The sequence below is a fragment of the Juglans regia genome, chromosome 3 (genome assembly GCF_001411555.2).
Source record: "Juglans regia cultivar Chandler chromosome 3, Walnut 2.0, whole genome shotgun sequence".
NCBI lineage: Eukaryota > Viridiplantae > Streptophyta > Magnoliopsida > Fagales > Juglandaceae > Juglans > Juglans regia.
In genome coordinates this window covers 24,785,590-24,923,004 of record NC_049903.1, presented here as the reverse complement: position 1 = coordinate 24,923,004, position 137,415 = coordinate 24,785,590, and the positions used below count along the sequence as shown (strand labels likewise).

Here is a 137,415-nt window from a genome sequence, read left to right as displayed (position 1 = left end):
ACTCCACAAAGTCTTAAAATAAGCATCAACGTTTCAAAATACTAAGTCAACAAAACAAAACAAATCTATTGAATAAAACTTTACAATAATCAAAGTACCATCTTGGTACTTAATCCACCATGCTTATATTAATGCTGAGTAAAAATCTAAAAATCTAACTCAGAATCTGATTCCGACAAAAAGGAGTTAGAGTTGGATTTATTTTTAATTTTTCAGTTGGAGTTGGAGTCGGAGGTGTTGCTGGATCGACTCCGACTCCGACTCCAATCTGATCCAACTCCAACTCCGAATTTGCTCGCCGACTCCGACTCTAACTCTGAATCCGACTCCGATATTGTATGTGTTATAAAAATATGTATTCATCTATATATTTATCATATGCACTAGTATAGTTATATAATTATATAACTAGAACTTATATAGTTAAATTCAATAATATACTAGTATGAGCTAATTATTATAAAATAATATACTTATACTAAAATATAAATAGACTAATAATAGTTTAGTATATTTAAACATCATAGTGTTACTACCATATATAATCAAGTATAGAAATAAGTTAGATACTAATATTAAAATAAATATAGTATAATAAGTTAATAACACATATATTAATTTATTAAAGTATAATAACATGTAATTAGACACTATAGTATAAGTCTTGTATATAAATAAATTAGACACTAGTATAGAAATAACAAATAATTCTAGTAAAATAAGTTAATAACACATAATACTAATTTCCTAAAGTATAATGATATGTAATTAGACACTAGAAATAAGTCTAGTGTAGAAATAAGTTATAAATAAGTTAGACATTAGTATAATATAATAACACGTAATAGTATAGTATAATAGCATGTAATTAGAAACTAAAAATAATATATAAGACTATAGTATGATAACATGTAATTAAACCCTATAGTATAAGTCTAGTATAAAAATAAGTTTGATATTAATATAGAAGTAAATTAGCAGTGAATGATTTAGTTTTAATTTTAACTTTTTGTAAAAATTGAAATTTGAAAGCCCATAATTTTTTTTCCTTAAAAAATGGGCTAAATGTGAAGGTAAAAAAAAGCTCAAAGCTAAAAATCCAAATCTGACTCCGCTCCGACAAGTCGAAGTTGGAGTCGAATCAAAGCCTACACAAGTTAGAGTTGGAGTTGGAGTTCAAATTTGAACTCCGACGAAGTCAGAGTCGGAGTCGGATTTAGGAGAATCCAACTTCGACTAAGTCAATGCTCACCCCTAGCTCACATAACCTTGCTCATGCTTCCTATTCTTGCTCCTCAGCTGTAACAACCAAAACATCTGAAAATATTGTGGAGATATGGGGTGAGTTATCAACAACTTAGTAAACATTGAACATATACCAATGTGTAAACATGAGCCAGTAACATAATGCAGAACAAAACATGTTATCAAAAATATTAAAGCGACACTTCAAAAATATACATATTCAAAAGTCTTTTGGCATAGCATAACTAAAATATCATCGTATAATAATGAAATTCCATGTTTAACCCCCACGGTAGAGTTGTGCAAATCCCGATAACCAACCGAGAAGCAGAATGTGAAATCTTTCCCTTATTATTCTCAAAGCTTCAAGTGTGTACATGATTATGCCCAAACTATTACGTAGTAGTATAGTATAGTTCAGGGTGTCAATCCACAAGAAGTCGGAAGAAACACGATAAGATGCAAGATTAAGGAAAATATTAAATGACAGTATGACAATAATATGAAAATTCTACCAAAAGAACGTAATTAAAATGAGATTAAGGCACATATAAAAAAGCAAGTAAAGCTTCAGGCTTCCATCAACTGGATCCAATACTCTAACTTTCTCAATCCAAACTATATACACAATTAAGAATTATAGCACCAAATTCCTAATTGGAAGATATGTCATTATATTTATCTACTTTCTCAAATTTAATTCTCTCCCTTTACAAACCATAGTTTTCATATATAAAAATGAATATCAGATCTAAAGATGATACTATGCAAAAGATCACATCAATGACATGAAAAACAATTGTTTAAGTCACAATCATATATTCATAATCCTATAGCTCAACGAAATTAAACCATAACAAGATTTAATATAATTGTTTCAAATTTATAAAAAAAAATAGAGAATTCAATCTTAGAATCTTAAATAATAAAACTTAATCGATATGCTTCTCTCGGGTATAAAAGAAACTCTAACGTTTTCCTCATTCCCATATAAAAAATCACCTAACTTTTAGGACTCAGATGGTAGCCGCGTATGCGCTTCAAGAGTCAGAATTTAGACATGCTTATCAATACGAATTTGTAGCCTTTTAAAATAGCTTTACAACGTATTAGGAATCACATCAATAGGATGTATGAGTGGAAAGTTATGATCAAAACACTAAGGTATGTCCAAGCTATCTCCTAGCGCGTTTTGGACTTGGACTTCTTGCAGTTTCCTTTTGTGATTTATTTATTTTTTTCTTTATCCGAATTACTCTCAAACCCACCATATTTGAAGTTATCATTTATTTGATATTTTGGAAAGTTATCCCAACATTGAAGTCTTCTCATGTTGAAGCATCCTTGCTTTGTTGAAAGTCCACATGTCTATCCACATTGAATTGAACCCACATTGAAAATGAAAAGTTCTTATTACTTGAAAGTCTTACTCAATTCAAAAGTCATGTTTCGTTGAAAACTTTTGGGAATTATTCCAATTGAAAAATTCCTATGAATTTGACTGGGTTTTAGCACTCTCTTTTATGGATTCTAAAATGAAATATAAAAGTGTGCTTAGGAATATCTAAAAGTAAATAGAAACTGAATTCAAGAATACAAATTAGTTCTTATGATTTCTATTCACATTTTAGCATTCTAGTCCAATAATTAAGTATTTAAAGTGCACTTTTGTGCACTCATCACACCCCCAACTTGCTTATTGCTAGTCCCTAGCAATTTCTATGCAAAAGAGAAGAAAGAGACAAGAAAATCACAAAAATAGGTCATTAATTCACACTTTCCAGACTCACATATCAAAACAATCTAAGGAATCCAATAACCCATCAAGATCAATCCCCCTATAGCAATTCACAGAGTATGTGTATTCTCCAAGTCATAACCATCTTACCACTAACTTTGACACATGCAACATCAAGAGCATCCGAAGCAAAAGATTCAACTCCATAACTCACGGGTATAATAGTGTTTCGTGTAAAGGCTCTCTCTATGGAGTTGACAAGTGGTGTACACATAATCACATAGAGATCTAGGTAATTATAAACAAATAACAAGAAAGTATTGACCTTATGATAGAAATACTAACAAATGAGAATTCAACCATTCTTTCCACAGGCTTACTTGGAATTAGAACGGTTAAAACAAAAAGTTGTAATGTGACTTAGGTTAGGCTATATGAAAAAAAAGGAATAAAAGAAAATAATTTAAAAACTTACAAGTACATACCTAAGGAATCTTATTAAACATCTCAATAAACAACATTTCTCACTTGATGTACTTTTCAGCCTTTCAAATCATAGAATAATGCCTCTTTTTCTTTTTCTTTTTGTTTTCTTTTTATTTTTTTCATTTTTTTTATATAATTTGGAGAACAATTATATATCACCCTAGTATTTTGCTATTTCTACCTAACCTTAGTATTTCTTCTGCCTTTGAAGCTAACTCACTTGAACAACTAGTAACTTGTGTTCTCCCCTTTATTTTTATTATTCACAAAAAAGAATTCCACATCTAATACACACTTGGAAGTATAAAGGATATGATCAGTGTATAGGTTATACTCCAATGTAAAGAGATATGGATAATGTAGGTATATGAAAAAAAAAAATAGTTAAATGTGTTTCTTGGCTTAAAGTTGGCAATAAATGCTCATCTGGAAAATCATCCCTAATTGGCATGTGGTTGGTGGTGTCCTCAAATGTGAGCCTCAAGAGATGGCCGACCATTACATTTTCAACTCATTTCTTATCTTTGATGGTGATGTCGAATTCCTGCAAAATTAAAATCCATCGTATTAATCACTTTAGCATCCTTCTTTGTGAGAAGGTACTTAAGGGCTACATGATCTGTGAAAATTGTAATAGGAGAACCAATCAAGTAAACACAAAACTTATTCAAAGTAAAAACTATAGCTAGCAACCCTTTTTCAGTGGTTGAGTAATTCATTTGAGCATTATTTAGAGTTCTACTAGCATAGTAAATGACATAGGGCTTCCATTTCCTTCGTTGTCTAAGGACAACACCTACAACATAATCACTAGCATCGCACATAATCTCAAAAAGTAAATCCCAATCATGTGGCAGCATTATGGGTGCTGAAATAAGCTTTCCAATCAGTGTTTTAAAGGTCTCTTGACAGGCTTCTGTCCACTCAAATGGGGCATCTTTAGCTAGGAGGTTGTATAGAGGTCTAAATATGGCAAAAAAATTATGTATAAACCTCCTATAAAAATTTGCGTGACCAAAAAATGATCTAACATCCTTTATTGTCCTAGGTGTAAGTAACTTAGAAAGTAATTCAATCTTAGACTGATCAACCTCTATCCCATTGGAAGAAATAATATGCCCTAAGACAATACTTAAAAGTACCATAAAGTGGCATTTTTTCCAATGCAAAACCAGTTCCTTTTCCTCACAACGGGTCAACATTCTCTTTAAATTCAGCAAGCCTGCATCAAAAGAAGTTCCAAGGACAGTTAAGTCATCCATAAAAACTTTCATGCAATTTTCAATCATGTCACTAAAAATGCTCATTATGCAATGTTGAAAAGTAGCAGGGACATTACACAATCTAAATGACATTCTATGAAAAGTATAAGTACTAAAAGGACAGGTGAAAGTGGTTTTATCCTAGTCTTCTAATGTAATTTTAATTTGATAGTAACCAGAATAACTGTCCAAAAAACAATAAAATGGGTGATCAACTACACGTTCAAGGATTTAATCAATAAAAGGGAGACAAAAATGGACTTTTTGGGTGGCAGCATTCAATTTTCTGTAATCAATACACATCCACTAGCTAGGGGTGTACATTTAAGCCGCTTACCCGACCCAACCCGACCCGACAATTTTGAATTACCCGACCGAAACGGAACAGGTGCGGAATGGAAGACTCCCGTTTGAATTTTGAATTAAGTCGGCTAAATCGGTTAATACCAGATAACCGAACGATGCCATTTTTCTTTTATAAAAAACATGTCTTCTTCCAGACGCTAGCCCTCTCGCACTCTGCCCTCTCATAGACTCGCACTCAGCCTCAGCTCGCACTCAGCCTCTTCTCACACTCAACCTCAGCTCGCACTCATCCTCTTCTTGCACTCAACCCTCTTGCAGTCTCAGCCCTCTCAGTTCTCACTCTCGGTGTCTCAATCTCTCTCTCGGATAGAAGGTATGGATTATTTGAACCGTTAGGGTTCTTGAGTTTGGGTTTATCTTGGTTTTTGAACTTTTGGGTATTATGGGTTTCCGATCTATTTTGGTTTTTGGTCTCCTTAGTTTGAAAGTTTTGATTTTAAAATAAAGCAGCCAAACCCCACTCATGGAAGATGTTGGTAGACTTTGACTTGCTTTGGATGTTGTTGAGTTTGTTGGTTGTATACGCACTTTCTTCCATAATAGAATCATGAGCATTTGTTTTTGGGTAAGTAGAAATCATGAAAACCTATGATATACATGACGGGCTCTCAAACTTCAGAGAATAAGGTGTGAGTAGGTAACTGTGTTTATCAAAGACAAAATATACCATAACTATTTTTTTCCTTACAAAAGGCTTAGATGTAATTTAAACTGAAGCACATTATGCCTTTGCTAGCATTGACAAACCTGCCTTCAAGTTCAAGGTACGGTTTGGTGAATAGAGGCCCAAATAAAGAAATCAGGCCAAATGTTTTAGACAACATTTTTTTAGTAGTCTTTGGTGGAGAAGCTTCAAACTATAAAGTTTTGGTATAAGGTATGGTCCAAGACCCATTGACTTGGATATATTGTTCTATGGAAAGTTCAAGGTGCACTATGATATTCTAACTATACCCCATGAAAGAATTTGGGAGAGACCATTTGTAATGGTGGACTTTCTGAGTTATGGGAGAAAATGGGTGGTGAATGACTTATTGGGAAGGAAGGCATGAAAAGGGTTACAACCATTAAAAATGGATTATGGGACTGGTCACTGAGAACCTCTGTCATGGGTATTCTTAATGTGACCCCAGATAGTTTTAGTGATTGTGGAAAGCTTGTCTCTGTGGAGTCTGCCATTTCTCAGGTCCGTTTGATGATTTCTAAAGGGGCTGATATAATTGATATTGGTGCAATTGTGCTCAGTCTACAAGGCCAACGGCCTCTTGGGTTAAAAAACAACAACAACAACAACATCATCATGTTTCTTAATTTCAGTGCAATTATTTCATGATTAATAGTAGTAGTACTACTGCTTGCATTTCTATCTCTTTAAAAAAAAACAAGAAGAATGACGTGTATGCATATGTTTACACTTCAAAACCTGAGTACAGGGCAGTAACACCCATATGCATGCATGCACTTTTAGTTTGTCAATGAACTCGAAGAGAATTATATATGATTGGCCATAATTTTGTCAGCAGGGAGAAAAAAATAAAATAAAAGCAAATATATATATAAGGGTTGGAACTGAAGAAGATCGATCTTAGGTGTAAAGGAATTTGGCTAAGAGAAATATTGAAAATCAAATAATATATGTTTGATGTTTCTATGTTTTTTTAATTGCAAGGCCAAGTACTGTTTTAAACATACGATGATATGATGGTATGATTTTCATTTTCACTCCTTTGTTAGAGTTTGAATTGTGTTGTTCATTATAAACTGTAAAGTCTTGCTTCTTGGGAATCATGATACCTGATCATATATATATATTGACACATGTAATATATATTGATATATATATATTAATGATGTTTTATTTATCTCAAATTGCAGTTATGGAGCATAGTGCTAATGTGCCTTCGTTAGGGTCTGAAGCAAGGGCCTAAAAAGACTTCAATTTTTATGTTTCTGTCACCATCTATACTTTAGCTCCACGAGCCTATTGATGTCTTCAATAATGGCACAACTGTAAGGAATAACGACCACTGTTTTGGTACCATCCAGGCCTTTATAATTGCATTTAGTCCTTACGACTTCTGTTGTTAGTCATTCAATCTTGAATCCTACTAGATTTACTTTTTCTTCTATCTCATCGACAACAAATTATCCTTTTTACATTCTAGTTACTCCTTTAATACAAGAAGACCAATAACCTTTTCCTTTCTTTTTTTTTTTTTTTTGATTGAATTCCACAAATAGTCTTGGTGACAAAAACATCGATTATTATACAAACAAGCAGGGCAAATGGAATATCAAAAAAAAAAAAAAAAAAAAAAGAAGAAGAAGAGGGAAATGGAGGGAAGGGATCCATCTTCCAATATTATGAAAATACACAGTCCAGTACATCTGGGTTTATAAATGCCTTCAACCTGTTATTACTCATGCAATGTATGTTTTCCTGCAGTGTAATAGCTTTTGTGGGTGCTGTGTTTATCTTGTAGTGTGTGATTTGATAGTATTTGCAACATTTTGTGTGTTTATGACCCATTTTTCCTGTTGTTGTGTGGCTGGTGGTACTGCATTGAGTGTGTTAATGAAAAATGAACTTGGTTGGCCTCTTTCTACTTGTTCTGTTGCTTGCCTGTGTATTTATGTGTTGGGTCCTTGTTGCTTTGATTTGTTTTCTATTGCTTTGTTGCTATGTCTCCCTTAGGCAAAAATAGAAATCTGCACTATATGGTTTTTCTACAGTGTGCATTTTCTTTAAAGAAGATATTGTTAGATATAGAGTAAAGAAGATGAAGAGCAATGCATCCCAATGTTACCACCCACTTTTCTGAAACGTTTATATTTTTTTTTGTTTTTCATAGTGTTACTACCTGCGTTCCTCTCGCCTAACTCACACTCGGCAGGTATGGTCCACTGCCTTGTTGTTAATTTTTTTTTTTGGTCATCTTTTCATGTGCATTAATTTATATTACTTGTTGCAATTCTTCACTAGCCTATGTGTCATTTTCATCAAACCTGTAAGTAATGTGCATTTCGTACTTATATTACGCACGGCTGTCTTCTATATATCCTTCATGTGCGTTTATTTATTTCACATGGATGATTTAGAGAATACACACACTGATCGTGAGTTATGGGAGGATGGGATGGAGGATATTTTCATTGAGATGATGTATGGGGATGCCCTTAGTGGTGCCCTACGGGTAGGGAATATCACAAGTAGGGATCACGGTTTGTACGTTCAACGCCTTACTGTTGTGGGTATAAGGGTGTTTGATGCGAACCAAGTGAGGGGCAAAATACAAAGGCTGAAGAAGAGGCAGCGGCAGTTCACCAACCTGATGGGGCAAACTGGTATGGAATGGGACCCTGACACCAAAACAATGATAACCAGTGACGAGCACTGGAAAAATGCCATAAGGGTAAGCTAATTAAACTGACAGAACAAAAGAAATACCCAACTTACTCCATCAATACATGTTTCCTTCTATTTTTATGTCTTCTCATAATCAATATCAAATAAGTTACTTCATATATTTTAACTAGGCGAAATAGGACTAGAAGTGTTTCCGAACCATGGGCTGCCCAAAGTATGCGAAGCTTTGCACGATTTTTGGTGTGTCAGTGTCACAACCCCGCCCCTGGAAGGGCGGGATCGCGACGTACATACATGTCCTTCTCTTTCTTTCATTTCTTTTCTATTTTTTTTCCTAATAACATGCGATCGGCATGAACATGACATGTGTATTCTAATTTTCGATTTAATAAAGGAAACACCTGATAGACATTCTATTCGAACATTCATCCATAAAAGACTCTCAAAGTCCATCATACGTTCATAAAAAAAACATAACAGTTCTAGTTAGGAAGAGACTTCGTCCCAATATAAAAACATCTATACATAAACATAACCTATCATCCATATAAGGTCGAACAGAATGTTCGACCATAAACTTAACCCATCATCCATAAACATAATTGTTCTAGTTAGGGAAGAGACTAAGCGTCTACCTCTCCCTCTACAGTAGTGCCTTGCTCCCTAGCCTTTTCGTCATTACCTACACGTTTAAAACATAAACACAAAGTGAGTCGAATACTCAGTAAGCAGTACACCATGCTATTAACTTATTAATCACATAATCTTTTCTTTTGAAAACATGCATACATAAACATTTGCTAATCTGGACAGTGCTTTCATGCATAAACAGTTTAAGGAATAAGCCATATTTTCATACATAAATATTTAATAAATAAGCAATAACTATGCTTTCATGTATAAACATTTTAAGAAATAACTATACTTTCATGTTTCACTTTCTTTGGCCGGTACACACTATTACGTCTCGTGTGTTGGGATTAACGGTCTTCCTTTGGACCTGGATTCCGCCTATGGCAACAGGTTGGGAATCCCTTTCAGTTAGAGGGCAGGATTAAGTGCATTACCAGTACTACTTACCCAGTATTGCAATCTGCCCATTCCTTTAGTACCCTTTTTTATTCATATGGCCGTTACTTTTTTTCATACATTAAAATATTCATTCATTCAATTATTTCTTTCTTTTATTCATGTCAATCCTTTCAGTCCTTTCTTTTTAGTCCTTTTCATTTAACAGCTCATTCATGGAAGAACATCATTTAAAAGTATGAGCTTAAACATTATCTTTCATGGCATCCATAAAAATTCAGTTCATAGGGACATTTTAACATCACTTCATAGGGACATTTTAAAACACTTATTCACAGTCGTTTAAAACATCAATTTATATAAACATTTTAAAATGTTTCCTTCGTGTCATTTAAAGCATCACTTAAAGCATAAGGCATAAGACATTCATTTCCTTTCCTTTGCAATAAAAATATTTTCATCATCTTTCTTACTTCGATGCACATGCATTTTTAGGAACAAGATACATTTTCATGTTATACTACATATAGGAATAATCAATAAGTTTATTGAGAGAGCATGTATGGAAATCTCATGACTTGGACCTACGTGCATGCATTACCTTATACACATACACACAATTATAATCGATAGGGTAGTTAACAGGGGCTATTAAGAAAGAGCTTGTACATACTATATTCATTTACTCTTTTCAGTAGTAGAATATTTGCAATAAGAGAGGAGCATTCTTTCATAAAGAGAACTTTGTGTAAGACGCATAGTCATAGCTATTTACCTCTATGCTCCTCGATACTTCTAACTTCAATATAGGTCATATTCCAATAAATAGCATAAGCGTGTTAATACTCATACAATATTCTTTAGCCCTCCCTTTAAAAGAGAAAGTCACGATCTTATAATCTAACGTCCTTTCTATGCTTAGCATTAACCCAAATGACTACTCATCACCTTAACTTACAAGAGAAATAATTTAAATATTAAGACATGCTAGCTGTCCATGGAAAGGTTACTTTAAAAGCTTACATGAAAAGTAGTTAAGAAAGTCATAGGCTTCAAGCAAGGTCTCTTTGGTTCAAGCTCACTTTGGGTTATGGACATTAAGAGATTAAATCTGAAAATTCTCAACAATGAGCTTTAAAATATATTTAGGCATCTCATGTAGACTAAACAAGCTTAGGGGGACTTGTAGTCCCTCATTATAAAAAGGTTAGCTTATCAATATTTTGGACTCTTGGGTTAGGTAGAATTTAACCAAACGAGTGACAACATAAATAGATTATTTTTACATCAAGACATGGCATGACATGGGCTTAGGGGGACTTGGACAGCTTTACATATCATAATATACCATGCACAATTAATCTCTTATACCTAAACCAACTATGCTATAATTTAACCACACAAGCAATATTTTAAATAGTTTAGATAACATATCCCATTAAAATTAAAGTAGCGTAAGGTATAACAAAGTTACTCATTAAGCAAAGTTTTAAAGTTTTAAACACTCAAACTTATACTTTACTCACTTAATACCTTTTAAAAGCAAGATATAAAATTACAAAATCCAAGCAAAACCTCTAAACCGAACCTCTAGCATCCTAAAAATAGATTACCAATCAAACCTCAACACAAGGCACATAATACCAACATATATAATTTAAAATCACTTTAATTATCACCTATGATTAAACCAAGTTTAATAATAACATAGTATTTTCGAAATATAGGAAAATATATAGCAAAACAACTATAATACCATTCGGTTTGGGCAAAAAACAGGACAGCCATATTTATTTTCAACATAGGAAATTAAACACATCAAAACACAAGCTAAAACAACTTAGTGAGTTTCCAAAATCACATCAAAACAAATGAGTCAAATTAGAATTTTTACCTTAAGCTCTTATCTCCTTTCAAAACACAAGTGGAAGACCAAATAGTGAAATAGTCATGTGGATGAAGAGCAAAATAATAGCACTGTGTTATCCCTAAAACCAAAACATCAATGAGTAAGGTAAATGATGAAAATCGAAACCCATATGGAAATCATGCTAAGAAGTGAACTAAAAGTTTATTACCTTCAAGATGTCACCCTTTTGAAGATGAAAATAAGCTTTGTGGCAAAACTGAAAATGGGCATGGAGGGAGTGTTCTCGTACGGTTTGAAGAGGATGAGAGAAAAATGTATTTCTTCTTCCCTTGCCATGGAGTCACAAAGCTTGAAGGAGATGAGAGGAACTTGGTTTCTTGAAAATGAAAAGAAAATAGGAAGGAAAGAGATGAGGGTTTGTGTCGGCTATGGCTTTCTTGGAGAGAAAGATGAAGTTTTTCTTCTTCTTCCTTGGGTGTTGACCGACGGGTGTGGGGTAGAATGCCTTAGGATTAGTTTTTATTTTTCTTCTCTCTTTTGTTGTCTTAACCAATGGGTGCAAGGAAAAGGAAAAGAATTTAGTGGCTTGCTTAGGAAGCTTACGGGTTCAAGGGAGAAAAGGATTTTAGTTGCTTTAGTCAAAACTTATCCCATAAGCTAGAGAGATGAATGGTAGAGATTGAATGTGGGAAGATATTTCCCTCACCTACCCATCCTATAGTAGAGAATAATTGGGTCATTTTTTAAATGAATAAAATTAAAGGGCTTAAGGGAAAATATTTCAAAATCTTAAAAATATACCCTTGATTTAAAAAGTGTACTCATCTTAAAATAAAATAATAAAAATAATAAAAATATTTATCTCAAAGTATTTAACTTAAATAATTAATAAAATTTCGTAAAGACCTACGTAGTAGGGCTTGGGTATTACAATCAGTCGGCACTGGTACACTTCACCATGGACAGCGTCAACCCAACCACCCCCAAGTAGTGACGAGAAGCTTCAGCCAGATAAAGAGATGTGACGTTAGGGCCCCGCACTAGGCGCGCAATCAAGAGTGTCCATTGATATTGATGACATAGACGTTTCCATGGACATGAGGACACCTTCTATGAGACCATCGACACACTCGTCATGTTGCCCTAAAAAAAAAAGGGGGCCAAGTAGGTAGATCGATGAGTTATCAAACTTCCTCGATGAGATGAGGAAAACAACAATTGCATGACGAAAGTGCTATGAGGGTAGAACTGTCTTCCACAGCAAAGCATAGCAAGGGATTGAGACTGACATGGACAGCGATGACGGATGGGATCTGTTTGCTCATTGTGTGGGATTGATGTAGGTGCTTCAGCCTCCATCGTCGGAAGATAAATTTTACTATGCATTCAATGCCTTACTTGATCCCATGGTCCAGCGGGGTTTTCTAGCCATGGATGACAAGCATAAGTGATCGTGGGCCATGCGTTGTTGATTTTTATTTTTAATGCTTGATGTCATTTACTATACAACTGTATTAGAGATTATTAATTACTTTAATTGAACATCTTGATGAGATGCCATTATGCTTGTCCTATGTTGGTATTAATGTAATGGTGTGTTTCTTGATATTTTGAGCATATTGAAGATGTTTATTAATTTAATAGTACTGTTTGGAATTGTTGATATGATAATTTAATTATTATATATTATATTTCACATGGGTGTATTCTAACGTAATTTTTTGAACAAATTCATTGAACGTGTTAGAGAATGGATACTGATATTTGGTCACCGAGAAGTCCAACATTAGATGCGAACAAGGGTGGAGAAGATGTAAGTAGCAACCATGAAGGGTGTTCTAGTGGTGATGAGTACAATGCGCATGAAATAATCACCGTTGTTAGGATCATTTCCTATGAACTGGGATGGCATCATCAAATGCCACAACACAACATAGGCATTCAAGGAGATGGGTATATTATCAGGCTTTTGAATGGGCATTCGGATAATTGTGAAGACTAGTTTCGGATGGAGGTATCAACATTTTATGCATTATGCTCTTTGTTTCGTGAAAATCACTTGTTGCATGATTCTAGACGATCAGTGATTGTGGAGGAATTTATAGCCATCTTTTGCTTGCTTATGGGCCACGCACAGGCCCAATGAATTGTCGGTGACCGATTTCAAAATTCAAGCCAAACAATTAATAAAAATGTGAGAAGGGTGATGGAGACATAGTATCCAGGCAAATTTCACAGATGAGGTGCATCCCTATATTGCAAGCAACCACCGAAGTTTTCCTTGGTTTGGGGTAAGGAATTTTCAATTATTTACAACAAATAATTAACTTCAGAATACTGCATTTAAAACCATAATTAAATATATTTAATGTAGATTTTAACACCATATTTTATTTTTGAGTTGACAACAATGCATTTTAGTGAGATGGACAGGCATTATGATAGACGCCGTAGTATCAGCCTCAGTACACGAGGCATTTAGAAACCGGCATGAGCGAGTGTCCCAAAATGTATTGTGTATATGTGACTTCAATATTAAGTTCACATTTGTATACACTGGATGAGAGGGAATAGCGCATGACACTCGTGTCTTTCTCCATGCATTGAGTCAAAGATCCTTCCAATTTCCATGGCCGCTTGAGGGTAACCTTTTTATATTATTTAATGCAAAGATGTTTGCTTTTTTGTGATGTTTTTCTGTTTCAAGTCATCTTACTATGTGTTTTGGAATCTATGTTGATAGGTAAATATTATTTGGTCGATTATGCTTTCCCATACACTACGAGCATTTTGCCCCCTAACCTTAAGAACGGTACCACAGAAGTTGTTACGCCCCTAGCCCCTGCTTGGGATTAGACGGTGACTGAAACGTCAGGACATGTAACTCAAAGCTACATACTCCTCGTAGATGAAAGTTAAGATGCAATGCACCTATAATCTAGCAGTATACAATAATTCACAACAGATAATTCTTTTAACTACATAAGGACGGTGGCAATATAATAATCATGGTATCGAATGCAAAATCCCAAAAGGGGCAGGTTTGGGGCCTTTGATGAGACACAAAATTCTCATATGATCTCATTTCATCTCATCCTATCTTATTCTCAAACATAATTCAAATACAAAATTTTCAAACTAATCATTACAACATTTTCAAACTTTCAAATAAAAAATAAAAAAGAATTCTAAGTTTTTCAAATCTCCAAACAAAAATAATATTATAAAACTATATTATTATAATATTTTAACTTTATAATACTTTTTATTCAACTTTTTCTCTATTCTTTGCCAAAACCCAAAAAATACTCAACTCAAACTATTTTACTACTATTCACAAACTATCTTACTGCTATTCACAAAATTCTCATATCATCTCATTCTCAAACAAACCTTCAAACATTCATAAACATACTCCTAAAATAGATAATTGTTTTAAACAGCTCCCAAAACAAGGGACCATCTAAAATATTGTTTTCATAGAAAGAAACCATAAGTCATTTCCTTTTTCCTCAAAACATCTCGGGTTCATGTTTTCTTCATTACTACAGCTCCATCAGGAGTCAAACACCAAAAGATCCCATGTGACTTCTGAGGCTCGGTCGTCAGAAGTCCTAAGTCCTTTACTTTCTTCTTAGCATCAATCGTAGACTCAGAGGCTTTCTTAAGGAAAGTTGACAACTGATCCATGTTCCACCAAAATTTCATGTTCTTTGATGGGTTGGTAAGCGTAGAATCAATCTCGGTCTCACTAATGCTAACTAGTATTTCCCTGAGAAGTGAAGTCGTGTACTTCAAAACATCTATAGTAAAGTTTTGACAAGCCTCCATGGTATACTCGTCCTCTATCATGGAGCCATCTAAGTTCATGATTCTATGGAGTATAGGGCACCTGTCACAACTTCTATTATTTCGGGTGGGGAATGGTAGTGGAAACTACCACAATGAGATTTCAAGAAATCTCAGCAAGTAAACAATCAACATAGAATAGATATCACAGCATATACAAGTAAATCACAAATAAATGCAAACCATGATAAATACATGGACATGAACTTTGACGTAAAAACTTTGGCATATGCAACATACACTTTTCATAAAAACACATTTTTCATCTTTTAGACTTCTTAACACATGTTCATATCATTTGAGTTCGAGTTCTTGTTCTTGTCATAACGTATCATGCCATACTTTTCTTATCATAACATATCATGCCATTCTTATCATTTCACAAAATTTTCCTATTGTGATCATATTACATTGTAACATATCATGGCATAACATAACATATCATAGCATGACATATCATAACGTATCATGTCATGTCATGTCATGTCGTATCATAACATAAAGCTCAAATGCCTTGTTCATTTCATGATTCATATGAATGGATACTTCACAGCTCCTTTAAGCATCGTGTGTTCCTTGCTAGTTACCGCATCAACCAACAATCCACTTGATCGATATGACTATGTGTGACATAAACATATTCTTTTACGGTAGTTCGCTTACTTCGCCTTCACCGTATGACACCAACTAACTTTAGGTACTACTTTGCTCCGATATAATTTCCATAAGGAACCATGCGAGGCCTGTCGACCCAAGGGTCTCCACTCGACTTTAAACACTCTAGAGTTGACAGAGAGTTCCCCTAGGGCATTTTCCCGTTCTAGCATTTCGGGTCGTGATAAAGCGTACATGGACTCTTTTCTTTTTGAAAACGTAGACTTCCATACATGAGACATGAACACATGATGTTACACTTTATCAAACTCATGCAACATGTACAACCCGAAACATATATGATCCCATTTTCAATGTACATCTCACAGTATGACGTGAAAACATTAGAACATGCAATCATATGATGAATATATGTAAACATAATTGAATCACACTTAACCAAACCCAAAACAGATTCGAATTCCCTTGATATGGCCTTGGTCGAAACTTGCAAGTCCTCCAAACATGGATTCTCATCATCATAACACTTATTCTCATGCTTCTACACGTTCATATATCAAAACAAGCATGCATAACACATCATCATGTCGAAACCGAAACCCTAATCACGGTATATTCAAAATACACTTCAATCAAACCATCATGAAGACATATCATCTCATTCTTTTATCAAACCGATCATATCTATATCAACATAACAAGATTCAAGCAATGATATCCAATCAAGAGTTCACAAAATATATACAAGTGCTATCAAGAGTAAGTTGGAAGTTTACTTACAAAAATTTGAAGTATAAAATAGTAAAAATCTGAAAATTACATTTAAGACATATTAGAAAACAACTAGAGAAACCCTAGTCTTTTCAAAATAAGAGTGGATGCACACTATCTAGGGTTTGTGAAAAATGCTTCCCCACGAAAAACCCTAGAATCCAAAACTCTTGAGGACAAGAAAACCCTAGCCTTTCTTCTAAGTGGTGGTTGTGACCTTCAATCCCTCTACACTTTGTGTAACGCCTGTCCTTGTGGTGGGACTTTTTCCAAAATATTTTTATAAAAAGGACGACGGGAATTACCGTCTTGTTTAAAACTTTTCACTTGCATCCCCAGGGTGCGAGACTCCACGTTTATAAATAAAATGTGCTTTGATAATAAAAGAGGGTTACAGTGGAAAACATAAATCTTATAATAAAAAGACCTCTCGTATGTTTAAAACTCGTGCCTAGACTTCCATGCTCTTCCCCATGGGCCGTGTCCGTCCCGATCGTGCAGTTCCTGTGGGGGAGGGACATGCATAAAAACTAAAATGAGTCGTAAGCATTACTTCATACAATTAAAATATAACAACATAGGTTTTCATTCATGCATTCATCATTCGTACATACTATTACGTGCGTGCCCACGTGTCTTGTGTGCGTTCATTTGAAAATGTCACTGGACGGGGCTTTTCTTTCGAAAGGCTTTCCTTTATTTAAAATGTGTCTCCCGTCAGTGCCTTCATTTCTTCAAGAGCCGCTGTACGGGGTTTTACTTTTAAAAAGGCTTTCTTGTCGTAAAACGTTTCCCCTGTCAGTGCCTTCATTTCTTAAAGAGTCCGTGCTCTCGTGCTCTTGTGCATACATGTGCGTTCGTGCATGCATGCATACATCCATTCTTTCTTATCGCTTTCATAGGCCAGTACACACAATTAGGCTCCGTGTGTTTGGGGTTAGCGGTCTTCCTTTGGACCCGGATTCCGCCCGTGGCCATGGGTTGGGAACCCCTTTTCATAGAGGGCAGTACTGGGTGCACTTCCAAGACTACTTACCCAGCATTGCAATCTGCCCATTCATCAGTACCCTTTTTATTCATGTCATGTGGCCGTTACGTGTCTTCATACATTCATGCTTTCATTTCTTTCTTTCTTGCTTTTCATTCATTCGTTCATGTCAGCTCGAGAGAGCTGAAGCTTTCATTCAGTTCGTTCTTTCATTTAACAGTCCTTTCTTTTTATGAGAAAACATTTCTTTTCGTGAGAAAATATCGTTTGGGGCGTAAGCCCGAAAATGGTCTTTTCGTCTTTCAGTTCATTTCAGCTCTATCCTCTCTTTAACAGTTCATTCGTGGAAAACTTTGTTTAAGAACATACATGGGCTTAAGTGTCAGCTTTCGTGGCATCCCATAAGGGTCACCTTGAACGTCGTCAATCATGGCATCCACGAGCATTATCTCGTGGCGCACATGAGAGCGTCGGTTCGTAGGATTCACAAAAGCATCCGCTCTCATGCCTTTCATGCATCTTCATCAATTTATAGATTTTCTTAGAAAATACATACAATAGATACAACGTATAGTCATCCATTCACATGCGTACAATTAATACTTTGGATGCTTAAAAAGGGGCTGCCAAGGAGGGGCCGTACATACTTATACTTTTGAACATTTACCATTTTCTTTCTTAAAACGTCTTTAGTCTTTTCGTGAGCATCTTAAAGGAAAAGTGTTTCTTGTATCTTTGAGAACCCTAGAAGTGTATGAACGTAATACTTACCTGGACTCCATGCTACTTGCATGTCATTCAGTCCATTCATGTGCTTGTCAGATGGCAACCTACATGCATACACATAACCTTAGCATCATTCTCTATCTAATGCATAAGTAACTTAAACTATAAATAGAACTACGCTATACTTAGAACACTCTCCTTCTAACCCGTGCACTTATGTGCCCTTCACTATGTTAAATCTTTCGGGGACCACTTACGGTCACCACAACTTTCAACTCAAAGTCTTGTCTTGAGTGCTCATCCACTAAAGTGAACCCATTATTCACCTTAGGATTAAGACACTAAGACATTCGTTTCACTCTTCTTACAACCACAATCGACGCATGATTCCGACCGATGGAATCACACATCTCAATCCTAACGATGCATCCATCACTACCTTCATGCATCTTGGCCCATACTAAATCCTCATTCCCATCCATACAAGACACATGGCTCTAAGCCAACTCTGAGGCTTAAGCACCGTGCAACTATGCTCATGACAGATTATCCATTACATATGGTGAATCCGTCCGGCACGTGTCTCTCACCATGTTACACAAGTACCTTACCCCTTTATCACCTAAGATCAACATATATAACACGTTGATCACCTGCTCGTAGGGACAAGGGCCATACTCCGATATCAATCTTCTCTTAACCCGGCTAGCATGACTCTTCACGTTTGACAGTTCATCCCAACACTTAACATGACCAGACTCCATTCATAACTACGTTTTATGTCACGTTATATAGCCCGAGATTGCTCCAAAGCTACACTGTGACCTTGTCGTGTCACCTAACGTTCTACTACATCAACTCCTGACTCATCACGAGTACGGTTCCTCACGTACTCCCGTCACATCGTGACATCGCATCACGTTCCCGTTATGCCATTCCTACACTTTGACACTTCACCCATCATAAGCATGACTTCCAATAACCACGTCACTTCGTGACGTTGCCCAGTCATGCTTCCGCTGCGTACTCTTACACTTATTCCACTACTTCACCCATCACAAGCACGACTGTCAGTAGTCATGTCACTTCGTGAAATTCCCCAGTCATGCTTCCGCTGCGCACTCTTATACTTGTTCTGCTACTTTGCGCATACTCCTGGCTATAATCCATCACAGTGACACCTGTCACCTCAGACTACAGGCTACGCCATAACTACTTCGGGACACTGTTCCACAGTTCTCGACACTATCCATCACGTTCCACTCCCAACAATCACATAACCATCCTTATCTCTACTACACGCCACACGGAGTGTCGCTGTTACATGGAGTACACTCCACGTATACTCCCTTCATACATACCACATCACCACTATGGCATACCTGCCATATGGTACATCACTCCATCACATGGGGTACGTTCCACTCGTACTCCCTTTACATACGCTCCATCACCACTATGACATACACGCCATATGGTGCATCACCCATCATATGGAGTACATTCCACATGTACTCCATCCATACTCACCACATCACCACTATGGCATACCCGCTATATGGTACATCACTGTATCACATGGAGTACACTCCCCGTATACACCCTTCATACACACTACGACACATTACCATTATGGCATCCCTGCTATATGGTGCATCACTCTACCACATGGAGTACATTCCCTGTATACTCCCTTCATACACACTACGACACATCACCATTATGGCATTCTTGCCATATGGTGTATCACTATATCACATGGAGTACACTCCCTGTGTACTCCATCCACATGCATTACGCCACATCACCATTATGGCATATCCGCCATATGGTGCGTCACTCCACCACATAGAGTACATTCTATATGTACTCCTTTTTACACGTACTACGCCACTGAGTACACTCCACTTGTACTCATCCCGTTCCACAATACGCCAGGAGGGTATATTTTACATATACTCTTTTTATCTCACATCACGCCATATATAAAGTACACACAGAGTGTACTATTCTCATTCCACGTGCCACATCACCATTAGGCACATCCGCCACATGGTGCATTACTCCACCACATAGAGTACACTCCACGTGTACTCCTCATATATACTGTACTCCACACAGAGTACACCCATCGTGTACTCCCTTCATACACACCACGGCACATCACCATTATGGCGTACCCGCCATATGGTGCATCTCACCATCACATGGAGTACATTCCATTTGTACTCCCTACATATACAACACGCCACATGCATACAGAGTACCCTCAGTGTGCATTGTATCCATTCCACATACACCATGCCACCATTACAGCACATATTCCCCAATCACACTACACAGCACACTTTCCAATTATGCCCAACACATCACAGCACACTACACGGCACAATGCACCTCCATACAATACAGATAAGCCCAACACTTCACTACACAAAATGCCCAACACTTCATCACACAACACCACATCACGATATCACAACTCTATTAATACTAACAGCACAGTCCGCAACCTAATCAACTAATCAATATCTAACATAATTACGAGAGATAGAGGGTTATACCATCGACGGGATAACCCGTGCGTTGCTCGTTGACCGTCATAGCCGATGATGTCGGAAGAGTCGTACGTGGCGGCTAACTCACGTACGGTGACTGTTTAGGCGTTTGGATTGCTAGGTGTGGTCTTGGAAAGGCTCATGATGGCCTTGTGATGATGGCAAGGGGCATAACATGGCGGATGTAGCCATGTATAGTGGCGGTCAATCACACGCAGTGACTGTCCATCACGTGCAGTGGTTACCCACCACATAAAGTGATGGTTTGGACCTAGGGCTTAGCTAAGGGAGGTGCGGTGAATCTCGTGGTGGCGTCGAGGTGGCGCCACGGTGGCTCACGGTGGCTGATCTAGCCATACCGTGGAGGAGAAGCCGTGGGAGAGTGGGAGAGAGTGTGCTCTCGTGGGTGGCAGATCAGGGCCAAGGGAGGTTGGGTTGGCTTGGTGGCAGCCTGAGGAGGCTGATGGTGGTGGCTACCAGCCGTGGGTGGCTGTGCATGTTGGTGCACGGTGTGCAACCTGTGTGTGAGAGGGAGAGAAGCCGTGAGGTAGAGGAGGGGGTTTCTGGCCATGGGTCACGTGGAGGAGCTCAGGGAGGAGCCATGGTGTTGCTAGGTGGCCGTGGGTGCTGCGCACGGCGGCACTAGGGGCCGCGCACGGTGAAGCCGTGCGTGTGTGTGTGCGACGGAGGGGAGGTGACTGCATAACAGAGGCCAAGCTCACTGGGGAGTGGTGGCCGGTGGTAAAGGAAGCTGCCGATGGAGTGGTGGCATTGGAAGGTGGCGCTACGCGCACTAAGCCCATTCGGGCTGTGCAATTCCGAAATGGAGAAAGGGAGAGCGTGAGAGGGAGAGGTTGGCATGGATGGACTCGCCGGAGGGAGAGCAAGCCATAGGTGCCGGCGGTGAGGAACGGCGACGCACGACGGCGCCGGGCTGAGGCCTTAAGCCGTTTGGCGTGGGTGGATCGTGTACTGCGTACGCCGAAGGAGAGAGGGAGGAGAGAGAGGGTTACAGGGAAAAATGAGAGGCAATAGAGGGGGTCTGGGTATTTAACCCAGTCCTTTCATCTAGGGATCTACACAACGATCTAACAACGAGGAATTAAAATACTGGTTTGAAGATGCGTAAAACATTAACTTAATTAAAAGTACTTAGAGGAATTAAGGTAAATATTATTTTAAACTAACTTTAGTTTATAAAATAATATTCTTCATCATTAATAAAATGATGAAGTCTCACTTAACATATTTAAAAGGGTTAAACCATTTAATTAATAAAAGTTCTCAACATAATTTAAATCTCATAATATCTTAAATAATTGAAATCATTTTAATAATAATATTAAAATGATTTCCGATAATTATAATATTTTTGGAGCTCTTCAAGAATATTATGATTGTCGTTTTTAAGATCAAATCTTAATTCAATAATGATGAAAATACTCCTTATAAATATTTTTAGCATATTTAAAACACTGGGCGTGCCCTAGAAGTCACATGATATCTTTCGAGACATGCCATCATGGTTCGGCACGCATAACGTGGCTCACAGTCGCTAGTGAGAAAGGCAGATGATCACATAATTTCTGCCCTTGGGATTTGCTTACGTCATCAAGACGAAACATACGTCAGAAAGAGAGAAGCGTACGTAAGAAGAAGGAGCTGGGTACTACACTTTGTATTTAAGAACTTGAAACAAAAGAATATTTTTGGATTCTTCATTTTCTTGAAGAAAAATACTAGTTTCTAAAGTGAAAGTGTGTGTGCACATGGAAAAACCCTAAAACCGACACTTGATAGTGTTGTTTTCCCTCTTGGCCGTGAGTGTGTGTGCAAGAAATGGTGGAATGGTTCTTACCTCCTTGTGTCCTTCCTCTAGTCGAAAGATTGAAGAAGTGTTCTTGGTGGTTTTCGAAATGGTGAAGAGGATGGTGGTGTTTGGTTGGTGAGAAAGTGTGAGAAAATGTAGAGAAAATAGTGGTTGCCGAAATCCCTTAGAAACAAGGTTGAAAATTTGAGCAAAAGACCTCCTCACTTTTCAACAATGCCCTTTTATAGAGCCTTCATCCCTTCTTGAAATGTCAAAGGCTCATGCATGGATGCCACTTGGTATTTTAGACAAAGGGGTCTCTTCCTCTTCCCTAGGATGACCTTGGATAATCAAAGCCCTCCTTCACATGTGGCGTGTGGCCTCCACCAACCGAAACCCTCTATTGCTTCATTTTCCCATTATGCCCTTCCTTTCATGTCTAGGTTCAATGTACTTAGTGGCAAAAGGGTCAAACAACTTTAACTAAATCTTTCTTGGAACTCCACCTCATGTGCCTGGTTGCCATGTGGCAAGTGAGTGTGTGTGTTCCTTGTGTTGGCTGAAACCCTAGCTTTGCCCAAGGTGATCCTTGGCCTTCCTTATGCATTGAGCCGTCACTCCCGCTCTCTTCTCTTGCTCTTCCAACATTCTTCTAGAACATGTCCTTTCCTCTTCCCAAGTAAGATCTTCCTCTTCCCAAGTAAGATCTTCTTGGAACTCCAAAAGTCTCTTTCTCCATGCTTGACAAGTGTCAATATCAGAAAAGGGATCCTTGCTTGTGGCGTGTAAGCCCTAATCCTGATGACATCATCTTCCACTCACACCTTCTAGAACATCATGCATGCTAGACAAGTGTCACACTTGCCATTTCCCTAGGTTCCTTTCTAGAAAAGATGAAATTGCTCTTATTGTGCCATGTGGCGCCTGCACCTATCTTTAGAAAACACTTTGGGATTCCAAACCCTAATGCTAACCTTGTTGGCCGAAATCCGCATGGGCGTTGTTGGGCTTTTTCTTCTCCTTTCTCTCATGGGCTTTCTAAATTTTGATCTCTTAGGGTCTTAAAAAAAAAAATACAGTATACCTTAAGGCTCTCCTCTAACACTTAACATCATCCAGTAACTAAAATAAATCTTTGAATAAAATATGGGAATAGAGACTTGGCAAAGTTCGGGTTCTCACAAAAGTGAGTGTCAATCTCGAGGGTACAAAGACTATTTTAATTACCATAATTTCTCGTTTCGTAATATCATAGAAGGCACTTTTGGAGTACTTAAAGAACAGTTTAAAATTCTAAGCTTAAAGTATGCGTATTCCGCTGGGAGGCAAAGACTCATCATGATAACATGTTGTGTGCTGCCTAATTTCATTAGAACGACGACTCTCAACGACTGGTTATTTCGGTATTGGAGTAGAAGGTAGCTCCATGTTATTGAGGAGCAGGTTCGTGACAGGGCAAGGCCATCTCATAGTTTGGACATGACAACTGAAGCATCCCAAGCTATGACTGCAATAAGAAATGGGATTGTCATACCGATGTATGAAAAGAGGTGTGGCCATTGAACATTTAATTAAAAGTAGTAGTGTATGTATCATTTTTTTTTATTATTATAGTGGTGTGCTTGTTAAGCAGAATAGTTGTATATGTTTTACAGTATTTAATATTGGTACTATTTAATCTTCATTGAATATAATTATTTGATGACATGTGTTGATTTAGAAATGAGATCATCTTACACACGTATTGCAGTTTATAACGTTAATAATATTCTTAATTCAAATTTAATAAAAGCAATATATAAGTGTTTGTTGCTTTGGATTCTTGAATTTAGAAATTCAGGGATTTATCTAAAGTCGATTTCTCATTTAACGTGTGTTATTATATACTGAATTAGTAACATGAAAAAGTAGAATTTTTTAGGGTTGTAAGTAATTCGGTCTGGATTGGAAAAATCGACCAGACACAACCATCCCAACACTTTATAAAGCACAACCACCTCACAAACCACATCACAGCTTCGCATTTAATCCCAACACTTCATAACATGCTGCCATCTCACCAACTACATCACAACTACACAATAAAGCCAATCACTTCAATTAAACAGCCACCTCACAAACTACTTCAACCACAATCCACAGTTCACAAATCACAAATGCCAACAACAATGCACCATTCACAAAACAACATATTCACAACACCATTTCAATTTTAGCCTCACAACATAATAAATCATAGGGGAAAGTGATAGAAATTATACCATAATTCAGGGGCTGAAGTTGTTTTGTCGCTTGCTGTCTGGCAAGGTCTCACTGTGGTGGCTACAGATGTGCAAGGAAGGGCTAGGTGGTGGCCTAGTGGTCACTACCATGACCTTAAAACATGGGTTGTTTGGTGGCCACCACCCACAACAACACCACTGCCAGACACAATAGGGGATGGTGTTGCTGTGAGGAGGGGCTAGGTTACAACAGGGGATCTCGGTTTCAGTGGTTGGCCGTGGAGCCTAGGTGGTGCAGTCGTGGCTAAGGAGATCAGTAAGGGAGATGGAGAGGGGTGGTTGTGGTGGTGCTGGGAAGTCACAGCCGCCCCGGGACTCGTGAACAAAGGGGGATGAGAGAAAGGGATCTTATGACCAACTGCTTGTTTTTCTCTAAATTGGTCACGAGTCTCGCCTTTGCGTTTTAAATCCTGAAGTTGTGCTTTAAATATTGTAGATAATTTTTAAATTGGTTGGCCGTGGAGCCTAGGTGGTGCGGCCGTGGCTGAGGAGATTGGGAAGGGAGATGGAGAGGGGTGGTCGTGGTGGCAATGGGAAGTCACAGCGCGTCGGGACTTGCAAACAAAGGGGAATGAGAGAAAGGGATCTTGTGACCAACTGCTTGTTTTTGTCTCGATTGGTCAAGGTCACGAGTCTCACTTTTGCGTTTTAAATCTTGAAGTTGTGTTTTAAATATTGCAGATGATTTTTAAATGGAGCCCAGTGTTTTAAAGTTTTCGATATTTTAAACGTCCAAATTTATATTAAATGGGGTATTTTTAGTATTATTGAACCAAGCCCATATTTCAAGTAAGCCTCTTCATATTTTTGGAGTTCCAAAAATAATATAGTTTTAGTAAATGATTTTAGTTCTTTAAGAGTATTATTGAATATTTATTATTTCATTTTATGTTAAAACTTTATTATCTAGATGGATTTATTTCTCTTAGAAATATTTATAAAACTCATCATTTTATTTTATGATGAAGATTATTAATTTTAATAAAACGAAGTTTGAGTTTTATTTATCCCCATCGTATTTCTATTTCATTTCCTATTACTTAATAGTTTATTTCTCTATGTTAAATCTCCACCGTTGGATTTGATTTACGGACCCCTAGATGAAGGGCTTAAATTAAAACCCTAGCTTTTTCCCTCTTTCCTGTCTCTCCTCCCCCTCCCAGCTGTAGCCTCTCTCTCCCTGATCCCTCTTCACCCAACTTCTCCCTGCATCGAGCCACCACCAAGCCCAGCCGCTGGCCACCCTTTCCTCCTCCTCAGACCACCCCATGTCGATCTCTCTCTCTCTCTCTTCCTCCCCAAATCTGGTCCTCCTCTCTCTCGAATTCCTTACCAACGTAGCCTGCAGCTGCCACCACCACCACCACCATGCCTAGCCGAGGTTGCAAGCCCTCCACCGGAGCCTCCCATGCTCGTCCATGCCCAGCCCAAAGCCTCTCTCTCTCTCTCTCTCTCTCTCTCCCCCCTATCTGCTTCTCTTCCCCAGCACCGTCGTGCCTCTCCTGGGCTGTGCTAGCACCACCACGAGCCCGCCACCAAGGTCACCTCACCCATCACCGCAACCCAGCCCCTTCCCCTCCACAGATCCATGCCTCACCCCCTCTCCTCTATTTCTCTCCACCATGGCCTCAACCGTGCCATCCTTGAGCCGCCTTGCACCACCTCTAGTTGCGGCCATAGCCACCACACCATACCACAACCACCCTTCTCCATCTCCTTTCCAAAGCTCCTAAGCCACCAGGGACCACCATGGTCCATTGCTCCTCAACCCAACACCACTGTCCATGGCCAGTCAGCACCCCATCACTACCCCTTTCACTACCTTGGACAGCCACAGTAACCCACCCATAGCCCTCCAAATCAGCCCCTGTTTTAGGTCATGGTAGTGACCACCAAGGGGCAGTCACCGCCCAAACAAGTGGCTTTTGACACCATAGGACCTTGCCGGACTAAAAGCGATGCAAGGAGTTAGCCTTGACGCATGGTGTAATTCCTATTCATTTCCCTTGATAGTTATTTTATTATGAAGCTTGATTGGCGTTATGGATTGTGTTGTTGTTGTGAAGTGTGTGTTACTGTGAATTGTAAACTATATGATGTTGTTGTGATGTGCTGTGTGACGTGTTATGAAGTGTGGGATGGTGATGTGAAGTGTTGGGAACTTTGAATGGTGCTATGTGGAGTAGTTTGTATCGTGGTTGTGCATAGTGTGAAGTGACAAGTGTTATTCTATAATCGTCTTGTGGCTATAAGTAGTGTGAAGTGATGGAGTTGTGCAGTTGTGATGTAATGGTGGTATGGCTTGATGTTGCGAAGTGTTAGGATTAAATGTAGAGTTCTACTATGAGAAGAATGGGGTGATTGAGTAGTTGTACAGTGACCGGATGCCATGTGAAGTGATGGGATCACGGTACAATTTGGAAGTGGTTGAGAATTGTGCAAAGTGTTGGGATAGTTGTGTAGTATGTGAAGTGGCATGATGTCAAGTGAAGTGTTGGGATTATGAAGGTTGGGGAAGACTGTGAAGCGTGATGATTGTATGTGTTTGAGTTGGACGTTAGTGTCGGGTGTATGAAGCTTATTTACACAAGCGGACATTTAGTGGATTATATGTTGATCTTAGATGATAAAATGGGTAGGGTACATGTGTAAATTAGTTGGATGCCGGACAAATTTATCATATGTAATGGATAATATGTCTTAAGTATGAATACATGATGTTCAAGTCTCAGAATTGGCTTAAAGTTGTGTATTGTGCTTGGGTTAGATTATGATAAAGTGTTGGTTAGATTATGCATGAATGGAGGAAGAGATGTATGTATTGGCTAAGGTCGTGGTCTATAACTTGGTTGGTTCAAATTATGCATCGGGATTGATGGTTTGATAAGAAGAGTATGATGAAGGTGATAGTGTGTCTTAACTTTAAAGTGGATCATGGAGGTTCACTTTAAAGGATGAGCGCTTGTAGTAGAATGTTGTGTTTGAAAGGTGAACTTAAGTGGGTCCCAAGCTATGGGTTCGGGAATTTAGAGAAATATGATAAAGGAAAGCATAGAGGATGGAATTGGAGAGTAGAGTGTGTCTAAGTGAAGGAAGTCCTAGTGAAGAGAAGTTTATTTATTTTCAAAGTTTAGTTACTTGTGCACTTGAAAAGGGAATGAAGAAGGTTATGTATGCATGTAGGTTGCCATCTAACACACACATGAATGGACTGAATGAAATGAAAATAGCATGGAGTCTAGGTAAGTATTATGTTCATACTCTTTAGAGTTTTCTAAATGATATGAAATGAAAGGATGTTTATGAAAGTGTACTAAGTATAAGTGTTTAAAGGCACATGTAAGTAAAGACCTTCCTTGGCAGCCCCTATTTATGCACCCCAAGTAATAGTTGTATGCATCTGAATGGATGTTATACGTAGTAGCTATTGTCTTTAGTTTCCATGAAATGAGTTGTGAGGTTTATGCTTGATGCTTTGAACTAGGGGTGTACAGGAACATAGTAAACCGGCCGGAAACTGATCAGACCGGCCGTCGGAGCAAGGAACTAGCAGGGAACCGATAGGCCAGTGGTGGAAAATAAGCAGAACCGATGCCGGCTGGTTCGGTCACGATTCGACCCAGTGAAAATTCACTGAACCAGTCAAGCAATTCGACCATTTTTTTTTCATTCTATACCTATATAAAAATGACATCGTTTCACTTAAATGAGTAAAGCAGCGTCGTTTTGGGCCCCCTCAATTGAGAAAAAAAATAAAACAAGCAGCGCTATTTGGTCTCACCCAAACGGTGTCGTTTTTGGATTAGGTTAAGATCGAATCCTCCCCCCCCTTTCTCTCTCATTCTCTACCCCGCTCTGTCTCTGTCTGTCTCTGTCTCTGACTCTGTCTCTCTATCTCTCTCTCTCGGATTCTCTCATCTCCCTGTCAGCTCTCTCTCTCTCTCTGATGCCATCTATCCATTGCCGATTTCATTAGGTTCTTCTTTCATTGTCATCCCTCTCTCCCTCCATCCATTTGCATCATTTCATCCATTTGTGCCATTTCAAGCTCTCATCTCCAATTCATTTGAGGTTTGTTGATGGGGACCGAGGTTCTTTTAATTCTTTTAGAGAGGGTACCATCCACTTTGTTGATTTTTTTGTGAATCAATCTTGTGATATTTTTTGTAAGATTTCTAGAGAAGGAACCGATCCATTTTCTAGTTTTTGGTTATGGCTTAGTTCAGCGATAGTGTTATATTTGTTGTGAATCTTGTAACTTTGTGAATCTGTGATGATGGCGTTCGAGTGTTTGTAACTTTGTTTGCATTCAAGTGTTTGTGTGATGATTGCGATCAAGACTCGAGTGAATTTGTGAAATATGAATCTTGGTTTCAGTGTTTCTCATTCCTCTCTCTCTCATCGTGCCATCGACGACGCCGGCAAACCGATCGGAAGAAAACTAAGACCAACGTCGACAGTTTTCTTCCCCTTCACCGGCTAGTTTCGATCGAGATAAACATATTTTCAGCTTGTCGGTGCGGTTTCGGTTTTGGATCAAAACCGCACCAAGACCTTCGGTTTTCACCCCTACTTTAAACTAATGTTTAAATGATGCAATGAAAGTGTTTTTAAATGATGCTATGAACTGATATTTAAATGAGGCTATGAAATGAGTTTTAAATGATGCTATGAAATTATGTTTATGATGATGTTTAAGTTTATGCTTTTAAATTATGTTTATGAAATGAAATGGACTGATAAAAGGGACGAATGAAATGGAAAGAACTGAATGAATGAAAGGAAATGAAATGAATGAATGTTTTAATGTACGAAAATACATAATAGTCACGACTAAATTTATGAATGATGGTATGAACTGACTAGGCAGATTGCAATGTCGGGTAAGTAGTACTGGTAGTACACACGGTGCCACCCCCTGACTGAAAGGGATTCCCAACCTGAGTCCAAAATATCACTAATCCAAACACATGGGGCGTAACAGTGTGTACAAGCCAGAGGAAAAGTGAAAAGAGTAAATGAATGTATGAATGGTTTTTAGTTTCCTTATGAATGAATGTACAAGGTGTCGAAACATTTTATGAAATAAAAAACCCTTTTAAAGAAAAACCTCACGTTGTAATGTTTTCCAATGAAACGAATGCTTTATGTAGAGTATGTAAATGAATGATGAATACATGAATGAAAACCTATGTTTGTATATTTTTACAGTATGTACTAATACTTACTGAGTATTCGACTCACTTTAGTTTTTATGTATGTCACTCTCACTCTCAAGGACAAAATGAGGAAAAAGTGTCATGACAGATATAGCCCAAGGGAAGTGTGACAAAAGTCTAGGCAAGTTTAATTGAATGAATGAAAGACAATTTCTGTAAAAAGACTTTTAAAATTTAATTTAACGATTTTCACTGTAAAACCCTCTCTTAGATTTATAGAGTATGTTTTAATTTAAAATATAGAATCTTTTATATCCTAGGAAGAAAATGAAAAAGTTTAAAGGGTTAATAATTCCCTTCTTATTTTCTAAAATTATTTTCTAAAGTCTCATAACAAGGACGGGCGTTACAGGGTGGTATTAGAGCAAAATCCAGGTTTACCAAGGTTTTCCCTTGACCGTCTTGGGCATGTGAGTGTGTGCATGGCATAGGCGTGATGTGCATGTTGTGCATCATGGTCGAGCTCCCTTAGAAACGAGATGAATATTACCACTTCTAGTTTCGGCCTCCCCCTTGGGAAAACCCTAGTTTTATCTCAAGAAACTTCTTATGAGTGAAAGATCAAACATTGGTGCGTGGTGGCAGTGGGTTACCTTGAAATCGAACTCTAGTGACCCCATCACCCCTTGTGTTTGTGCGTGTGTGCATGTGTAGTGGGAGTTAGAGTGGTAGCATGCGGTGTCTCCCTTGAAAACAAGGCTTCAAGCTCCTTTCCTTTCTTGTGGTTGGAGAGGTAAGAGAAAAGAGAAAGATGGGAATAGCGATCGTTTGAAGAGAAGGTGTGGGAAAGTATGTGAGAAAGTGAAAAGGCAAAGCTTTCATTGGTTGGTCGTGTAAGAGAGAGAGAGAGAGGAGAGAATGTAAGTGTAGAGAAAACGAAAATGGCATCCAAAGGAAAAGACCCCTGGACGTTGGCCTCTTCCCTTTTTATAGCTCTCCAAGTCCCATCTCCCTATGTCATAGAGAAGCTCAAAGGATGTTTTGTGCGGTTGCCAAGTTTCACCCCTTCTTCCCTTGGCTGAAATGTCTCTCCTTCTTCCCCATCATTTCCTACACATTGGGAACCTCAAAAGTTTGTTTGAAAATATGATAAGTGTCATGGCTCCCACTACAATTCCCTCAAAGCCCTTCAGACGTGACTCTTTTCCATATGGGCTAGGTTCAATGAACCTCTTGGGCGTATATGTCCTTTCCTCAACCCTAAATCTTCCTTGGACAGTGGGAGTGTGCATGCTCGCCAAGTGGCATGTGGGTGGTTCTAGCCCTAGTCCTCCACTCTTTTTTCTTCTTACCACAAAGATCCTTCTAGAGCCTTAGTGATTGTGTGCGTACATTTTCCCTAGGCGTCCCTTCCTCTTTCCCAATGTGTGTCTCCTTGAAACCCTAAATGTGTGATAAGTGTGTGTGTGTGTGTGTGTAGTGGCCGAGACTCCTAGGAACTAGGGTTTGCTTAATCCTAGGGGCCCTTTCCAATATCCAATCATTGCTTCCTTCTAGAAAAACCCCATCCCAAATGCATGCATGACACTCGGGAAAAGCTTGGTTGATCTTTCTTAGATAGGCGTGAAACACCCCTTGGCAGAACCCTAGGAGCTTCTCGAAAATGTGTGCCTTAGCCCTTTGGTATCCCCCATGCACCACTTCCCTATGCCATCTTGTAGAAACCCTCAAAATTTGACAAGTGGCGTGAAATCTAGGTGGTGGTTGGGTTGTTCATTGGCCGAGATTCTAGGAAATTGGTCTTTGTCTTGTCCTAGGCGCCTCTTCCCATTCTCATGATTAGGTTCTTCTAGAAATCTTCCTACCCTTCTACATGTGTGACAAGTGTCAAATGGTAGGTGAGCTTGTCATGGTTGGTGTGTAACCCTCATGGCCGAAACCCTAAGGTCTTCTTGGGGTTTTGTGCCTCTACTTTGTAATGGCTCTAAGTGTCTCTTCCTTTTCCTAATCATTGCTCAAAGTTTTGGAAATTGACGAAATCCTGTGGGACGCGTGTGGGGCTTTTGGGTTATTGAAACCCTAAAGCCTCTCACCCCTTTCACCCACTATCAAGTCTAGATTCGTTGTGTCTAGCGTGTGACATGTGGCAACTCTTTGGTGAGGAGGGCGTGTGCCACATGCTAAACTAGGTTTCAAACCCTAATCTAGTGTGGTGGCCGAATTCATGGGCCTTTTTGGGCCTCCTTGTGGGCTTGGACGCCCAAAGCACCAAAACAAAATAATCAAATGGTTGAAACCCAATGTTTCCAAGTATATTCTACTATTCTTGCTTGACCCAAAGATTAAACATAACATGGTGACAAAAGATAGGCAAGGACTTGGCTAAGTTCGGGTTGTCACACATTGCTCTTCAATCTTCCAACTTCTGAGATGCACGTGTATCAGATCTAGCCTCTGCTTCAAGATTCAAGCCTATCCAAACTAAATATTTATGCCTACATTCTAGCAAAACATTCATAAGGACATGTGGGTTTACCCAGAGACGTCATTGCTTTGATACCACCCTGTTGACTCTCCAGGTCACTGCTTGGGATGTAACAGAGACTTGGAGTTTTGGGACATGCAGCACAAGGTTATGTACCCTCGTTCCTGATAGTTAATGTGCAATGCATCCTAGTATGTAAGACGTAGTATGTAATAATCGCAGCGACAAATAGGGTGACTTATCAAAATTTTTGCTAGAATGAACTAAATATCCCAAATATATTAATAACCATAAATATATTGCCTCACATAATAAGGCATAGGTTCAAACATAAGGATAGAATTTCCTTAATACAAAATACTGAATCCAAGCTCCATAGTTAGATCAACTCTCTCATACGCTCTATCGTATGTTAAGTCAGTGCTATAAACATTAAGATTAAATCTAGCCTTCGCTCAAGATCCAACTCCTCTTCAACCATCTGTATCCAACAATCCATCTTGTTCGTCCTTTTAGGTCCTAACACAGCTTCTACCATTCTAGGGGGACTGATAGTGGGACTACTACATTGAGATTCCTTGAAATCTCAATAAGTTAAACAACCACTTGCATAGAAATAAGTTAAGCATGATAAATGATAAACATGAGATGCATGTTATGCAGAAAATCAGTATTTGTCTCTCATCCAGATCTCGCAACATTTTCATAAAAACTTTTATGCTCATTTTCTTACAAAGAGCATTTTTCCAATTCATCTTTTCAAAAACATAACTTTTGATCATTATTAAAGCCATCAATATCATTAACAATAACATAATGTATGGTATCATCACAGCTCTCCATTATACACTGAGTACCTGTTGGTTACCGTAGTACAACTTATGTTGAAACTATGTTGTCTACAGACTCGTTCTCAATACATTCGTAACATAACATAACATTTCATCATAACATTCTTAATAACGTATGCACCACTAGCGTTAAGGGCCATAAATGACTATGGGCAGAAGAGTTCCACTAGGATAATTCTCTATCCTAGCCTTTGGGGTCATGATAAAATTTCTTCATGCAATGCTTGAAAATATTTTTCATGACATGTGCTTCGAAATAAAATGACAATTTCATATAATATCCTAAAATGGTGAAAATTACAAGTCATGTAAGCAAGTAAATTAATACTCAATGTATCATATAACATGTGTTTCATGCTCAAAATGACATTTATATCACGAATGTGGCATTTATACATAAATGATAAAATAATTTATCTAAGAGTAAGTTAGAAACTAACTTATAGACTTTCCAGAAGTTAGGAATTTGGTGTTGCTATAAATAGAGGCAGTCTAAGTTCGGAATTGCATAACTAGGAAGATGTTTATAATCAAAGGGTTCAAAAATTCAAAATTGCACCTATACATTGCCGAAATTGCCACTTAGACCCTAAATTTTCAGTATTTCCAACTAGGTCCCAAAATTCACCAAATTTCACAAACCTCAAATTTGCTATGTTTTAAATTCATATATGACCTTAGAATTGAACGAATTAAACCATGACTATGGACTTAGGGACATGATTCAATGTGGGTTTATTTGTGATTTCAAGTCTATAACCTCTATGGATGCAAGTGTTCTCAAATTCCTCCTAGCGGCAACCATGACTATGGACTTAGGGACATGATTCAGACTTAGATGTCTTCACAAATAAATCCCAAAACTTATGCATGGATTAAAACCAAATTATCACAAAACCATCAAACTGAGCTTATGCATGGTGTTTCTATATTTTCCTTGTCAAATAGAGGTTTAAAACCTAAACAAATCATGCATTTTTATACTTATCCCAATCACAAGGCTTTTCAAAATGCTCCTTACTCAAGTTTAGGAAAATTTAACCAAGACTTCAAAAATAAACTTTAATCAAGTGGAATCAAAACATTCTTGATGATCAACACAAGATATGGATTTATAAACCTATCATCGCATGATTTTTACCTCAAATTTAATCCTTCAAAAATTCTTTCAAGACGTCAATAAATCATTCAAAATCATATCAAAACATATCATGGCTAAAATTTCATCCCAAAACAAAATATGCAATCAATATTCAAATCTGTCCTGGTTTGACAATTCAAGTTAAACCTCATCTAAACTCAATTAAATTCCCATTCTCATGCCATAACTCAAAGCCTAATATGCAAACCAAACACCCAACAAGAGGTGAGGCAAGAACACTTACAAAAATTCATGGTCCTTGAGCTCCAAGAACAACTCACTTCAAGATCATTCTCACAACCTACTCGGCTTCAACTCTTTTCTCACACAAGAAGCTTTTCTCTCAAGAATTCTAGAGGAAGATGCTATGAGGAGTGGTGTGAAGAAGTGAGGGGTGAATGGGATATTTATAGGGTTCAATGGGAGTGAGAGGCAAGGGGGTATTTATAGGGTTCAATAGTGCCTTATGTCACTTGACCACCTTATTGACAAAGGCTAGAAGTGTGTCATAGGTGCAGGTCTGGATATTTTCAGAAGTGTTTGACAAGAAATCTCAAGAGATCATCTCCACTGCAGATGGGTTTGGTTCTTTCAAGCTGTCCATATTTGCTCATCCATTTGTCTCATTTTGTGGTCTATTTTGCAACTATGATGACCTCCATTCGAAGTCTTTTTCAGGTGAGAAAGAGAAGAGAGATTGGCTACCATGTGATCATGCATGAGCTAAAAATAGAAGAGGGGTGGTTCAACATAGTGGTTCATGTTAGTGCCCTCTTTGAGTCAATCGGTTGGATTGCCTTGGGGAGGTAATTGGGTAAGCTTTCAATTTAGTGCTTTGAAGCACTTCCAAGAGGCAAAGTGACGTGGCTTGGTTCCAATTGACACTCGTTGGGTTAAGCCTAATCTTCTAGAGTTGTCTAAGAATGATGCAAAACAATTATAAAATCCAAAAAGTTTAGATCATACATTTGGAGAAAATAATTTAAAGAAAACTATGCAAAAGTCATGATGCTCTTAGGTTACTATTCATGTGTGAGATTAATAGTATTTCTTAACTCAAGTTAGAAGCTTAACCATGGTTGGGAAGGAACCCTAGGGGCGTGTTGTTTAGCTTGGGTTTAAGGGAAACCAATGGTATGGTGTATGTGGGTCCCATTTTGATGAATGAAATAAAATACAAGGCTTTGGGCTTCATGGATTAGGCTTTTATTGGGCCATATGAGTGCCTTGGTTGTGGGCTTAGGAGTGGGCCATTTTATGGGTCTTATTTCCAGGTTTATTGGGCCTATCTATGGCCTCAAAGGCCCACTAGGTTGGATCCTTATCAAGTGTGGCAACCCCAGCCTCCTGCTTGGGATTGAATGGTGACTGAAACGCCAGGACATGCAATACAAGGCTACATATTCCTCATACATGATAAATAAGATGCAATGCACCTATGTATACTAGTAGAATGCAATAAATATCGAAGCAGAAAATATAAAGTTCGTGTAAAACTAAGCAACACCTAAAGTAGTTACATTAGCACATGGTGCCGTAACACTAAACATAATCCAAACATTGTCTTAACATAACATGCTTTTCAAAAAGTACTAGATAATATTTTCATTGTCTCCGAAAATATAAGAACTAATTCCCAAAACAAGGGATCATTTCCAATAATAAGTTTCTAAACCTCCATTTATAACCATCGCACTAGATTTATGCCCCCTTCTTTGATGAGGGTAAAAAATAATCCATTGGTCCGTATGGGCTCGCATTTCAAAAGTTTGAAACTCGTGGCAACTCCATTAGCCTCCACCGAGGAATCTCTCACTTGACTTAAATATCCGGTTATAAAGTCCAAATGGTCCTTGATCGTAGAGGCTCTTTCGGTCTCGGTTTCATCTTCGTCCTTATTGAGTGCTTCTAAAAGGTCCTTAAGGCGTTGGACCCTGACTTTCAAAAGAGCAGTCGTAATGTTATAGCGGGCCTCGATGGTGAATTTGTCTTTTACTAGCTCATTTATCATGTCCATGATCTTGGGTACCTGTCACTGCTTCTACCATTCTGGGTGGAGAATAGTAGTATGAACTACCACAATGAGATTTCGAGAAATCTCAGCAAGTAAACATACAACATACAACAGTTAACATAAGCATACAATGGTAAATCATGAAATGCATGCATGGACATTTACTTACATAAGACTTGACTTATGCAACTTGAGTACATGTGTGTTCTAGGTGATCATCTCATTCTAGATTTTAATCTTCATGGTCTAGGCGTGTATGTGTTTGTGAGAAAGATGGTGAAAACGTGAATCTGGGGTTACTTGTTTGCTTGGAGTCGTGGCCCTTCTTGCGTGTGGAGAGTATTTGGTTGTCGTTTGGTTGGGAGGAAAGTGTGAGAAAGTGAGAATATCACTAAATGTTCGTGCAGAGAGGTAGATTGTAGGGAGAAATGGTTGAAATCTAAAAATGGCAAGAGAGGAAAGGCATGGGCATGTGGCACATGGCCTTTTTATAGCCTTTTCCTCATGAATCCAATTGGTGGATCAACGGACAATGCATGTTGGCCAAGTGGCATTGCCCTCTTCCCTTTGGCCGAAACCCTCCATCATTGGGTGGCTTTGGGAAGTGCAAAGGCCCCCTTGCAAATTGGTGTGTGCCTTCCACTAGTTCAACCCCAAAAATTCTTTATTGCCTTTCTCTAAACCGTCCAAGTTCAATGTACCTCAAGTTCATAAATGTAAAAAGATACAAAGCCCATTCATCTTCCCAAGGAGTGTGTGCATACATGAAAAGTGGCATTGGTGTGTGGAGGGTGTGTGTGTGATGCCCCCTTTCTCTTTTCCCCATGAGGATCCTTCCTTTTCCTCACGCATGTCTCTTCCTTCTCCCCATGTGTGTCTCTTCCTCATCCCCATGTGCATTCCCTAGGTGACTTCTCCCAATCCCCGAAGTCTTCTAGAATCCCTAAACATGACATGTGGCAAGTGAGAGATGGTTGGGTGGGTGACAAATGGCATAATGATCTGGAAATGCCCTTGGGTGGGAGTGTGGCCTAAGAATCTGAAATGCCCCTTTATGTTTCGTGGGGCCCTCAGCCCCCTCTTGGGATTGGATAGTGACTGAAGTGTTAGAACATGTAATACAAGGCTACATACCCCTCATACATGACAGATAAGATGCAATGCACCTATGTATACTAGTAATATGCAATATATTTAGCAACGGAAAATTTAAAGTTCATGTAAAACTAAGCAATGCCTAAAGCAGTTGCATTAGCACATGGTACCATAAGATTAAACATAACCCAAACATTGTCTTAACATAACATGCTTTTCAAAAGTACTAGATAATATATTCATTGTCTCCCAAAATATGCGTACCAAAACTTTCTCCCAAAACAAAAGGGACCAGCAAAACGTCAAGTCTTAAAAATTCAAAACATGTTTCTTGCATAGGAAAAGTGGTCCCTCTTTTTTGTTTCCTTCAAACTAGCCAACCTTCTTCCTCTTCTCCAAAAATTGGTCCTTGTCCCGATTCATTAACCTCTTCAGCTCATCAATGAGCTGCAATGCCTCGTAAATGAGCTAGTTGACGTTCTCTATCCTATCCAACAAAGAGGGCTCCGTTGAACTCTTATTACTCTTCGGTACCTCCTTGATGGTTGGAGGTACTGTCCTCTTGCGTTTCACCATGGGGTGATCTTCTATACATGCCATAACTTCTACTATTGCATGTAGGGAATGGTAGTAGAAACTACCACAATGAGATTTCGAGAAATCTCAGCAAGTAAACATACAACATACACTAGTTAACAGAAGCATACAAATGGCAAATCATGGAATGCGTGCATGGACATGTACTTGACATATGACTTGACCAAAAACTTGACTTATGCACTTAACCTTTTTCAAAAGACATGTAACAGATATCCTTAGAATTTTCAAAAAAACATCTTTGACATCATTTTCATGTTCATCTTTACACATTCATATCATATCATTTCATGTGAGCTCATGGCCTTGTTCATTTCATATAACATATGGTATACACATCATGGCTCCCCAATACACCGCGTGTTCCTGCTAGTTACCACATCACCAACAGTCCTTACACCATGGTGAATACGTCTTATTCATATACATTATAACATGATAGTACTTCGTCGAGTTATTTGCCTTAGTCGTGGCACCCACTAGCGTTAGGTGTCACCTCGCTCCGGCATCCTTTTCAAAAAGATCAATTCAAGGTATGCCGACTATTATTTGTCGATCCAAGGGTTAGCACTCTATTCTTAAACACTCCAGAGTTGATAGACGAGTTCCACTAGGACATTCTCCTATCCTAGCATTTGGAGTCGTGATAAAATATGTACTTGACTTGCGAAACGACTATCATGCACCCAAATGCATGTGACATGAGACTTAAGTCGTACTTTTCCTTGCACATGACATGTAACATATGAAATGTCGTGTATGCAAGAACAAGCATAACACAATTGGATCATGGCATGGTAACATATGAGCATGGCATGATACATGAACAAAATTTGAAGCATACACATGGAACATCAAAACACTTAATCTAGACATACACAAACATGCTTGGCCAAAACTTATAGGGTTTATTAGCATGTGAAATTTATTTTAATCATGGACCAAATCTGAACTACAATAGACTATAGATCATGAAAAAGATAATCACATAATATGAAACATGAAAACATGGCAAATCATCACACAAGCCGAAACCCTAATCTCTAGCCGAAACCCTAAATCACTTCAAATCATGGCATATCATCATGCAAACCAAAACATATAATCATGGCATTTCCTTATACATATCACAACAATATATTTGTTCACAAAATTACGAAATAACAAACATACACAATACCAAACAAGGTGAAAGATTCATACAAGTATATACATACGTTAACCGAAAATAGGTTGAGGGTTTACTTACAAAATCCTTCGAATATTCACTAGTAAGTTGTAAGAGATTGATACAACTTGTTAGAACAAGGGTCTATCCCTAATCCGTGTGTGTGCATGTTATGGAATTGCTAGGGTTGGTTGTTTGCTCGAAGTGAAGCTTCAAGCATTCGGTTCAATAGCTTAGAACACATGGATGAACATGTGAGTAGTGTCATGGTGAATGGTTTGAGGATGTGAGTCCTCAATCATTTCGGTCTCCCCCTTGGAAAACCCTAGGTTATTTCAAGGAAGAAATAACCCTTCGTGTGAGTGCGTGTGTGTTCTAGATGATCATCTCACTCGATATTTTCATCTCATGGTATAGGCATGTGTGTGAGAAAGAATGATAGAAATATGAGTCTCACTGTGAGGTTCCTTTCTTAGCTTAGAGCCATGCCATGGCCTTCCTTGTGAGTGGAGAGTGTATGGTTATCATTTAGTAGGAAGGAAAGTGTTAGAAAATCCACTATGTGTTGTGTAGAGGAGTAGAGTGTAGAGAAAAAAATGGCAAGAAGGAAAAGGCATGGGCATGTAGCTTATGGCCTTTTTATAACCTTCTCCTCATGAATCCAATTGGTTGATCAAGGGCCATTTCATGTTGGCCAAGTGGCATGGCCTTCTTCCTCTTTGGCCGAAATCCACATTATTGGGTGGCTTTGGAAAGTGCAAAAGTCACCTTTGAAAGTGGTGTGTGTCTTGCGCTAGGTTAGCTCAAAAGTCTCTCTTGCCCCTCTCCAAAACATCCAGGTTCAAAGAACCTCCTGTGCAAAAAAGTAAAACGACTCGGAGCCCCTTCTTCTTCCCAAGAAGGAGTGTGTGCATGCATGCCAAATGGCATTGGTGTGTGGAGCTTCTCCTAAGTTCCGCCCCCTTCTCTCCTTTCCCCATGTAAGATCTTTTCCTCTCCCTTTTTACGTGTTCCCTAGGTGTCTCTTCCTTATGTCAAGCCTTCTAGAATGTCCAAAGGATGACAAATGGCAAGTGAGGGTAGTGGTTGGGTGCAAGTAGCCAAAAAGCTAGGGTTAGAAGTGTAATTTCGTGTGATGCCTTTTCCATTTCCCTAAGGCAAATCTTCTAGAACCTTTCTTTCACTAACAAGTGAGTGACAAATGGCATAGTGGGCTAAAAATGCCCTTGGATGGGCGTGTGGCTTAGAAATCCAAATGTCTCTTGGTGTTCCTCATGTAATCCTTAGGAAACATCAACCATTTAGTCTTCCCATGCATCACTTCCCTATGTGGATCTCTTGGGATTCTTCAAAATGACAAGTGGCTTGAGGTGGGTTCCTTGGTGAGTGTGGGGCGTGTAACGCATGGCTACATATCCCCCCTCGTACATAACAGATAATATGCAATGCACCTAAGTACACTAGCAATATGCAATAAAATCGCAATGGAATAAAAGAAGTCAAATAATTTAAGCAATGCAATAAACAATTGCAAAGCACATGGTACCGTTACTAAACAAAATACCCAACATTGTTTTTCCCAAAAATACATCATTATATATAGTTTCCAAAAAGCATAGAGTATTCTTAATCTCTCAAAACATGGGACCTTCTCAAAAGAAATGAGGCCACAAAAACTTTCCTAAATTCTCACTTTTTAACCTTTCCAATACTAGGGATCCATTTGGGGTCAAAACCAAAAAGACTCCATGCAACTTCCGGAGCTTTGGTGCCAAAAGCCCCGTATCCCTTGCTAACTCTTTCCCCTCGACAAAGGCCTTGCTAGCCTCCTTGAGTAAACTGGTCACTAGATCCAAATTCCTAGAAAAGTTCAACTTCCTTATTAGGTTGGTGAGCAAAGTGTCGAATTCAGAGACGGTAAGACTACCTAGTATTTCTTAAAGAAGTGGAATCGCATAACCTAAAGCGGCTGCAGTGAAGTCATGACAAGCTCTTATGGTGAACTGATCCTCTATCCTTAAACCATCCAAATTCATGATTTTGTTGTACTAGGGGTACCTGTATCAACTTCTACCATTTCGGTTGGGGAATGGTACTGGAAACTAGCACTGTGAGATTTTGAGAAATCCCAGCAAGTAAACATGCAACATACAATAGTTAACGCAAGCATACAAGAGGTATATCATGAAATGCATGCATAGACATGTACTTGACATATGACTTGACCAAAACTTTACTTATGCGCTTAACCATTTTCAAAGACTTGTAATAGAGACATTGACATTTTTCAAAAAACATCTTTGACTTTCTTTTTCACATTGATCTTAATCAAAACTTGTCTTATTAGAACATATCACAAGATTTACAACAAGTGATCCTTATCATATCACGAGACTTTTATCAAGTGATCCATAACAGATGAGCTCTTGTTCTTGTTCAGAGGGTGGACTAAACACGGTTCCCTTTTGCACCGCGTGTTCCTACTAGTTACCGCATCATCAACGGTCTGTGCACCTGATGAATACGTCATAAACAGAGTCATTTCATATTAACTCGATAGTATTTCGTTGGGTTACATGCCTTATTTACCCAATAGCCTTAGGCACTTTCTCGCTTTGAAATTCTTTAAAAAAAAGTCCATTCAAGACTCATCAACGGTTCTTTGTCAACCCAAGGGTTATCACTCCATTCTTAAGCACTCCAAAGTGGACATAGGAGTTCCACTAGGACATTCTCCCACCCTAGCACTTGGGGTCATGATAAAACATTTAGACTCTTTCCGTTGAAAACACTTTTCTTTGAAACCATGTCTCCCAAATGCATGTGACATGAGACTTAAGACTTATACATTCTTGTATTTGACATATGACACATGAGATGTGGTGCATAAAATAATCAAACGTAATATGTTCAAAACATGCCACAATAACATAGAATACATGAGACAACAAAACACATACATGAAATCATGACAACTTGCTTAGGCCGAAACACATAGGCACAAAAACATGAAGAATCATCACTTAAACATATACCAAACTTCAAGCACATAATATACTAGGTGACTCATCACTTACCATTGGTCCCTTTTGTAGCCTAAAGTGACAAGTGGCATGTGTGTGTGTGTGCTTGTGAGTGTAGTGGCCGAAATAGTGGGGGTAGGTTAGTCTTTTTGTGCAAAAGTCTCTTCCCCTTTCTTTTAGAAGCTCTTTGCATGGACAAGTGGCAATTTCTGAAGAAAATAATAGAGTGTGCGTGTGGCCTTGGAAAAAAAAAAAACCGAAATCCCTTCTTGTCCCTTTGGTTTCCTTATGCAAAATATTATTTTTGTCTTCCCTAGGCGCCACTACCCATAGATATCAATCTTGGAACTCAAACATGTGCCAAATGGCATGGTGTAGGAGTGCAAGTCATCCCTTGGCTTCCCAACATTTCTCTCTCTCCCTCCTTTAGCCCACTATCAGGACTAGATACCTAGTGCTTCACATGTTTGACATATGGCACTAGTGACAAGGTTTTGGGTCATGGGCTTAGGTTTCCTCCCCTCCTTAGAAAAAGATTTTGTCTTCGAAATCGACACTGTAACCATCAACCAAAACATTCGTAGTAAGAAATATTGGGGTTACTACCTCTTCTAATTGTAGTCATAGACTTTAACAATGAGGATGAGGATGGCGATACCTCATCTGCCTCTTCTGTTATTGAATCTTGCGAAAAGTACATTATAGCATCCAGATCATAGTCGAAATACATGTTCACCAGCATCTCATTCAATTTATGCTCTATCTCGAGCTCTGTATCCTCGATAGGATGGCCTTCCTCGTAAAAAGGAATATGATCTGTAGACGTATCCAAGGTCTCACAAGGCATAAACTTATTCACGCATTATTTCGCTACGCGACTCGATTATGCTTCTGGATTAAAACTGCATAGATATGCTCTTTCCATTTCCTTCTAGCTGCACCAAGGTTGCCATTCTTCATGTGGTAATGCTTGTTGAAGATAAATATTTCCTTGATGATGATTAAACTTTTCCATCTGTCTTAATTGAGCTGCCATCATCTACTGCCTTCTCCTGAGGTGATTTATGTGACGGTGTTCTCAACGTTCTCTCAATTGTGCCACTGAAGACATAGACATACGTAGGGTCTTCCAAGATCGTGCCATTCTCTGTTTCAAGGGTATGGTAGGTGCACACAGGGATACCATGCTTAGACTAACAATCAACGAACAAATAAGATTTCACACCAACATAAACAGTCATATATTTCAAACAAATTCATGCATACATCAAAAGTTTTCGGATTCTAAGATATAAATAAATGAGGGTATTTATTCGTCAGTGAATCCTCCCGTTCCCAGGTTGCTTCTTGAAAATCTGGGTTATTCTAGAGCACTTTCACTTAAGGTATCTTCTGGTTCCTTAACTCTTGTTCCTTGTAATCTATAATTTGGACTGACCATTTTTCGTATGACAAATTTGGTTGAAGCCGAATATTGTCAGGCTCCATTACCATTGGTCGTCTTTCTCCGAAACTCTTCTTTAAGGTTGAAACGTGAAATACATTATATATTCCCTGCATCTCCGCTGGCAAATCTAATCTGTAGGCTACTGGACCAACTCTTTCCTTTATTTCATAGGGTCTTACGTATCAGGGATTCAACTTTCCCTTTCTACCAAATTGTATGACTCCTTTCATGGATGATACCTTGATGTATACCCAATCTCCTACTGCATATTCCAGATTCCTTCGTCGATTGTTGACATAGCTCTTATGCCGATTCTGAGCTACCTTCATTCTTCTTGGATCATGGTTACTTGCTTCCGGACTTCTTATAAATATTTCGGTCCTAATATCTTTTTTTCTCTGACTTTGTCCCAATACAGCCGGGATCTACACTTCCTTCCATATAATCCCTCGTAGGGTGACATCTGTATGGTGGCCTGAAAACTATTGCTGTTGGCAAACTCCACTAGCAGTAGGTGACTTTCCCAATCACTACTTAGTTCCAATATGCATGCTCGCAGCGTGTCTTTCAAAGTTTGGATCATACGCTCAGTTTGTCCATCAGTCTGTGGATGATATGCACTGTTAAATCTCAAACGAGTGCCCAACATCTTTTGTAAACTTTGCCAAAAGCGTGAAGTAAAATGGGTGTCTCAGTCCAACACTATGGTCTTAGGTACTCCATGGAATCGGAAAATTTCCTTAACATAAATTCAAGAGAGCTTGTCCATAGAATCTATATTCGCTATGGGCAAAAAATGCGCACTCTTTGTCAATCTATCGACTATGATCCATATAAAATTCTTACCTGACGACCCTATTACGAAGTCCATTGACACGTCTTCTCATTTCCACTCAGGGATAGCCAGTGGTTGTAATTCGCCTGCCAGTCTTCGATGTTCAACTTTCACTAATTGGCAGACAGAGCATTTTGCCACTAATTCAGCTACTTGTTTCTTAATTTCATCCCACCAAAACTTACCTTTCAAATCCTTATACATTTTTGTACTATCGGGATGTGCTGTGTAAAGGGTGCAATGTGCTTCCCCTAGGATCTTCTCCTTCAGATCATCGATGTTAGGAATCACTTTCCTCTCCTTATAATACATCATCTCATTCTTCCCAATGGTGAAATGTTGCGGTCCTTCGAATTTCAAAATCCTCTGTCGGAGCTTTTCTAATTTGTCGTCCTTACATTGACCTTCCAAAATTTCTTCTTCAGTCACGGGTATAATCTCTTGCACTACTTCTAGTGGATCTTGAATGAACAAACTCCTCAACTTAGCTAATGTGGATGGCAAGTTGGTCTGATCCTTACGGCTAAGAGCGTTAGCCACAATATTGGCCTTGCCAGGATGATACTTAATCTCACACTAGTAATCACTAATGGTTTCAGCCCATCTTTGCTGCCTCATATTTAGATTTTTCTAACTAAACAAGTATTTGAGGCTTTTGTGGTCCGTATATACTTCACATTTCTCTCCGTACAGATAATGTCTCCAAATCTTTAGTATGAGAACTACGGTAGCTAACTCCAAATCATGGGTAGGGCAATTCTGTTCCTGGTCCTTGAGTTGTCACAAGACATAAGCGACGACTCTTGCTTCTTGCATTAGTACACACCCTAATCTCATCTTAGAGGTGTCATTGTAGACTACATAAGGCTTGTGGAGTTCAGGTAAAGCCAACATAGGTGTTGAGGTTAGTCTCTTCTTCAGCTCTTGAAAACTCTTCTCACATTCTTCCTTGTAAGCATCGTCAAAGGGTTAGAAAGTTTAGAAAACCCTTCCACAAACCTTCAGTAGTATCCTGCTAGTACAATGAAACTACGTACATCATAGGCACTAGTTGGCCTTTGTCACTAAGTTACAATGTCAATCTTAGCGGGGTCTACTGCCACTCCTTTATTGAAAATGACGTGTCCTAAAAATTTCACTTCTCGGAGCCAGAACTCACACTTGCTAAGTTTGGCATATTGTTGATGCTCTTGCAATGTCTCCAACACAATCCTTAGGTGCTTCTTATGTTTCTCATCATTATGGGAATAGATCAGTATGTTATCTATAAACACCACTACGAAACTGTCTAAGTATTACCTAAAAATCCGATTCATCAGTTCCATAAACACTGCCGAGGCATTTGTTAATCAAAAAGGCATAACTAAGTGATAAGTGTGATTTTTATGTAATTTTTATTACTCTTTTATTTATGAAAAGTATCAATTTTCCTTCAGTACTATTGATTTTATTTTATTTCTACATATTTTTCTTTATTTTCGAGGATTTGAAAGAATGGAAAGATTTAGTGCAAAATGAGGGCATTTTAGTACAAAAGACAAGACTACGGATCCAAACTGACGAGAGGCAATGAGATCCGAATAGAGCCGAGAAGATTTAGGCGTGGAGACTCAATGGCAAGCATAATTGGCGACAAGAGTTAGGCGATAAGCAAGATATTTTACCTCCTGGACGAGAAGACTTGGCAACAAGGCTCTCGGGGGTTAGATTGGGCGACCAGTCTAATCGACCAACTTAAAAAACCAACTTAAACGATGTCTAGGAAAACAATTAGCAAAGGGTTTGAAAGTAGTTTTGATCAAGAAAAAGATAAAGAAATCACATAAGGAATCCACAAGAAGTCCAACTTTGGAATATACTAGGAGACTACCTGGACATGCTTGAGTGTTTCGATCATAACTTTCTACTCACATATCCGATGGATGCGATCCTGGATGGATTTTAAAGGGCTACAACTTTGAGTTGTGATTAAAACTCTAGGATTAAGCACCATTAATTGAGCGAAAGTAGAGATACTTTATAGCAATTAATGTGATTTTCAAGAAAAATCCAAAGAACTCAATGAGTCTCCAATTAGTTAAATTCACATAGAAATATGGAGTTATTAGTTAGAGATATTTTTAGTATTGTTCGAGAGAGAATATTTAATAATTAAGGGATTTTTATCATCAATTTGAGATAATTAGAATCCTATAACAAGGAATAATAAATTGTGTGGGATTTGCTAGGTGAAATTAAACGCTCTAGATCTATTCTTATTATCTTTAAAATCTTATTTTTACTACTCTTTTCTTCAGTTTAATTTAGATAATCTATTCTTAAAATTTTGGTTTTCTAAATAGTAATTAATTTAGTAAATTTCAATACTCAATAGTATAATTAATCTTTGTGGGTTTGACATCTATTTTCTTTAAAACACTTTACTACTTGTTACGATTCTGTGCACTTACAGATATTTTTATGTGATCAAGTTTTTGGCGTCGTTGCCAGATTAGCTATTTGTTATTAATATTGATACTAGTTAGATTTTTACTATTTTAGATTTTATTCTTAAAAAAATTGGTTTAAATTAGATCTCAATTTGGTTTTTCTTTTCAAGAATCAGAAGTGCATGCTCCAATCTAAATCATTAAAGTATACACTTTTCGATCCCAAGATTGAAAGAACCTTACGTCGGATTAATAAAGAGGATAAGAAAGAGGTCACCGCACAAGGCATTAAGAGACTATGCTATGCCCTCTGTCAATGGGGTGACATCTAGTATAAGGCGGCCAGCTATACAAGCCAATAACTTCGAGATCAAGCCAACCATCATTTAAATGATTCAACAAACCGTCTAGTTTGGGGGGCTGTCACAAAAGGATCCTAATGTCCATATTGCAAATTTCCTAGAAATTTGTAATACTTTTAAACATAACGGAGTGACAGATGATGCAATTCAATTGAGATTTTTTTCCTTTCTCACTTAGAGCATTCTCATTGGATTGTCCAAAATTGAAGAATGTCTAAAATTTAAATAACTTGTGTCAAAAAGACCCCACATTGGATTGAGCATCTCCAAAATAATTTAGATTTCTGCTACAGTGATTGGCCAAATATGAAAAATCAAAATTGATTCACCAAACATTAAAATACTAATTTCTCACTCGAAGCAAACAAATTAAATTAATTAGAATATAATTAACATTTAACGTTTAGAATATAATTATTATTAACATTTAATAAGAATTTTTTAATATTAATTTAATTAGAATATAATTATTATTAATATTTAATAAAACTTTTTTGATATTAATTTAATTAAAATATAATTATTATTAACATTTAATAAAACTTTTTTTAATAATAATTTAATTAGAATATAATTATTATTAACATTTAATAATACTTTTTTAATATTAATTTAACTAGAATATAATTATTATTAACATTTAATAAAACTTTTTTTAATATTAATTTAACTAGAATATAATTATTATTAACAGTTAATAATAATTTTTTTTAATATTAATTTAACTAGAATATAATTATTATTAACATTTAATAATAATTTTTTCAATATTAATTTAACTAGAATATAATTATTATTAACATTTAATTGGTAGAACTATAAAATGTGATAAAAATAAATTTAATTAATTAATTATTAAAATAATAATATTTTAGTATTATATAGAATGTGAATGGCTAATCCAATATGGAGATTGAATTTAAATGGAATAGGCAAATGTAAAAAAGTGTGATATTGGCTAAATTTTAAAGATACATTTGCCCAAACCAAAGAGAATGCTCTTAGAGAAAAAGCAAAAACTTGGTTGAACTCTTTGCCACCCTGCATCATCACCACCTGGGAGGAGTTAGCACAAAAATTCTTAGCAAAATATTTCCCTCCGACTAATACAGCGAAGTTAAGGAATGATATTACTACCTTCACCCAAATTGAGGGTGAATCATTATATGAGGCATGGGAGAGATACAAGTGTCCACATCACGACCTCCCAGCCTGGCTTCAAGTACAAACATTTTACAATGGTTTGGGATCCACAAAACAATCTATGGTTGATGATGCCATGGGAGGAGCATTAATGAGTAAAACCCATGAAGTCGCATATGAACTTCTGGAAGAATTGACATCCAACAACTATCAATGGCCTTTGGAGCAAGTAATGCCAAGAAAGACAGATAGAGTTTTTGAACTTGATTCTATTACCACATTGGTGGCGCAGATGGCAAATCTATCACAATAATTAGGTAAGATGAACGTTAATGCTATTCAAACTAATGTTGTTTGTGATCATTGTGCAGGAAATCATACAGTGTAGATTGCCAAGTGGGGAATCTTTTGCCCGACCAAGTTATGAACAAGCCCATTACGTGTCGAATTTCCAACGTCAAAACAATCCTTATTCAAACACATTCAATCCCGGATGAAGAAATCACCCTAACTTTTCATGAAGCAATAATCAAGCGCTGGCTAGATCACCCCAACAGTTTCCACAGTAAGAGAAGAAACCAACACTTGCAGATATGTTTATGCAGCACATGCAAAAGACTCATATGGTGATCCAAAACGACTTGGCTTCAATCCACAATCTTGATGCTCAAGTCGGTCAGCTCTTAAACATGCTTACCCAGAGGACATTAGGGACTTTGCTAAGCAACACTGTGACCAATATGAAAGAACATATCAAAGCTATAACATTGAGAAGTGGTCAGACATATGACCAGCCACAAATAGTAAATACTGAACGAGATGCAGAAGCTGCAGAAAATGTGGAGTCTAAGATTAAGGAAGCCGAGTCTGAGGTGAAAGAAGAAGAGCATGATATGGCCAATCAGCAAGCTGAGAAGACTAAGAAGAATAAAGGGGCTGCAAAACCAAAGAAATCTAGGGAGTTTATATCTAGAACTTATTCTCCTTCAATTTATGATCCACTAATTCATTTTTCGCAAAGATTAAAAAAAATAAGATTGATAATCAATTCTCTAAAATTTTTGAGTATATTTAAGCAACTGCATATCAGTATTCCTCTCATTGAAGCTTTAGAGCAAATGCCTATATATGCAAGATTTTTTAAAGATATATTATCAAACAAGCGAAAGTTGGAAGTGCATGAGACTGTAATGCTGACCGAGGAGAGTAATGTAATTTTACATAATAAGTTGTTGCCTAAGTTGAAAGATTCGAGGAGTTTCACCATCCCTTGCACTATAAGAAATTCACATTTTGATAAAGTTTTATGCGACTTAGGGGCAAGTATTATGGTACGTTTGGGTGTTGAAAAGTGTTGAGAAGTGTTGAGAATGTTTGTGAATAGTTATGAGTAGAGATTGGAGTGAGTTTGTGTGTCCCATTGAGAGTATTTTGAGTTGTTTGGATGTGTGAAGTATGTTGAGTTGTTGACTTTTAAGTAGGTAGTTGAAAAATGTGTGGATCCCATAAATATTATAATGATTTTATTTTTTATTTATATATTATAGCGATTTTATTTTTTATTTATATATAATAGTGATAAATATTTTTTATTTATATATTATAGTGATTTTTATTTGTTTAAATATTATAACGATTTTTTTTTATATTTAATAGTGATAAATATTATAGTGATTTTATTTTTTATTTATATATTATAGTGATTTTATTTTTTATTTCTATATTATAGTGATTTTATTTTTTATTTATATATTATAGCGATTTTATTTTTTATTTATATATAATAGTTATAAATAATTTTTATTTATATATTATAGTGATTTTATTTTTTATTTATATATTATAGTGATTTTATTTTTTATTTATATATAATAGTGATAAATATTTTTTATTTATATATTATAGTGATTTTATTTTTTATTTATATATTATAGTGATTTTATTTTTAATTTATATATTATAGTGATTTTATTTTTTATTTATATATTATAGTAATTTTATTTTTTATTTATATATTATAGTGATTTTATTTTTTATTTATATATTATAGTGATTTTTTATTATTTATATATTATAATGATTTTTTATTTATATTTAATAGTGATAAATATTATAGTGATTTTATTTTTTACTTATATATTATAGTGATTTTATTTTTTTTTTATATATTATAGTGATTTTATTTTTTATTTATATATTATAGTGATTTTTTTTATTTATATATTATAACGATTTTTTTTTTATATTTAATAGTGATAAGTATTATAGTGATTTTATTTATATATAATAGTGATAAGTATTATAGAATGTTTATGAATAGTTATGAGTAGAGATTGAAGTGAGTTTGTGGGCCCCATTGAGAGTATTTTAAGTTGTTTGGTATGTGAAGTATTTTCAAAAGTACGAAAATATTTGGAAAGTGTTGAGGATACTTGGTCATCCAAACACAGTCTTAATCTAATATCTCTATCTGTTTTAAGGAAACTAGGTCTTGGAGAAGTAAAGCCGACCACTATATCTCTATAGTTGGCAGACAGATTTATTAAATACTCGAGATGACTCATTGAGGTCGTACTGGTGAAAGTTGGTAAGTTCATCTTCCCGGCCTACTTCATTGTGCTTGATATGGAGGAGGACAAAGAGATCCCTTTGATATTGGGCCGACCTTTGATATGGAGGAGGACGAGGAGGTCCCTTTGATATGGAGGAAAAAGCCTTAATTGATGTCCAGCAAGAGAAACTCATTCTGAGGGTTGGCGAGGAGCAGGTTACTTTTGACGTATTTAAATCTATGGAATTCTCTTTCGAGGTATATTCTTGTTTTCAAATAAGCGACCCAGACGTGGTCATGGCCGACGAGACTTATGGAGCTGAATTTCCAAAGCTACCACTTGAGGTATGTCTTACTTACTCTACATCTATTGAATCCGAAGATGAAGAGATTAGGGACTGTGAAAGATATTTGGAAACTACACCATCCTTTCCTCCTTCAATAAAACTAAAAGTGGAAGAGCTAAATTATCTCGGCCGACATCTCCAAGTAAGGAACCACTCAAGCTTGAACTTAAACCGCTTCCATCAAATTTAAGGTGCATTTTCTTATGCCGAGACTCTACTTTTCCAGTTATTATTAACAGTTCCTTGAGTGATGTAGAGGAAGAGAAATTGCTGAGAGTCTTGCGGGAACACAAGATGGCCTTGGGTTGGACCATCTCGAACATTAAAGGAATTAGTCCTTCAATTTGCATGCACAAGATTTTAATGGAAGATAATTTTAAACTGATCATCCAATCCCAGAGGAGATTGAATCCATCGATGCAAGAAGTGGTACATAAAAAGGTATTGAAACTTTTAGATGTCGGGATCATTTATCCAATCTCAGATAGTGCATGCGTAAGTCCAGTGCAAGTCATCCCAAAGAAAGAAGGGATCACCGTGATCAAGAATGACAATAATAAACTTATACCGACAAGGACAGTCACGGGATGGCGAGTATGCATAGACAATCGAAGACTGAATGATGCAATGCGAAAAGACCATTTTCCCTTATTGCTCAAATGCTAGAAAGACTTGTCGGCTACGCTTGCTATTGTTTTCTAGATGGATATTTCGGTTACAATCAAATAGATATTGTGCCTAAGGATCAAGAGAAGACCACTTTCACCTGTCCTTATGGCATTTTTGCATATAGGTGCATACCTTTTGGTCTTTGCAATGCGCCAGCCACTTTCCACTATGCATGATGTCCATATTCTCGGACATGGTAGAAAAATTTTTAGAAGTCTTCATGGATAACTTCTCGATTTTTGGTCACTCGTTTGATAATTGTTTATCCAATTTATCCTTGGTTTTGCAGAGATGCAAGGAGACAAATCTTGTTTTAAATTGGGCAAAACAACACTTCATGGTTGATGAGGGAATAGTGCTCGGCCACCTCATTTCCTTCAAGGGAATTGAGGTCGACAGAGCAAAGATAGAAGTTATTAACAAACTCCCACCACTGACCAATGTGAAGGGCGTGAGAAGTTTCTTGGGTCACGCCAAGTTCTATTGTCAATTTATCAAGGATTTTTCCCAAATTACTAAATCTCTTTGCAATCTGTTAATAAAAGATACTCGGTTTGAGTTTTCTGATGAATGCTTGCATGCTTTTGAAACATTGAAAAATAAATTAATTTCAGCACCTATCATTGTATCACCTGATTGGAATTTACCTTTTGAATTAATGTGTGATGCTAGCGTTTATACTATAGAGGTTGTTTTGGGGCAGAGAAAAGATAAAATTTTTCATATTATTTGTTATGCAAGTCGGACATTAACAGAATTTCAACTTAATTATGCTACCACTGAAAAAGAATTATTAGCGGTTATGTTTTCGTTCTTATTTGATAGGTTCAAAGGTGGTCGTCTATACCGATCACTTAGTTCTTAAATATTTGTTTTCGAATAGGGATGCCAAACCAAGATTATTAATATGGATTTTGCTATTACAAGAATTGGATTTGGAAATAAAAGATAAAAAAGGTACCGAGAATGTAGTGGCCAACCACTTATCTCATGTTGAGCTTTAAGAGGCAATTGGCAAGGAGAAATTCCCTATTAATGAGACCTTCCCAGACGAGCAATTAATGGCTATACAAATCATTTCATGGTAGGCTGACATGGTAAATTATTTGGTGTCCAAAATTATACTGGCCGAGATGACATATCAACAAAAGAATAAGTTCTTCTCCAACTTGAAATATTATTTTTGGGAGAAATATTTTCTATATCAGCATTGCACGAACCAGATAATCCGGAGATTTGTGCCCGATGAGGAGATGGAGAGCATACTCAAACACTGCCACTCATTGGAAGCGAGTGGAGTAAAAACGACAGCAAAAATTTTACAATGCGACTTTTATTAGCCGACTATTTTTCAAGACAATTTTCATTTTGTTAATTTATGCAATCATTGTCAAAGGGTTGGCAACATTTCTAGGAAATGTGAGATACATTTAAACAATATTTTAGTAATTGAATTATTTGATGTTTGGGGTATAGATTTCATGGGTCTTTTTCCATCCTCATATTCTAATAAATTTATTTTGGTGGCTGTAGATTATGTCTCCAAATCGGTGGAAGCGATCGCCTTGCCGACCAATGATGCGAGGGTCGTAGTAAATTTTCTGCGAAAGAACATATTTTCCCGATTTGGACTCCGAGGGCCATAATCAGTGATGGTGGGAAGCATTGTTGCAATCACCAATTTGAAGCACTATTGACTAAGTATGGAGTTACCCATCACGTGGCGACATCATACTATCCTCAAACAAGCGGCCAGGTCAAGGTGTCTAGTCAAGATCTAAAGCGCCTATTGGAGAAGATCGTGAGTATCTCTCGGGCAGACTGGGCGAGAAGGTTAGATGACGCGCTATAGGCCTATTGGACAACATTCAAAACACCGATCGAGATGTCGCCTTATCGGCTCATTTATGGAAAAGTCTGTCATCTACCCGTGGAGCTAAAACACAGAGCCTATTGGGTTATGAGGATACTAAACTTTGATTTACAAGCGGCTGGCGAGAAGAAAATATTGCAAATCAACGAGATGGATGAGTTCCGCAATGATGCTTATGAGAATGCTTAGATCAACAAAGATAAAACTAAAATAGATTATAAGCATATTCTGATAAGGGAATTCGAAGTCAGACAGAAAGTTTTATTATTTAACTTAAGACTTCGACTCTTCCTGGAAAAGTTGTGCTCTCGATGGTCGGGACAGTTTGTAGTGACCTGTGTCTTTTCCTATGGGGCGGTTGAAGTCCATCACGAGACAAAAGGGACATTTAAAGTAAATGGACAGAGATTAAAACCCTACGTGGATTGAGACTTTAACTCGAAAAAGTGTTTCGTCGATCTTGCCAGTGATAAGTGATGAGAGGATAATGTCTAGCTATAGATTTTGAATAAAGCGCTTTTGGGAGGCAACCTAAGTTTTTTTTTTTTTTTTTTTTAAGTTTTATTTTTGCTTAATATTATTCTTTTGCTTTTATCTTGCACGACTGAATAGGCGAGGAAATCTCCAAGAAGTACATGACTGCACCTTCAAGGAAAATATTCAATTGGCAGAATAGGAAAAAAAATCAAGGGAGCATCTCTTACCTTCTCTCATTCTCTTCTTTAGTTTTTCTTCCTCTTTCTCATTGAGGTCAATGTGATATTTAAGTTTGGGAGAAAAGAAATTATTTTATATATTTCAATAATAATAATAATAATAAAACCAGTATAGTTTGATGAATAAAAAACCGATGATACGAATATGATTGAAATTGATTATAATTTTTAGGAAAAATTCTCATTGCTTAAGTCTAGTTGTTAATTATTTACTTCATCTTGCTTAATTTGATTTTCTCTATGTTCAATGAATGCTTATAATGATCATTAATCGTTTACATACCTAGAGAAATTTTATGTGAATTTGTATGGTCTCAACTTACTCTAGAACTTATTTGCTTACACTCGAGGCGAAATCCTAGACAAAATATTACTGGAGAAATGATTAAGGCATTCTTTGGACCGATTTAGCCTTTCAAACTTACCGGTTTATTATCGTTATCTCTAACCACCCCTTTGAGCTTTATTGAATTATATTTTGGCATTATACTTTTTTTTTCTTATAAACTTCATATTTCCTGCCCTATTTGAGTTTAAACATTGATTTCCTTACCTTTCAAGAGAACTAAGTTTACACAGAGTCACATGAGCATAAAAGACAAGAGAGGTAGAAGGTCTACAAGTAAAGTTAATTATAGTTATATTATCAAAATCATAAGTTTTTGAGTGTGAAAAGTCAATTTGTCTACTATGTGACTGACAAAAAAAGGCCGACAAGAGTCATTCACAAAGGCAGTCGAAAATGTATGATTTATTTTCAATATTTCCAAAAAAAAAAAAGAAAAGAAAGAGAAGTCTGACCTGCCGAATAGAGGGATAAAGAGATAGATATTTGAAAGTACAATAAAAATATCTATGTTGAGAGATTCACAATGATTGAGAAAAGATTTTTATATTAGAAGTGAGAATGCTTTATTTGTTCTGTTGGAGTTAAAACTTAAGTTCTTTTTTTTTTTTTAAATCCTACATTTTCTTTGTAACCCTCACCCTAACCTTACAATACAAGTTTAATAAATACGTATTGATCCCTGTGATCGTTTCTGTTATACATTAGTGGAGAGTGATTTGAAAAATAAGCCTATGAAATTTTTAGAGATCCATTATTTATTTACTTGTTTGCATTAAACTATCCGGAGAGCTAATGATGAAGCGAGAATGATAGGTATGCATGGATGTGAGGATGGATAATGCGATGAAATTGAGTTTTGAATTAACTTTTGGCCTTGATTGATCTTGAATGAGTCATTTGAATTATAGACTCAAGGCAATTTTGAGGTAATAAATTTTATGAATCAAACCAATGCTTGTTTTAATTGTTTTATCTTTCTCTTTGCTCGAAGGCGAGCAAAACTTAAGTTTGAGGGTATTTGATAAGTGTGAATTTTATGTAATTTTTATTACTCTATTATTGATGAAAAGTGTCAGTTTTCGTTCAATAGTATTGATTTTATTTTATTTCTACATTTTTTTCTTTATTTTCTCGGATTTGAATGAATGAGAAGATTTAGTACGAAATGAGGGCATTTTGGTACAAAAAAAGAGACTACGGATGCAAACTGATGAGACATAATGAGATCTGTAGAGAGGCGAGGAGACTCAACGGTGACTAGAATTGGCGACAAGAGTTAGGCGATAAGCGAAATATTTTACCTCCTAGGAGAGAAGACTTGTAGATTGGGTGACTCGTCTAACTAATCAACTTAAAAGACCAACTTAAACGACATCATGGGAAACGATTAGCAAACGGTTTGAAAGTAATTTTGACCAAGAAAAAGACAAAGAAATCACAGAAGGAATCCACAAGAAGTCCAAGTTCGGAATACACTAGGAGACAACATGGACATGCCTGAGTGTTTTGATCATAACTTTCTACTCACATATCCAATAGATGCGATTCTGAATGGGTTGGAAATATATCTTAAAGGGATACACCTTTGTCTCTCATAAGAATTTCTAAATTCTGACTTGTGGAGCACGTAAGAGGCCATCAATAAAAGTACTAAAAGTTAGGTGAGTTTTTTAGGCGGGGATCATGGAAATGATTATGATTTCTTTTCTACCATATATAAGCATATCATTAACAAGGAATTAAGGAGGAGAGTCTGAGTTTTAAAGTAAAATATTCCAGAGTTTATTATTTAAGTTTCTTTTAAGGAGGCGGATCTGGGGAGCAGAGGTAAGAACCGCATGCTTCATCAACCAACTCTAACAAAGAATAGTAGTTTTATTTTTATTTATTTTTTCATATTATGAGCTAATTTTATTTTCTAGAGCTTTGATGTAGTCTATTATTGAACACACAATTTATATTCTAAGTTATTTTATATTCAATATTTCCATCATTAAGTGTTTATTTCTCGTTCTTAATGCTTGCAATTTTCTAACTAATTATTGTTCGATCTATTGAATCGCAATAAGAGCGAGAGGTGGTTTGTGATTAGATCTCTAGGATTAAGTACCATTAGTTGAGCGAAAGTAGAGATATTTTACTGCAATTAGTGTGATTTTTAAGAAAAATCCAAAGAACTCAATGAGTCTCCAATTAGTTAAATTCACATAGAGATATAGAGTTATTAAATAGAGATATTTTTAGCATTGTTTGAGAGAAAATATTGAATAGTTAAGGGATTTTATCATCAACTTGGGATAATTGGAATCCTATAACAAGGAATAATAAATTGTGTGATTTGCTAGGTGAAATCAAACGCTCTAGATCTATTCTTATTATCTTTAAAATCTTAATTTTAATGCTCTTTTCTTCAGTTTAATTTAGATAATCTATTCTTAAAATTTCAGTTTTCCAAATAGTAATTAATTTAGTAAATTTCAGTACTCAATAACATAAAAAATCTCTGTGAGTTCGACATCTGTTTTCTTTAGAACACTTTACTACTTGTTATGATTCTGTGCACTTGCAGATATTTTTATGCAAACACTAAGAACTCAAAATGTCCATAACGAGTTTGAAAAGCAGTATTAGATATGTCCTAATCCCTGATCCTGAGTTGGTGATATCCGATCATAGATCAATCTTTGAGAAAACCGTAGCTCCTTGCAATTGATCTAACAGATCGTCTATCCTTGGTAAGGGGTATTTGTTCTTGACAGTCACCTTGTTCAAATCTCTATAATCGACACACATCCTCAGAGTCCCATCCTTCTTCTTGACAAATAAGACCAGTGCTCCCCATGACGATGAGCTGGGTCGGATAAAACCCTTTGCTAGAAGTTTTTCGATTTGAACCTTAAACTCCTTTAATTCTGCTGGGGCCATATGGTAAGGTTCCTTATGCACTAAGGCTGTGGCCGGTTTAAACTCAATTACAAATTCTATTTCTCGATTCTGGGGTAATCTAGGCATATCAACGGCAAAAACCCTAGGAAAATTCTCAATCATAGGGATTCCTTGGATTCTCATAGGTTCCTCTATTACGTTCGTCATCATCACTAGAAAAGTGACATCCCCACTCATTAAACCCTTATTGACTTGTCTAGCCGTTACCAGTGATGGATCCAGCCGAATTGTGATATTCCATATCATTTGTAAAGGCCCAATGGAAGGCCCAAACCACATGACCTATACTCCAAAAGGACTAGTCAATGATACAATTGAAGCCCCATTAGAACCTTATAAAGAGCAAGAACTTCTCCTTCCCAAGCAATGTGGGATCCCATACACCACCTACCCTTATCCATATCATATGGGATATCACACGAATAGTCTCACCCATATAACAAATTCTTTCTTTAGTGGGTAGACCAAATATTACTTCCCACCTTTGACAGTTTATCTTGGCATAATGTCTTGACAACCATTCCATTCCTAAGATTAGATCGAATTCCATTAAATGAAAGACAATCAGATCCGCGGTCAAAACCAAGTTTGCGATCTCCAACGGGCAATTCTTAACTGCACTCGTGCATCTGATTACCTTCCTGTCTGGAATAGCTACTAGTACTTTTCGAGACATTGGCTCTACCTCAAGTTCACATCGTTGCGCACAACTACTAGAGATAAAGGATCTTGATGCTCCGGAATCAAACAGAGCACATACCATGTACTGCTTCAGTTTAACCTTATATAATAGGGTAACTATAATTACTCAAGGACTCTCAAACACAAGCTATCTACAAGCTGAGGCAAAGTTGGAAAGGTTACCAGTAATTACTCTCGCGTCTGCCGTCTCATCAGCTTCCAGGTTGATATGAACTCGAGGGAATGGAATCCCTTGAAATCACAATCAATATGAAAACACTCTAAGAAAGTCAAAATCAAGTCAATGGATGGAGAACTTAGACCCAATGAGAACTCGTTTCAAGAACCTAGATTATATTAAAATCTAGACCTGTTGAAGAACCCGTCTCAAGAACCCAGATTACAAAGGAGGAACGCCACAAAAGTTGTGATTTACCTTTGATAAGTTTAAAAGTTCTGTCATACCCTGCTCCTTCTTTCTTACGTATGCTTCTTCTTTCTGACGTATGTTCCGTCTTTATGACGTAAGCAAATCCCGAGGGCAGAGATTTTGTAAATTGTCTGCCCTTCTATCTAGCGACTGCGAGACTCGTCATGCATGCCGAACCATGATGGCGTGTTTTGAAAGATATCGTGTGATTTCTAGGGCACGCCTAGTATTTTAAATATGCTGAAAATATTTATAAGGAGTATTTCCAGTATTATTGAATTAATATTGATCTTAAATACGACAAGCATAATATTATTGAAGAGCTCCAAAAATATTATAATTGTCGGAAATCATTTTAATATTATTAAAATGATTTCAATTATTTAAGATATTATGAGATTTAAATTATGTTGAAGGCTTTTATTAATTAAATGGTTTTATTCCCTTTAATATGTTAAGTGAGACTTCATCATTTTATTAATGATGAAGAATATTATTTTAAACTAAGAGTACGCAGCGGAAGCATGACTGGACAACGTCACGAAGTAACGTGGTTATGGGTAGTCAGGCTTGTGATAGGTGAAGTGTTAGAGTGTAGGAATGGCATAATGGGAACGTGACGAGATGTCAGGATGTGACGGGACTACGTGAGCAACCGTACTCGTGATGAGTCAGGAGTTGATGTAGCAGAATGTTGGGTAACGCGATAAGGTTACAGTGTAGCTTGTGTGTTGTCTCGAGCTATATGACGTGACATAAGGCGTAGTTGTGAATGGAGTCCTGTCATGTCAAGTGTTGGGATGAACTGTCAAAAGGGACGGGTAGCATGAAGAGTCATAGCCGGGTTAAGAGAAGGTTGGTATTGGAGTATGACTCTTATCCCTATGAGTAGGTGATCAACATGTTATATGTTGATCTTAACTGATAAAGGGATAAGGTACATGTGTAACATGATGAGACACATGTGTCGGACCGATTCAACATATGTAATGGGTAATCTGTCGTTAGTACAGTTATACGGTGCTTAAGCCTCAGAGTTGGCTTAGAGCCGTGTGGCTTGTATGGATGGGAATGAGGATTTAGTGTGGGCTAAGATACATGAAGGTAGTGACGGGCGTATTGTTAGGATTGGGATGCGTGATTCTATCGGTTAGAATCATGCGTCGGAATGTGGTTGAAAGAAGAGTAAGACGAATGTCTTAGGGCAGGTTTGGGGGGTGAGATGAGACACAAAATTCTCATCTCATCTCATCTCATCATTACACATTTTTTAAATCCTCATACAAAATATAATAAACAATTCAATTTTTTCAAATTTCAATTCAATTTTTTCAAATTCCAACACAATAATAATATTAAAATATAATATTTTAAACACTAAAACAAAACACAAAATTCTCATCTCATTCCCCAATCCTACCCTTAGTGTCTTAATCCTAAGGTGAATCATGAGTTCACTTTAGTGGATGAACACTCGAGGCAAGACTTTGAGTTGGAAGATGTGGTGACTGTAAGTGGTCCCCGAAGGGTTTAGCATAGTAAAGGGCACGTAAGTGCACATGATAGAAGGAGAGTGTTCCAAGTATAGCGTAGTTCTATTTATAGTTCAAGTTGTTTATGCATTAGATAGAAAATGACATTAAGGTATGTGTATGCATGTAGGTTGCCATCTGACAAGCACATGAATGGACTGCATGACATGCAAATAGCATGGAGTCTAGGTAAGTGTTACGTTCATACTCTTCTAGAGTTTTCCAAGATACAAAAAACGTTTTTCCTTTAAGATGCTCACGAAAAGAAATGAAAGATGCTTTATGAAAGAAAATGCTAAGTGTTCAAATGTATAAGTATGTACGGCCCCTCCTTGGCAACCCCTGTTTACGCAACCAAAGTATTAATTGTATGCATGTGAATGGATAACTATACGTTGTATCTATTATATGTATTTTTTGAGAAAATCCACAAACTAATAAAAATGCATGAAAGGCATGAAAACGGATACTTTTAAGGATCTTACGAACCGACGCTTTCATGTGCTTCACGAGGTGATGCTTGTGGATGCCATGATTGACGACGTTCAAGGTGACGCTTATGGATGCCATGAAAGCTGACGTTTAAGCCCATGTATGTTCTTAAATGACATTTTTCATGAACGAACTGTTAAAGAAAGGATATGACTGAAATGAACTGAAAAAAAAAAAAAAAAAATACCATTTTCGCTTACGCCCCAAACTATGTTAATCCATGAAAAGAAATATTTTCTCATGAAAATGAATGTTAAATGAAAGAATGAATTGAATGAAAACTCTAGCTCTTTCAAGCTGACATAAACGAATGAATGAATGAATGAAAAGCAAGAAAGAAAGAAATGAAAGCATGAAATGTATGAAGATACATAACGGCCACATGAATGAATGAAAAAGGGTACCAATGAATGGGCAGATTGTAATGACGGGTAAGTAGTACTAGAAGTGCATCCAGTGCTGCCCCCTATGAAAGGGATTCTCAACCCGTGGCCACGGGAGGAATCCGGGTCCAAAAGAAGACCGCTAACCCCAACACACGGGGTGTAACAGTGTGTACTGGCCTATGAAAGTGATAAGAATGAATGGATGTATGCATGCATGTATGAACTCACGAATGCAAGAACCTTTAAGAAATGAAGGCACTGACGGGGGACACATTTTAAAGAAATGAAAGCCTTTTGAAAAGAAAAGCCTCGTCCAGTGAAGTTTTCAAAAGAACGCACGTAAGCACGTAAACATGCACGAACTCTTGAAGAAATGAAGACATTGACGGGAGAAACGTTTTACGAAAATGATGCCCATGTTTTAAAGAGAAAAATCTCGTCCAGTGACGTTTTCAAATGAACACACGTATGACACGTATGCATGCACGTAATAGTATGTACGAGTGATGAATGCATGAATGAAAACCTATATTGTTATATATTAACTGTATGAAGTAATGTTTACAAGTTTTCGACTCATTTTAGTTTTTATGCATGTCCTTTCCCCCACAGGAACTGCATGATCAAGATGGACACGGCCCATGGAAAAGAGCACGGAAATCTAGGCACGAGTTTTAAACGCACGAGAGGCATTTTTATTTCAAGATTTATGTTTTTCGCTGTAAACCTCTTTTATTGTCAAAGCACATTATATTTATAAACGTGGAGTCTCGCATCCTGGATATGCAAGTGAAAAGTTTTAAATAAGACGGCAATTCCCGTTGTCCTTTATAAAAATATTTTGTAAAAAATCCCACCACAAGGACGGGCGTTACATAGTTGGTATCAGAGCCAAGCCCAGGTTATGCTAGACTCTATAGTGTTCTTTTCAAAATAAAAGTGAGAAAATCCTTTTTCTGAAGAGAGAAAATCCTCTTCCAATGAAAGAAAACTTTTTCAAGGAAAGAACACTTTTGAAAAGAGAGAATTGCACGTGAAAGAAAAACCTAGACTGACGTCTTCCCAAGGCATGTCTGGTCCTACAATAAGTACAAGAAAGTATTTTTATTCTTATGCTATGATATTTTCAAAGTATGACCTAATGAACGCATGCATGTCAGATTGGCAACTAGAAAGAGGTAGTCATGCTAAGTGTATAGAATGTTAAAGGTATCAGAGATTGAGCATAGTTAGAAGATAAGGAATGAATGATGGAACGTTAGGACATACAGCAATAGCTGCATGCTAATTAAGGAATGAACTAGAAATGTTAGGAAGACTGTAATGGTTAAGAAACTTATGAACGACCATGAACTAAGCTAGGACCGAACGTAAAACGAGATGGCGACTTCAAGCCTCGCTGCTAAGAATGTCAGAATGGAAGGTACGAGCGCTACATGATGGATGGACTCAAGTACATCAGACAGACTTTAAGCATGTCGATGTAGGAACGACAAGACGTGACTGAGATGCTGAATGTGCGCGGAGACGCGTGAAGACAACGCGAGGACATGTATGAACAAGTCCCTAATAAAGATGAACAAACCCTTAAAATACTGCGCGAACTCTTAGAACACTTAGCAAATTCCTAGAGTACTAAGCAAATCCCTAGAACCTTAAGCAAATTTCGAAAACGAAATTTATTTAAGGTGGGAAGATTGTCATACTCTGCTCCTTCTTTCTTACGTACGCTTCTTATTTCTGACGTATGTTCCGTCTTTATGACGTAAGCAAATCCCGAGGGTAGAGATTTTGTAAATTGTCTGTCCTTCTATCTAGCGACTGCGAGACTCGTCATGCATGCTGAACCATGATGGCGTGTTTTGAAAGATATCGTGTGACTTCTAGGGCATGCCCAATATTTTAAATATACTGAAAATATTTATAAGGAGTATTTCCAGTGTTATTGAATTAAGATTGATCTTAAATACGACAAGCATAATATTATTGAAGAGCTCCAAAAATATTATAATTGTTGGAAATCATTTTAATAATACAAAATCTCTGCCCTTGGGATTTGCTTACGTCATAAAGACGGAACATACAAGCATACGTAAGAAGGAAGGAGCAGGGTATGACAAGTTCAATTATAAACAAGAGGAGTAAAACTCAACTCACAATGAATAAATTCATCAAATTTCATAAACTTCTTAAAATGAGACTACAAAGAGTATTTAAACCAAAACCTAATTAAAACCCTAACTGAAATAAAGTTCCTTTTACCCAAAATGCCCCTGGATGAATAGTGCTGCGGCTATAGTGTCGCGTCTACAGTAACATATTGAAACCCTAGTTCCTAAAAAGTAACTTTCTAAATAAACCCTTGGCCAAAATACAAGGTCTTCCCAAAAATCCTAGTTCATAAGAAATAATAAATTTATCAATTTGCCCTTAAATAGGTGCCCCCTTAAGTCCTTCTCATAATAAATCTTATTATTCTAAACTAATAAAATAAGTCTTTTAGATGAATTAAACAAGTTGGGCTCTTGCTAGACTCATCCCAAATGGATTGTATTGTCTCATTGATCTTCTTGGCTCTTAATCTTGTAATTGACCCATCTGGAACTTGGAAAAGATCTTTAAGACTAGGTCCACTTTGGTTCCCATCATTTCCCCTATCCTCAAAAGGATTCGACATTGAATCTCCATCTAGATTAAAGGGAAAAATATTCGTAATAAATAGCAGAAATATGATACATACCTGGAAGATCCATTTCATATGTATTATCATTAATTTGTTCAGGAATTTGAAAAAATAAATCTAAACTACTCCTGTCGTCAAGAGGTAAAGGCATTAAATCTAAATGAGTAAATGGATTAAGTCTATAAATAATTTTTAATGGTAAAAATATAGTTGTAGCATGAACACTTCACTTGTATGTAAACTCAATGAAAGACAAGTAATACTTCTACAAATGTTCATGCAACATGTTTATGAATGATAAATGATATTTTCACAAACGTTTATGCAATACGTCAATGAATGGCAAATGATACTCCCACAAACGTTCATGTATCACATCTAAAATCTTCTTTACACCAAAATGATTCATCAAACTAAATCCATGCACAAGCAATTCACGCATAAGACTAGTAGGCTCACAAAGTTTATTATCTTTAAGCAAATAACAATTTAGTCTATAGAACTGACCAAATGATGCATTCTCACGTACTCCATACAAACTAGTCAAGCCATCATCATTAACATATAATTTCTTATCATATTCAAGTCTCAATAACTTTGCATCTAAAATAATAACAAGGACATACCTTCTTGCTAAAGTATCAATCACAAAACTTTCTTTACCTTGTATGTATTTAATTACATGAGGAAAAGTCTCAATACAGTCCTCCCACTTAGCAGGCATTCTAGTCAACAACTTACATTGTCATTTCAAGTGTGTTAATAATTCATATTCTTCAAAGAAAGGTCGGATAGGAATTGAAGCACCTGACACAAAATCAATGTAGTACTTTATCTCCCTAATTTGTGGCAATTCACTAAACACACCCCTAGGAAACACGACCTCATATCCCTACAACAAAGAGACAACAGTACTGAGCAAACATACGTCAAGTTCGTTAGTATTAAAACTCACCTTAGCATAAAAACTCAATTTTCTCTTTGTTTTTCTCCCATTTTCTTCACTCTCTCATTTCTTTTCACTCTCTTTTTCTTTTTCCGTCTCTTTTTTCCTTTCACTCTCTTTTTTATTTTTACTCTCTATTTTTCTGTCACTATTTTTTTCTTCATATTTTTTTGAACTCTCGACCTCACAATTGTTTTCCAACCCATTCTCTCTTTTTCTTGAGGTCTCAGTTTCACCCTTTTCTTTTTTCTCTATTTCTCCATTTCGGCCTCACTATTTCTTTTTCTCTCATTCTCATCCTCACTTTTCTGTTTCAGTTGGTCTCCATGGACCTGTGTTGGAGTTAAAGGAGCAAGTTTGATTGTTTTTCCATCCTTTTCAAAACTATACATATTCTTTAACTTATCATGGATCACCTTCCTATTAAACTGTCACGGCTTCCCCAACAAAATATGGCTAGCACACATAGGCACTACATCACAAAGCACCATATCCAGGTATTTCCCAATTGAAAAGGTAACTAGCACTTGCTTATTTACCCTAACCTCCCCACAATCATTCAACCACTGCAACTTGTATGGTCTAATGTGTTTCAAGGTAGGTAAATTCAATTTTTCAACTAAAGTAGTACTAGCCAAATTAATACAACTCTTCAAATCAATAATCATACTAAATACCTTGTTGTTGATGTGTCATCTAGTATGAAAATTATTCTTATCCTGCTGCTCTATATCATCTATCTTAATTTGTGTATTGAGTGCATGCCTGGTAACAAGATACTCACCAGACTTTTCATTTTTACACTTATGTTCAATACAAGGCTCACTCCTCCTTCTATCTCTCCTGCCATGTAGATGTCTAATTACTGCTTATTGATGATCCATCCTATCCCTCATTTCACCCAACATCAAGTTCAAACGCTCAAATTGTTGTTGCATGGCTTGCAACACAAATGATGAGTTATTTGTCATCCCCTTTGGTGATGAGCTACTCTGGTGAGATATTATAATGTGCTGCACAAAAGAATGTTAGTGGTAAAAAAGAAAACCTCACACACTCCCTTATGTGTTTACACTCAAATAATGACACTCCACTCGTGTTTCACTCTTAATGGCTTTTTCCCGATAATAGTCTCACACTCTCTTACCTTTTACCTCAATAGTTTTTCCACTTAAGTTCTTTAAGAACTAGTTGAACTAAATCAAGACAATACAACATTGTATTATTTCAACCAGTAATATAGATCCAAGAAACAAGGAATGAATAAAATGACAAGAGACTCAAGGAATTTATACGAGGGAAAGAGTAATTATAAAACAAGATACCAACTAGAAAGATATATTCAGCTCCTATGATGATAAAAACTCAATCAACAAATACTTTCTTTCTCTTTGTTGTAACTATGTAGCAACATTTGAATATGCTACATTTTTTTTTTCTTCTTCTTCTCTCTTTCTTTTTTTTTTAAAATTTTTTTTTTCTCTTCTTTTCTCTAATTCAATCACAAATAGCAATATACAATTGTGAAAATCAAGCAATTGAATTTAAGCACACAAGAATTGGCAATGAAGTAGAAGAGAATCAATGGAACGGCACTCCAAGCAATGAATAAACTTAGAGATGCAAGAAACCCTATAATTTTAAAACCATTGGTGATGCAAATTTCAGCCAAACCCAAAACCCTAAGAATTTTGACAGCCTACTTTTTGTTTTTATTTTTTATTTTTTTTGCAACCCTAGAGCAATGAAACCCTATAATTAAATTAAAAAAATGCAAGAAATTAAAAGATAGAATTAGACCTGATTGGAAACCTTGCTCTGAATACCAAATGATATGAACCCGCGGGAATGAAATCCCTTGAACCCACAATCAATATGAAAACACCCCAAGAAAGCCAAAATCAAGTCAATGGATGGAGAACTTAGACCCAATGAGAACTCGTTTCAAGAACCTAGATTATATTAAAATCTAGACCCGTTGAAAAACCCATTTCAAGAACCTAGATTAAAAAGAAGGAACGCCACAAAAGTTGTGATTTACCTTTGATAAGTTTAAAAGTTCAATTATGAACAAGAAGAGTAAAACTCAACTCATAATGAATAAATTCATCAAATTTCATAAACTTCTTAAAATGAGGTTACAAAGAGTATTTAAACCAAAACCTAAATAAAACCCTAGCTAAAATAAAGCCATTTTTACCCAAAATGCCCCTGGATGAACAGTGCCGCGGCTATAGTGTCGCAGCTACAGTAACGTTACAGTAACATATTGAAACCCTAGTTCTTAAAAAGTAACTTTCCAAATAAGCCATTGGCCAAAATACAAGGCCTTCCCAAAAACCCTATTTTATAAGAAATAATAACTTTCCCAGGTCTTTGGTCTACCACTTGGCGTTGATGCTCCTCCAAGCGTATTTTGCGGACAATCCCCTTTTTTTAGCATAAAGCAATGCTCTCCCAAGAGCAATAGAACTGTGCCAAGACTTTGGTTTCACTCTTGTGGAATTTGAAGGTGATGCAAGACTGATGTTGTTAAGTCAAATGTAGATGATAATTTATGGTTGGGGCAAGTAACAGAGGACATTAAATAGATGATGAACAGATTCTCTTCGTGGCAGCTTTCTTTTGCTCATAGAACTAGCAATAAGGCTGTGCTCATATGGCTGTTAAGCTGGCTCTAGGGTCAGTTAGTGAAAGGGTGTGGTTAGAGAAGGGGCTTCCTGAGTGCTTGTTTGTTGTTTTGGAAGAAAAATAGCGTATTGACTAATGTTTATGAAATGAAAGTTTCTTTTCAAAAATAAAAAATAAAAATAACTCTTTACCATTGAATGGCTGCTTCTTTTCATCCTTTATTTTACAAGATCTTCTATTATTCTTTTCAGGAGCCTATAACTCGAGCAATGCATGAACTGTTATTTATATTGGATTTTATAGACCTATATTTAGACATGCACTATACATAATAATTATTACAACTATTCAATTATATGTCTATATATAGTAATTGGTTAATATATGGAGCCTTGCATTCTATTGTTTGGCCATAAGCAAACGCAGTGCCTACAACAAAGCAAGAGAGAACAGCAAAATCAAAATGCATATAATCGTTCAGAAAATTTTACAGCCAAGTGACCATTGAAGCCACAAACTGCTGCAACGACTATTTCTTTAGTGTGAGCATGATAAACTTCGATAGTCTTGCAATCTTCGCCGAAAATGTGAGAAACTTGAAATTTCAAAAAGAAAAAAAAAGTGAAATAGTTTATGAGTAGTATTAAATACAGTTATGGAGTACGCAAATTTTTTTTTTTTAAAATAAAAGTAAATACAAGACTCGCATAAAAAAATTAATTATTAATGATAGACGCAATTCTTTTTTAAAATGAGCGCGTGATACTGTTTGTGCATTACATAACTGTACTTAACATTACTCATAGTTTCATAATCTAAACGATGCTTTCAATTTATCTATCATCTACTCATGACATGAATCATTCAATTGTATTTTTATACAGACTTTTACCCAATTATATATAACATCTCAAATGGAACTTCAATTAATAATGACTCAAGTAAATAGGTTATTTATAAATCCAATATCACAAATACTTATTTCGGGACTTTTTTTTTGAATGAAAATAATACATCATTCAAACAAAACAAAATAAAACTAAATACCACACTATATAAAATTGGTGATTACTATTTTTTGCCAGCTCACTATTAATATTGCATTATTATTACTATTATTATGAAGATTAACAAAGTGACGTTTTGGATACTTTGGGACTACATTATTCAAGATCAAGATAATCGAAAAAATAATGATTTAAAAAAGAAAACCAATCTCATAAAATTTATAAACAATGCTAGTATTCATTAAAAAAATAAAGATAGTTTGAAACTTTCATAACATATTTATATTATCATTTGGTAAAAAGTTGTCTATTTGTTATTAAGAAATGAGTTTTTCTACTCATCATCCCATACACCACACACCATACTTATTTTAAATTTTTTATTCTTCCTAAATTAATTGATTTTTTTTACTTATCATCTATATACCGCACATTTGTTAAAATAAAAAAAATAAAAATCTTCTGTGTAGTGTGTGATGTGAGAATGATGAGTAGAATTTTTCTTATAAAAGTTAATATTCTACAGCATACCAAGACAATGCATATGTTGGCTAGTATCGGATATTAAGACCTTATTTGGATGTTGAGATGAAAAATTTGTAAATAGTAATAAAATAATATATAAATAGTATTTAAATACTTTGAGTTGAGATATTTTATGAGATTTTGAAAAATGAGAAAAAAAATTGAATAAAAAAATTATAAAGTTAAAATATTGTTAAAATATATTTTTTTAAATTTAAAAAAATTGAATTATTTTTCATGTTTTATTTGATAGTTTAGAAAAATTATAATGATTATGTAAGAAAGTTAAAAAGTTAAAAATTTAAAATTTAAAAGTATTTATTCTGAAATGGTGTTTGGATGTTGATGTAAGATGAGTTGAGAGTATTTTAACAAGAAAAATTCTATTCATTATTTCACACTACACATCACATATAATTTATTTATTTATTTTTTATAAAATATGTGACATATGGATGGTGAGTAGAATAACTTAATTAATTAAATATAAAAAAAAAAAGTGTGTAATGTATAAAATGATGACCAAAGTTGGAAATCTCTATTCGTAGGCCTTGGTTTTTAACACACCGGCAGTACCTGAAATGACCAAAAGGCCATAAATTGTTATGTTGCATCTTCTCTTCCCCGTGAGTCGTGACCCAGCCTTCCTCGACAAACTTCTTCATTTCTCAAGACAGAACTCTGCTCCTCACCCTCCGTTCGACAAGCTCTGCTCTCAGCCTCCGTTCGACGGCGAGGTTTGGAAGACGGCGAATCCTTCAGCTTGCCGCAACCCATCACTCGACGGAGACTTCCTCACTCGACGGCTTTCGTTCTTCAAACCAAAAAAACCCATCACTCCAAGGCTAGGTCACTAGACGGCGATTTCCTCAAACCGCACCAACCCATCACTCGACGGCGACTTCTCCAGTCTGGAGTAATCTGGGTACAACGCTCCCTTTTGAATTTTATTTTCATACTTGTTGAGTAGTATTTGAGCCACTTGATTTCCATAGATCTTGATTTGTGAGGGAATTTATTTGCCCATTCGTGAACTCTTGTATTTAGATTGAACTGAGATCATTTTATGTGAAATCGATTTTTGGGCACACGAAATGCACAGCTTTTCCACAATCAATGGGGCACGAAATGCACAGCTTTGCTTCACGTCGGTGGGAACGAAATGCACAGCTTCGTTTTACAGTTTTGTTGGCTGCTCTTAGGGCTTTTTCATTCTTCTGAAACAGAAGGAAGGAAAAATCTCGTGCGTTTTTGGCTCCCTGGTTTGGATATTTTTTTTATTTCACCAAAGACATGTCAATGTACACGCTGGTCAGTGTCTTAAAACTCGGTGTGCTCGGTAGCAGAACTTTTTATTTCTCTTTTTTTTTTTTTCCCAACTTTCTTCACAAATTCTAAATTGTAACACTAGAATATTGAAATTTTGTAAGCATTCCCAGAAAGGAGCAAAATCATTTTGTAAAATGGATTAATGAGATTCATAGTGAATTGATGGCTCTAATATTTAAAGTCGCTCGAGTTAAAAATGATGGATTTTGGTTCAATAAGAATTTTGTAAGGAGTTTTAAAATTGTTTGCTTAAAGTGGGACATTCCCATTACGATTGGGTGTCATAGTTGTTCCTGGAAGAAAAGTAGAAATGCTAACAAATTGTGTTTGTCTACCTAATGAAGAAAGCATGAATGAAAAAAGAAACTGCTTATATGCTTTAGCAAAAAAGTAACTTGAGTTGAAGGCGGAGTTTATATCATAAAAAGCTCAATGAAGCACTTTTGATCTTACCTCCAATGATGTTCTAGAGCTACATGTACATATAATTTTCTGGCTTCGAAATACCATCAAAATAAAAGGATTATTTTCCAGAATAAAAAATATTGAATCAGGCAGTGCCTTAAATTTTTTTTTTCCAGTTTCCAAAATACAGGAAACCTGAAATACAAAAAATAAGAAGAAAATCTTATTTTACTGTTTGATTAGATGTGAGAGTTTCTAATAAAGGATGGGAATTTTAATTACTTGTTTTATTAGATGCATATATACACATTCACTTGTATAAGTGTGTAATGTTTTTACTGTTATGTTATTCTGATGGCTTGTAGGGATTGAAAAGGATCATTAGCCTCTGTACAAACAACTAGTACTACTAAAGGGACGGTACTTCTAATGGTTGTGCTATATATATTTAGATTCCAGAGGCTAAGTTGAGCAGCAAACTACTGGAATGATTTAAAATGGCCCAGCAGTCATCTCGTCTTCAACGTCTGCTCACTCTTTTGGATGGTATCCTCCTTTACGTATTCATCTCAGTTTAATGATTAATGGCTCTTATCTTACACGCTTTTTCCTCATTATGTGATGTAAATACTTGTGTTTTGGGTCAAAATCTTACAATGGTTGATGAAATGGATTTTTCTTTGATGAAAACCTAAAAGCTGGTTCCACACAAGCAACAAGATTTACAGCTGCTCGTCAGATAGGGGATATTGCCAAATCACATCCTCAAGACTTGACCTCTCTTCTAAAAAAGGTAGGTAGTATTGCTCTGGTTTGTATGTTTTTTGTTGAAATGTTAATAATTATTTTCTTGTCTTAGTATTATAAGTAGTGTGTGCTGTATGTGTTCCTGGACACCTGGTGCCAATAAAAAAAAAGTAGTGTGTTTTTTTTTTTTTTTTTTATAAGTAATACTATTAAAAGAATAGTAGTAACTGTTCCCCACCATAGAGTGAGACACTGAAAACATACCAATGGAGCTGAAATCTTCCAATTAATCTCCAAAGAAAATTAAGGAAATGACAGATCCAATGGCAAAGGGAAATGCCTTACGGATAATACGGCTCAAGTGGGAAAAGTGGACTCAAAAAGAAAGCCCTAGAGAGAATTGTATGTGATGATTTCGCGCGGCTATGACTACTGTATGTGTTTATTCCTGTGTACTTGGGTTGTGCCCTTCTTCACCTTCAATAAAATTTGCATTCTTATCAAAGAGTTTTGTATGTTTTTATGTGTACGGATGGTTGGCTATGAATTCAATTAGGCTTCTTTTGGATTGTCAGATGGGATGAGATGAGAAATCTATGAATGGTATTGAGATGATTTGTGAATAGTAGTGAAATAGTTTGAATTAAGATTTTTATTAGGTTTTGGGAAATGAGAGAGAAATTATAGTAGAGAAATTTTTATTGGCTTTTGGGAAAGGAGAGAGAATAAAACAATTTAACTCTTTCAAATCCCAAAACAAAAATAATCTTAAAAAATTATATTCTAATAATATTTTAACTTTATAATATTTTGATTTTAACTTTTTCTCTTTCATTTCCCAAAACTCCATAAAACATCATAACTCAAACCATTTCACTATTATTCACAAACTATTTCATTACTATTCACAGATTTTTCATCTCATCTCATTCCCCAATCATCCCTTAAGTTTAACCTGCATCTTCATCCCTAATATAATCTGGGAAATTTTAAACGAAAATTCAAATTGACTTGAATAAGTTGTAAGTAAATACATCTCACAGTGAACAAGGTAACAAACGATTTTTTGATTTTAAATAACATTTGTACACTTGAAAAACATTTAAACATGACAAATGGTTTTCCTTCAATCTTTGAGGGGCCAACTCACGTTTACTCGCTGTGCGTAAGGGTTGGCAATCTCAAGGATCCCGGTTGCACGTCCATGGCCACAGGTTGAACTGTGTCAAGGATATGGATATCACTCGTTAAACTAGATGCACCAGGGGGAGTCATTCCTGGTGGATGGTACAAAACGACTTGCAATCTGCCCCTCATGCTCTTTTAGCATTGCTTCTCATTAGTCATAAGGCTAGGAAATATTTATAATTTATTTATAGTCATTCGTACAGTCATATCAATTTCCTTTCCATTCTTTACTTTTTCTTCTTTTCTCTTCCTTGCCTTTATTTCTTTCCTTCATCATCAAGCATTTACAATATAGCATATTGACGCCAAAAGTATAGTGGAAGGATGCACATGTTTGCATTTACCCTCTATTTCATAGAATAAAAGGTGCAGAAAAAGGGCTACCAAGGAAGGTTACATAACATTTTAATAAATGAAAGAATTTTGACAAACGTTTAATTGAATATTTAAGAAATAAAGCTATGATCATATCTACTTACCTTAATCTCTAGCATCCTCAACCTCGACACTTCCTTTAGACCGAGTAAAAAGATTCACATCTATTACCATCAAACCTTTTTACTTAAAGTAAACTTAAAATCCCTTTTATACATATTTTTGCACGCTTTGACCCTTTTGATTTCCTTGGCTTGTACTTGTGTTTTCAATGAACAAATGCTTTTATTCATGAAAAGTCACATCATTCACTCATGTTTAGCATGACATTCATGTACTAAATGCAATGGAACCTTTTTGGTGGATTATGCTTACCATCATCTTGACTTAAGTTCTATGGTTGTTAAGGCCCTTAAGGGCTCGTTTGGACAGTGAGATGAGATGAGATGAGATGATTTTAGATGAGTTAAATAAAATATTGTTAGAATATTATTTTTTAATATTATTATTGTTTTGGTATTTGAAAAAGTTAAATTATTTTTTATATTTTGTGTGGAAATTTGAAAAAGTTGTATTGATTAGATGAGATGAGTTGGGGGGACTTTTGTATCCAAACCGGGCCTCAAGTCTCCTTAAGCTACTCTTGACTTGCAGACTCATGATCATATACTTTTTCAAGTGGACATTTGACATGTAAAAACAAATAGTGAGTCGAATACTCAATACATTCACGTAACTACCTTTAGCCATCATGCGTAACATAAACATCTTTGATACATCACATTACATACAACAATTAACATTCATAGAATTACCCCTGTGCACATGGGTTGGTGATCATGATTCCACCGATGAGTGCAGGTTGGAATTCCCTAAAAAAGGAGATTGAAATCGTTAGGCACAAATCTTGTGAGCCATTCTGGCATTGCCATTCGTCCCATCATCCATCATTCATCATCCTCATTTGTCATAACACATCTTGTGAGCATTTTTGTTTACATAAATGGAAAGAAGAGTATGATCATGGTTATTTACCCCTAGTCTTATGCAAACAATGACAATCACCTACATATACATCATTATGTCAATTTCAGTCTAACTTTCATCTTTTCAAACTAAGAAATACATGCTGGTCTGAGTTTCCTAAGGTGACATCTTTGTCGTAAATTGGTCCCTGAGGACATTTTCCTTTTGAGGATTACAAATTCTTCGAAGGAATCAAAGGTTGAAGAGGAAGGGGTGGCAGGCAGTAATTGATAGTTAAAACTCTGGTCTTGCTTTAATTTATGGCTGGGGCAGACTGAGGTATGCTGGGGCTGAAATCTGAAATTATGCTTAGGGTTCGATGATGTGGAATTAGGAGTCAATAGTGTTGCTGGAAGTGGTGACAAAGCTGGCTAGGCTATGTTTAGTCTCCTGTATTTTGTAATTTAAGGGTTACTAGGATTTGGAGTCGTAAAGGTGCCGAGTGTCCTAGCTGGTTTGGAATTCTTGGAGCAATTGAAATTAGGGGTGTTTGGGGAGGTGTTCTAAGTTGCTGGAATTTTGTTTTCTTGTAGGACTAGGACTCCTAGAGGTGGTGGGGAACCCTGGCAGCAGCTGAATTAGTCTCTATGTTTTCTATGATTTGGTTCCTTGTAGAGTTGGGATTCCCAGTGTTTAGAAGTCTCAGCTGTGTAATTGAATCCTTATGGATTGGGCTTCATTTCCTAGTTGGATTAGGCCTCCGAGAGGTTGTGGTGGCAGCAGTTAAGTATATCTATCTATGTTCCCTTAGAGCAGTAGGATTCCTAGTTGTGCTATGATTCCTAGTAGGATGGGGAGTCTTGGCCTGGTTAGTATTCTAGGATTTCTTGGCTTTTCCTAGTGAATTTGGGTTCCTAGTGGATTGGATGGTTCTGCTCAGTGGAACGTTCAATTACTTAGGGAGACCATGAGGGTCCTTACTGATTTCTTCAGCTTATTGTATCCTACTGAATAAGGAATCAAGAAATAGATAAGATGTCATGGAGTCCCTAAGAGAGGGAGATTCATTCTATAGGGTCATCACTAATTAAGAGAATTTCATAGGAGGAACTTTTGGAAGAGCAAGGCGCAAGGCTTCTTGCACTAAAAATAAGGGTTTGCAAGGATCTCTATTTAATCCCTATCTTGGCAGTCCACATTCAAGAATGGGCCAAGAATTAGCCCCCCAAATCACTTGGGCTAGAATTGTAGACCCATGGGCTTAAATTTCCTATATCCTATCCTAACCCTAAGATTTAGGGCGTGGGTGTGACAGCCGTTTTTAAAGTTTTATAGCAGATTAAGGCTATAAATCAAATTGGTGAGCATTGAATACTGGTTTTAAGTTTTATTTTTTTATCCACTTTTTATTTTCAATTAAAGCTTTATCTTTCAATTGAAGCTTTGATTCTATTTTGCGGCAGTTGGCCTATTATGTCTTCTGTTCTTATAAGATTTTTCTAATAGATTATTTTGTGGTGTTTTAGGGGCTGTTTGGATTCAGAAACCATCTCATCATTACAACTTTCCCAAATTTTCATACAAAATATAATAAATAATTCAATTTTTTCAAATCCCAATTCAACTTTTTCAAATCCAAAACAATAATAATATTAAAAAATATTGTAACAATATTTTATTCAACCTTAAACTTTTATCTAAAACAATTTCAACTCATCTCACTATCTAAACTATACATTAATGTATCATTTATAATAACCCTAGTGACCTGTTACTGCAGGTTTTTCAATATCTTCATAGCAAGAATTGGGATACAAGGGTCGCTGCTGCTCATGCCATTGGGGCTATTTCTCTGAGTGTTAAGCATACTTCCTTGACTGAACTTTTTGCTTGGGTTGAGAAAAAGATGTCTGAGGCTGGGATCTCTGCTGTTGGTGAAGATTTGCTGACATTGTCTTATTTTCATTCTAAACATGCAATCTCTTCGTTAAAAAGGTGCTTTTGTATTTTCCATTTCTCCTTACGACTTCATGGATTGTATTTTTGATATCTCTATACAATTATATAAGTCTATTTGGCTGCATTACTGGACCATAAATATTACTGCTTGTTTGCTTATTTGTTCATTTTTTTTTTAACTACAACAGCTTTGATATCAACAAGGTGCTTGAGTTTGGTGCTTTATTGGCATCTGGGGGACAGGTATATATGTTTTATATTTTGATAAGTAATATTATTTCCAGGAGATTTGTTTTTGTATCACCCTTTTATATTTCCATCAAGTATCATGAGTAGGCATTAATAGTTCTTTATCATGGATCTTATGATCGTGCAATTTCTACTTAGAAACAACAGTATCATGTCAAATAATGAGTTTTTTATTTAAATTTGTTTTGTTTAATTTTTAATATACATCTTCATATTGGGGATGTCAATAGTAAAGAAGACTGGAACATGAATAGGTGTGCTTCCCTATGAATAGTATGGTGTGCAGACCATTATTTAGAAATTGCAACATAGACCCTTTAAAATTTCCAGAGCCTTATGGCACGAGCTTTTCTCTGCTTAAGTCGAAGTCTCTTTTTTCCTGAATTGCGTTAGGAGTGGAAGGAGATTTCTAGTTACTCTCTTTTGATTCCTTGTTGGATACTCCAAATGATTGTTATCATAGGTCGTGATGTTTGTGCATTTTATTCTATGCAATCAATGAAGTGGACAATCATCTTTCACATCCTGGGAGGATTGGACGAAATGATAAAGCTTTTGGCCGTGTCGAAATTAGGACTTGTCTGGTTTGTTGCCTTCATCAGGCGTTTTCTTCATTCTAAAATATGTTCTTTTATGTACATCATAGATATTTCAGTGTTAAGAACTGCCATGTTCTTTTTTAAAAACTCACGAGGCTTGAGACAAGGTTACCCTTTATCTCCGTTACTCTTTGTTTTTGTAATGGAAGCTCTCAGTAGGATGATGTCAGGTGTCGTGGAGGGCGGATTCTTATTTGGATTCTTAGTGGGGAGGCCAATTATGGATCGCTTCACATATCTTATCTTTTATTTCCTGATGATACCCTAATATTTTATGGGGACAACCATGATCAAATTTGAGGTTTGAGAGCACTCCTTTTATGCTTTGAAGTTGCTTTGGGGTTGCAGGTAAACTTGGCTAAATCAGAAGTAGTCTTAGTGGGGGATGTTCCGAATGTAGAGAACATGGCTTACATTCCTTGATTGTAAGATATCTCAGCTGCCGATGAAATACTTGGGCCTTCCTTTGGGTGCCTCGCTCAAATCGGAACCTATTTGGGATGATGTATGAAACAATGGAGAGGAAATTAGCTAGTTGGAAGATGATGTGTCTATCTAGAGGTGGTAGGGTCACTTTAATCAAAAGTACCATTTCCAACTTGCCAACCTACTTGGTGAAGCTTTAGTGCGCCGGGGGGGGGGGGGATGAATGATAAGTTTAAATTCCACTTGGTAAAATGGGCCATGCTATGCTCCCCTAGGCTTTAGCATTCATCAAGTCGGAGTCAGATTGCCCTACCTCCGACACTGACTCTGACTTTGTCGGATGTCAAATCCGACCTCCGACTCCTACTCTGCCTTGTGTATCCTCCGATCCGACTCCGGCTTGTCGAAGCGGAGTTGGAACTGATTCTGATTTTGGGTTTTTTTAGCTTCATATTTAGCCCATTTTTTAAAACAGAATTTTTTGTGGGTTCTCAAATCTCCATTTTAAAAAAAATTAAAAACGAACTAAATCATTCACTAGTTAAGTTTACTAAAAACATAACCAAAACTGCAAAACTAAATCATTTCACTACAAGTTAAAAAAACATAACCAAAACTACAACTTATCAATGCTGATTTACTACGACTTACAAGCCAAAACTAAAATAAAAAAAAAATTAAGACCCTGTTTGGATACAATAAGTGTTTCATCTCATCTCATCACTAAAACTTTTTCAATTTTTCACAAAATATAATAAACAATTCAATTTTTTCAAATCTCAAAACAATAATAATATTAAAAAATAATATTCTAACAAACTCCAAGGGGTTAGCCCAAGAGGTGAAGGCCTTAGTCTTGGGATATCACTCCCTTCAAGGTCCAAGATTCAATATCTCATGGGTGTAAACAATTATTTGAGGCCACACCCTCTAGTGAAAAGCCGGCGATTTAACCAGTTCCGTGTAAGGAAACTTCCGAGGGTGAGGTGCACAGGACCGGGGTTTACTCTGCAGGGGTGGGTCCGAAGGGTCCTGCCTTGGATATGTTCCCCGACATAAAAAAAAAAAATATTCTAATTATATTTTATTCAACGTTCATCTCAAATCATCTCATTTCAACTCACTATTCAAACGACACTTAAATCATTCACTGCTGATTTAATACAAGCCAAAACTAAAACTTAAGTTACATAACCGAAGGTCCAAAACTGCTGAAACACAGCCCGTCACCAAAAATTGTTACTTGTTCCCAACTAAACAACCAACAACACAAATTAAAATCAATTACATGTTCTCATTCCAACAACAAACAAAACAAAATATTGGGGGCTTCTTCCCATTCCAAGTTGTGCTGAAACACAACCAGCCCTACAAATTATCCAAACCGTCATCCATCATCCAATTACCAACCAACAACAAAACCAGAGCAATAACTCAGTTTTTTCTTCCCAACTACAACAACAAACCAACATTTTCTAAGATCAATCAATTACGAACCCAACTACACACTGCTGAAACACAACCAGCAGCAATAATTCAGTTTTTTCTTCCCAACTACAACAACAAACCAACATTTTCTAAGTTCCCAATGGGCCATTCCAACAATGAAAGAAAACCAACAACAAAAGAAATAAGTACCCATTCCAAATTTTCAAAAAAAGAAAGCCAAACTCCGAGTGCCATTCCAAGTCGGGCCTGAAGAAAAAGAGAGATTAGTAAGAAAATAAGATAGGTCCACATAAATTTATAAAAATAATGAAACAAAATTGAAGAAACAATAGTTACACAATTACACAAATGCACCTCAAACCTCAATCATTTTCATTAGTATACTCGCCATACTGATGGTTAATTCTACATTAAGATGTTAAAATATAAGAAATTAGTATCACAAAATGACAAAATCAAGATATAACAAAAACTAAAAAAGGTCTCTAAATATATTACTTGAGTCAAACTTATAGCTGTCCGCATCATCAATTGTATCCGAAGGAGTGGACTTCAATCAGTTTTGCGCACACACAAGAGCCTCTACAGTTCTAGGAGCCAAAGAACTCCGAAATGGAGCTAGGACACGGCCTTCTGTGCCAAATGTTGACTCAAATGCTACACCGGTGATAAGAATGACCAAGATATCTCTTGCTATTAGAGCAAGAACCGAATAGTTGGTGGAGTTGACCCTCCACCAAATTAAAATGTTGAAACTCTCCTTAGGAACCTCAACATCCTCCAACAAATAATGTTCTAGCTCCGACTTACATTCTATCAATGTTGCTAATTTTTGCTCTTTATGGAAGTTTCTCAAAAAGGCCAAGGGATCAATTGTACAACTACTCCTTATTGTTGTATTACCCTCATTACAAGTATGAGACCTAGTTTGGGCTTGGTTTGTTTTCACAAACCATCTTATCTCTTCTCATTTAATAATTATAATTTTTCCAAAATCCCAAGTAAAATACAAAAAATAATTCAACTTTTTCAAATCATAAAATAAAAATAATATTAAAAAATTATATTCTAACAATATTTTATTCAACTTTCAACTTTCATCTCATCTGGATAACCAAATGAGGCCTTAGACCCACTTGCGCACCCACCACTAAACATAACATACTATTCATACAAGAGCTTCATATCCCTCTTAAGGAGTTCAACTAGTTCCTCACCCCTCATTGCCTAATGTGTGATTGAACTAATATGCTTGAGTAACTAATTTGTACCGTGGATCAATAATGGTAACAATAAACAACCTATTTATCCTTTGAAGATCCTCCTATATTTATCATACTTTTCTTTCTTTCTAAAGGCCATTGAACTCAAGCATCAATTACTATTGTCAGAAAAACTATTCAAGCATGAATATCAATAAAGTTAGCCGTGACACACATAATTAAAGTTTTGGACAGAAGTCTAAGTGTCGGTGGTCAAACACAATCTTTGTTTGGTTATCAAAAATATTTTTTTCAATGTATCATTCTCTCTCAAGAATAGCCTCATACAATCCCTCATTACTGTAAAATGAGAAGGAATAAGAAATCTAGAATCAAGGGATTTTGTGTAGTCCCGAAACCCTTGGCCCTCAACAACCCTAAAAGATGAGTCATCCACTGTCACCATCCTAGCAAGGGAAGCCCTAATTTTTTTTTTCTCATTATACTTGGTCATCCCTAGATTTTTCTCTCATTCCCCTCCTTCCACTCTTGCCTCCAAGACCAAGAATTGTTGTCCCTTGTCTAATCTACTCTTATGGTTTTTAGGGCAAAGGTGGATGTGTGCTCTCATAGCTGAAGTGCCCTACTTTTTGGGATGACATTTCCACAACCTCCCACAATGGTTACAAGCTGTTGTAGATTCTTCGGGATCACAATCAAACACTCTTGTGAAGTGATCCCATATCTCAGACCTATTCTTGTGGTTTCTACCAGTCGGTAGAGAGCGGGGGGTAGAATGAAAGGTAGAAGGAGTGCCTATTGAAGAGTCTAATGATTCACTAGACTCTTCGATTATAGGAGCCTCAATAGGCTGTTGTAGTTCTTTTGGACAAGATGTAGAGGTGGACGTAGGAGTGCTTGTGCCTTCAACATTCATGATTTAAAAACTAAAACACAACACACAAACAAAGGAGCATAGTTAATCATACAAAAACAGCCCCAACTATGCAAATTCACATTCAAAAACAGCCCCAAGTTCCCAACATTCAATATTCAACAGCAACATTTCCAAACCAAAATATTGAGCAGAAAAAAAATTCTCTATTCATACATAATCAAAATATTTCCAAACCAAAATATTCAACAGCACCATTTCCAAACCAAAATATTCAACAACAACATTTCCAAACCAAAATATTCAAAAGCAAAAAAAATCTCTGTTCATACATAATCAAAATATTTCCAAATCAAAATATTCAACAACAAAAAATTCTCTATTCATACATAATCAAAATATTTCCAAACCAAAATATTCAACAGCACAAATCAACCATTTCAATCACAAACAGCAGTGGAGGGACTTACTATGGTTAATCAACAATTTGGAAGCAAATTTGGGCATGCAAGCAAACCCCAAATCTGGAATCAAGATCAACCAAAAATCAACCATACATGAAAAATCAACCATACACGGAAGAGGCACTTACATCAGTGGTGAACGGCGTGGAGGGACGACCACACGACTGGAGAAGAGAGAGCGAGGCGACAGGCTAGGTGAAGGCGGCTCAAGCAAATCTGGAAGCAAGATCAAGAGGCACTTACGACGGTGGTGAACGGTTAGGAGTAGTGGAGGAACGACCACACGGTGGTGAGAGAGAGAGAGAGAGAGAGAGAGAGAGGCTAGGGTTTTCGGTTTACTTTCTTATTTAGGGATTAGCTTTAGGGATTAAAAAAGGGGGGGGGGGGGGGGGGGGGGGGTTATTGATGCCTGGGGATGATGAGGAAGAGGGGGTGGTGTTCTGGCGCGGGAAAAAGGGAAGGGAAAATTTGATGAGAGAGAAGAGAGAATGAATGATGAGAAGATTGGGGGGGGTGTGGTAAAACCTTAACATGTAAAAAGACGCCGTTTTACTTAAATTTTGGCTGTGTTGGGAGGGTTTTGATAAAACAATGCCGTTTTGACCTTGTTTTGGCCCTTTTGGGCTGGACTGCCAGGGTTTTGGGCTTTTAAACCCTTTTTTTTCCCCTAAACTATGTTTTGGTTTTTTCTTTTCCTAATCCCTAAACCAAACCCTAAATTAATTTTAATCTTAGTTTTAGGCATGTCTTTTTAATTGTTATTAACAAATTTAATTGTTATAATTGGTTATTAACAATTACTATTTAACTAGTGTTTAATTGTAAAAGAAGATGTGATGCGAGTTTTCCAAGAATTTTATGCTTTTCAAAAGTTTGAGAAGTCGTTGAATGTTACTTTTATTGGCCTCATACCTAAGATAGCCGGTGCTTCTGAATTGATGGATTTTTGTCCTATCAGTTTGGTTAGTGGGATTTACAAGATAATTTCTAAGGTGTTAGCTAATCGAATGAGTAAGGTGATGGATAAGATTATTTATAGATAGTCAGATGCGGGAATGTGTTCTAGGAGTTCTTTGCTCAGAAGATCGTGTGAATTGGGATTTTCTTTTCTACATGCTCAGAAGATGTGGTTTTGGGGATAAGTGGTGTTGTTGGATTAGACAACATCTCAATTGCTCGGTTTTCGGTGTTAGTTAATGGGCAGTCTTGTGGTTTCTTTCAGAGTTCAAGAGGCTTGAGATAGGGGGATCTGTTATCTCCTTTTTTATTTGTAATCTTTATGGAGGCTTTGAGCCATATGGTGGAGGCTGCGGTAGAAGGGTGTTTTCTTTCCCCTTTTTTGGTGGGAAATGCAAATAATGGTTTCATTTCAATTTCCCATTTACTCTTTTCTGATGATACTTTTATCTTTTGTGATGCTGATGGTGATCAGATTTAAGCATTGAGGGCTGTATTTTTATGTTTTGAAGCTGTCTCGGGGCCTTAAGGTGAATTTGGGTAAGTCGGAGATGGTTCTGGTGGGGGATGGTTTTCAACTATTTTACTTAATGGAGGGACTATTCATGAGTTTTTGTTTTCATTTCCTAATCTTAGAATGTAATTAGGTGTCTTTTGTATACTTCCTGTGTACATGGGCTTCGCCTATTGCATTCGATGAATAAAATTTTATTACTTAGAAAAAAAAACTAGTGTTTAATTACATGTTATTAACTCGTTATACTATTCTATACTAGTATCTAACTTGTTCATATTATAGACTTTTAAGACTTGTACAATAGTATTTAATTACATGTTATTATACTAGTTTCTAACTTATTTCTTACTTAATCATATACCAGACTTAGTATTACATGTCATTATATATTAGTATTACATGTTATTATCCTAGTGTTATTAAAGTCTAGTATTACATGCTATTATATAAATGTTATTATAAATTAATGTTACATGGTAGTAAATTAGTAATACTACGAGTCTATGATATTTACATATACGAAACTATTATTAGTCAATTTAGTCTATTTAATACTTATATTATAGTATAAGTATATTATTTTATATTACACTTGGACTTCTTATATTATTTTATATATAAGTTCTAGTCATATAACTATATAACTCTACTAGTATATATAATCAATATATAGATAAATACAAATTTTTATAACATATGTACAATATCGGAGTTCAAAGGAAAAACTAGAGTCAGAGTCGGTTGAAAGACACCTCCGACTTCGAGACTTTGACTCCGTTTTGTAAGAGTTGGAGCGGAGTCGGATTTTTGCTCAGCCCTATGCTTCCCTATCTCGTAAGGAGGATTGGGTATTTGGAACTTGCAATCTTTCAACAAAGCTTTGGTTTGCAAATGGCTATGGAGATACCACAATGAACGGGGGAGCATTATGGAGAGCCGGTCATAGAATCGACGTATGGTGAACTATAGGGAGGATGGTGTTCGAATGAGGTAAGTGAGCCATATGGGGTGAGATTATGCAAACATATAAGAAGAGGATGAGACATACTCAAGAAGTATTCGTTTTGAGGTGGGCAATGGATCCAAAATCAAATTTTGGCACGTGTATGATGTGAAACAGGGCACTCAAGGAAGGTTATCCAGAATTCTATGGCATAGCAAGAATGAAAGAAGCCTCAATTGCGGACCTCTTCATCCTATCTAATGGCACAAGATTGGGAAGTTGCCGCTTTTTCGGAGTTCTATAGTATACTCTACCCGTATTTTTTTTTTTTTTGGGGGGGGAGGAAGACATGATCTTTTGGCACCCTTCTAAAAAGGGGAAGTTTACAGTCTGCTCCTACTATCAAGCCATGACCACGCATAACACAATGGAGAGTCCGTAGATCAGTTTTTATGGACAGTTTCCTTAGGGAAGATCCTCACAATAGGCAACCTACGGAAACGCCACATCAGTCATAGATTGGTGTTGTATGTGCAAAAAGAATCGATAGTTTGTAGATCATCTATTACGTCTGGGCTTAGCTTGGGTGATGCCGAAAAGGATAATCGGCCTCCTAGCTTCTTGGCGAGTCATCCGAGGGAACTCTCAGATTGCAACAGTGTAGAAGATGGTCCCAATTTGTCTATGGTGGTGTGTTTGGAGGGAGAGGAATGCAAGAAGTCTTGACAATTGAGAGCGGTCAATGGATGAGATTAGAAGTTTATTTTTCAGTACTTTCAACTATAATTGGTTTTAATGGCATCTCTTTTCATGACTTCCTTGTATCGTTAAACTCACATGCATAGGCTACACTCTTGTCTGTTTTATGTTTACCGATAAAAAAAAGGGAGGTTGCTTCTTTCTAACTTGTTCTCTTCTCTTCTCTTCTCTTCTTTGTGAATTTTGGTGATCCTATGACTTCTTTTAATCTTTTAGCCCATTGGACTTACCCAAAAGAGGGAAAACAAAAGACGAAAAATCCCTTTTTATTTAACATTGAAATTCTCGTTACTTTACGAATTATTTCATGCTACCTGGTGGCATCAACATTATTTTAATCTTTATTTTTTGGGTTGCATTGCTATGGATCCATAATAGTCTTTCTGACATCATTTTATATTCAGGAATATGATATTGCAGGTGATAGTATGAAGAGCCCAATAGAGCGCTTGGCTCGCCAGAAACAAAATCTTCGTCGCCGTTTGGGTAAGTGCTTATATACTTATCTTTATTTTGTTGTAGCATTTCATACACATGCATTTGGCTTTATTTCTCATTGATGTTTGCTGTCGGGATCCCGCTTTGGATTTTACTAATTATATATATATATATATATAATTGGTTATACCACACCTTGAGGAGAAAACTATTCTTCAAAGAAGGCCATAGGCTTTGAACTTCTATTTCTCAAACTTGAATTTAAAGGACATAGAACATGCTTTTATATTGGCTAATTTTGAAGAGGTCTCCAAGTAAAAATAGAATTACAAGGCTATCCTTAGGTTTAGAAAGAAAGAGAAGGATTGAAATGCCTAAAATAACCTTGAAACTTGATAACAAAGCAAAAACGTTGTTCCTAGCCATTCTTTGCACCTGAGTAATGCAAAATAAACTTCTTGCAAGATTTTCCCGATTTTTTTGCATAAGGAAGATGTCATAACGATTGAGTTTTTCTCATAAACAAGTGGCAAATCTGTCTATTTTAGTTTCTTTTATCACAATTGTTTCCTTGCACTTTCTAGGCTTAGGGTTTTGTTCATTGACATATAGAAAAACAATGATAAACATGTTAGATTCACAACAAATAGGAAATTTGGAAAATTGGGAACGAATCATTGAAACTTACTTTTTTTAATAAATAATAACCATTTCATTCTTGTCGGGGTAAGAAATTTTCTGCACCCTTCTTGCAAATAGTTCTCTCTCCTATATCTTTGTGATGGGCTTTTTGAGTAGGTTTTTCATCGATTCGAAGATGTTTTATTCCAAAAAAACATGGGGCTGTCGATATCAAGGATTTCAGATGGGTAGTGTCTACAAGATTATGGCTAAAGTTTGGGCAAACAGATTGAAATCAAAGTTATCAAAGATTATATCCAATTCCCAAAATGCCTTTATCAATGGAAGACAAAGTCTTGACTTGGTTGTTATTGCCAATTTGTGTCTTGCCATCTGGCTAAGATTGGGACCCCGTAGAGTGCTTTGTAAATTTGACTTTAAGAAGGCCTGTGTTGAGGATTCTTGATCTATTTGTTGAGAAGATGGGGATTTGGAGTGAAATTGTGTGCTTGGATCGCACAATGCATATCTACCATTCATTTTTCAGTATTTGTAAACAGTACCCCCATGGGCATTTTCAGTAGCACTTGAGGTTTATGCCAAGACCCATCATCCCCTATACTCATTACTATTGTTATGGAGGCTCTGAGTAAGATGATTTCTACTATGCTGCACAGGGGTCTCCTCTCGGGCTTTATTGAGGGAACTAGGAATGGGGGCCAATATCTCTCATTTGTTGTTTGTAGATGACACGTTAGTATTCTATGAGGCTAGACATGACCACCTTCGCCACTTGCGTCTATTCCTCTGTTTTGAACTGTTATCTGAGTTAAAGGTGAACCTAGCCAAATCGAAATTACTTCCGGTTGGTGGAGTTGAGAATGTAAGTAACATGGCAGAGATCTTTTGAGATCTCTACCTTACCCATGATGTTTCTTGGACATCATTTGGGAGCTAACTTCAAAGCCAAAGCCATTTAGGATGGCATTATTGAGAAGCTGGAATGTCGTTTGGCTGGCTGGAAATAGTTTAAACTGTCGAAGGGTTTGAAGTACCTTGATCAAAAGCACACTCTTAGATTTACCTCCCTACTATACATTTGTAACAACCCGTTCCCCAATAAAGTCATTTTTAGAGTTCCCGTGAAACCGGTGTGCTAATAAACTTTGACTTAAAAACTTTTCTTGTTAACGAAGCGCCAGATACAAAAAATTCTATAAATAAACAAAGTCAATCTTTATTAAATACTTAAAATCCAAAAGAGAGTTTGCGGAAACAGTTATTTAAAATCAATAAAATCTCACGTGCTTATCAAAATAACTTATTAAGCTGGAAATCAAAAGCTAGCATAACATAAACTATTTAGGCCTCAAGTCTTGTCTTGCAGCTCCATCCTCATAAAAATTCTCACATGGGGAGGTTAAAATATAAAATATATAAAATTGAGTCGAATACTTAGTAAACAACACATCATACAGTAAACAAAATAAAAATAATGTTTCTTGAAAAATATGCATACTTATAAATACATACGTAAATAGTAAATATCATGAACATGAACTTGTCTTTCACTTGTCATAGGTCGACACCCATTGTTGACCCCTATGAGTTAGGGTTGACGAATCTAAGTAGATTCTGATTCCATCATTCATACTTCATCATAATCATACTTTCATACTTGTCATATCATAGATTTCAAATGAAATCACATTCTTTCATAAAATGTCGTGATATGTGTTTTCTCACATAAAATCATGATTTTTCATAAATATTTTAATGCCTAAATCTTCACATAAAATCATACATGGTTTTTCATAAAATATCTTGGTGCAATTATTATGCAACTAACGTGAAACTTATGCATAAACCATGGCATTTATAAATTAATCATGACTTGGGTACATAAAAAGGGGCTTCTAATATAGGGCGTACATGCATAATACATACCTTTATAAAAAAACATGTCGTTTACCATACATACGTGTAAATGTATGATCATGTTACTTACTTCGTAGTGCCAATCCAATATTTCTGTGGTGTGATTGATTACCTATAAAATACAGGTAACTTACGTAAATTTCTAATTTAACACGTACTTCGTAATCAAAACTCAAATTAGCAGAGTATTTTGTATTTCTCTAATACCTAAAATCCTCAAAAACCCTAAAATATTGTCAATCCCCAATTTCATGTAATTTCTCCAAATAATCATTTGATTAACCTCCAAAATATTATCACGCTTAAACATCTAATTTCTCTCGATTTTCATCACCATGTCACTATAAAAGTGCTAAAATGGTTTCTCCACATACGTAATTTGACTAGAGTCTCAAGGTTTACATGTGCGTGTCTAGAGCTTCCTGATTTCGAATTAGAAGATGGGTATTTTTTTATAATCACTTGAAGAATAGATGGCTTACACTGAGAGGCTATAGAGGCAGAGAATAATGTGTGCGCTGTGGTCCGTGGTATAATAACTGAGAGGTAGAGAGAGAGAGAGAGAGAGAGAGAGAGAGAGAGAGCTGGCGTGAGGGAGAGAGAGAGAGAGATTACTGAGAGAGTTGAAGGCTACGCACGAGGGTGCTTGGGCGATGGAGACTCACTATGCAGCAACGACCAAACGGTGGTAGCTTTTGCGTTGGCTTAGATGTGGAGGATTGCAATTTTTGTTGGTCACAGTGGGGGAGCCGGTGCTCTGTTTCGCTCCTGAAAACAGAGCTTGCCATGTGGTTGGATGCGTGGAGGTTGTTGGCGTGGAGGAAGAGGATGTGCGACGGTGGTTGGCTTGGCTTTGGGGTGCAGTGTGAAACGGGGCTGTTCGTGCAGTGGTTTCACGGTGGCTGAGCAGAGGAGTGTTATGGTGGTGGTGGGCTTACAGTTTGAGTGCTGGTGGTGGATGAGCATACAATGACTGAGTGGAGGCTGTAAGGGTGTTGGGCTTGTTTTTAGACGTTTGTTGCGAGTGACTTGGCCATGGGCTGTGAGGAAGGAATGGATGGGGGTGGTTTCCGGTGTGCTTGGTGTTCTGGCCGTGGCTGTAACGTGAGGAATGTGAGGTGTGGCTGCTTTAGGTTTCATAGGTGATTTTCACGAATAAAAGAGGGACTTTATATTGTTAGGTTTAAGACTTTTAACCTGAAGATGACTGTGGAATTGTAACCCTATTGAGAGAGCTTTATTCAATGAATTCTAGTGGAAGTTTAAGACGTGCATGTCTTAACCATATTAAAGGCAGTCGGTTAAAGAGTTTTAACGTGAAGATGACTTGTAGAGTTGTATCCCTGTTGGAAGAGAATTCCATTGGGCCCAACAGGTTTGGATTCATATCATGGGCTAAAAATTCAGTAATTTTAATTGGGTTTCTAAATTATTGGCCCATTAATTTTTTCTAAAATTTTCAACTAATCTTAATGACTTTAAAATAAAATTTTGGGCCTAACTAAATCCCAAGAATTAATAACTTGCAGCTTATCTAATATGGCTCATAAAAATCCAATAACTTCAAAAATCTTAATAGCCCGTAGGCTATTTCAATACGGACCATTAAACTTATTTTAGGCCCTTTAGATTTTTTATTTTTTTTTTATTTTTTTATTTCATTCCTAGTAATATTGGGTTAGGTCATTACAATGTCCTTGTTCCCAATTCCTATGAGAATTGATAATAGGCTTGAGAAACTAAAAGAAGATTTTTATGGGCATGTATGAGGGAGGGTCATACGGTCCATCTTGTGAAGTGGTCAATGGTGTGTTCACTGGTTGCTAATGGAGGGATAGGCATGAGAAACTTAGGGGTTGTTTGGGAATATGTTTCATCTCATCCTATCTAATCTCATCTTATTTACTTCCCAAACATCACTCAAATATAAATATTTTTCTATTTCAAATTTTCATCTAATCATTATAATTTTGCCAAACTTCCAAAAAAAAAAAAAAAAAAAATCAACTTTTTCAAATCTCAAAACAGAAATTATATAAAAAGATTATATCATAACAATATTTTAACTTTATAATATTTTTATTCAACATTTTTCTCTCTATTTTTCCAAAACTCAATAAAGCCTCTTAACTCAAATCATTTTATTGCTGTTCACAAACTATTTCAGTACTATTTACAGATTTTTCATCTCATCTCATTCCCCAAGCATCCTCTAAGAGTTTGTGTAAGAGTTCAGCTTTTAACTCTAGTTTATGCATTGGCCTCCTAATTAAAGTTACACTTCTGGTGTCTACTATTATTTTCATATTAATAAAATGTATTTTCACGAGCTTGCGTAAATGTCCTATTCTATTCAACACAATGCTACTTTTTTTTTGTACATGTACATGACAATCTTTATCATAAATTTAGTATTTTTTTATCCACGAAATACATGGTCAAGATATACAGCTCTAACATAATAGGTTTTTTTTTTTATTACAATAATACTGACAAGGAAACGTATATGCGAATTATATATTGGCTGTTGGATCTTATGCGGACATAATAAATTAAATAGAGAGAGAAAAATAAAGAATTGACAGGGATTTAATGTTTTTGGAAAATGAATTATATATATGGACTCACAAAAGTCTATTCATTCTACTCATCAAATTACCCAAATCCTAAATATAATTATTAGACAAAAACTCCAAATCTTAAACTAAACAAGCTCCACATGATGACAAAAGACAATTATTGGAGATAATCCCTCTCATACTATATAGGCACGAATTTGCAATCATCCTTAAAATTTAGACCAACCAAAAAATAAACCACCCTGCATGCTACCGTCTTTTGACTCCAATTTGCATGAATGAACTATAGTTAGAGGTTGTTTAGAAATAATTTTCATCTCATCTCATTTCATTCTCAAATATCACTCAAATACAAATATTTTTAAACTAATCATTACAATTTTCTCAGACTTCCAAGCAAAACAAAAAAAATAATTTAATATTTTAAAATTTCATAACAAAAACAATATTAAAAAATAATATTCTAACAATATTTTAATTTTATAATATTTTTTATTCAATTTTTTCTCTCTCATTTCCCAAAACCCAATAAATACTTAACTCAAATTATTTCATTACTATTCACAAACTATCGTATTACTATTCAGAAAATTCTCACTTCATCTTATTCTCCGAGCATCCCCTAATCCTTTTTAATTGAGCTCTTTGGGGAAAATAGCTATGATGCTATGTAGCAAGGAGATGGCCTCTAGCAAGTGTTGATATGTACCACTCCCTCCTTTACAAGGTTGGGAATGCTACTGACTTTTAAAAAGCTGCTAATGAGCCAAGTTTAAAAGATTCTAAATTTTTTTCATTTCTAGCCTCTGCCTCCGCCACTTTTTCTTGAACCGAGTCCTATCGTGCAGTTTCATCCTCACATTGATCATCATATGGGAAGATTAGCATATTGCAAATAAGGCCCAGTTTGGATACACAAAACCATCTCATCTCATCTCATTATTACAACTTTCCTAAACTCCACACAAAATATAATAAACAATTTAACTTTTTTAAATTTCAAAACAAAAATAATATTCTAATGGTATTTTATTCAACTTTCAACAAAACATCTCATCTCATCTCATTTGAACTACGTAACCAAACGAGTCCAAAAAGAAAGTGAGTCGAATACTCAGTAACAATATCATGTAGTAAACATATTATAACTTAATTAGGCTTTTCCTTTTATATCATCATACACAAACGATCTTTCAATCCAACTGCCCATATTCATCATAACCGTCATAACACAATTATGCCTCATGTGGAAGGGTTGGCAACCTCGATGGTCATGATTCCACTTGTATGCCTCGAGTGAGATCTTGTTACCCGTTAAAAGAGATGGTTATCATTAGGTGCTCTGCTAATGAGCCACTAATGGCGTTGCGCCCTATCACATATGCTACTGTAATCCGTGATTCGTTATCAATCATCAGTAATCTGTTATCAATCATCAGTCATTCATTCAATCACTTTCCTTTTCGTTTCTTTTCCAATTCTAGCCCTAACAAGATTGGGCTCGGGTTTGTCCAATAAAATCAACTGGGCTTGCTTACAATTTATGGGCCAAATCTAAAATTCCCATTCATCCCTAAAAAGTTAGGTCCTAGGTGTTACATGATACATATGAAGTATAGAATTTGGGAGTTGGATGGCGCTCAAATGAGGTAAATGGGTCATTTGGGCTTGGTCTCTAGAAGAATATTAGAAGGGGTTGGGGCTTTTTTTTCTCTCTTCGCTAGATTTGTGACGAGCAACAGATCTAGGGTTTGCTTTTGGCATGATGTGGTAGAGATCGATCCTTGAGTTATACCTTCCTCATTCTATTCAGAATTGCTCAATAGACATGTGGCAAATCATTGTCATATTGTGAACGGCCCTATTCAATGGAGTAACTCTTTTGTAAGGGAGGCTGATGATCGGGAGATGGACCTCTTTATATCATTGTGTGATCAGTCATATTCATGTAGAGTTGGACTTCATGGCGAAGATAAACTGGTTTGGGTCCTATCTAATAAAGAATTGTTTGATGTAAAGTCAGTCTACAATGTGTTGTGCGAACAATAAGGGGCCCCTTTACCGTGGGAGCTCATTTGGAGAATTAAGACACCACCTAGAATTGTTTCTTCTCATGGACACCAGCCTTGGGGAAAATTGGCACATTGGACAATTTGAGGAAGCGGGGAATAGTCGTTAATTGGTTGCTAGCCTTATGTGGAACATAGTTTTTGGCCTCTTTGGAATACATTGGGTTATGAGCAAGGATTGTAGTTTCAAGGATTGTGAGAGATCGGTGCAAGCTCAAGTCCTTTCTTAATGACCTCTTTTATTGGGTTGTAGTCCAGAATTTTGTATCATAGTTCTAGGTTTAATGAGTTTTTAGCATTTGTATAAAAAAAAGTAGTAATAATTTGATTAAAAATTCTAAATCGGCGCTCTAACTACAATGAGGTGTGTAGAATAAAGTCCTGTAAATTGGCGTTCTAACCACATTCATCATCACTAACCTTGGCCCACAAAAAGTCCATTTGAAGTTTCTCAGGCCGGTAGGCTATCCCATCTAGGATGTGGAATAGCAACAAAGAGTAGGTTGGCTGTTGGATAGAGTGCTCTTTATCAAAGTGTCCTGCCCGCCCTCGGACAAATAGTGTCTCTTCCAACCAGCCAACTGACTTTCTGTTTTCTTAATAATGTTGTCCCATATTGATTTTGCTTTAGATGTTAGCTCCAATGGTAGGCCCAAGTACTACATTTGATGAGATGGCATCTTACATCCTAGGATATGAGCCAATCCTCTAGTATTATCCATCACTACAATGGAGACTAGTTTTGGGTTGACCACATTACTTTTTAGCCTTGACACAACTTCAAAGCATATGAATAGACATCTTAGGTGGCAGCTATGATCTGGAATAGCCTCCCTCTACGGAGTCTTCTGATTGGGTTTTTTAGAAAATTTGGGGGTTCCATCGAAAGACCTTAGTGGATTTTTTTTTTCTTTTTTTTTTTTATAAGTAAGATCTTAGTGGAATCTTCCGGTTCTTCTTCTTTTTTCTAGAGCAGAGGGAACCACGGATTAGAGATTAATTGGTTCTATCAATTGTGATGATAAGCGAGGACAAACTAGTAGAAGTAGAGGTAAGAGAATGGGTAAAAGTTTTTCCTCATGAAGCACAAGACTGGATGGTTGGATGGATGCCCACAACAGCTCTTGGTTTGCTAGTTTTCTAGGTCGATGAACTCTTGCTTTTTTTCCTCTGTCGGATTATTGGATTATAGGGGCGTTCTTTTGTATGCTTCTTGTGTACATGGGATGCACTCCTATTCATTATTAATAAGATCGAGTTTAATTTATTTCATCTTTCTTTTGGTTGTTTAGCCTGTATATTTCATTAGATGCATTGGTAACTATTGTATATGAAGTTGGAGTTTTATGTGCCTTTATGCTATATGTCATCATTCTTTTATGCAGGTTTGGATGTCTGTGAGCAGTTCATGGATGTTAGTGATATGATAAGAGATGAGGACCTTATTGTGCACAAAGTTAACTTCCTTGGCAATGGGATAGACCAAAGAGTTTACGCGTCGCGATCTGTACATAATATCCAACAGCTAGTGGCAAATATGGTTCCTAGTGTCATATCTAAGAGGCCAAGTGCAAGGGAAATGAATCTGCTTAAAAGAAAAGCAAAAATAAGTTCAAAAGACCAAACAAAGTGTTGGTCTGAGGATGGAGACACGGAGATTTCATATGCTCAAAACCTGACGACACTAAAGGGTCAATGTCCTGATTCTGTAAATTGTGACAAGGTATTAGACAGTACTACATCTTATCAAAATTATGTTGGATACATTTTGGTTTGTATTTGTTTCATTGCTTCCTATCAACAAGCTGAAAAATTCATGTTTTATCTTATTAGTTTTATCCATGGGATTTGTGGTACTACTATTATCATTTTCAACAATATACTTTTCACAAAGTAATCATTTTCAACAATATAGAACACTAAAATTTGCCATGATATTCACAATTTTATCCTTCTAATTTTTGTCTTGATGAATCCTAGTTACATATGTATTTCTTGATGATTTTCCTCGAGAATATCAGTTATGATGATCTTTTTATAGATCAAATTCATGTATACAACATAAAAGGTGTAAAATGTATTGGGGGAATAAAAGGTAGTGTAGACATCGATGGGTTGACCTTATGATTGGGACTACTTGTGGAGTGCTCTGTGGGAGGAGTTTTGATTGAAGATGTAGGAGTGGTCTAAGGTGCTCTCTAGTTTCTGAGGGAGGATTTGGGTCTAAAGTTTAAAGTTTAATGTGGTTCAACAAAACTCTCCTGTGGAAAGTGAGAGAGTATTTGGTGAATGGCCATGGATACAAAATATGACAATGACAACTAGTGGGGTGGGTGGTGTTCTAATGAGGTTAATCGGTCTTGTGGGATAGATCTTCAGTAAATGTACTAGAAAAGACGAGCAAACCTTCCCAGAAAAAAAGACCATGTCTCATACATGAATTCACTGTCGATATATTGATGGTTGGTTGATTCTTCTTGTGCCTTTGAATTAATAATTGATTTGTTGTACCATGCAAAGGATCTTCAATCAACACGAATTTGACATCAAAGGATATTATCTTGAAAAACATGCTGGAAAAGTGACTCCATCAAAGCCATCTAAAAATGACATATGTTCTATTTGTATGAAGAGGGCTTCCATATGACCCCATGCAATTAAGGGCTTGTTTGGGAGATGAGATGAAACCATCTCATCTCATTTTCTTCCCGAACACCATTCAGACACAAATACTTTTCAATTTCAAATATTTAACTTTTTCTTCTAATCATTACAACTTTTCCAAACTTTCAAACAAAACACAAAAAACAATTCAACTTTTTGAAATTCTAAAATAAAAATTATATTCTAACAATATTTCAACTTTATAATATTTTTATTCAATTTTTTTTCTCCTTTCCCAAAACCCCATAAAACATCATAACCCAAACCATTTCACTACTATTCACAAACCATTTCACTCTTATTCACAGTTATCTCATCTCATCTCATTTCCCAAGCTTCCCCTAAATTTCCTTAGCATCATGTTATGATAGCACCCAAAGCCACCCAATAAAGTTTTCTCTTTCTTCCTATCCACACAAATCATTTCTGACAGTTGATATGAATGATTGCCCTCCTTGAAGCTATATGAAAAGACTTGAAATATATCTCCGAGTACAATATGGACGAAGAGTTTACGCACAGAAAGATCTTCATGAAGTTATTTATATAGAGGCGAGGTTGTGGTTTTCAAACATGGTGAATGATCCAGATTAACATTTGCAGTAATGATTAGGAATATATATCCCCTCTACCCTTGCATGAGACCTGGATGAGTATGCTTTATAAGCAAATATTGATACCATATCGGCAGTGAAAGATAAAGCAACAGAACTTGTTCGATGGTGAGAGACGAGGAAATATAAAACAAAAATATTTGCAACCCCACCTTCACCATTTCTGATACTTATCAAAAAAAAAAAAATATTTGCAACCTGGAAATGTTGTCCTGCTAATGTGATACTTGATCCAGACTCTTCTGTGCTTTATGAACTAGATGCTTTACCTCCTTCAAGTTCTAAACTTAGTTTTCTCTAAGGTTTCACGGATCTTAAGGAAACGTTACTGTTCTTCTATCTTATACAGTTTTGGGCTTCCATGCATTGTGGACTACTTCGGCTGCATGTTTTCTTGTTTAGTGCTTTAACATCTAATGAGTGCTACTTGTAAGATGAAATTCACTTTCTGTTTTTGGTGGTCATAGCATTGTTTGTTGATTACCTTCCCTATTTTGATTTCTGCATATTTAGGCATCAAATGCAACTGTTTGGCTTTTGCTTGTAATGCAGGCATTTTTGGATGTTAATCATGGTGATGATAGCTTTGAACAAGATGTTGAAGGGCGGTGGCCTTTCCACAGCTTTTTTGAGCAGCTCATCCTTGAAATGTTTGATCCAGGTGAGTCATCTTATCTTAAGTCATTTAATTTTCCTTTTTTCTAGTGGTGGGTTTGGGGGACAGAGGCCTTTCATCAGGATCTTTATTATTATTTGTAGTTCTTTTTACTGTCAAGTGTTCCCAACTGTATATTGATTACCTGTAAAAAAATTGTCTGACTGTATATGTTGTCAGCTTGGGAGGTTCGCCATGGTAGTGTCATGGCTTTGAGGGAAATTTTAACCCATCAAGGTGCTTCTGCTGGTGTGATTTTGCCTTACTCGAGCTTTGACGGTGGATTGTTTGAACTAGAAGATGACAGTAGATCAAACATGATGAAGAGGGAGAGAGAGATTGATTTGAATATGCAAGTCTCTTCAGATGGGCCTGAGCCCAATCTGAAGAGGCCCAAGTTGCAAGTTTCATCAGATGGGCCTGAACCAAATCTGATGTCATCCAAGTTTGAAGATGCGTCATCCCAACCGATAGCTACAATGGTCTCTTCCAGCGAGGTTGGTAATTTTGATTCCAGCTTGAAGGTTGATCATGGGTGGAATTTTCCTTCTGGACAAGTTAATGGTCAACTGAATGTTACTTCTATTAAGGTAGAGCCTGAATCTCTCCTTACTGAGGTATCTTATTCACGTAAAGAAGCTGCTGACACAGCAGAAACCGAAGGATTCTCTGAGGATAAGGTTTCCACTGGAAAAGCAGAGATGCTGAAAAATACTCCTGAAAATTATGAGCTGATTAACTTGGTTAAAGTAGCTAGGCATTCTTGGCTAAAAAATTCTGGATTTCTTCAAGAATGTGCGATTCGTCTCTTGTGTGTGTTGTCTTTAGACCGGTATGGCTTCATATACCGATTCTTTTAATATTCTTGAGCTCAGTTATTGATTTTCTTTTTACATTTATTATTAAAAGAGAAATTCTGTTCATCATATTTTTCACCATTGTCCTCATTAAAATATTGGTAGGTATGTATTACTTTTCACTTAATTGCCAGTCATTTTATGGCACATCCTTGATGATGAGAGGATGATGGTTAAAAGAATGAAAGTATTTTTCTTATAAAACTAGAATTTATCATTTACAATGTGCTTCCTGTTATTTATATTCTTCATCCAATATTTTTTGTTACTATGATGTCATAGATCTCTATACTGCCCGGGTCTCAGTAATTTCAATTATTTTATTTTTATTTCTTTCAGATTTGGTGATTATGTATCCGATCAGGTTGTTGCCCCTGTACGGGAAACTTGTGCACAGGCGTTAGGTGCTGCTTTTAAATACATGCACCCCACATTAATTTTTGAAACATTGAACGTATTGCTGAAAATGCAGGTAAATGTGATCTAAGGGCATGTCTTCAGTCGTACGGATATTGTTTTGTGTATGTTGAATTTCTTATCATTCACATTTCTTTTGATTGGCAATGTTTATGCTTCGATGATTCTTCCTTGTTCAGTGTAGACCAGAATGGGAAATTCGTCATGGGAGCCTTTTGGGTATCAAGTATTTGGTTGCTGTGCGGCAGGTAAATCTTTGTTTTAGCGCTATCTATGTGTTATGGTTTTTGTGGGTAACAATGAACCTTTCTTAAATTTAACTATCGAACATTTCTTACGTTTGTAGTTGCATGTTGTAGTCTTTGAAATGCGAATATTAATTTGAGTTTTTATTACCAATGATAGTGGTATAAAGTGATAAGCTTATTCTTTGTAGCCATCTCTCATAATGTCTTGCTGCAATTTAAAGTTGAAGAGTGCTGGGCTCTGCATGTTTGGAGTAGATTGCCTAAAATAGTGGCACAAATGTTGGCATGTTGGGCTAGACAATTTAGAAGACAGTGGTGGTCATAGTTGGAAGGCATAGATGTCTCCCACTTTCCATTATCTATTTTCAAAGCATAATACTTTTTTCAATAAGCGTTGTTGGGGGGTATGGGAGACTTGGGGGATTTTTCAATATAAGATTTTCGTGAAAATGAACACTTTTTTACTTGTAAAAGAAAATAAGAAAACTTTTAAAGAAATAGTCAATCGTACAATTGAAGCCTCATTGAAATCATTATAAAGAGAGAGAACTCCCTCCCAGGCAATGTCGTTTCCCAAACACCACCTACACTTATAAGACAGTGTGGGGTATCACAATCTCCCTCCATAATTTCCCGACGTTCTTGTCGAGCCATGCTATCATATAGGTGGCATTTCTCAAGTTCCACACTTCTGGTTTGAGTAGGCACTGATACCATTTGTAACACTTCGATGAGATCTAAGCCACATCTAGGCAGTACTCCAAAAGGACTAATCGATGGTACAATTGGAGCGCCATTGAAATTAGTATAGAGAGCAAAAAGATCTCCCTCCACTGCACTGTGGGATCTAATACACGATCCCCCCTGGCGCTCATAAATTTTAGACGTTCTTGTTGGACCATTCCATTGTTGGTCGCATGGCTCAAATCTCACATTTCTGGTTGAGATAGACTACGATACTATTTGTTACGCCTTTAGGGAAGCCCAAGCGACATCTAGACCCTACTCTAAAAGGATTAATCAATGGTACAATTGGAGCCCCTCTGGAATCATTATAAAGAGAAAAAATTTCTCTCTCTCTCTCTCTCTCTCTCTCTCTTAGTGTGGGATTTCATACATCACCAACACTCATCATTGGTAAGGTATCACAATTCCCCCTGAAATTTCTGACGTCTTCGTCGGGTCATTCCATTGTAGTTGGCATAGCTTAAGTCCCGCACTTCTGGTTGGATAGACTATGATATTGTTTGTAATGTTGCAAAGGAGGCCCAAGCCACATATGAGCTCTTCTCCAAAAGAACAAGTTAGTGGTATAGTTGAAGCTCCATTAGAATCATCATGAAGAGCAAGAACTTCTTCCTCATGTTTCAAAAGAATTAGTCAATGATACAATTGGAGCACATTGAAATCAACATAAAGAGTAAGAACTTCTCCCTCCTCCCTCCCGAGCAATGTGAGATCTCATTCGCTACCTATACTCAATATGCAATATGGGATCCCATTCACCACTCATACTCACTCAATATAGGGTATCACACTCTCCTACCCTTCAATTCTTGACGTTCTTGTCTGGCCATTCAATAATAGGTGGCACGACTCAAGTCCCACATAATTGCTATTGGCTCTAATACTGTTTGGAACGCCTAAAGGAATGCTCAAGCCACATTTGAGCTCATACTCTAAAAAGACTAGTGAATTGTACAATTCGAGATCTTATATTATTTTCCATGTCCATTTTAGCTCATATTCTTATTTTCCACGTCCATTTGGGAACATTTTTTTTATATGAGTAAATGTGATGTTATTGGATCTCAATAGATGCCCCTAAACATTAGAAGAAAAAAGAAGCAGAAAATCCCAATTTTACACAATATGAGTGACCACCCAAATAAATAGGTTTCTAATGAAAAAAAAAAAAAACTAAAAATATTTAAGCTTGGCCACTTATTTCTCACAGTCCTCATAGCAAAGATCATTTCACTCTCTCCATATACACCATATTAGCAAGAAGGAATTGATTTCCGTAGAACCTCACAATGTTGGTGACCAAACTGTCCTTTCCAACTTGCAAGTGCCAACTTTTTCTTTTTTTAATGGCCATGTGATCTCCAATGTCTTGTTGAGTAGCCTTGTTTATTTACAACCCTAGTCATTCCCTTGGTAATTAATGCCGTTGTGCATTGGAAGCATTTTGGGTGATTGTTTGGCAGACATCCTTATTGATTAATCAAAACCCTATGGACCTAGTTTTTTTCACAAAGTTGGAAGTAGGAACTCCTCCTTGGTGTGCATAAAAGATAGGAGAAAATTACACTACTTTGAATAGCACATAGGCAACAAGTACGATAATTAATGGCTTAAATAGGTAAATGCATCATTGAGGATTGTATAACTTTAGTTTGGTTGGTTATTAACGAGTTCTCAGTTTGTATTTTCAGTTGTAACCATGCGTTCAGTTAATGCAACTCATACTCTTTTTCTTTTCATTTTCATTTACATTGTGATCAATTACTTTAATTGTATCTCATGGTTCTTTTTGTTAAATTAGGAGATGCTTCATAACTTGCTTGGCAGCATTCTCCCTGCATGTAAAACTGGGTTGGAGGACCCTGACGATGATGTTCGAGCAGTTGCTGCAGATGCTTTAATACCCACTGCAGCTGCCATTGTCGCTCTTGAGGATCATGTTTTGCATCCTATTGTGATGCTACTTTGGGATATATTACTTGATTTGGATGATTTAAGTCCATCCACTAGCAGGTATTTTACTGATTAAGTTTTCTCCGGGTTGCTTGGGTTTAATGATTAAGTTTTCTCTGGGTTACTTGGGTTTAACTAATTGCATCTGTAGCATGCATCCCTCCCCACTCCCCCATTCTACCCTAAATTCCAAAAATCTGCTATTGTTCCACTTTTTTGGGCATTGTATGTAATGATCAGGACTAGTAAGAAATTACCAATCGACTGTTTCAGTTCAGGTAGATGCTTTTCCCCTCCTTTAGTGTCAGCTGTGTGTATGCGCTCTTGATGGGTTTTCTTAGTTGCGTCTGTGGGATTTAAGCATTAGTTATAGTAATTTTTTAATAAGGGGGTGGGGGGGTTTAACTTTAATGATTGTTAGTTTCTCTCAATTTTTTCTCTCTATACACTTGAGAAAAACAATGTGTTGTCTACGTTGATGTTGGAATCTTGTTAATGGTATATGAGTTATGTGGTGTATTGTTCTGCGTTTAGTCCTGTGTTTAGTTGGAGGGTAGAGATGGGCTTGTGTAGGAAGGTTATTATTGATTACAAGTCTTTTGAGTTTAAGAGGGAAAATGAAAGGTGGTGGAGGATCACGGAGAGTAGTCGACGGGTTGTGAAGTTCATTTCCATTAACCAAGAAGCTTTGGTGTGGTTGGCTGCCACGGTGAAGGAATGTGTAGCCTCTAGGGGTTCCTCTGAATTCCTTAGATCGCGTAGAAGAGGGATCATGTACTTGTGGTGCAGAGGCAGCACAACTACCACGGTAGGTTCTTCCCCTCAGGTGAGTTCGGCCAAGAGAAGCGGCGTGGTTTGATAGTGGTACCAGAAGGGGGAAGGTTGGAGGAGCTTTGGAGAAACTCTGGAGGAGCTGTCCTCTGTATCGGGGGTGAAAAACAAAGACAATGGTCCATGGCTGCTTCCTCCTTCATCATCGGGGCATAGATCTTGGTCGTATAGAGAGGCTCTTGATGCCTCGAGCGTCGAAACAGGCAGAGAGGGTAGGTCTGCCTTGGACAGGCAGCTCTTCCACTTTGGTGAATGTCCAGAGCTGTGAGGAGGGTGGCAGGAGTTCGTCGGGGCTGAATGAGGAAAGCCTTCTGCACGCCTTGGTTGAAATGGAGAGGCAAGTGGGTCAGTTGGCTGATAATATCAGCTGGATGAAACGGTGCGTCAAGGGGAAGGCTGAAGTGGGCTTGGGCCTGGGCTTGAAGTTCTCAAGGCCTCCTGTGGCTGGGCCGTCATCTGGTGGACAGGCTGAGCCGAGCCAAGTATCTGGCCCGAAAAATATTTGGAGGGAGAAGCTCGTGCCCGATATATCGGGTCAGGGTTTCCGTCACTCCTTAATGCCGCCAATACGTGACATGTCGGTCTTGGTCCCAGCGCTAAAAGTGTCACCAGTCGCCGTCGACCACTCTGGTGGGCCAGTAGAGCCACATCGCCGGGAGGAAGCTGAGGAAGTTACGGAAGGGGTGCCATTAGCATCTATTGAGGAAGAGAAGTCTTCTGATGGGGAGTTTTGTGGGCAGGGAGTACAGTCCATTGCTTCAGGGGTAGATATACTTTCGTCTGGTGGTTACGAGGTGGTAGATGGTGTCTGTGAGGTGGAGTTGGGTGAGCAACAACTGGCTTGTTTAGCTGGGTTTGAGGTGTTAGTGGGCTCACAGGGGGAAGTTGTGGAGGAAGCATGGTCTGTTGGCCATACAGGGGTTTAGAAATGGTGGTTTGTGAGGAAGGGGGTGTTTTGAACGAGATGGGCAGTCCCACTCCGCTATATGTCTTTCCCTCCAACCCAGCTCCCAACTCTACGGATTGGGTGCTGAAAGAGGTGGCAGAGCTTCAGGAGTGTGTGGGGATTTCTTGTGTAGGCTTCGAAGAGCAATTCAATGCTCTTTTAGTAGCAATCAAAGCTGGTCGTTCAACGGCCACAAAGTCAGTGGTCAAAAAAGATAAGAGAGCTGAAACGGTTGCAGTGTTCCATTAATTATGATAGTAAGGAAGGCAGTGTGAGGAGGGAAAGATTGAAGGGGCGGGGGATCAGTTTATTTTATGAAGCCTAAAATCTTATCGTGGAATGTTAGGGGGCTTAACGATGTGAATAAGCGTCTTCGCATTCGGTCCCTTCTTCGTAGTTGGAAAGTTGATATTGTTTGCCTTAAAGACTAAGTTGAGGCAAGTTGATAGAAATGTTATCCAGAGTTTATGGGGATGCTCTTTTGTGGGATGGAGTTTCTTAGCCTCTTTGGGTGCTTCCAGTGGGGTGTTGTTGATGTGGGACACGAGAGTGGTGGAGTTAGTAGAGGATAGTATTGGGTTTTTTTCATTGGTTGCCTCCTTCAAGAATGTTGGGGATGAGTGGAGGTGGGCTCTTGCAGGAGTGTATGGGCCTAATGTGGATAGTGAAAGACGATCGTTGTGGGAGGAGCTGGCTGGACTTGTATTATATTTGGGAACTTGGTGGTGTGTGGGGATTTTAATGTGTTACGCTTTCCTTGCGAGAGGGCGGGGTCTACTTCCTTGTCACGGGCTATGGAAGACTTCTCGGAATTGATTTTTGATCTTAACTTGATTGATTGTCCTCTGGTTGGGGGGTCTTACACTTGGTCTAACAGTAGAGGGGGGTTAAGGTTGGACAAATTTCTAGTCTCTTCTTCTTGGGAAACTCATTATCCGGCCCTATACCAGAAGCGATTGCCATGGGTATGCTCTTATCATTTTTCCCATTTTGTTAGATGGGGGTGGCATTCATGGGGGAAGGCATTATTTCAAATTTGAGAATATGTGGCTCCGAACGGTTGGCTTTGAGGAGAAGGTGAGGAATTGGTGGGTCTCCTACTCCTTTCATAGCACCCCTAGTTTTATTGTGGCTGGTAAACTTAAAGCTCTGAAGCTGGATTTAAAGAAGTGGAATATCGAGACTTTTAGGCATACTGATGAGTAAAAGTGTCTTGTGGAATGAGTTGCAATCGCTAGAAGCCGGGGAAATGAATGAGGAGTCTTTGTTGAGAAAGATTGGGGTGGTGTCTGAAATAGAAAGAGTTTTGTTGAAGGAAGAAATTTCTTGGCGCCAGAAATCCAGGATGACGTGGTTGAATGAGGGCGACAAATGTACAAAAAATTTTCATAGAATGGCGAACTCACATTTGGGAGGGTGTTATTGAGAAGGTAGAAAAAAGATTAGCGGGTTGGAAGCAGCTCTACTTATCAAAAGGGGGGAGACTTACTTTCATCAAAAGCACTCTCTCTAATCTTCCTACATACTTTCTCTCCCTATTCCCTTTACCAGTGGGAGTGGCCAATCGGTGGGAAAAACTGTTTAGGGCCTTCTTGTGGGGTGGCATGGGAGAGGAACATAAATTCCATTTAGTGAGTTGGCAAAAAGTGTGCTGTCCGAAGGAGGTGGGTGGCTTCGGGGTGCATAATTTGATCATTTCAACAAAGCTCTACTAGGAAAGTGGTTGTGGAGATTCCAATTGGAAGGGGACTCGTTGTGGAGAATGGTTGTTGATAGGAAGTATGGGAGTGATTGGGGGGGTTGGTGTGAGCCTTTGGAGATTTATTAGAAAGGGGTGGAAGGTTTTTGCAAAACACATTAATTTCGAGGTGGGAGAGGGCACACGAATCAGCTTTTGGTTTGATGTATGGTGTGGTGAGAGAGCACTGTTTTCTGTTTTCCCAGGTGTTTTCAGATTGGCTGAAAATAAGCAGGTTGCTGTTTCAGATGTGATGTGTCGAGCCAATGGTAATGTGCATTGGAATATGATCTTTTCCAGAAATGTACAGGACTGGGAAGTTGAGGAAATAGCAGATTTTTACAGCTTGCTTTATTCTAAGAATATAGGTGGAAATGGGAGAGATAGAATGAAGTGGAAACATTCGAGGAGCAATAATGTTTCTGTCAAATCTTTCTACAAAGTGCTGGCAGCACACCAGCCCACTTTGTTTCCATGGAAGGGTATTTGGAGAGCTCCCGTGCCCTCCAAAGTCGCATTTTTTACATGGACTGCTGCCTTAGGAAAGACTTTGACGGCTGATAATTTAAGGAAACGCGGGATGATTGTGACGGAGTGGTGTTACATGTGTAAAAACAACAGTGAATCGATTGAGCATCTTTTCTTGCATTGTGGAGTGGCAAGGGAGTTATGGATGGGTATCTTTTGTTGAGCTGGTTTGTCTTGGGTCATGCCTAAGAGTGTGGGGGATCTTTTAGCATGCTGGGATAGACAACATCACAGCCCCCAATTGGTTGTGACGTGGAGAATGGTTCCTTTGTGTTTATTGTGGTGTATATGGATGGAACGCAATGAGAGGTGTTTCAACAACACGGAGAGAACTGTGGGGGAATTATGGAACTTTTTTGTATTTTCTTTAGTTCAATGGTTTGCTGCTATTATATTAAAGGGAGGGAATGTTCATGAGTTCTTGCTCTCTTTTCAGTTTTCTAGAATGTAATTAGGTGTCTCTTTTGTATACTTCCTGTGTGCATGTTTCATTCGATCAATAAAATTTCTTACTTATAAAAAAAAAAAATAATAATACATAAATCCAAGCTCCCCAATGCACACATGTGGCGATGTACAACCCTCTACTCAACACACACAGACACGCTCCCCAACTTTTGTGAATATCTTCACATATGTCTGAAATCGGAGGTCCTTTTTGATAAAAAGGCAAGGTTATTTTCCTCTTTTATGTGTTAGCCCATCTGTCACTCTCCTAGAATCTGTCTGCCCATCTATCTCGTTGGCGAAGAGAGAGCAAGACATAGAAGATCTTTTTGTCTTGTTATATTTGTCAAGTGCTTTCCCTCCTTTTGCCCCCTTTTTTTTCGGAAGAGGCGATTCTTGGACATTGGCAGAAGATATTCGTCAAGTTCACACACATATTGTTTTGGCAAGTTACACAAACACCAATGGACGTTGAATCTAGGAACTTACGATCCATCCCACTCTTATAGGGGCAGAAGATAAGAGATTTTGTTATCTTGTTAAAATTCTTATATTTATCCCACCTGTTTGTTGACTAGATTACAAACATAGATATTATAATTTATGCATACAAATCTAAACTCCTTCCTACAAACACTTATTGCATTTGGGCTAGTAAATTATGGTTATTAGGGTTGTTGATGGTTGGAGAATATGGAGCTTTGAAAGCAAGAAGTTGAAGATATGTGTAAAGCGTTAGTGAACTCTTTTATAAATTTCCTCAAAGAGTATCATTCTTGAGGTGCTGCTCTTGGTACATATAAGAATTGTAGTGGACCGCAATAATTGTAAGCGGTGTCATGGTGCCCACAGGCAAGGTTAAGGGGTTAGACTTGGTGGATTACTTGGTTGTATGTGGTATCTATCATTGCAGATGTATTTCTTGGGATGCTTCTGGATTTTATCAATTGAATTCGGTTTTTATTTACCAATAAATGTATTTTTTAAAGTGGTTTCTCTGGCTCATTCTTTTCTCTCCTCTTTTGTTTTAATAAAAATGGTGTAAATGATATCAATTATTCGCTACATTGTTTGTGTCAATCTATGAATTTAGCACAAATCTAGTTGTCACCTTACACTCAAAGTAGGTTCATTCGTAAGCAATTTTGTATTAAAAGTTAAATCGTGGATCGGTCCTTGAGTGGGGTGCTTTCTGATATCTATTTTTAAGACATGACATTGAATAAACTATATGTTGAGAATCATTTTTGCAAGCTTGTTTGCAGTGTAATGAATCTTTTGGCGGAAATCTATTCCCAGGAAGAGCTTATTCCTAAGATGTTTGGAGCTTTGACATTGAGAGAGACCCAGGAATTTGATCTAAATGAAGCAGACCGTGGTGATGAGGCTAGAGTAGAAATTTCACGGGAAAATCCTTATATGTTATCCACTCTTGCCCCTCGGTTATGGCCATTTATGAGGCACAGTATTACATCAGTTCGTTATTCAGCTATTCGGACTCTGGTAAACTTTTTATGCTTTTCTATCCTTGTTATTTTCTGTCCTTGTTATTCAAATCCTTTTGGGTGCAAACAATCTCTAAGGGCTACACCTCCTGGTGAAAAGTCAGCGATTTAACCAGTTCCGTGTAGGGAAACTTCCGAAGGTGCAGTGCACAAGACCGAGATTTACTCTGCAGGGGTGGGTCCGAAGGGCCCTGCCTTGGAGAGGTTCCCCGACATCAAAAAATATATATATATGTATTAATTATAAATTAAACCTACATTCCTATCTTTTTAACTTCTCACTACCTCGTGTGCAACATTTAACCTCCATGGTCACAAGCAAGATTTTGCTTCAGACATTATGGTTCTTTGTAATTTTGGTTTTGTTTCACATAAAATATCAACTTGCAGGAGCGGTTGCTTGAAGCAGGTACAAAAAGGAATGTTCCTGAGCAGACCAAGACTTCATTTTGGCCTTCTTTTATTTTGGGTGATACCCTTAGGATTGTTTATCAGAATTTGCTGCTTGAATCAAATGATGAAATCTTGCAATGCTCGGAGAGGGTTTGGAGGCTCCTTATTCAGGTTCTTTTATTTATGAGATTAGATGACTTTCATAAGCTGCATGTCTCCTTTCATTCCAATTTGCGGATATGGAATCCTTCGTTTTGGAAATAAAGGATCTAGATTGGAAAAATTTTCAGTATAAGTTCCGTCAAAAAAACACATTTGTTAATTATGTTTCAGTTATGGCAGAATTTGTTGATTTATTCTTTACTTTTGAGTTGGTTTGTTCTTTACTTTCATGATGCATGGTTGAGTGATACCATTTCTTCTTTTGTTTGATTAATTGTGAAGTGTTGATAAACTTGAGATATTTTATTTGTTGTCATGATTAGTTGCTGATTAAAATTTGTATAGAACTTCTAGACGCACCGCTGACATCAATAGTAAAGGAACGGGCCAAATGCCATAGACTAGCATCAGCAAGAACCTTGTTGAAATATTGCTAAGAGAAGGTTTTGTTGAAAACATGAGGAAACATAAAGTGAGCAACAAATATGCTTTTGGTTTCAGCCCGACCTATAAGGAACAGGAAAGCGCCAATTAAAATTGTTTTAAATTTAAATAGGATTAATCAACCTTGTCTACAAATCTATTCGAATTGTCAACAGATTCCTATAGAGTTTGATTGCATGTTTTTTTTTTCCTTTTTACTTCTCTGGAAATAATAACGGACTGAGGTGCATTTGGAGGAACTGGTCATGTATAAATATGGTTTTTTTTTTTGTTAACTTTAATCTCTTTAGAAGCTATAAAACTTAATCCATTTTAAAGTGAAATTAGTATTATGACCTTTTTTTTACCGCCTCTCAAGGTAAGGGCCTCCAAATACAACCCTAGAACCCCAAATACAACCCACCCTTTAGAATGGTGTATCCAGTAACCTGAGGGATTTTCTAATAAGGAATCGAATTCAGGATGTTTGATTTTGAGTTCATCCCAACCCCGTCCTTTGACCATTAGCATGCGCATGGTTTGCAACCTACTTAAAAGCCTATGCGAACTTAATAACCAGATAATGTGTAATAGGCGGATGAAACTCATAGAAGATCATTAAGTATACCATTATTTCATACCTAGGGTTTCAGAGAGAACATGCATTCTTTCAAGTTGTATGTACATAATTTCTCAAATGGATAAATATTGAACTTCAGCTTCATCAGCTGCATCTTATATTATATTTTGAAATCTGTTCCCTCCACTGTTTCTCTAAATGTAACTGATAGAAAGATTTCCAGGTGGACTTATTAGAGACAGAACTCTCTTTAACAGTAATAAGGATGAATCTAATTTCTTACTGCACAATTGCCAGTTCCAAGTAGAAACTATTATATTATATTTCTTCAGAATTGTTTTAATGTAAACTGTTAATTTGCTTAGAAAACGTTTTCTAATGTCAGGGACTAATTTATCTATTTTGCTATTATTTCTTTGCGATGCTTGTGGAGCGAATTAGTTACCTCTTTCTGATGTTTATTTCTTAACTTTTTGCATTTTCTTTCTTAATATTTTTCTCTTTTTTATTAATGCCAGTGCCCAGTGGGGGACTTGGAAACTGCTGCAAGATCATATATGTCTTCTTGGATAGAACTTGCAACAACTCCATATGGTTCAGCATTAGATTCTTCAAAAATGTTTTGGCCCATTGCCCTTCCTCGAAAGAGTCATTTTAGAGCGGCAGCCAAAATGAGAGCTGTGAAACTTGAAAATGAGTCCTCTAGAAACATCAGCTTGGAATCTGGATGTGGAACTATTCCACAAGAAAGAATTGGGGAGACTCCTACCGATTCTGTTAAGATAATTGTTGGTGCTGATGTGGAAATGTCAGTAACTCATACCCGAGTGGTTACAGCGACAGCATTGGGAACTTTCGCTTCTAAGTTGCAGCAGGGGTCTGTTCAATATGTGATTGATCCACTGTGGAATGCTCTTACCTCTTCTTCTGGGGTCCAGCGACAGGTACTAGTTGTACTTTTTGGGTCTGAACTGAGATTCAAGTTTGCCCCTTTCCCTCTACTCTCCTGTTCATATTTTAACTCTTTCTATAATCCATCAGGTAGCTTCTATTGTTCTTATTTCCTGGTTTAAAGAAATAAAAAACAGGGGTGTCTCTGGAATCCCAGAAATCTCACCTAATTTTCCCAGTCATCTCAAAGAAAGGTTGTTGGATTTGTTGGCATGCTCTAATCCTGCATTCCCTACAAAAGATTCACTTCTTCCTTATGCTGAGCTTTCAAGAACATATTCTAAGATGCGTGGTGAGGCTACCCAACTGTTACGTGCTATTGAATCATCTGATATTTTTAAAGATTTGTTGACTACTATTAAAGTTGATTTGGAAATCTTGAGTGCTGATGATGCAATCAATTTTGCATCAAAAGTTCCAACCATACATAATGAGAATGTTGGGAATGAATATCTGGGAGGGAACATTGTTGACGATGTGGAGTCGTCAAAACAACGACTTATGACAACGTCAGGATATTTGAAATGTGTTCAGGTATGCATTTCTTTCTGCTGTAACTTTGGAACTGTCAAATTCCCAATCTAAACTACAAGGTGTATCTCTTGTGATCACTCATTTCGCATGTATTTTGATTAACATGTAACCCTGTTAGATTTATAAGTCAGTTTTAAAGTTTGATTTCTCAGAAGAACCAATATTTTTCTCCTTTTATTATATGACATGCTCAATTCTTACATTTTTTGGAATAATCGGCAGAGTAATCTGCATGTTACTGTCTCTGCCTTAGTTGCTGCTTCAGTTGTCTGGATGTCAGAGCTCCCTGCACGACTTAATCCTATTATTTTGCCTTTGATGGCTTCAATAAAAAGAGAGCAGGTAGTATGTTGGTTGTGCAGGCTATTTTGATGGTGCACCGGCATCTTTTGGTTGCTTCTAATCTGTCTTGTGTGCTTTCTGAAGGAGGAACTACTGCAGCAGAAGGCTGCTGAGGCACTAGCGGAGCTTATTTGTCATTGTGTTGCACGTAGACCCAGCCCAAACGATAAGTTAATCAAGAATATTTGTAGTTTAACCTGCATGGATCCTGGTGAGACTCCTCAAGCAGGAGACATCAGTTCCATAGAGTACATCAATGATCAAGGTCTCTTATATTTCGGAACTAGTATAGCCAAACAGAAGTCAAAAGTTCAAATGCTGGCTGGTAGTGAAGATCGGTCAAGGGTTGAGGGCTTTATCAGCAGACGTGGGTCTGAAGCTGCATTAAGGCATCTCTGTGAGAAGTTCGGTGCTTCATTATTTGATAAGCTTCCCAAACTGTGGGACTGCCTTACTGAAGTTCTTAAGCCTCACAGTAATGAGGATGAAAAGCAAGTTATGCTAGCTATTGAATCCATCAAAGATCCTCAGATCTTGATAAATAATATCCAGGTTATTATTATCGTTGTATTTTTCTTCTGTCATTGCTTAAAGTTTTTTAGTATTATGGTATCTGAGCATGTAGAGAGAACGATTTTATTGTTGCCAGGGTAGTTTTGTATCTAAAAATCTTTCATCTGCGTAAGTATCTAGCTATTAGCATTTATGCACTGGATATTACGAGTCGCCAGTGTAGTCTGTTGTCCCTGTGTATGATACTAAGTATGCTTATGAAACTCGGTTCTAAATAAGCACACGAGTCACTATCTATTAGTGTCCACTATGAATCTTTCTTTATGTGCCACTACCACAGGTGGGATTACCAATTAATTCAGGTAAATATAATGCACATGTTTAATGGGAAATCATTATTTGTTTTACTTAGCTTGCAACATCTCTTAGAGGCTCTCTCTCTCTCTCTCTCATGACTTTTCATATTCCCATTCCCGGCGCTTCTCGCCAGGAATAATCCATTGATCTTCTTCTAAATTGTTGTTTCTTTTTTTTTTCAATATTCAGTTATTCTTTTCTTTCTTTTTGTTTTTTCGTTGTTTTCTGGGCTGTTCTTGGTACAATTTTGTGTGATGGATATGTGTTGGAAGCTTCGTATTGATCAAACCTCTTTGAGCTTAAAAAAGAAAATGCGCAGTGGTGGAGGATCACTAAGAGCAGTCGTAGGTTTACTTAGTTCATTTACATTGATATTGCTGCTATGGAATGGTTGGCATCTGCAGTGGGAGCTTGTGGAGAGTCCGTTGGCTCTTCGGAGTTTTATAAAACTCGAAGGAAGGGGAATCAAGTGTTGGTGGTTTAAAGATGTCACAATAGTTATGGCAAGTTTCTGTCTTTGTCGAAGTATGGACAAGAAAGAAGGCGTGGCTTCACCGCTGTTCTAGAAGGGCCAAAGGGCGAGGGTGGAGGAGGTTTGAAGAATCGTTGAGAGTGGTTGTTTCTTCTTTCTTTGTTTCAGGTGTTAAACACAGAGTACTTGAGAAGGTTGCATCACAGTCTTATGTTGAAGAGGGGCGGAAGGGTACCTTTGTAGAGGTTTTGAAGATGCCGCAGCCGTGTATGGAGGAAAGTAGGGAGGTTCGGGGGAAGTCTGGTGGGAAGATCTTGCATTCGGGAGGGCAGTCGTTGCAAGAGTGTTCAAATTCTCAAGGGTGTTATGAAGGGTGGACAGGCTTTGGGTTTGGGCCATAAGTGGGATGATAGTTTAAGGGTAAAAATATATTGAATGGGCTGGGCTTGGTTAAAAGCCCGAAACGGGGGTGGAAGGCTAAGACTCGATCTGATGGTAGTAGGTGTATCGGCGTATTGGGAGTCCCGGGTAAGTCTAGCGCGACAGCGCCGCTACTTGATCCGATGGTCTTGAAGGTTGCACAAACTATTTCACCCATCACCGGTGACTCCTTTGGTTGTGTCGGAAACGTTGCTGTCACCGGAGGCGAAAAAGGGTGAAATAGTGGTACGGGACGCCATAAAGGATGTGGTGAGTGAAGAAGTTTTTAATCTGTTCATGTCTTTGGCTCCTCTGGTTAATGGAATGCATTTGTTGGACTCAGTTCTTTTGTTATTCATCCAGTTGAAAATCTACATCTTGAGATGAACAATAGCTCGGTTTTGGTTTTTTCTGGATATTTACAGCAAGAGTATTCTCCTGGAGGGGTGTGGTTGAGCCCGATTTACAGTTGGAATTATATGAGGGGGAAAGCTTTGATGAGGATCTAGGTAGCCCGACTCCTATACGTACCCTCCCGCCTCATGCTTCAACCAGAAATGCCTCGGATTGGGTTTTAAAAAAGGTTGAAGATTTACAGGCATGTGTGGGGATATCTTGTGAAGGGTTTGAAGAGCAGTTTAAGGCTCTTCTTGTTGCTATTGAAGCAGGAAGATCTAAGGCTTTGAAGTCTGCAATAAAAAAGGATAGGGAGTTGGAACGATTAAAATGCTCCATTCATTATGATAACAAGGAGGGAAGTGTGGGGAGGGACAGGTTGAAAGGGGAAATCCTCTCTTGGAATGTAAGGGGGATTATTGATGTCAACAAACATCTCCGTATTAGATCCCTCATTTGAAGCTGGAAAATTGATATTGTTTGTCTTCAAGAAACTAAGTTGAGTTTTTGTATGCTCCTATGTACACGGGCTCTGCTTATTTCATTCGTATCAATAAATTTACTCTTACTTATAAAAAAAACACAAAAAACTAAGTTAGAGTTTTATTGATAGAAACATCATTCATAGTTTGCGGGGATGTTCTTTTGTGGGTTGGAGTTCTCTTGCTTCGTTGGGTGCTTCAGGATGTGTTGTTGATGTGGGATAAGAGAGTCGTAGAGTTAGTAGAGGAATGTATTGGGAATATTATTCTATGGTTGGTTCTTTTAAAAATATTGAGGATGGGTAGAGGTGGACTTTTGCATGTGTATGGGCCTAATGTGGATAGGGATAGAAATTATTTGTGGGAGGAGCTGGTGGGTCTGTATTACTTGTGGGATTTGCCTTGATGCTTGTGTGGAGATTTTAATATTGGTCGGTTTCCTAGTGAGAGGGTGGGTGCATCTACTTTGTCTGTGGCTCTGGAAGAGTTTTTAGAGCTGATTTTTTATTTGAATCTTGTGGATCTTCCATTGGTAGGGGGAGTATATACATGGTCTGACAGTAGAGGGTGGTCAAGGTTGGATAGATTTCTAGTCTCTCCTTCTTGGGAGACTCATTATTTGGATTTATGTCAGAAGAGGTTGCCACGTGTTTGTTCTAATCATTTTCCCATTTTGCTTGACTGTGGTGGCTTACATGGAGGTATGCGTTATTTCAAATTTGAAAATATGTGGCTTGCAACTAGAGGATTTGTGGAGAAGGTAAGGAATTGTTGACCCTCTTATTTAGGGGTGATTAACGGTCCGGTCGGACCGACCGTTTCGGTCCGGACCGGACCGGACCGAGACTTAGACCGGTCCGGTCCTGTCCATATTTTAGAGGACCGAAATCATTCGGTCCGGTCCACGGTCCACGGTTTTTTCGGACCGGACCGGACCGGACCGAATGAAAAATTAAAAAAAAAAAAAATTTATATATATTTTATATATAATAATTGTACAATTAACAATATAAAATTTTAAATATAATATTAACACTTGTTAATATTCTATGAATTAATAAATATATAATATCAATTAGATAATTATATAGTAATTATATAAATTAATAATATAATTTTCATCTAATTTATTATCATTGACCATATAAAATATTTTTTTATTAAGTTTGTTACATAATCCACATTAATAAGTCATTTAATTTAATTTAGTATTTTAAATAAATTTTTTTATTAATTATTTAAAAAAAAAAAAAAAAGAGGGCAGACCGGACTGGACCGATAGCTATCGGTCCGGTCCAGTCCGGTCCGGAAAAATAATGGACTGAAAATTTTCTGTCCATCGCCGGACCGGACCGGACCATTTGCAGCCCTACTCTTATTCCATTTCTAGAACTCCTAGTTTTATATTGGCAGGTAAACTCAAAAATCAAAAGTTTGATTTAAAGAAGTGGAATAATGAAGTCTTAGGCATACTGAAGTGCAGAAAAATCTGCTTTGGGATGAGTTGCACACTTTGGAGGATGGGTAGGAAAACGAGGAGTCCTTGTTAAGGAAGAATGAGGTGGTAACCGAAATTGAGAAGGTTTTGTTGATGGAAGAAATTTCTTGGATGCAAAAATCAAGGGTGCTTTGATTGAAAAAGGGGGATAAATACACTAAATTTTTTCACAAGATGGCTAATTCACATAGGCGCAATAACGTCATTGAGGTACTTCATTCCGATACCAATGTGCTTCATTCCTTGATGAGATTCAAGATCACATTGTACAGTACTATGAAGATCTTCTAACCAAGACAGAGGAGTGGTGTCCTAAGCTGCATTTTTGTGTAGCAAGTTGGTTAGAGAAGCCATTTGAAGAAAATGAGGTGTATCAGGTGGTGAGTGGAATGTGTAAAGATAAAGCTCTGGGTTCGGATGGTTTCTCTGTGGATTTTTTTCAAGAGTGTTGGGATATAGTGAAAGAAGCGCCGGATGGTTTCTCTGTGGTTTCTCTGGATCCGGTGGTTTCTTTGTGGTTTCCAAGAATTTTATTCTTGCCATAAGTTTGAGTAGTCCCTAAATGCTACATTTATTGCAATGATCCTAAGATAGTTGGTGCCTATGAGTTGAAGGATTTACATCCTATTAGTTTGAGGGGCGGGATTTATAAAACTATTTCGAAGGTGTTAGCTAATCACATGAGTATGATGATGGATAAAATCATTTCTAAACCTCAAAATGCTTTTATTAGGGGACATCAAATATTGGACTAGGTTCTGATTGCAAATGAGTGTTTGGACAGCTGGATGAGGATAGGTATTCTGGGGGTTCTTTGCAAGCTCGAGAAAAGGCATATGATCACATGTGCTGGGATTGTCTTTTATATATACTAAGAAGATGTGGCTTTGGGGATAGGTGGTGTGGATGGGTTAGACATTGTGTTCCCACTGCTCGGTTTTCTATATTAGTAAATGGCAACTTTTGTGGTTTTTTTAAGAGTTCGAGGGGCTTGAGACAAGGGGATCTAGTATCCCCTTTCCTTTTTGTTTTAGTGGAGGCGATGAGTCGTATGGTAGAGGCTATTGGGGATAATAATGGTGCTATTTCAATTTCTCACTTATTATTTGCAGATGACACTCATTTTTTGTGATGCTGACAGTGGACATATTCAAGCTTTAAGGGCTATATTATTGTGCTTTGGAGCTGTCTTGGGCCTCAAGGTGAACTTGGGCAAGTCATAATTGGTACAGATGGGAAATGTGAGGAATATTAACCATTTAGCAGATTTGTTGTGCTGCAAAGTTGCTTCTCTTCCAATGAAATATCTTGGGCTTCCGTTGGGGGCGTCGTTCAAAGTGAAAAAATATATGGGAGTTGTTGAAAAGGTTGAGAAAAGATTGTCGGGTTGGAAGCGGCTATACCTATCAAAAGGGGGAAGGTTAACCCTTATTAAAAGCACCCTTTCCAATCTTCCCACTTATCATCTTTCTTTATTCTCATTACTGATTGGTGTGGCAAACCGGATTGAGAAGTTCTTTAGAGCATTTTTGTGGGGTGGCATGGGAGAAGAGAATAAATTTCATCTCGTGAGTTGGCATAGGGTGTGATGTCCGATTGTGAATGGAGGATTGGGGGTGCGAAATTTGAGTAATTTTAACAAGGCACTGATAGGGAAGTGGTTGAGGAGGTATCAAATGGAAGGAGATTTGTTGTGGAGAGAGGTTATTGATCGAAAGTATGGATGTGATTGGGGGGGATGGTGCTCTAAGGAGGGTAGGGGGTCTTATGGTGTGTGCTTATGGAAATATATTAGATAGGGGTGGGACAGTTTTGTAAAACATATTAAGTTCGAGGTTGGAGAGGGAGCAAGAATTCGTTTTTGGTTCGATGAATGGTGTGGTGAGAGAGCTCTTCATTCTGTTTTCCCGGATGTTTTCAGCTTGGTTGGAAATCAGCAGGCTGCTGTTTCAGAGGTGTTGAGTCGTGCTAATGGGACTGTGCATTGGAATGTTATTTTCACTAGAAATGTATAAAGTTTTCAGTTAAATCTTATTATAAGGTGTTTTCTGTTAAGCAGCAATTCTCTTTTCCGTGGAAGATTATTTGGAGGGCTTTTTTGCCATCTAAAGTTGCCTTTTTTACTTGGATAGTTGCACTCGGGAAGATTTTAACGGTTGACAATTTGAGGAAACATGGCATGATTGTTATGGAGTGGTGCTTTATGTGCAAAAAAAATGGCGAATCGATTGATCATTTACTCTTACATTGTGAGGTGGCTAGGGAGTTATGGGTTGGTGTTCTTAGTAGAGCTGGGTTGAGTTGTGTTATGCCAATGAGAGTGGCGGATCTACTAGCATGTTGGAATAGACAGCATGGTAGCTCTCAGTTGGCAGCGGCGTGGAGGATGATTCCTTTGCGCATAATGTGGTGTTTATGGATGGAAAGGAATGAGAGGTGCTTCAACCACAAGGAGCAAACTGTTGAGGATATCTGGAAATTGTTTGTCTTCTTTGTTGCAGTGGTTTTCAGCTATTGTTCTTAAGGGAGGGAATGCTCATGAGTTTTTGTTTTCTTTTCAGGTTTCTAGAATGTAATTAGGTGCTTCTTTTATATACTTCTTGTGTACATGGGTTTCGTCTAGTTTCATTCAATAAAGTTTCTTACTTGTCAAAAAAAAAAAGAAAAAATCTCTTTGAGAATCTGTGAAAGGTTCATTTGTCTTCAATATCTTTCAGCTTTTTTATTGTTTTTAAATTTCCATACCTCAAGTGCTTGTTTCTTTTAGCATATTGAAGATTTGCACGCACATGATTTGGGATTCCAAAAGTGGTTTTTGATGCCTTGCTGACATATGACTACTGTAATCTTCTGTTGTGCTTAGAAAACTTTCACGGCTGTGCGGGACGCACCATAATGCACAAGTTGAACTTGGAGCCTTGATTTTTTATTTGCTCAACTAAACTAAACCTCAATCATAAGGGGTTCAGTTCCTTGAATCCTTCTTCAACTATTTGAATTTTGATGTCAAAGTGGGAAAACAAATCCTAAAATGTAACAAATTAATACATTGTAAAACTTACAAAAAAAAAAATAGTTATGGAGGTACCACTTGGAGGACTTTCAATAAAGCTCTGTTGGGGAAATGGTTATGGAGGGGGAGTCATCGTTGAAGTTATTGACTTTAGACACGGAAGTGCTTGGGGGGCTGGTGATCCAATGAATTTAGGGAGAGAGAGAGAGAGAGGGGGGGGGGGGGGGGTTATGGCGTGGGCTTGTGCCAATTTATTAGGAGGGGTTGGTAGTGTTTTGAAAACCATATCCGTTTTGTGGTTGGAGAGAGTACCAGAATCAGGTTTTGGCATCATGTTTGGTGTGGAGATCACGCTCTTGATAGGGCTTTCCCAGCTCTCTATAGTATTGCAGTTAATGGGGATGCTTCTGTGGCGGATCTGCTTGCATCTTCTCATTTTTCTCACCAGTGGAATGTCCTATTTAATAGGAATATTCATGATTGGAAATTGCATACCATTTCAGAATTTTTCAGATTGATATACTCCACAGGAAGTATAATGGTATAAAGGGATAGGATACAGTGGAGGTCCAATGGCAGCAAGAAGTTTTACAGTCAAGGCGTATTAAAAAATATTGGCATCACAAGGTAATGTACCCTTCCTGTGGAAAAGTATTTGGAGGTCTCGCGTGCCTTCCAAAGTAGTTTTTTTCATATGGACTGCTGCTCTTGAGAATATTTTGACCACAGAAAACTTAAGGAAGAGGGGGCTCATTGTGATGGATTGGTGCTATTTGTGCAAAAAACATGGAGAATCAGTGGATCACTTATTATTGCATTATGAGGTGACAAGAGTGCTGTGGGATGAGATCTTTAGAAGAGTTGATGTTGCTTGGGTAATGCCATTGAGGGTGGTTGATTTATTTGCTTGTTGGAAGGAGATTCAAGGCCATCCCCAAGTGGCGGCAGTATGGAAAATGATTCCGTTGTGCATTATGCGGTGTACTTGGTCGGAAAAGAATGTGCGGTGCTTTGAAGATAGGGAGCTTACAATGACGGAGCTTCAGAACTTTTTTGTACACACGTTATTGCTTTGGTTTTCATCCATCGTGCTTAATGAAAACAATGTTCATGACTTCTTATCCTTAATTTAGCGATTCTAGAATCTATTTAGGCATCCTTTTGTATACCTCTTGTGTACATGGGCTATGCCTATTTCATTCATATCAAAAAAATTTACCTCTTATAAAAAAAAAATTAGTTATAATGTATAACCTCACCTCAACTAGCTTGCATATATTTCCCTTTCAGCTTCTTCAGTGGGCCCTTAATTTTTCTTCAAATGTATGGTCCTCTCTTAAGGATCGGGGTCCCCTGCCATTGCTTTGGGCAACGGGATGGTGACATTGAGGAGAGAGAGAGAGAGGTGTGGCCTAGTCGGGCCTTGCTCTGCTAGGTTGGGTTCCTTTGCAAGTTGCTCAGACTAGGCTTCACATTTATCCTGGCAGCCATTAGCAGGGAACCCTAATCCATCTCTCTAATCCTTGAGATGATTAGTCTGTTTTATCTAATTATGTATTTACCAAGCTATTATATACCACTATTACTTTAGGGCTGGTTTGGTTATACAAAACCAAACTATCTCATCTCATATAATCATTACAACTTTTTCAAATTTCAAAACAAAAATAATATTATAACAATATTTTATTCAACTTTTAACAAAACATATCATCTCATCTGAACTATGTAACCAAACGAGGCCTTAGACTTCCATCATGAACAGTGTCATGTGCAAGCCTGTGGCTTTTTTTCTTTTCCGTTCAACATTAGCTGTTTATGTTATCTATGGGTGTCATCATAAGCAGTGTGTGTTTAGTGAGGGTTGTAATCTTTGCTAATTCTTGATGCCTGCCATTGCCTAAAGTGAATCATTTGTCAACCCCCTCCCCCCCTGCTGGTCCACATGCATGCACTAGTTATAGGTCATGGTATTGGTCTTAATTATTGCATTGTATCCTTTCTGATTTGCAGGTAGTACGTTCTGTTGCTCCTATGCTAAATGATGCATTGAAACCAAAACTGCTCGCTCTTCTCCCTTGCATTTTTAAATGTGTTTGCCATTCTCACATTGCTGTTAGATTAGCTGCTTCTAGGTGCATCACTTCAATGGCCAAGTCAATGACTAAAGATGTGATGGGTGCTGTAGTTAAAGAAGCCATTCCTATGTTAGGGGACATGACATCGGTGCATGCCAGACAGGGAGCCGGCATGCTCATTAGTTTGCTTGTTCAGGGATTGGGTGTGGAGCTGGTCCCTTATGCTCCTTTGTTAGTTGTTCCTCTTCTAAAGTGTATGAGTGATTGTGATCAGTCTGTCAGGCAGAGTGTGACCCATAGTTTTGCTGCCCTTGTGCCTCTTCTTCCATTAGCACGTGGCTTTCCCCCTCCTGATGGAGTGAGTGAAGATTTATCTAGAAATGCAGAAGATGCACGGTTTCTGGAGCAACTACTTGATAACTCCAATATTGATGATTACCAGCTGTTTATTGAACTGGAAGTTACATTGAGAAGGTACGCATGATGTGTTATTTTTACCAATTAAAGTCAAATTGTTTGTTGATGGTATGACTACATTGAATACAAATATTATAAAGTTAAAATATTGTTATAATATAATTTTTTAATATTATGTTTGTTTTGGAATTTGAAAATTTTGAATTTTTTTTTATGTTTTGTTTGGAAGTTTGTGAAAGTTGTAATGATTAGATAATAATTAAATGAAAATTTTGAAGATTTAAATTGAAAAGTGTTTGTGTTTGAGTGATGTTTGGGAAGGAAATGAGATTAGATAAGATGAGATGAGATGAAACCATCCCATGTTCCAAAGAACCCCTTAGTCTGCCAAATGCTGTTCCAAGGATTGGTATTGTTATCATGAGAGAGGAGGAAATTATGGGAACAACGAAGATTGAACATCCCTCTCTCAGAAAGGTACATAAAAGTGTGCCTTCGTCTCCTTGTCCCAAACTAGCGAATGGAATAAACAAGGCATCTAGCTCCCTGTCTTCAACCACTCTGATAAAGCTTACATATCATCAAGCCAAATCACAGGATATACCCAAATGGCCTGCTTCCAAAATATACTTGGCATGGGCAATACTGTACAAGAGTGAAAGTTCTCATTATCAATTTTCACTTGGAGAATTTAAGTAGAAAGTTCTCTTATCATTGATCTTCGCTTTAGTGAATTGCTGTAGTTAGTAATGGGGCTTTTTTCCTGATTTTACTTCCATCTCTTTTATTTAATCCTCTTTCTCTTTGGTAAGGAAACTTAGTTTGGACCTTTTTTTTCTATCTAGCTTTGTTAAATTGCTTAGTTTTGTAACTGGTTTGTCTGTAGTTTGATCATACTATCAAATGTCGACCTCCTTTCTCATCTGAGCCAAATTCCTCATTTGGCTCTAGTTGAATGGTAAAGTGGTAAAAGCCTTGGGCTTGTGGGTATACTCCCCCCAGGTCTAAGGTTCAAATCCCTTTAGGTGCAAACAATCTCTAGGGGCCACACCTCCTGGTGAAAAGCTAGTGATTTAACTAGTTCTGTGTAGGGAAACTTCTGAGAGTGCGGTGCATAGGACCGGGGTTTACTCTGCAGGGGTGGGTCCGAAGGGCCCTGCCTTGGAGAGGTTCCCCGACATTAAAAAAAAAAAAAAAAGAATGGCATTTCATCTGGGTTTAAGTGTTTGGTGTATGGTTCAAGACCAATCATTGCATGTGCGACTTATGTACATTTTTTTTTTCTGTTTCTAGGTATCAACAGGAAGGTATAAATTGGTTGGCTTTTCTGAAACGTTTCAAGCTTCATGGCATCTTATGTGATGATATGGGTCTTGGTAAGACACTTCAAGCATCTGCAATTGTAGCATCTGACATTGTTGAGTATCGTACTTTGAACAATGGTGAAGATCTTCCATCATCTTTAATAGTTTGCCCATCAACCCTTGTTGGACACTGGGCCTTTGAGATAGAGAAATACATTGATGCTTCTGTAGTTTCTACTCTCCAGTATGTTGGTTCTGTTCAGGAGCGTACTTCTCTTCGAGGACATTTTAATAAGCACAATGTTGTCATAACATCATACGATGTTGTCCGTAAAGATATTGATCATCTTGGACAACTTTTATGGAATTACTGTATTTTAGATGAAGGACACATCATCAAGAATGCAAAGTCTAAAATTACAATTGCAGTAAAGCAGTTGAAAGCCCAACACCGGCTCATACTTAGTGGAACACCGATCCAGGTTTGTTACAGATGTATAAGATTCTAAAAACATAATGCAGTTCATCTGAACAATGGTTAATCTTTTGTGCAGAACAACGTCATGGATTTGTGGTCCCTTTTTGATTTCCTAATGCCAGGTTTTCTTGGGACAGAGAAACAGGTATTTGTTCTGCCTCCTAACTTCTATCTTCTATCCATCATGTCTTCTTTACCTGGTTGTTTGAGTGCTATTGGTCACTTGGATTCAGTCAATGGCCTCTATGCATAGATTGTGAACATTATGACGTGAAAAGAGATGTATGACAACAAGGTTGTGTTCCTACATCCTAAATGAAGCCTATTATGATGAACTAGAACTTTGCATTATAAATAAACAATGCACATATGCTTTTAGCTTGATTGGAAATCTTTCTGTGAATGTGATAGAAAACTTTAAATTTCAGTAACACTTCTAATTGTCCTACACATGTTATGACTACCGTGATTTTAGTTCTCTGACTACCTTTATTTTTTGTCCTGCATTCAATATTACCACATCCTCTACTATTGTAGACTAGAAAATTTTTTTGTGAATTGAATAGTGTAGCTTGCATCTCTGATCTATTTTGATTTCTTTCAATAAAGAAAATCAATTGTCACTTTTTATTTATTTCCTCTCTCTCTCTCACCATTGACTATTAAACAATCGCTTGGATCTGCATATGGTGTCTTGATTTCTATGTAAGCACGATGTTTGTGAGGACTCGAATCAGCTAGTAATTGACAGCAAGGATCATAATTATAAAACATGCAGTGTACACACGACATGCTGTTCTATGATGCTTTATTGGCTGAATGGCATTTCAATTTGGTTACTATGCACTTAGCGCCAGTTATTTTCTGTTACTATCTAATATCTGAACAATGTTTTGTTTATGTCACTTTTGCAGTTCCAAGCCACTTATGGAAAGCCACTTCTTGCGGCTAGAGATTCTAAATGCTCTGCCAAGGATGCTGAAGCAGGGGCACTTGCGATGGAGGCATTGCACAAGCAGGTGGCCTTTGATTTTTTGCTTATACTGTGCAATAATTAACTTATATCCTCCTCTAATTAGGATTTCCCAACTCAATAGGTCATGCCATTCCTTCTCCGCCGTACAAAAGATGAAGTCCTGTCAGATCTGCCAGAGAAAATTATTCAGGACAGATTCTGTGATCTGAGCCCTGTTCAATTAAAACTATATGAACAGTTTTCTGGTTCACATGTGAGGCAAGAAATCTCAAGTATGGTAAAACCCGATGAGTCAAAGGGAGAAGGAAGTAGTTCACCAAAAGCATCTTCACATATTTTCCAGGTGACATGACATATTGAAATAAAATCCACATTATATGTTTTAAATTTATTTAACACTTTCATTTATGAGACCCATCAGGGTGCAGCCTAGTGGTTAAATGCCGGTCCTGGGATGAGCTGTAAACTCAGATATCCTGGGTTCTACTGAAATAAGAGTTTTCTTGGATTACACAATGACATGGTCTTGGTGCATAATATCATGAATTCGGGGCTTACTCCCCCTGAAAGTCCCCTGCCTTGGTGAAGTTCTGTGATATTCCATATTGAATGAGTATAGTGAGTATAGGAAGATGATGAATGGTATTTAACATTGCCTAAGAAGTCAGAAATTCTTGCTCTTTATAATAATTTCGAGGGGCTCCATTTGTAACATTGACTAGTCCTTTTGGAGTAGCCCCATATGTAGCGCAGACTTTTCTTGGGCCATTACTAATGGTATCAAAGCCAATTCCAACCAAAAGTGTGAGACGTGAGTTGTGCCCACCTATAGTGGAATGGTCTAACAAGGAGGTCATGGATTTGAGGGAGGGAGATGGTGATATTCCAATACTGAATTAGTATAGGAAGGTTGTGATTGGGTTCATACATTGTTTGGGAGGGAGTTCTTTCTCTTTTGTAATGATTCCAAGGGGCTCCAATTGTAACCTTAACTAATCCTTTAGGATTGTGAGCCTAGATGTGGCTTGGGTTTTTGCTCAAGTCATAACAAGTTCCATATCATAAAAGAAAAGGGTAACGATACACCTTCCAACTCTTTTACAGCGCATTTTACAATTAACTACTGCAATCATGCCACTTCATCAAAAATGAATCAGTTTTACAAAACTACCCTCCTATATGTAGATTGTAGTAAGTTGATCATTTTCAAAAAAAAAAATGAAAAATCATTTTTGAGGTAATAACCCATTTAATGTTTTTATCCATCCTGAATATCTTGACAGCCTACTAGCTGAGTTTGATGGAATTTCATTGCGTGACTGGCATGTGCTTTGTGTAGTAGGGCTGTCTGTGAGAACCACCTAAGATGTGCCAATGAATCGAGATGAATTTTGCCGCAATTTAGATAATTTGAGAGTAATTTTTGTTGTATTTTTACTGGGGGCTAGTGGGTTAATGGGAATTATATCTGATTTACTTTTTTTGGCTTATGAAATAAAAAGCCTACATAAAATAATGAATTTACTGGCGGTTAATTCTCTGGTTCATTTAATTCCTTATAATACTTTATTCCCCGCCGTCTATTATGTTTAATCAGTTTGTGCCATGACCTAAAGTTTGTATTATTTACCATGTTTCAGGCACTTCAGTACTTGCTAAAACTTTGTAGTCATCCATTGCTTGTCATTGGCGAAATAGTTCCAGAATCATTGACAGAACTATTACCTGCAACTTCTGATATTATTTCAGAACTTCATAAACTGCACCATTCTCCCAAATTAGTTGCTCTTCAGGAGATTCTTGAAGAGTGTGGCATAGGTGTTGATGGTTCAAGTTCTGAAGGTGCCATTGGTGTTGGCCAGCACAGAGTTCTGATATTTGCCCAGCATAAAGTATGTATGATCCAGTGATTGACAAAAATGACGTTTTACATGTTTGTTTCTTCTGATGTTTCATTTTTGGATCTCACGCAGGCCTTTCTGGACATAATTGAAAGAGACTTGTTTCACACCCATATGAAGAAGTCAGTCTCCTGGTTCTCCATAATTTTCCAATTTTAAAGACTTTTCTTTTATTTTACTTTTGGTCATGTTCACAAACTCGTACACTTACCTAGAGCTCCTGGATTATATCACGCAACTTGATTGTCAAGTTGCAATTCGCATATCTATAGCTGCAAGTAACTTTGTTCCAGTGGATGAAAGAGGAAAAAAATCATGTACTCCATATATAATATGGTGCTACTTTATTATTTTGTCATGATGACTTAGGGCATGCTTGGGTAATGAGATATGGGATGAGAATTCTGTGAATAGTAGTGAAATGGTTTGAGTTAAGAATCTAAGATGGTTTATTGGCTTTTGGGAAATGAGATAGAAAAAGTTGAATAAAAATATTATAAAGTTTGAATATTATTTTTATTTTGAAATTTGAAAAAGTTGTATTATTTTTTGTGTTTTGTTTGGAAGTTTGGGAAAGTTGTAATGATTAGATAATGATAGATGAAAAAGTTGAAGATTTGAATTTGAAAAGTGTTTGTGTTTAAATGATGTTTGGGAAGTAAATTATTAGAAATTTTGAGATGAGATGCGAGATTAGATGAGATAATATCTATTCCCAAGCATGACCTTAATCCTTGACTAATCTGTTGATTATTAGACCAACTCCAATACACAAGTTGAGGAGAGCATGCTGCAAATTAGTGTGTTCCATGGAATTATACGCATGTCTTTTTGAGCTAAATTGTATGAAAAATACATCATTAGATTTCAAACAAATTTTTAAAAATAATGTTAATAACGGTTATTGTGCATTTCCATTTACAGATTTTCATCCCTTTGTGGCTTATGACTCGAGCCACCCTACTTTTTATTTTGAATTTGGCCTCTCCAGAATAATTGCCCAGGTTTTACCTGGCTGCCTCTTGCTCTAGAGGCTCGATTTTGAAAAGATTGTTTGAGTTGCATTGTCTGATTTCTGTTTTCCCTTTCCAAATTTAATCTTGCAACAACTGCACGAACACGGGTGTTGCAATATCTGTGATAAATCAACATGTGTTTGCAATGCCTTCTGATAGATTGGTCGCACTAATGGCATCACCCTCCTTGCCCTTAAACAGTGTCACATACCTACGGCTAGATGGATCAGTCGAACCCGAAAGGCGTTTTGAAATTGTCAAAGCTTTTAATTCGGACCCTACTATTGATGCCCTCCTACTTACAACCCATGGTACTTTTTTGTTTCTCTGTTTACTGATGAATTCCCCATGGAAGTTATTTGAATCTGATCACTTTTTGCAGTTGGTGGTCTTGGTTTGAACCTAACATCTGCAGACACACTGGTTTTCGTGGAGCACGACTGGAATCCAATGCGAGATCATCAGGTAATAATAGTTTTTATCTTCATTTGTTTTGACAAATTAGCCAGATATCAAGTCAGCCCCCCTCCCCAATCTATCTTCATTTGTTTTGACATGTGTTATGGGGAGAAAGGGAAAGACAGATCTATTGTTTGTTTGACCATGACAAATTTGCTCGTGCAATATCTCTTGAAGGCAATGGACAGAGCACACAGGTTAGGTCAGCGGAGAGTTGTGAATGTCCATCGTCTTATAATGCGTGGCACCTTGGAAGAGAAGGTTATGAGCCTCCAAAAGTTCAAAGTTTCAGTTGCTAATGCTGTCATTAATGCGGAGAATGCCAGTTTGAAAACTATGAATACAGACCAATTGCTTGATTTATTTGCATCAGCTGAAACATCTAAAAAGGTATTTCCAAGTTTCTAACTTCACCTTGTTATGCAAATTCATGTCATAATCAATTTCCGTAATTGGAGTTTAGTAGATGACTAAGCTGATCTATATTAATGGACGCCATTTTTCCGGAAATTCAAGTTTAGCAGAGGGTGTAGATTTTTTTTTTGGTCCTATTTTTGTCCACGAGTATATGATTTGTATTTGCATGTATGTTACACATGTACATCAAATCCTGGCTGCTTTTTCACTCCTTTTCCATTTCGGGAAGTCACATTTTTCCACATTTATATGATTTTTAGGGAGCTTCTCTACCAAAGCATTTAGATCAAAATGTTGGAGACCCAAAATTGGTGGGCAGCGGGAAAGGGTTAAAAGCCATCCTTGGAGGACTGGAGGAGCTCTGGGACCAATCGCAGTATACTGAAGAATACAATCTAAACCAGTTCCTGACAAAGCTCAACGGCTAAAACTAGCATTGCTCCCTGAGTGAATACGAATAATGTGTATCATATAAGACCAAGTCTTGAACCAAAATTTTGACGTTGCAATTCAATTTCTATCTTTTTTTGCCATTTGTTTAATTTTTGCATCCACTATGCTCTATATTTGGAGGTGGTTGGGAAGAGATCGATTTGAGTATCTCAGTATCAGCGTGAGCCTGGTTTAAGGAATTATGGAAATTTTTGATCCTGCGAAGAAAAAAAGTTGTATATTTGGCAAGTTGTACATACAAGTAATATATCCTCTTCCGATCGGGAAAGGCTGATCGTTGCCTTAAGATGTGTGGGTATTGTACGTTTAGATTTACGTCTTATACATATTACCTAGCCATCCCTGTTGCAAAAAGTGAAATAATATTTACAGTCTTAGAGTGTGCAAGTTCCGCACACTCTTTGAAACAAGTGGGTAAATATGAAATTTACATAAAAAAAAAAGTTAATTTTTTAATAGTAGATTTAACTCTTTTAAAAGGAGTGCGTGGGATTTGCATATCATAAGATTGTATATAGCATTAAACTATGTATAATAGTTTTGACAAATTAGGAGTGCAATTGAATCGTGAGCCCTGTTTCAACAATAGATCAAATTTAGCTTGCTAAATATTAACGTTCGAGCACGATTTCTTTTTTAATTAATGTAAAAAATTTTAGATTTTACAATAAATTCTGACTATTTGACTATATAACAAAATAGTTTTGATTAAAAAATTTCTTATGACATAACTTTTTATAATATAAATTAGCTTATAGTTTTTAGAATAAAAAAGTAATATATATGGTGAATGCAATAAATTAAATTATTCAATATATATATATATAGATAACATAATAAGTCAAAAGTTCTAGTTCCATAATATATTTTTTAAAATACAAATTATTAATATATTGTTGCATATATTAATAGATATTGTGTTTTCAATTGTATTAGAAGCATATCACTCAAGTATATTGTTGTAGTGTTTAAGTTATTATACATATTTTATAATATATTACATATTTTATAATATAAAAATATAATAATACGCAACTATAAGTTATTATTTATAATTTACAATGTGTTATCTTTGTGAAATGTATCATATATACAAATTATAGTTAATTAGTTTAGGTTTATTTACTAACTATTTCAAGCAAATTTGCATTCAGCCCGTCATTTATAATTATCTCAATAAGCTATAATTATCCCAAGCAAGCCTTCCTTTAGAATCCCTCATGCAGTCACTACATGTGTGACAAGTGGCAAAAGTAGGTTGAAATTCTATGATCGGCGTGCAAGTCTCCATGGGTCGAAACCCCAAAACTCTCTTGCAGACTTGTGCCTTTGATTTGTAGCCTGCCCATGTGTCCCCTTCTTCTTCTTCAAATCATAGCAAGCCTTGGAACTTACCAAAATCCTAAGGTGGCGTGTGGGGCTCTTAGGGTTACAACATAAGTTATGAAAATGTTACTTGTACGAGAAAACAGCTTAAGGTTTAAAACTTATTTTTTGAAATGGTCCTTTTTTTTTTGGGAATCAGTACTTATTTTTGGGAGACATTAAACATATTATCTCGTTAAATTTACACAAACTTTAAATTTTTCGCTGCGATATATATTGCATACTGCTAGTATATATAGGTACTTTACATCTTATTTGTCATGTACGAGAGGTGTGTAGCCTTGTATTACGTATCCCGATACTTCAGTCACCGTCCAATCTCAAGCAGGGGCTGAGGCATTGCAAGTTCCAAAGTTTATTTGGCTTGTAGTGCTATTGATTGGATAGTAGACATATGAGTCAACGTACATGTCACTTCTCACCGCAATATTTTTTCAAAGTATTAGGATACAAGCAGCATGAAAGTGACGATGGGTAATTCAATCTCTGCACAAATACTTGGAATAGGAAAAGTTAAACTCAAACTAATATTTGGAAACACACTTCCATTAGAAGAAGTATTTTATGTGTCAGAGACGAGGATGAGTCTAATTAGTGGATCTTTACTTAGTGGGGCAGGCTGTTGTGACGCCCCCAGACCCCCCTGCTTGGGATTGGACAGTGTCTCAAGCATCGGGACATGTAATCTAAGGTTACATACCGTTCATGACAATTAACATGAAATGCACCAAGCATGTTTGTAGTAGTATACAATAATTGCAGCATAATAATTAAACTATTATTGATTTGAACAATTTAATATGGTACCAAATCAAGTACTATTAATCCAAAAATATGAAATTGTTTGAAACTTCCATAAAAAAATAGGGTCCCAAACTATGACCCTTCATAAAATCATCAAGTATCAAACTAAGATAACATCCGATGAGCTCCTAAGAAGATGGTACATAAATGGTTCCTTCTTTGTACAAGAAAGAGATGAGAGTGAGTGACACATGTCTTCATGGTGGAAGAGATAAAAAGAGAGGTGAAGTGTTGTTGATAGCCTAGAAGAGTCATTTGGCTTCTTCAAATCTTTCTTCAATTTTCTTTTGGCTCTTTGGAGTCAAATGAAGGTTTAGGTGTCAAGTGATGGCTAGAAGCCATGATTTCTTCATCCTTGCGTAGGAATCAAGAAGATGGTGTAGGAATAGGAAGTGGTTTGGAAGAATGTTCATCATGGTGATTTGGCTAGAAGTTAGGGCTATAGTTTAACACCCCACCCTACCTAAAAAGCTCCTTAGGCCTTGACTTTAGTAGCCTTAATCCTAGTTAATTGAGAGTTTGGCTATTTGAGGATAAGAATATTTTTGGATACTTGAGTTGTAAAAAGGGCCATATACTTTGGGTTTAGTTAGAATTATTAAGATTCTAATGCAATAATAATTTTGAAGAAAATGAAATTTTTAGTGCTTGATTGGTTTAGTAGTATTATTTTGGAGAATTTTTAGTACTTTATTAATTTTGAGGAAAGGTGCCAAGAGGCCAATGTTAGAATGACAAGTGACATATTGAAGATTTTGCCACCTTATTGGGCAAAATAATTTGGGTTAAATCTTTGGTGTAATTAGAGAAGGCCCAAATAATGGTTTACTAAGGACCCAACTCTTTTGGGTAGAGAGACACTAAGCCCTTAGGCCCAACTTGGAAGACATAAGACTTTAGACCTCACTTGATAGATACAAGATTATGGGCCTAACTTATTGGACATGAGAAATTAGGCCCAACATAGAAAACATAAGGCTATTGGACCTAACTTGGTAAGAGTGAAGGTCATTGGCCCAACATAAGAAAAACCTAAGATTGGGACCCAACCTACTAGGCCTTTGAGGCCATGGATAAGCCCCACAAATCTGGACATAAAGTCCATATAATAACCCACACCAAAGCCCACAACCAAGGCTTACACAAATGGCCTAATCAAAGTCCAACCCATGAAGCCCAAAGTCTTGTCTTTTATTTCATCATTTCAATTGAGGCCCACATACACTATACCATTGGTTTCTCTTAAACTCAAGATGAACCACACAACCCTAGGGTTCCCTCCCAACCATGGTTATGCTTCTAACTTGAGTTAAGAAGCACTATTCATCTCACACATGAATAGTAACCTAAGCATCATGATTTTTGTATAGTTTTCTTTAAATTATTTTCTTCATAGTAATGATTTGAAATTTTTGGATTTTATAGTTGTTTTGCATCACTCTTAGACAATCGTAGAAGGTTAGGCTTAACCCAACCCATGTCAATTGGAACCAAAGGCATGTCAATGCCAACCTAACCACCAATCAGCTCACTGGAAGCAAACCAAATGACCCTTCAACAAACCAGCCACAAACCCACTCCCCTTCAACCAATTTTCAAGAGGATTTCTACCCTTAAGATCCTCATAATGTCACCCTAGAATCAGACCTAGCAAGGGGCAAAATAGTTCCAAGAAACAAAAGCCAAAAACCCAACTATTCCCCTTAGAAGTGTAGTTAAATTTAAACCGGCTGTACCTTGCTTCTTCAAAGAATTTCTGCACCTATTTGCCTCATTTTCCCACGCCACCACCCCTTGTCTTTTTGTCCCTCGGAAGTGCTTAAAAGCACTCAATTAATTTCTTGACCAATTACTTCTCCAAGGCAGCCCAACCGATTGGCACAAAGAGAGGCAAACTTGAAACCACTTGGCTGAACCATCACCCATTTCATCCCTTTCTTTTTCTACCCAAGCATGATCACTTAGCAGCCACTCATGCCTCTCTTTCTAACCTGAAAAAGCCTTTAAATGATTGTCATAATTTCCCAAATTCAGTCCAAGGAGATAGGACAAAAGGTGATCAAAATTTGGACAAGACTTAGAACCCAATCTGTTGGCCTCCATTGTGTATTTATCTTTTGATTTTTTTTTGTTTTATTTTCTGCACCAATGCAGCCCACTGCACCTATGTACTTCTTCTACCTTCTTTCCAAGGTTTAATCATGAATATTTAGGTCACTATTCAGCTGACCAAGCCATGAAAAATCTGAAAAATGCACTCAAGCACTCCACCATCCACACACACCAATCACAACACTTCCCTTCATCCAAAACCAACGCCCTCTTTGCCTCTCACCCTCCATTGAGTCCTATAAATACCCCCTTGACCCCTCACTTCTTTACACAACTCCCTCAAGCATTCCCTTAGTGTTCTTGAGAGCTACACACTCTTAGTGTGAGAAAAGTGAGAAACCGAGTGGGTTGAGAGTTTGTTCTTGAAGTGAGATCGTTCTTGGAGCTTTAAAGCCACGTTTTGGTGAGTAATCTTGCTCTATATTTTGTTGGGTGTTAGATTAACATGTTAGGCTTGGATTTATGGTATGAGAATGAGGATTTGATTTATTTATAAAAGGTTTTACTCAATGTGTTGCATATCAATTCAAGTTTGGAGTTTTGAATGAATTAATTGCTTTGGGTTTTCTAACCATGGCATGTCTTGATATGATTTTATATGACTCACTAATGTCTTGTAATAGTTTTTGAAGGTTTAAGTTTGAGGATAAAAGCATGCCATGATTGGTTATAAATTTATATCTTGTGTTGATCATCAAGCATGTTTTGGTTTCACTTAATTTAAATTTAATTCATGAAGTTTTGATTAATTTGCATAGGCTTGAATAATGAGAATTTAGAAAAGCCTTGGTTGGGATAATAATGTAAATGCATGATTTAATTAGGTTTTAAATATTTCTTTGTCATGGAAAAACTAGAAACATCATGCATATACTTAAGTTGAGGGTTTAGTGATGATTTGGCCTTGATTCATGCTTAAGTGTTGGGATGAACTTGTATGACCTGAATCTAAGTTTTTAATTTTTTCCTAAAGTTATATTTATGAATTCCCCTTGATGAATTTTGAGCACACATGCATCCATAGAGGTTATAGAGATGAAATCGCATATAGACCCATTTAGATGCATGCCATGGGTTGGATGATTTCACATAGTTGTGATTTGAATCTTGCAATTATAAGGGCATAGATAATTTTATAACATATAAAATATGAGTTTTATGAAATTCGGTGAATTTTGAATCCCAATTGCAAATAGTGAAAATTTAGGACCTTAGTGGAGATTTTGCAAAGTATAGGGGCAATTTTCTAAATACTAATTTTTGAACCCTTTTGATTATGAATATCTTACTTAATGGTGTAATTCCTAATTTAGAATAACTTTGATTACAACTGCACCAAATTCTTAAGTACTAGAGAAGTTTGTAAGTTAGCTTTTAATTTGCTCTTAGATAATTTATTTATGATTCTTGTGTAAACGCCACATTTATATTAAATGTCATTTTGAGCATGAAACATCATTGAGCAATTTTTTTTTTTTTTTGAAGATAACATATCATGCATTAGGAAATGTTAAACCAGTGTTTGAATATGAAAAGGAACTGAATCTAAGGAAGTGGTATAACCATTGATGCTAAGAGCATCCATGCTTAAGGCATGAGCAACATAATTATTTGCTCTAACAGTGTGCCTTGCTGACCAAAGAGTAAAAGAGTCATGAGTTATTCTGGTGTCTGCTATCAACTGGCCTGCATAAGTGATGGAATCTGTTGTTGAGTTTAGCCCTGAGACAACCTGCAACGAGTCCCCTTCCATAATGATGTCTCGATAGCCAGAGGACTTGCAAAACAAGGATCCATGTAGTGCTGTGTAGGCTTCTACTATTAATGGATTGGGGTACAAGTCATGTTGCATTCTGAGGGTAGCCATCTGTAACAACCTGTCCTAAGATTAGGATATAAGATAGGTTTTATGTATTTTTCATATAACTATAAATATTCTATTATTATTATTGTTATTATTATTATTAGTATTATTATTATTATTATTATTATTATTATTATAAGATTTTACGTCCCACTAGAATTTTGGTTTGAATTTAAATTTTGTTCTTCCTATTCTCACCCGTAACCATCATCCCTATCTTTCGAATTTGTAATCCTAACCTCATACTCATTCTCATCCCTAAATTGGTAAATCTAAGTCCTAATAGGAGACCAACTCACATCAGAAAAATCCTACCATATATTTTCCCCATCATCTATAAAATCCCACAAAAATCTCTGTTTTTAAACACACGAAAATACAAAGAAACTCACTTGTGCATAAGCCTTTTACTCTGTCCAGCAGCCACCGCAGCTTCCATCCCAGCAACCACCGTAGCAAACCACCCTCTCCTCAGCCACAGAAATCGCCGACCAGCGCTGCCCCATCGAGTCCACTCCCTTCCTGTAAGCCCACCGTCGTCGACCACCAGTTCTCTCTCTTTCTCTCTTTTGTTTCGGCATAACAAGATCTTAATTTCTCTCTCTTGCTTTCTCTCTCGGCGTCGCACCTCCTTGCCCAGAGGACCACCCTGTCGTGCCGCCGTGACCCCCTGCCAGCCACCCTGAGCCGCCGCACGTCAGCTCCCCTCTCGGTGTCGAGTTACGAAGTGTTATTCAAGAAGAAGCGCAACGAGGTAAGTAATTTGATCATAAATTAGGATCATCACAGCTCAGCCTATATATAAATATTATTCAAGCCAGTTCATTGACAACCATTATTTATGTACCCCACTCAAGTCATATGCAAACATGTCATCCAGCATAGCATATGATCATGTCATTCTGCATCATATTCAAATTCAGAAATTATAATTATATATATATTATGTCATGCATCTCATATGTATAAGACACGTAAGCTATCTTAAGTTCAAGTGCAAGATAAGATCATATCAGTTAATCAGATGGTCATTCAGATGCATGGTACCAATGCAGTTCAGTTTCAGGATGGATGTGCAAGCCACGAACTCAGACGTGGTCCACCATAGTATGCCAGAATACTATCAGCGGCTCCCCTTGCTGCAGCGAGACAAGGGGCCGATGCACAACCTCGCACACAAGGTTAAGTGTGTTGGTCAGTCAGATAAATTAGTTAAATTAGATAAATCAGTCAGATTAGTTAGTTAATTCAGTTAAATCAGTCATGCATAGCATAAGTATCAGTATGAACAGTTATGAATTTTAAACTCTCAGCATGAAAATTTTTATGAAAACCTTATATTTATTATGTTTACGTTATGATGAATTTCTTAATGAGTCTTCGACTCATTTTAGTTTATTTTCATGTTTTTAACCACCCAAGAGAGGTGATGAATATGAGCAGGCAGGCCAGGATTAGAAGGAGCAGTTGATTTAGTTTCAGACCTTCTAGAATAAAATTACTTTTATGACATAAATTTTTATTCAGATTATTCATTTAATATTTTTGGAAGACATTTTATTAGTCATTTTTCTACAAAATAAATCCTAAGTTCATTTATTAAATATGAGATCTCTTGTCGGGTTTATTTTATGAAAAACACGTGACACTCCTAGTCTATGGGAAGGGGGTGTTACACCATCACTCTTCCCTCCCAATCTCTGATAACTGCACCCACTCCTACTTTGCATGAAAGTTTGTCTAGGGCCGCATCTCAATTTAGTTTAAGTCTTCCCTGAGGTGGAGCTTCTCATTTAGTGTGTTGTTGGTTGTTGGTTGTCTGTGGCCTCTTCTGCTGAGTAATCTGCTTTAGCTCCTCCACCAGTTGACTTGATTGTTGGCCAATGTTAGTTGGGTGTAAGAAGAGCCCCTTAAACACCATGTCATTCCTTGTTTTCCAAATGAGCCATGATGTTATAGCAAAGGACATCAACTTTTCTTGTTCCAAACCTTCAGCAAAACCATCTACTAACTCTGCAAAGTGTTGATAAACAGGGCTTGCTTTCTACAATTTCCTAGAGCTCTAGGCCCAAACATGTCTTGTTGAGGGACAATCCCATAGAATGTGTTCAGTGGTTTCAGGCTATAACTTACATATTGGGCATGTAAGGTCTTAAGTAACCTTTCTCTTCATTAAGTTGGCTCGAGTAGGTAAGGTATTAATGTAGGCTCTCCAGAGAAATGTTTTTGTTGCATTTGGGATATTCAGATTCCAGAGTTTTGTCCAAAAGGCCTATGACGTGTTGAGAGTTGAGGATTGTCCCAACTTTTGGTTATCCAACTCAGTGAGCAAATGATAGGCACTCTTGACACTGAATTGACATGAGGTGGTGCATCTCCATAGTAATCTGTCAGGTCTAGGATAAGGGCTTAGGGGTATTGCTTTGATTAGGTATGCTTCCTCCTTTGAAAACAAAGCTGTTACCAAGTCCTCTTTCCAAAGGTTTGATGTTTTATCAATTAGAAGAGAGACTATGGTATTAGCATGCATAAATCTGATAGAACTTTAAGGCTTGAAATTGTCCTGCCTAGGAAGCCACTTGTCATTCCAAATACCAGATGTTTTCTCATCTCCTATTCTCCATATCAGTCCCTCATTGAGCAAGGATCTAGCAGCTAAGAAACTCTGCCATAGAAATGATGTATTCTGGCCTAGTTTGGCAGAGAGGAAAGATTTGGTATGAAAATATTTCTCCTTAAGTATGTGAGCAACAAGAGATTCAGGGTTTGAAACCATCCTCCAACCTTGTTTGGCTAGAAGGGCTAGATTGAATTTTGCAGAGTCCCTTAGTCCCAGACCACCTTGGCATTTATCTCTCTTCTTTGGTTCCAGTGAACCCAATGGATTTTATGCTCCTGATATTGCTGCCCCCACCAGAAATTTCTAACCATTTTGTTCAGTTCATGGACAAGTTGCCTTGGTAACTTGAAAATCCCCATGTTATAGGCTGGAATGGCCAGAATGATGGCTTTGGTGAGTACTTCTTTGCCTGCTTAGGAGAGGAACTTGTTTTTCCAATTTGTGATCCTTGTATGCTCCTTGTCCAGAATGCTTGTGAAAGAATGAGCTCAAGATCTCCCAATTAGGGCTGGTAGGCCTAGGTATTCTTCATTTGAGTTGGTGCCCTTAATCCCTGCAATGCTGGTGATGATTCCTTTGGTATCCTCTCTGGTATTTTTGCTGAAATATATTGAAGTTTTCTCCTTGTTTAGTCTCTGACCTGAGGCAAGCTCATAGGATTCTAGCAAGTAATAGAGTCTGCTCCATTCAATTAAGTTGGCTTTGCAAAAGAGAATACTATCATCTGCAAAAAAATAAGTGGTTAATAGAGAGTTTATTCCTTCTTATAGGTAAACTGGTGATGATCCCTGATTTCTCAACTTTATTGAGCATGCAACTAACCACCTCAGTGCACATGATGAGCAGGTAAGGGGATAGTGGATCCCCTTACCTGAGCCTTCTAGTTGGATGGAAGCTATCTTGAGGAACTCCATTAAGAAGGAGAGAGTAGGAAACTGTCCCTACACATCTCATTATCAAGTCCACCTAGTTTTGGTCAAAGCCAAATTGCTACAAAATAGATTTCAAAAAAGGTCATTCTATTTTGTCATAGGCTTTACTCATGTCTAGTTTGAGAGCCGTGAAGCCATCCCTGCCCTTTAATCTAGCCTTCATTGTGTGGAGAGACTCAAAGGCCACTATGATGTTGTCTGTGTGGGGGAAATTATTTCTGTCATGACACATTTCAGTCTATTGGCCAAAGTCTTAGCAATAATTTTGTATAAAACATTACAAAGGCTTATGGGCATGAAGTCAGTAGCCTGTGAGGGGAAAGGTTTTTTGGGAATCAGAGCAATATAGGTTTCATTTAGATCCTTAGTCCATCTGCCTCCATTAAGTGCTTCTAGAACTGCTTGAGTTACTCTAGTTCCCACTGTGGACTAGTGTTCTTGGTAAAACACAGCAGGGAATCCATCTGGGCCAGAAGATCCCAATGGATTCATACTAAACAAAGCCTTTTTTACTTTAGATTTTGTGAAGGGTCGGTAGAGGGTGAGATTCATTTATGTGAGCTTCCTTGGCAAGGATGATGTGCATTCAGTTATGCCAGTGAGGCTTGAGGAGGTGAATAGGTTTTGGAAACAATTCTGAAAAATTTGACTTAGATCCTGCTGACTAGTGAACTCTTGTCCAGACTCATCTTTGATCTTAGTGATGGAGTTCTGCTTCTTTCTTTAGTTTGCACAATTATGAAAGAAAGTTGTGTTCTTGTCCCCCTCCCTTAACCAGTTTTGCTTGGCTCTTTGTTGTCATTTTGTGTTTTCTGCCTCAAGCAGTGAATCCACTTCTTTCTGTAGAGCTCGAATTTCAGCATACAAATGACCCTCATTAATATCTTTAAGAGAGTTAAACACCATGTCAGTTTTGGCTTTCAAGAGTTCCCCATGGCTTCTATGCAAATCCCGACTCCACCT

General features: G+C 37.1%; 1 protein-coding gene, 1 long non-coding RNA gene and 1 pseudogene across 2 annotated transcripts; 1 reads left to right on the top strand and 2 right to left on the bottom strand.

Annotated features, from left to right (window-relative positions):
* Positions 1-9,050: 9,050 nt before the first annotated feature.
* On the bottom strand, positions 9,051-11,728 carry LOC109011994. Its single transcript, XR_001999401.2, has 3 exons — positions 11,572-11,728; positions 11,388-11,481; positions 9,051-9,146 (listed from the first exon to the last, which is right to left on the bottom strand). It is a non-coding gene; the product is annotated as an uncharacterized LOC109011994 (long non-coding RNA).
* A 36,954-nt stretch (positions 11,729-48,682) lies between these two features.
* LOC118348107 lies at positions 48,683-48,774 on the bottom strand (annotated as a pseudogene).
* Positions 48,775-70,088: 21,314 nt separating this feature from the next.
* Positions 70,089-127,020, top strand: LOC108987204 (TATA-binding protein-associated factor BTAF1). The gene is made up of 29 exons (XM_018960081.2): positions 70,089-70,400; positions 71,575-71,755; positions 71,908-72,002; positions 76,266-76,480; positions 76,633-76,687; positions 85,309-85,390; positions 93,935-94,272; positions 96,380-96,488; positions 96,663-97,314; positions 97,679-97,811; positions 97,936-98,004; positions 100,553-100,764; positions 106,460-106,697; positions 107,090-107,263; positions 108,776-109,201; positions 109,299-109,742; positions 109,965-110,084; positions 110,169-110,636; positions 119,249-119,787; positions 121,024-121,516; positions 121,589-121,657; positions 122,427-122,531; positions 122,610-122,831; positions 124,129-124,380; positions 124,462-124,511; positions 125,607-125,716; positions 125,788-125,870; positions 126,042-126,254; positions 126,542-127,020. The coding sequence occupies exons 2-29, from the start codon at positions 71,707-71,709 to the stop codon at positions 126,707-126,709; spliced, it is 6,183 nt and encodes a 2,060-aa protein (XP_018815626.1). The 5' UTR covers positions 70,089-70,400; positions 71,575-71,706; the 3' UTR covers positions 126,710-127,020.
* Positions 127,021-137,415: the final 10,395 nt, after the last annotated feature.

Excerpts from the sequence above, each read along its gene's own strand:
- LOC108987204 (XM_018960081.2), top strand. The coding sequence starts at position 71,707 with ATGGCCCAGCAGTCATCTCGTCTTCAACGTCTGCTCACTCTTTTGGAT. Across the intron at positions 107,264-108,775 it reads TTTGGAGGCTCCTTATTCAG|TGCCCAGTGGGGGACTTGGA; the intron begins GTTCTTTTATTT and ends TATTAATGCCAG. Across the intron at positions 110,085-110,168 it reads CTTCAATAAAAAGAGAGCAG|GAGGAACTACTGCAGCAGAA; the intron begins GTAGTATGTTGG and ends TGCTTTCTGAAG.